The sequence below is a fragment of the Megalobrama amblycephala genome, linkage group LG2 (genome assembly GCF_018812025.1).
Source record: "Megalobrama amblycephala isolate DHTTF-2021 linkage group LG2, ASM1881202v1, whole genome shotgun sequence".
NCBI classification, from domain to species: Eukaryota; Metazoa; Chordata; class Actinopteri; order Cypriniformes; family Xenocyprididae; genus Megalobrama; species Megalobrama amblycephala.
In genome coordinates this window covers 62,332,549-62,476,727 of record NC_063045.1, presented here as the reverse complement: position 1 = coordinate 62,476,727, position 144,179 = coordinate 62,332,549, and the positions used below count along the sequence as shown (strand labels likewise).

Genomic DNA, 144,179 nt, shown 5'->3' with positions numbered 1-144,179 from the left:
AGGGATGAAAGACAGCTGATGATCAGGGCTGATTATATCCCATACTGCAACTCATACTGTGTGTGAAGAACATCTCTCGTGTTGAGTTTAGCTGTCAAAGTTAATGTGACAATAACACACTAACAGTTAAAACAAGCTCCATTTGACCTTCCGAAACAAAGTTCAAGGGTTGCCAGGTCTGCGGTTTTCCCCTAAACATCATCTGTACTTCCTCCCATCCAATAATCACAAAGATCTGTGTGTTTTATTACTTCTGATAAGAAACAAAGTCTCAGCTTTCAAATTCTGTTCATTTTAACATGAAATTCAATCAATAAACGCCATTTTGAAGCTCTTAAATGTGACGTGACAGAGTTCAGTTTACTTTAACCCTTTAAGACCTGAAGGCTTTTTTAGAGTTTTTTTTCCTGAGCGACACACACAAAAGTAAAGACTCACAACTCCAAAACTGTAGCAAGAGAGTCAAAAGGTAGGTATCATTTGATAGAACACTTTTTAAATTTTTAGAAAATATAAATTACATTACATTTGGATATGCGGAGAAACTGCTGATAAAAGACGAAAAAAATTATTAATTTTTTAATAATTTTTCTTTTTTTTATTCGACAGGGAATAACTCAGGAAGGCAATAAAATCAGAGAAAATTTGTTTTGTGGTCATGCTCTCCTACATGTGAGCTGCATCTGGTTCAGATTTTGTGGTGATAGCATAAAGTATAGTTGAATAAAGTGCTATTCAGTGCTATTCACAGCCAGATGGCGCCCACGGGCGGTAAACTTCCGGTTTAGAGGTGCATCTCAGTTTTTCAAAATGATTAGATGCATTAAAAAGAGGAGATTCTAAGCTTTAAGATGATACCTATTTTGTGTTATTCCACGTTGGAAAACGAACATGGAATGATTTTGGGTTCATTTCTAATCGTAAGAATCTGCTTTAAATAATGATGTGCCATTTTCTATGATCTGTGCATTTTTCATGAAGTGATGAGCACGTGAAATCTACATATTTGTATTCAGTTAGCGGCTGTGCTGTTTTTGTTGTAAACGCATATTACTCAGATTCATTAGAGGATGAAAACAACGCAACAGAAGCATGTTGGAGGCTTGATATGAACGTGTAAAGTCTCTGGTTTTGTATGCAAAAAGAATTATTGTGCTACCCATATGGGTTCAGTTTTTATTGGCTCTTAAACAGAGACACGCAAATGAGAAAGGGTTAACAAATGAGTCATTCAGTCATTTATTCAAACGATTCATTCAAACGGCTGATTCATTCAGGTACGAATCAAGTGATTGTCGTTATGAATGAGTCACTGAATCAACTGTTAAAAACCGCAGATTCATTCAGTAATGAGTGTGTGTTACTCAGAGTTGCATGTCAATATCGAACCTGAGCAAAAACAGACAAAATTGTGTCTAAAATCAAATGTAACAATATTAACTTCTTGTTTACTGAACTGTTGTATAAAATCAATGTCAAATATTCAGAGAAAAAACAGCACTCTTACACGTGATATTGCTGAACTATATCAGGTGATATAAATATGAGCAAAAATCTGTATGGGAGCATTTTTTAACTGTTTTCTAACGTTCTTCATCAGTCAGTCATGTGTCCTGCATCATGTTCGTAATGTAAGATGACGTACAGGTCTGTGCTGCGTTAGTAATATTTTTAACATTATTTCCCATAATTAAACCATACATCTAACATATTTCAACAGGGTATTGTGCTTTACTGATATTTATCATGAATTTCTTAAACTTCAGTAACATCTCTTGAAGCGCTAAAGTGACGCTCGAGCGATAAAGAATATTCCAGTTCAAATCAGATTTGCTTTCTTGCATCAGAGACGTGAGGAAGCACGAATGAGAACTGCAGAGACTCACTGATAGGCGATGGTGTTCAGACGCTCATCATTGACGGCTCTGCGCACCTCGGCTCGATGACGCTCTGTGGAGATACTGAAGGACCAAACACACACACACACACACACACACACACACACACACACACACGAAACCCATTCATCATCATCATCATCATCATCATCATCATCAGTCAGAGCAAAACTAACCACTGTTATACGTACATCCAGCTTACATATTCTCACATAAAGCTCATAGAGAGAATCTGGCTGATGGTTTATCATCTCTAAATGTAAACAATCCTATCCTATTCTATCTGCTGGTTGTTGATTGGATGTTGAAAAGTGGGCGTTGCATAAAAAAAAAATGGAGGCAAATCTAAACATGAGCTTGGGGGCGGGGATTAAACAACCCTAATGATTGGATAAGACCAGCACACATCATCACGTTATTCTTCTGGTTATTTATACCTATAGACACAGGAAATGACACGCATTTCAAACAGACAGGTGAACTGAAGCGGTGTGTGGTGAATGTGAATGACCTCAGCACTCGAGTCAGTTCTCCCAGCAGCTCCTTCTTGTCTTTAGTGAGATCTCCTTGAGCTCGCAGAGCGCTGATCACGCCGGCGTACGCCTCGAGCTCTGAAACACAGGACAAACGTGAGCGGCGCCGCACCGCAGCGATAGAGACACATGCGGAGCTTCAGCGAGCCTCACCCAGTTTACGCAGGATCCGTTTGCATTCATCTCTGCTGAGGTCGAGCAGCGTGGGCCAAACCACCGGCATGCTGCCCGCCAACGGCTTCTCCTGCTGAATCATCAACTGCACACACACACACACACACACACACACACACACACACACACACACACCATTAATCAGCATTCAACTAGAGCCCTATGAGTCTATTGACGCAGAAAACATGAAATCCAGCAGTAAAAATGAAATTTACACAAACGTCACAGAATCTGGCTGTGTTTGGCTGAATAAATCAGACGCTGATATGGACCAGAGTGTGTGAATATAACAGACTGTGTGTAAATCTGAACTCTGTTTGATCTACTAAACACTCACACGTGTGACGCTCACAATATATTACTACTGTACAGTCCAATGTTACTTCTCAAAGTAATAACAATTAACAAAATTATTAAAACTTAAAGGAATAATCTGAATTTTTCTTGTTTTCATTTTAACAATAAACCTGTTGTGCAGCATTTTGTTTGCAAAAAATAAAAGGAAAGTGTTCAACTGATTTCATTTTTAAAGATTAAAAAAATTGTTAAATTTTTATGCCTTTGTTTGAGTACCACCATTTTTGATAATAAATTGGTATTATTAAATCATACATCCAGAAAAATTACACAGAATTTCTGAAAAAAATAAATAGATAAATACATAGGTCCTAATATTGTGGGGGAAAAAATAAATAAATTAAGTAGTATGAATTCAGTTGATTAGACATGCTTTCTGACTATTAACATTTAATTAAACTATTGAAATGGAATCCAGAAAAATTATAACAGAAAACAAGGAATTTGTGAAAAAAAAAAAAAAAACATATTTCATAGGGCCCTAAAATTTATTTTTGGTTAAACTTTTAATAAATCATTGTTAAACAGCAAAAGTTTCAAGATTTCAATTATTTAGAAAGATTTTTTGATTTCTGACATTTAATTACCATTAAATTGGAGTTCAGAAATATTCAAACAGACAAAAAAAAAAAAAACAAACAAAAAAACCCAGAATTTGGTACAAATAAAAAATGAAAGAATTTGGGGGGGGGGGGGATAAAATGGAATTTGGTCAAATAAATAAATAAAAAAGAATTTGTGGAGGGGGGAAAGAAACAGAATTTTGGAAAAAAATAAATGGAATGTGATTTAAAAAAATAAATAAAACGGAAGTTGAGAAAAAATAAAACAGAATTTGGGAAAAAAAAGAAATGGAATTTGGTACAAATAAAAAATTAAAGAATTTGGGAAAATAAAAATAAAAAACAGAATTTGGGAAAAATAAATAAAACTCAATTTGGGAAAAAAATGAAACAGAATTGGAGTGGGGAATAAAAAGGAATTAGGTACAATAAATAAAACAATTTGTGGGGGAAAAGAAATGTGATTTAAAAAATAATAAAATAAAATGGAATTAGGGAAAAAATTTAACTTGAATTTTTTTTTTTGGGGGGGGGGGGGGGGGGGTGAATTTGGGAAAAATGAAACAGAATTCATAGGGCCCATACGACAGCTGCTGGATCTGCTCAATATGAAGCACATTTACACTCTCTCACCTCTGACAGACTCTGAACGCTCTCTGGATCTCTAAGAGCTGAAGATCTTCAAGATAACCTGCAGAAACATCATCATCATCATCATCATCATCACAGAACACATTCATGACCTGCACTACATCCTTACTGACACTGTGAGACTTTTCTTATTGCACATTGTTTTGTCTTATTCCTATGGTGTGTGTATATAATTCTCTCAATTTATTATTGTCCCTTACTGTGTATTCTTTTAGTTTAATCTTTTTTTTTTTCTTTTAAAATAAACACTAATTTTCAAAACTCCTTGGACAATTTATGAAAACTACTATGAAAATAAGATTCAAAACACGCAACACGCATTTGACGTCACGCGCGTATATTTGCATATGCCCCGCCCACAGCAGAGCCCGTTCGGCCGCTCGCCCCGCCCCGTCCACAAGAAAATAACAGTTTCAGGTGTTTAGATTCGCTTCAGTTCATTCTGACAGCTTAAATGACCCCGATCAGCGGAGATCGTGGTGTTATTCTGCTCTGATGTGAAGATCATCTGATCTAAGATCAGTGTTTATTCTGACATAATGCATTCGAACATATAAAATAATCGCGATAAACGCTCAGTTTGATCACGTCAATCCGGGCTATTTCAGCAGAAAGCAGAATAACAGACATGTTTATCAGAGAACAGAGGTGTTTAATAAATACTAACGGTTCAGAAACGCTGTTTTTCTGTCAGTGTGCAGAGAGTTAGCTTTAGCCGTTAGCCTCTCTGGAGTTTCTCTCCGCAAACACTAAACGCGGTCTGGAGCCGCTGCTCGCGCGGATCAATCGAGAGCTCGTGTGAAGCACAGCTGACCACCAGCACACACACCAGCGTGTCACTCCTCCTGCCCGCCGTGCGCTCATCTCTGCACTTACCTTCAGTTCAGCACAGTCCTTCAGCTCCGCCATGTTTATCCGACGCCAAACACTCGAGCTGCCCGCGGGAAAAGCCAAAAACACCGTAAGAATCTAGATCAAAAACAGCGAAACTAAACAGCCGAAAGCGGTCTGTACATCATGAGAGTTGCTAATATAGTTTATCGCGAATTTAATTAATTTAATTCACCACAAATTAAACATTAGAAGGCGATCAGGCACTATGTTGGGCAGCTCTCAGAAGATGCGCGCCGTCATTGTTGACATTCTTTTGTGCGCTGGAGACGCGCGTTCATGCGCAGTCGCGCGCGTTTTGCGTTTATTCATTTTTTTTTAATTTATAGGTAAATAAAGCGTATAATATTTATATGTAAAGATGTGTAATATTGTTTAGTTCTTCATTCGTTATTTCCCCTCATTGACGCATTTGGCGCCAATAAAACATTAAAACTGAAAAATTCCCGCCAACATAAAAACAAATGTCTTAATTTACACTAAATACACATCAGATTTGATGCACATATTATTCCACTTCAGCACAAATTATACTCCATCCCAGTTTATTGAATTTAAACAGAAACGTTTCATTTGTTTCAGTAATAATATTTCAATAACATGACAATCACTAACACTCGACAGGTGATGATCAATAACCTTCACATCTATATGACGATCATAAATATCATAAAATCATCCGAGGACGTTAAAGAAGGTTCTCAGAAACGCCTCGCGCCACTCTGTAAAATGTCAAAATGTGACGTTTGTGTCCTGTGTTTAAAGACAGGCGAAAAACACAAATATATACAAAGCTTAAATTATCATATAGAATCACAAGGACATTATTTTCTCAGAAACACAGGATTAAACACCATATTAAATACCATATGCACAATAACAAACTACAGTGCAAAAAACAAAACAAGAGGATTTCCACAGATGTGCATAATTCTCCCCAGATCCTCATCAACACGAATCCTCTCCCTTTATTCCTCTATGAGAATCACCTGAAATCAACTTCATATTTCTTTGATCGACATACTGACACTTTGATTATTTGTTTATTAGCTTGTTTCCGCCACAGAGTAACAAAATAAAACAGGTAATTGTGACTTTTTATCTTACAATTCTGACTTTTTCCTCACAATTCTCAGAATATATACTCAATTACAAAAAAGTCAAGATTGCAAGAAACTCAATTACGAAAAAAGTCAGAATTGTGCGATATAAGCTCAAAATTGCGAGAAAGAATTGTGCGATATAAACCGTAATTACGGAAAAAGTCTGAATTGTGCGATATACCTTGAAATTATGAAAAAAGTCAGAATTATGCAATATAAACTCAAAATACAGTCAGAATTGTGCGATATAACTCGTAATTACGAAAAAAGTCTGAATTGTGCGATTTAACCTGAAATTACGAAAAAAGTCATAATTATGCAATATAAACTCGAAATAAAGTCAGAATTGTGCGATATAACTCGTAATTACGAAAAAAGTCTGAATTATGCGATATAACTTGAAATTACGAAAAAAGTCATAATTATGCAATATAAACTCAAAATAACAGTCAGAATTGTGCGATATAACTCGTAATTACGAAAAAAGTCTGAATTATGATATAAAATCAAAATTGTGCGATTTAACCTGAAATTACGAAAAAAGTCATAATTATGCAATATAAACTCGAAATAAAGTCAGAATTGTGCGATATAACTCGTAATTACGAAAAAAGTCTGAATTGTGCGATTTAACTTGAAATTACGAAAAAAGTCAGAATTATGCAATATAAACTCGAAATAAAGTCTGAATTGTGCGATTTAACTTGAAATTACGAAATAAAGTCAGAATTATGCAATATAACTCGTAATTACGTAAAAAGTCTGAATTATGCGATATAACTTGAAATTACGAAAAAAAGTCATAATTATGCAATATAAACTCAAAATAAAGTCAGAATTGTGCGATATAACTCGTAATTACGAAAAAAGTCTGAATTATGATATAAAATCAAAATTGCGAGAAATAAAGTCAGAATTGTGCGATATAACTCGTAATTACGAAAAAAGTCTGAATTATGATATAAAATCAAAATTGCGAGAAATAAAGTCAGAATTGTGCGATATAACACGTAATTACGTAAAAAGTCTGAATTATGCGATATAACTTGAAATTACGAAAAAAGTCAGAATTATGCAATATAAACTCGAAATAAAGTCAGAATTGTGCGATATAACTCGTAATTACGAAAAAAGTCTGATTGTGCGATTACTTGATATGAAAAAATCAAAATTGCGAGAAATAAAGTCAGAATTGTGCGATATAACACGTAATTACGTAAAAAGTCTGAATTATGCGATATAACTTGAAATTACGAAAAAAGTCATAATTATGCAATATAAACTCGAAATAAAGTCAGAATTGTGCGATATAACTCGTAATTACGAAAAAAGTCTGAATTGTGCGATTACTTGAAATTATGAAAAAATCAAAATTGCAATATAAACTCGAAATAAAGTCAGAATTGTGCGATATAACTCGTAATTACGAAAAAAGTCTGAATTATGATATAAAATCAAAATTGCGAGAAATAAAGTCAGAATTGTGCGATATAACACGTAATTACGTAAAAAGTCTGAATTATGCGATATAACTTGAAATTACGAAAAAAAGTCATAATTATGCAATATAAACTCGAAATAAAGTCAGAATTGTGCGATATAACTCGTAATTACGAAAAAAGTCTGAATTATGATATAAAATCAAAATTGCGAGAAAGAATTGTAATATATAACCCGTAATTATGCGATATAAACTCAAAATTGCGAGAAAGAATTGTAATATATAACCCGTAATTATGCGATATAAACTCAAAATTGCGAGAAAAAGTCAGAATTATGCAATATAACTTGAAATTACGAAAAAAGTCAGAATTATGCGATATATACTCAAAGTCAGAATTGTGTGATATAAGTCGTAATTACGAAAAAGTCAGAATTATGTGATATAAATTCAGAATTGTGAGGAAAAAGTCAGAATTAGGCAATATAACTTAATCTCATCTCAACTTCTTATTCCTATCCTTTCACTTCCTCTAATCCCTCTCTATTGTAGTTTATGATACTCTGAGCACTGCCTATAACTTGTATTGTGAGCACTTCTTGTGTCCGTTTGCCTCGTCATGACGACTCGATTGTTGTATTCCTCACTTGTAAGACGCTTTGGATAAAAGCATCTGCCAAATGAATAAATGTAAATGTAAATATAAACTCAAAATTGCGAGAAAGAATTGTGAGATATAACCTGTAATTACGATAAAAGTCAGAATTATGCGATATAAACTCAAAATTGCGAGAAATAAAGTCAGAATTGTGCGATAAAAAGTCGCAGTTATCTTTTTTATTTTGTTATTCCGTGTTGGAAACAAGCTTCCATAGTTTCTAGTGTGACTGTACACGAGAGATTTGTCTGGTAAGTTGCTCGCAGTTTCACTGAAGCGATCAATCAAACAGGTTTCTCACTTCAGCCGTTAGAATCAGCGTCGGTGATCAGTGTGGAAGACGACGGAACCTCTAAAGACGAATGAACTTCTGGGCCTGACTCGCCCCGATCTCCGCCACGTACAGATCCGCGGTCTTCAGGTCCAGGTCCACCAGGTGCGGTTTGATGTCTTCAGCCAGCTGAATGGTGCTGATCACCTGACACTGCCCGATGATGCCGACGGGCGGAGCCTCCAGCAGCGTGATCTGATTGGTGTTTAACTGGGCCACCACCATGTACTTCTGGTCCGGAGTGAATCTACGGGTCATAAACACATTCTCCAGTACGACCTTCAGAAGTCTGACCTCTCCAGTACTTCACATTCATTTACACTAATTTAATTTGAATACTGTACCAATTTAAAGTGTTATTTGGAAAATATTTAGTATCTATTAAGGTTCTACTCACTACAGTACTGTACTGTTAAATGTTTTTATTTATGTAAATCAATTTTTTATTGTTTACTTATAATCAAAAGTTTTAATATTTATATATTTTAAACGTTTTTGTTCACTCATTTTAATTTAGTTTTATTTTTTTTTAACATTTTATTGTTAACTTATTTAAATCTAATTTTAATATTTATTTATTTAAACATTTTTTTACTTGTTTATTTTAATCTAAATTTAATATTTATTTATTTTAACGTTTATTGTTTACTTGTTTATTTTAATCTAATTTTAATATTTATAATTTTAAACTAATTTGTAAATTTTATTTAAAACATTTTAATTATTTACTTATTTTAATTGAATTTTTAATATGTATTTATTTAAACATTTCTTATTGTTTAGTTATTTCTTTTAATATAATTTGTAATATTTATTTATTTGAAACACATTTGTTGACTTATTTTAATCTAACTAATATTTATTTTAATCAAAGTTTATTGTTTACTTATTTTAATCTAATTTTAATATTTAAACTTTTGTTTACTTATTATTTTACATATTTTTTACATTTATTTTAAACATTTGTTTTGTTTACTATATATATAAATTTAATATTTAATAATTATTTATACATATATTTAACATTTTTATTTTTGACATTATTTTAACTATCTTTTATATGCATTTATCTATTTTAAACAAATATTTACTATTTGAATTAAATTTTTAATAATTATTTAAACATTTTTTGTTTACTTATAATTTTAAATTTGTAAAATTTATTTAAAACATTTTAATTGTTTACTTATTTTAATCGAATTTTTAACATTTATTTAAACATCTTGTATTCTTTGCTTATTATTTTAAACTAATTTTTACTTTTATATTTATTTTATTTTTTATTTCTATTTCTATTTTACTTTTATGTTATTTTAAACATTATTATTTACTATTTTATTTTAATCTAATTTTTAAATAATTGTTTATTTAAACATTTTCATTGTTTACTTGTTTATTTTAATCTAATTTTAAGATTTATTTTAAACATGTTTATTTTTTAATTACTGATCTAATCTAATCTATATTAATCTAATTTATATTATTTATTTTAATGAGCTATTTATTTTAATATATTAATTTAATTATTCATTTTAATGTATTTATTCACTGTAATCTGAGCGTTTCCTCTGGTCTGCAGTACCTGACGGAGTACGGCGCGTCGTCTTTAAAGCAGCTGCCCCACGACCCCAGCCAGTCGCCCGTCACCGAGTTAAACACCTGGATGCGCTTGTTTCCTCGGTCTGCGACCCACACCTGAACCACAAACACAATACAGGAAGACAGAACGCAACATGACCGCTGTCATGTGATGTGACACGTTTCAGAGTCAAACAGAATCTGAAAGACAAACATTTGCAGAAGAGCAGGAAGAACACAAACCCTCTGATAGCTGTCGACCGCCACACTGTGAGGGATGTAGAACTGAGCCAGACCTTGACCTTTCTCTCCGTGCATCCACAGCACCTGCAGATCTGACACACACACACACGTCACTCACATGACATCCACCAATAGCAAACCACAACTATCCAATCGATTCCCCACAGACAAAATCAAGCCCCGCCCCACATTTGTTCTTGTTTGCAAAGCAAAGATCCACACGCACCTCTGGAGAGTTTAATCAGACGGTTGTTCATGCCGCCGTCTCCGTCCACGATGTAGATTTCTCCAGAACTGTGGATGAATATTTCCGCCGGCTGGTCGAACTGCAGCGGACTGAGAGAAGATCCGGCCTTCCCGGGCGATCCCAGCACCTGCAGCAGCTTCCCGGACGGAGAATACTGCTTGACCGTGTGTCCGTACGGCCCTGAAACGCAAGCGGACGACTCCATGACTCGACCCGTACCGATGCACACACACATCTGAAGAGGAACACACACCCACCGGTCCCAACATCCGTGATCCACACTGACGGATCCCCCGACGCGTTGGCCAGGAACATCCCATGAGGCATCTCCAGAGTGCTGGTGTTCCAGGCCTGCAGGAAATCCCCATCCGTGCTGAACACCAAGACTTTCGGGATGTTCTCGCCTCTCTGCAGGAGAAACACGTGAAGAGCTCGTCTACAACAAAACTGATATTCTGAGCTTTTCCTCTGTGAATCCATTCATTTCCCTACTGTTGAAACAATCTGTACTGTGAAAAGCGCTTTACAAATGAAGAAATTAAGACAATTTCAAGTTATAAACTCGTAATTGCAAGTTTGCATCTTGAATTTTTGACTTTTTTCCATGGAATTAAAAAAATAAAAAAAGGTAATAGCAACTTTTTCATCTCTATTATAACTGAAACTAAAACCATATAAAATAAATGTTAACTGACATAAAATAAAATATAAAAAACCTTAAACTTATTTAATTTCAGCTAGTTGCCAAGGCAAAATTTCCCATTTTCCCATAGTTTGAAAAACTAACAAATAGTTAGGGGTTTTTTTAGCTGATTTTTTTTGTTTCCGCCACAGAATGAAAAATTACATATTATAATAATAAAATTATTATTATAACTAAAACCATAACAAAAAACAAAAAAAAAAATTCATATTAAAAAAAGACATTAAATTATTTTTATTAACATATATATATATATATATATATATATATATATAAAAATTCATAAAAATACAAATAAAAACTCCCTAAAACTTATAAAAATGACAAAAACACACAATCAAATTACAAAAAATGTAACTAAAAAAACTAATTTAAAAACTAAAACAGAAATTAAAATGGAAAATATAAACATGAAATCTAATTTTAAAAATGAAAAATAAATTATAATATTAATAGTTATATCTTTAAAAAATATAATAATAATAATAGTTATATCTTTAAAAAATATAATAATAATAATAATAATAATAATAATAAATATATATATATATATATAAACACACACATTATATATATGTATGTTTCAGTTGTGTCTATAGAGAACAGGTGTGCTCCTCCCTCACCTGCGCCACGTACACGAGCCCCTGCAGATGATTGACAGCCGCGGCGAACACCTGACCGCTGAACAGCTCCGGATTTTTCGGCCACGAAACGTCCAGCTTGTAGAGCGCGCGCCCGGAAACCCTGAAGTCCGCGTGAGATCGCGACGCGACGCTCGTCTGAAACACGTCAAACCTTCAGTTACTAATAAAAACACCACGGTATTACCCTGGTATTCTTGTTTATCTGTTCTGCTTACAAAAAAGCACCAGCTACAGTTCTAGCCTAAATATACCATAGTAACACACTGTGGTATTTCAGACTCACGTGAGAGCTGATGGCGCCACACATGAACATGATGAAGAGGAGCACTGCCATGGCAACAGCAATTAAACAGCAGAAATTACGCCTTCTCATAGAGATCAATGATGATCGATCATCACGAGTCCAGCTGCTCTTCCTGTTTTCATCACATGACGACGAGTCTACTCTCTAATCTCATTGGTTCACACTGACAGCGGCGCGGTGACGTCACGTGCGATCGTGCATTTTTTCTTTTTTTTTTTGATATGGCTCATATAGTCTGATACAGTGAGATTATGGAGGGAAAAAACAGCTCAATTTATTCAGAGACTCAAACAAAAATCCATTTTCTGCAGATGCTGATATTTATATGGATAAAAAGTGATGAAATTCTGATGCTTGTGATGTAAATCAATGAGATATTTATAACAGTATAGCAGATACTTGCAGAAAATGCATATAAATATCAATATCTCCCAATAATATGTCTTAGTAAGATGATATTTAAATGCTCAGTTTGATGATCAAAGCTCTATAGTTTTAAAACATAAAATGCAAATAGAAATTTGCAGCTTTATAGGGTTAATAAGCCATTTCAGTGTCTCCTGGTGGGTCTTACTATAATTAAGATTCTATTATAGTGTTTATTCATATTTTAAATCAGTTTTCATTTTTAGATTTTCAGTTTTAGTAATTTAGTTGTGTGGTTGTCATTTTCAGAATCTTTCTTTTATATGTCTGTATAGGGTTTATTAACTTTTATTTTAGTTAGTACATTAACTTGTTAATGGCGGGCAATCCATGTTTTCCCTGTTATACAGTAGGGGGCGCTATTACACATCTTCTGAAAGACTCTACAGATCAAAACACAGACAAGAAAAAGCAGAAACAAGCGAACGAAGCATTGCTGGTGTAAAATAACGAGAAAAAAAGTATTTTTTACCAGAATAAAATTAATAAAAAAATATATATAATATTTATATAAAATATAAAAATAGACAAAAAACCTATGACAAAAACAACAAGATTACTAAAACTTTAACAAACTAAAATGTTTATTAACATGAAATGTAATAAAAAAAGATATCTCAATTACTTTTTTCCCCGAAATTCTTTTTTTTTTCTGTCATGGAATGAGAAATTACAAAAGGTAATAGCAATAAAAAATATATAAAAATGCTGCAGTATTCAACGTACACAGAAAGTGTAAAACTCTCCCAGTTCACAAAGCTTACGCTACGTCATGCGCCTTCCCTATTCAACTTACGGAAAAAGATTAACCGACGCGACGCCAGTTTACACTTTCTTCGTAACCTGTGTACGGAAGGCGGTCTGGTGGAAGCTCGATATTTGACTTCATAACTTGTTAATAACTAATATTTCCGCAATTGACTCTTCGCCGGGAGTTTGATTGACAAGCGATCTAACCAATCAGAACGCAGAATCTGCCATTTTGTCCGACAAAGCAGTCAGGAGTTAGAAGATTAATCTCGGTGGACTTGAACTTGAAAAATGGCGTATCCTGACGTCTTTCCGCGTTTGAAACAACATTCCTTCTGATGTTCATTCATGTTTATTTGATGCTATAAATGAACTAGTAGGAAGAGATGATCGGTTCACGAGCCGCTTGAGCTGAGGAGCTACAGAGATCTGTCACGACACATTAAAGAGCCTCAAAATGCTTTTTATTGTTCGAATTTATTAAAAAATTACAGTTTGAAAGCTGGGACTTTGTTTAATATCATAAATAACCTGCTCTGTCTTGTCTGTCGACGTGTTGTCAGTGTCCTCTTTGCTCCGCAATGTATTTTTCACTCTTTTTCACTCTAATTTTCATTTCAAAGTGAACTAATCCTTTAATGTTTAATTTATTTTAAGTAATGAAAATGTTTTTTAATTTCTCAGAATTGGTACTATTTTTCTCAGAATTGCGACTATTTCTCAGAATTGGTACTATTTTTTTAGAATTGCAACATTATTTCTTAGAACTGTGACTTCATTTCTCAGATTTGCGATTATTTTTATAGAATTGCAACATTATCTCTCAGAATTGCAACTTTTTTTTTAGAATTGCGACATTATTTCTCAGATTTGCGACTTTTTTTACAATTGCAACTATTTCTCAGAATTGCGACTATTTCTCAGAATTGCAACTATTTCTCAGAATTGCAACTATTTCTCAGAATTGCGACTATTTCTCAGAATTGGTACTATTTTTTTAGAATTGCGACTATTTCTCAGAATTGCGACTATTTCTCAGAATTGCGACTATTTTTTTAGAATTGCGACTATTTCTCAGAATTTGTACTTTTTTTAGAATTGCGACATTATTTCTTAGAACTGTGACTTTATTTCTCAGATTTGCGCCTATTTTTATAGAATTGCGACATTATTTCTCAGAATTGCGACTATTTTCATAGAAATGCAACATTATCTCTCAGATTTGCAACTTTTTTAGAATTGCGACATTATTTCTTAGAACTGCGACTTTATTTCTCAGATTTGCGACTATTTTCATAGAATTGCAACATTATCTCCCAGAATTGCAACTTTTTTTAGAATTGCAACATTATTTCTCAGAATTGCGTCTTTATTTCTCAGATTTGCGACTATTTTTATAGAATTGCGTCTTTATTTCTCAGATTTGCGACTATTTTTATAGAATTGCGACATTATTTCTCAGAATTGCGACTATTTTTATAGAAATGCAACATTATCTCTCAGATTTGCGACTTTTTTTAGAATTGCGACATTATTTCTCAGAATTGCGACTATTTTTATAGAAATGCAACATTATCTCTCAGATTTGCGACTTTTTTTAGAATTGCGACATTATTTCTCAGAATTGCGACTATTTTTATAGAAATGCAACATTATCTCTCAGATTTGCGACTTTTTTTAGAATTGCGACATTATTTCTCAGAATTGTGACTGTTTTCATAGAAATGCAACATTATCTCCCAGAATTGCAACTTTTTTTTAGAATTGCAACATTATTTCTCAAATTTGCAACTTTATTTATTTGTTTTTTTAATGTGAACAATAATAACCCTGGTGTAGATGTTCAGCTATCGTCACGTCTGTCTTTTATATGTCGATCAGATCATGTGTTCACAGTGAAGATCCAGCAGATCTGAAGCTAAAGAGACAGTGATGTTGATCATGGAAGAGTCAGAGAAGCTGCAGAACCGTCTGAAAGTCTTTAATGACACTTAGTGTTGCTCTGTGAAACTGCCTGATAATCACATGATCCTCAACATCCAACATGTGATTATACGAGAAACTGAGAAGATCATAATGGCAGGCTTTACATTCTGAGCTCCGTTACTGATCAATACATTCATACGCAGGTGGACGTGAGATCATCCGCACACCTGAAACACGTGACTGTTCACAATGAAGAAATGCCTTATGGGAGTCCGTCGTGATGCATCATGGGATAGTCGTCACTCTCGTACGCTGGCGGAGTAAGAGAACTGAGGGAAGTGAGCACACGGCCCAGCGTCCTCCACGTCCCGACAGCTCACTGAAACAGACAGGTTCATCAGCAAAGACGTGATGATGCAATCAGAAGATTAATGCAGGACACAAACTCACGCTTGTCTGGAGGAGTAACAGTGATGCTTTGTGCCGTGAACTCGTCGTCAAAGTAGCGCGTGTCCGTCTCGGACGTCACCTGCGGTTTGAAGGGCGGCACCAGCTGCAGGAAGAAAGCAGAGCAGACGTCAGCGTGAGAATCTGAGTCACACCCTCAGGAACAAACTCAGGACTGAAGCACCTTCTTCTGCAGCACGTCCTCCCAGTGGATACAGCAGAAGAACTTGTGCGTCATCACGTCTCTCGCATCATCAGGACCGCCTCCGAGCCTGCAGCCAATCACAAGCCTTCACAGTTACTTATTATCTGACAGCAAAATCATCTGGAGACATGTGCTTTCTTTAGGTTTGGTCAGGGATTAAACGGGCTGTAATGCTTTAATAATGGTTAAACTGATAATCACAACTGTTTTGCTCAAACTTGTGATCTTGGTTACGGATCATGATTGTTGTCATCTGATGAAACGTAAAGAGAAATTTCTCAAAATTACTGAACTTTCAGCTGTAAGCACAAATCAAGAGACTGTTGACTCGTGCGCATAATGATTTATTTTACTCGTCTAGTTTCTATGGAAACTTGTTTCTGCCATGAAATAAAAAATAAAAAAGGTAAAAAGGTAACTTTTTATTTTGCAATTCTGACTTTATTTCTCACAGTTATGACCAACTTTATTTCTCAGAATTGCGACTTTATTTCTCAGAATTGCGACTATTTCTCAGATTTGCGAATTTATTTATCAGAATTGCGTCTATTTCTCAGATTTACGACTATTTCTCAGATTTGCGACTTTATTCCTCAAAATTGCGACTTTATTTCTCAGAATTGCGACTATTTCTCAGAATTGCGACCATTGCTCAGATTTGCGAATTTATTTCTCAGAATTGTGACTTTATTTCTCAAAATTGACTTTATTTCTCAGATTTGCGACTTTATTTCTCAGAATTGCGACTTTATTCCTCAGAATTGACTTTATTTCTCAGAATTGCGACTATTTCTCAGAATTGCGACCATTTCTCAGATTTGCGACTTTATTTCTCAGAATTGCAACTATTTCTCAGAATTGCGTCTTTATTCCTCAGAATTGACTTTATTTCTCAGAATTGCGACTATTTCTCAGAATTGCGACCATTTCTCAGAATTGCGACTTTATTCCTCAGATTTGCGACTTTATTTCTCAGAATTGCAACTATTTCTCAGAATTGCGTCTTTATTCCTCAGAATTGACTTTATTTCTCAGAATTGCGACTATTTCTCAGAATTGCGACCATTTCTCAGAATTGCGACTTTATTCCTCAGATTTGCGACTTTATTTCTCAGAATTGCAACTATTTCTCAGAATTGCGTCTTTATTCCTCAGAATTGACTTTATTTCTCAGAATTGCGACTATTTCTCAGAATTGCGACCATTTCTCAGAATTGCAACTATTTCTCAGATTGCGTCTTTATTCCTCAGAATTGACTTTATTTCTCAGAATTGCAACTATTTCTCAGAATTGCGTCTTTATTCCTCAGAATTGACTTTATTTCTCAGAATTGCAACTATTTCTCAGAATTGCGTCTTTATTCCTCAGAATTGACTTTATTTCTCAGAATTGCGACTATTTCTCAGAATTGCGACCATTTCTCAGAATTGCAACTATTTCTCAGAATTGCGTCTTTATTCCTCAGAATTGACTTTATTTCTCAGAATTGCGACTATTTCTCAGAATTGCGACTATTTCTCAGAATTGCGACTATTTCTCAGAATTGCGACTTTATTCCTCAGATTTGCGACTTTATTTCTCAGAATTGCGTCTTTATTCCTCAGAATTGACTTTATTTCTCAGAATTGCGACTATTTCTCAGAATTGCGACCATTTCTCAGAATTGCGACTTTATTCCTCAGATTTGCGACTTTATTTCTCAGAATTGCAACTATTTCTCAGAATTGCGACTTTATTCCTCAGAATTGACTTTATTTCTCAGATTTGCGACTTTATTTCTCAGAATTGCGACTATTTCTCAGAATTGCGACCATTTCTCAGAATTGCGACTTTATTCCTCAGATTTGCGACTTTATTTCTCAGAATTGCAACTATTTCTCAGAATTGCGACTTTATTCCTCAGAATTGACTTTATTTCTCAGATTTGCGACTTTATTTCTCAGAATTGCGACTATTTCTCAGAATTGCGACCATTTCTCAGAATTGCGACCATTTCTCAGAATTGCGACCATTTCTCAGATTTGCGACTTTATTCCTCAGATTTGCGACTTTATTCCTCAGAATTGACTTTATTTCTCAGATTTGCGACTATTTCTCAGAATTGCAACCATTTCTCAGAATTGCGACTTTATTCCTCAGAATTTACTTTATTTCTCAGAATTGCGACTTTATTCCTCAGAATTTACTTTATTTCTCAGATTTGCGACCATTTCTCAGAATTGCGACCATTTCTCAGAATTGCGACTTTATTCCTCAGAATTGCGACTATTTCTCAGAATTGCGACTATTTCTCAGAATTGCAACCATTTCTCAGAATTGCGACTTTATTCCTCAGAATTTACTTTATTTCTCAGATTTGCGACTTTATTTCTCAGAATTGCGACCATTTCTCAGAATTGCGACCATTTCTCAGAATTGCGACCATTTCTCAGAATTGCGACCATTTCTCAAAATTGCAACTATTTCTCAGAATTGCGACTATTTCTCAGAATTGCAACTTTATTCCTCAGATTTGCAACTTTATTCCTCAGATTTGCAACTTTATTTCTCAGAATTGCAACTATTTCTCAGAATTGCGACTATTTCTCAGAATTGCGACCATTTCTCAGAATTGCGACCATTTCTCAGAATTGCGACCATTTCTCAGATTTGCGACTTTATTTCTCAGAATTGCAACTATTTCTCAGAATTGCGTCTTTATTCCTCAGAATTGACTTTATTTCTCAGAATTGCGACCATTTCTCAGAATTGCGACCATTTCTCAGAATTGCGACCATTTCTCAGAATTGCGACCATTTCTCAGAATTGCGACCATTTCTCAGAATTGCGACTTTATTCCTCAGATTTGCGACTATTTCTCAGAATTGCGACTTTATTTCTCAGAATTGCGACTATTTCTCAGAATTGCGACCATTTCTCAGAATTGCGACTTTTTCTCAAAATTGACTTTATTTCTCAGATTTGCGACTTTATTTCTCAGAATTGCGACCATTTCTCAGAATTGCGACCATTTCTCAGAATTGCGACTTTATTTCTCAGATTTGCGACTTTATTTCTCAGAATTGCGACCATTTGTCAGAATTGCGACTTTATTCCTCAGAATTGACTTTATTTCTCAGATTTGCGACTTTATTTCTCAGAATTGCAACTATTTTTTTAGAATTGCGACTTTATTCCTCAGAATTGCGACCATTTCTCAGAATTGCGACCATTTCTCAGAATTGCGACTATTTCTCAGATTTGCGACTTTATTTCTCAGAATTGCAACTATTTCTCAGAATTGCAACCATTTCTCAGAATTGACTTTATTTCTCAGAATTGCGACAATTCCTCAGAATTGCGACAATTCCTCAGAATTGCGACTTTATTTCTCAAAATTGCAACTATTTCTCAGATTTGCGACTTTATTTCTCAGATTTGCGACTTTATTTCTCAGAATTGCGACCATTTGTCAGAATTGCGACTTTATTCCTCAGAATTGACTTTATTTCTCAGATTTGCGACTTTATTTCTCAGATTTGCGACCATTTGTCAGAATTGCGACTTTATTCCTCAGAATTGCAACTATTTCTCAGAATTGCGACCATTTGTCAGATTTGCGACTTTATTTCTCAGAATTGCAACTATTTCTCAGAATTGCGACTTTATTCCTCAGAATTGACTTTATTTCTCAGATTTGCAACTTTATTTCTCAGAATTGCGACCATTTCTCAGAATTGCGACCATTTCTCAGAATTGCGACCATTTCTCAGAATTGCGACCATTTCTCAGATTTGCGACTTTATTTCTCAGAATTGCAACTATTTCTCAGAATTGCAACCATTTCTCAGAATTGCGACTTTATTCCTCAGAATTTACTTTATTTCTCAGAATTGCGACCATTTCTCAGAATTGCGACCATTTCTCAGAATTGCGACCATTTCTCAGATTTGCGACTTTATTTCTCAGAATTGCAACTATTTCTCAGAATTGCAACCATTTCTCAGAATTGCGACTTTATTCCTCAGAATTTACTTTATTTCTCAGAATTGCGACTATTTCTCAGAATTGCAACCATTTCTCAGAATTGCAACCATTTCTCAGATTTGCGACCATTTCTCAGATTTGCAACTTTATTTCTCAGAATTGCGACTATTTCTCAGAATTGCGACAATTTCTCAGAATTGCGACTTTATTTCTCAAAATTGCAACTATTTCTCAGATTTGCGACTTTATTTCTCAGATTTTCGACTTTATTTCTCAGAATTGCGACCATTTGTCAGAATTGCGACTTTATTCCTCAGAATTGACTTTATTTCTCAGATTTGCAACTTTATTTCTCAGAATTGCAACTATTTCTCAGAATTGCGACTTTATTCCTCAGAATTGACTTTATTTCTCAGATTTGCAACTTTATTTCTCAGAATTGCGACCATTTCTCAGAATTGCGACTTTATTTCTCAAAATTGCAACTATTTCTCAGATTTGCGACTTTATTTCTCAGATTTTCGACTTTATTTCTCAGAATTGCGACCATTTGTCAGAATTGCGACTTTATTCCTCAGAATTGACTTTATTTCTCAGATTTGCAACTTTATTTCTCAGAATTGCGACCATTTCTCAGAATTGCGACTATTTCTCAGATTTGCGACTTTATTTCTCAGAATTGCAACTATTTCTCAGAATTGCAACCATTTCTCAGAATTGCGACTTTATTCCTCAGAATTTACTTTATTTCTCAGATTTGCGACTTTATTTCTCAGAATTGCGACTATTTCTCAGAATTGCAACCATTTCTCAGAATTGCGACTTTATTCCTCAGAATTTACTTTATTTCTCAGATTTGCGACTATTTCTCAGAATTGCAACTTTTCCTCAGATTTGCAACTTTATTCCTCAGATTTGCAACTTTATTCCTTAGATTTGCAACTTTATTCCTCAGATTTGCAACTTTATTCCTCAGATTTGCAACTTTATTTCTCAGAATTGCAACTATTTCTCAGAATTGCGACTATTTCTCAGAATTGCGACTATTTCTCAGAATTGCGACTTTATTCCTCAAAATTGCGACCATTTCTCAGATTTGCGACTTTATTTCTCAGAATTGCGACCATTTCTCAGAATTGCAACTATTTCTCAGAATTGACTTTATTTCTCAGATTTGCGACTTTATTCCTCAGATTTGCGACTTTATTTTTCAGAATTGCAACATTATATCACATAATTCTGACTTTTTTTTTCAGAATTGTGAGTTGTAAAGTCTGAACTCTGAGATTTAAACTTGTGAGATAAAAAGTCACAATTACCTTTTTTATTTTTTATCCCGTGGCAGAAACAAGCTTCCATAAGTTTCCAGATTTATATTATCATATAAATTAACACTCTCTACATTATGGAAAATGGTAAAGTTTCTCTCAAAAACTAAAACTCTCTCAAAAACATAGTAATTCCAATCATTCTAAATTACGTTAATGTTTTACTATGAAAACAAATTCAAAAAGTCTTCGTATTGTCACACAGAGGTTGATTTAGCAAACAATACAGTCGAGATCATGTTTGTATTTATTACAGTTCATCACTGAAGGTTTGATGGCAGATTTAGTCTCGTAAAGAACGCAGAATGACTCTATTACACTTTCATTTGAGCAGAAGATCTCAGTACAGACCAATAAACTCCAGATCTTCAGCGCTTTATTCTCAGAGTAGAGAGAGAGTGAAGGTTTGCCAGATTGAGAAGATTAAGAAAAACAACCGAGCTTGTTAAAAATTGTCTAGAATATTATTTTCTTGAGAGACTTTGGTAAAGTTTTTATTTTCTGAACTACATTTAAGTCTCGTGTTTTTTCGTCAACAGTCCTGCACACTGATGCGTGTTTCATCATGTCAGTCATAGTCATGGGAAAAAAAGGTCGTCAACGATCATTTTTCCTCATAGTTTTTGTCTAATGAAGTATGAGCTGCAGTACTGTCGCTCACCTCTGTTTGGGGTCTTTCCTCAGCAGGCCGGTCAGCAGCGCTTTGGCTTCGGGCGAGAGGCTCCTGGGGAAGCGGATCTCCTCCATCACGATGAGCTCGAAGAGCCGCTCGTGGTCCTGGTTGTAGAAGGGCAGCCGTCCGCACATCATCTCGTACATCACCACTCCCAGACCCCACCAGTCCACCGCGCGGCCGTAATCGTTGTCCTCCAGCACCTGACCCATTCACATTTACTTTACAAAACGTCAGGAATACAAGCCATTCGCCGTAAAGAGGAAATAAACACGAGAAGAGCTAATGATACACACTTTCAGACCATACTGAAATTAAATGAATTAAAATAGTTTCAGATTCGATCCTAAATTCCACAGATTTCATCCTACATCACAAGTGAGGAACAAATCAGGATTTATAAAGGTCGAGAAGCGCTGCTGTAGACGTTCAGTACCTCCGGCGCAAGGTATTCTGGGGTGCCGCAGAACGTCCTCATGGTGGCCTCATCTGTGATGCCCTCCTTACAAAGGCCGAAGTCTGTGATCTTAATGTGTCCGTCTTTATCCAGCATGAGGTTCTCCAGCTGAGTGAACAGAACATCATCATCATCATCATCATGTTTGCGGTTGCCAGATGTCAAGAGTTTAAATCAAAGGACACATTTTCTCAATCTGCCAACCCTTCACTCTCTCTCTCTACACAATGCTGAAGATCTGAACACATGACAAACATGAGAACGTGAACGCACCTTCAGGTCCCTGTAGACGACGTTCTGCGAGTGCAGGTAGTCGAGAGCGGAGACGATCTCAGCGCCGTAGAAGCGGGCTCTGTCCTCGGAGAACACGCGCTCGCGGGACAGGTGGAAGAACAGCTGCGGACGGACGAGAGACGGCGTGAGAACGACACACACACGCCAGCGAAGGCTGAGACAAACCTAACGTACCTCTCCACCGTTAGCGTACTCCATCACGAAACACAGCCGGTCGTGAGTCTGGAAGGCGTATTTGAGGGTCTGCGACACAAAACATGACAGTTCGTAAAAATGAGAATCAATTAAAATCGAGGAATCAATATTTTATACCCAGCCCTAGGGGAGAGTGTGTCGTACAGAGTCATTTACACACGTGAGCGACACTGACCGTCAGGAAGGGGTGTCTGGTGTTCTGCAGCACTCGACTCTCGGTGACCGTATGAGCCACTTCATCCTGACACACACACACACACACACACACACACACACACACACACACGGTCAGATCTGAGCATCTCACTCCACTCCACGTGTTTCTCAGCAGTCGCTCACCTTCGCGATGATGACGTCCTTGCGCAGGATCTTCATGGCGTAGTACATCCCAGAGGCTTTCTCTCGCACCAGGATCACCTTCCCAAACGTGCCTTTACCCAGCAGCTTCAGGTAATCGAAGTCGTTCATCGTCTGAAAGCACAAACCATCATCATCATCATCGTCATCATCATCGTCATCATGATAAACCGTAAGCTGCGGAGACACGGACCACTCTGGAGCTGGACTTGGCCAGAGAAACCTCCATGTCCTCCAGACCGCTGATGTCACTGACGCACTTGAACTCCATTGGTTCGTCCGCTTCACGCGCCTGCAGCCCATTGGCCACCGCCTGGATCGCACACATCCACTCCTCCCTACAGAGTCAACGAGAATCAGTCGAGTGTTTCAGAGCAGCTTCACAGTGAGAAACTTCATCAAATATGAGGCAGATTGTGCTGTAAAGCAGGACTGATCGGATTGAAAACTGAAACTGGAAAGTTCTGCTCATGTGCAGTGACGCAGAGATGGCGTAATGACGCACAGAACGAGCTGCTGTTGTTATACGTCACTAAGCTTGTGGCGCATAAACGCTCACATCGACCCGGTGACGTCATGTGAACACTGTGTTCAGATTCATCAATCGGAATGAATCAAAGTGTCCTATTCTCTCTTTAACATTAACTTTAGATTGATCAGAAAACAAACATTAATTACTTTTTAATAAAAATAAACTTAAAAAAAAAAAACATTGGTCATGTGTTATTGCAAAATATAAAAAAATTAAATAAAAAAAATAAAATCTTACTGACCCCAATTAATATATGTGTCATGATAAAAAAAAAATAGTTATAGTAAAAAATTAAGTATTGAAAAAAAAGTCACATTGCTAAAAAACGTTAATGACCCTTAAAAAATAATTCATTTTCCTTTAACCAAAGTATAGTTTATATTTTGTTATGATTTAGGGTGAAATATGGCTGGTTAAAAAAAATAATAAAAAATTAATAATAATAATAATAATAATAATAATAATAATAATAATAATAATATTAATATATATATATATATATATATATATATATATATATATATATATATATATATATATATATATATATATATATATATATATGTTTTTTTTGTAAATATAAATGTATATTTTTTTAAATATATTTTAATCACACATTCAAAAAAAAAAATTCTACTTAAGAGTTAAAACTTAAAAAAAATATATAAAAATTAAAAAGAATTAAAAAATCTATATTAAAAAAAAATTAATAGTTAATAAGTTTTTATTTAATATCTCTTTTTTAATTAAATATTTAATTACCCTTTTTTAATTAAAAAGAAAAATTGTAAAATTTTATTTTAAAAAAGTTTATATCAGTGTCATAATATTTAATATCTATTCAACACCGTTGCTTCGGCTTGATCAGCATTTTTTAATTAAACATTTTAATTAATAAAACTCATTAAAAGAGTTAAAAACTTACAAAATATTTGTAATAAAATGTGGTTTATATCAGTGTCAGAATATTTAATCTCTCTTTAACATCTTTGCTTTGGAAAATAAACATTTTAATTAAACTTTTTAAAATTAAAAATACACCTTTTTAAAAGAGTTAAAACCTAAATATTTTTTTTAAAAACTTGGTTTATTTCAGTTTTAGAACATTTTATATATCTTTAACATCTGGATTGATTAGAAAATGATAAATTAAATATAAACTTCTTAAAATAGTTAAAAAATGTACAAAAATATTATTTAAAAAATGTGTTTATATCACTCAGAATATTTGAAGAATATATCTCTTTAAAATTCTCACTTTGACTTGATCAGAAAATAAATATTTTAAACATTTTCAAAGAGTTCAAACTTTTGTTTGTAATGTTGCGCTCTGGTTGCTTTTGGTTCATGCCGTATTTTTTTAAATCCCGTGGGAGAAACGAGTGGGAGAGGCTCTTCCGACAGCAGCGGACTGAACTCACCTCTCCTCGCTGCTCTCCACGTGGAAGGTGCGCTCGATGACGCTCGTCCACTGCAGGCAGCGGATCATGAAGGTGTTCGGCCGCGGACGCTCCGTCTTCATCAGCTGACACTCTGGAGAAACACGTGACCCGGTCAGCCGGAAGCTCACATCAGCCTCTGACCCACAGAACACACAGACTCCACCCACCTTCCACTGAGAAGTTATTGAGCGGCGCCGAGCTCTGATCCGTCAGCTCCGGTTTCTCCTTGTATCCGGTGAAGGATCCGTCACTCTTCAGGATGAAGTAGCGCGGCCTCCACGTCTTTATGTACTCACCTGTCACACACACACACACACACACGGGTGACATCAGCACGATGACATCACTCACCGCAGGATACACACGCGTGTCTGCCGTACCTCGTTTATGGAGCCAACCCTCCTTCACCACGCTGACCTCCGTCATGATGGGCGGGGCTTGAGAGTGATTGACACACGACACCGTCAGCTGCTGCTGGAGACAAACACATGAAATGAGTGAATTTAGAGTGACATCTGAGGATCACATGACAAGAGATCACAACATGTGTGTGTTTGTGTGTGTGTGTGTGTGTGTTTGTGTGAGTGAGTGAGCAAGTGTGTGTTTGCGAGTGTGTGTGTGAGTGTTTGTGCGAGTATGTGTGCGAGGTTGTGAGTGTGTGTGTGAGTGTGTGTGTGAGTGTTTGTGCGAGTATGTGTGCGAGGTTGTGAGTGTGTGTGTGAGTGTGTGTGTGAGTGTTTGTGCGAGTATGTGTGCGAGTTTACGTGTGTGTGTGTTTGTCCAAGTTTGTGAGTGAGTGTGTGTTTGAGTGAGTGTGTGTGTTTGTGAGTGTGTGCGTTTGTGCGAGTGTGTATGTGTGTGTTTGTGTGTGTGTGTGTGTGTGTGTGTGTGTGTGTGTGTGTGTGTGTGTGTATGAGCGAGTGTTTGTGCGAGTATATGTGTGCGCGTTTGTGCGAGTGAGTGAGTGAGCAAGTGTGTGTTTGTGTGTGTGTGTGTGAGTGAGTGTGCAAGGTTGTGAGTGAGTGTTTGTGAGTGTGTGTGTTTGTGCGAGTGTTTGTGTGAGTATATGTGTGCGAGTTTACATGTGTGTGCGTTTGTCCAAGTTTGTGAGTGTGTGTGTGTTTGAGTGAGTGTGTGTTTGTGTGAGTGTGTGTGTTTGTGAGTGTGTGTGCGTGTTTGTGCGAGTATATGTGTGCGCGTTTGTGCGAGTGAGTGAGTGAGCAAGTGTGTGTTTGTGTGTGTGTGTGTGAGTGAGTGTGCGAGGTTGTAAGTGAGTGTGTGTGTGCGAATTTGTGAGTGAGTGTTTGTGAGTGTGTGTGTATGAGCGAGTGTTTGTGTGAGTATATGTGTGCGAGTTTACATGTGTGTGCGTTTGTCCAAGTTTGTGAGTGTGTGTGTGTTTGAGTGAGTGTGTGTTTGTGTGAGTGTGTGTGTTTGTGAGTGTGTGTGCGTGTTTGTGCGAGTATATGTGTGCGAGGTTGTGAGTGTGTGTGTGTTTGTGCGAGTGAGTGAGTGAGCAAGTGTGTGTTTGTGAGTGTGTGTGTGTGTGAGTGAGTGTTTATGCGAGTTTGTGAGTGAGTGTGTGTTTGCGAGTGTGTGTTTGTGCGTGTGTGTGTATGAGCGAGTGTTTGTGCGAGTATATGTGTGTGTGTGTTTGTGCGTGTTTGTGCGAGTGTTTGTGCGAGTATATGTGTGTGTGTGTGTGTTTGTGATCGTGCGAGCGTGTATGATTGTGCAAGTGTGTGTGTTATTGTCAGTGTGTGTGTATGAGCGAGTGTTTGTGCAAGTATATGTGTGCGAGTTGTAAGTGAGTGTGTGTTTGTGCGAGTGAGTGTGTGTGTTTGTGCGAGTATATGTGTGTGTGTGTTTGTGCGAGTGAGTGTGTGTGTGTTTGTGAGTGCGTGTTTGTGCGAGTGAGTGTGAGTGTGTTTGTGTGTGTATGAGCGAGTGAGTGTGTGTGTTTGTGCGAGTGAGTGTGTGTGTGTGTTTGTGAGTGTGTTTGTGTGTGTATGAGCGAGTGTTTGTGCAAGTATATGTGTGTGTGTGTTTGTGCGTGTTTGTGCGAGTGAGTGTGTGTGTGTGTGTGTGTGTGTGTTTGTGTGTGTATGAGCGAGTGTGTGTGTGTGTGTGTGTGCGCGAGTATATGTGTGTGTGTGTTTGTGCGAGTGAGTGTGTGTGTGTGTTTGTGTGTGTATGAGCGAGTGTGTGTGTGTGAGTATATGTGTTTGTGCGAGTATATGTGTTTGTGTGTTTGTGCGAGTGAGTGTGTGTGTGTGTTTGTGTGTGTATGAGCGAGTGTGTGTGTGTGAGTATATGTGTTTGTGCGAGTATATGTGTTTGTGCGAGTATATGTGTGTGTGTGTTTGTGCGAGTGAGTGTGTGTGTGTGTTTGTGTGTGTATGAGCGAGTGTGTGTGTGTGAGTATATGTGTTTGTGCGAGTATATGTGTGTGTGTGTTTGTGATCGTGCGAGCGTGTATGATTGTGCAAGTGTGTGTGTTATTGTCAGTGTGTGTGTTATTGTCAGTGTGTGTGTGTCACTCAGTTTATATAAATTTCATATTTTATCATTGCTTTGATCAGGATTTTTTAAAATCAAACTTTTTACTTAAAAATGACCTTTTTAAGAGTTAAAACTTCAGATATTATAAAAACTTGGTTTGTTATTGATCTTTCTATCAGCATTAGAATATTTCTCTAACTTTGAAGAGTTAAACTTGAAGAAACGGTGATTTATACAGTATAATAAATGATTATCACATGAAACTGACATGTTCTTCACAGAATATCGCGTGACTGGAGCAGGACATGAGATTACCATGGTACAGTCAGAGTAAAATCTAGAGTTTAATCAGAATCTTAATGTCAGATGAAGGTTTGAGCTGAAGCTAAAGCTAACTCACCTGAACAAACTAACATGAACTTTGAGCTTCACCACCAAAACTGCTCCGAATCATTCCGCACCAAATCACCACTCTACCTCTGACATTTCTCACATAATATATCGTATAATTAAGTAAAAAAACATCGATTAAATCAGTTAATTTAGTGATTTATCCAAACTACCTGTTGACAGTCAGCGCTCAGCTGTTGTTTACCACACAAACGCTAGATTAATCATCTCTCCGCTCTTGTGAGGAATAAACTCGAGGAGTTTCGCCTCATTTATCGCGTCTTGATCCGGATCGAGTGAAAATTCAACACGCTTTTGCGCGACAGACTCTCGTGTTCAGAGTTCACCAGCAGCAGTGACGTCACGGCGCCCCGCCCCGCCCCCTCCGCGCGCTGATCTGCGGTCAGCTGGACGCGCGGCGCGAGACACACTGAGGCGGAGACACTGATCCGGGATCAGCTTTTATTTGCACTTCCAGGCGCTGCATAGCGGATCTCACAGTCTGTAAAACAATCAGCAAGAAGTTCTTTGACGATACCATCGTACATGACCAAAAAGCATGGTAATACTACAGTACTTTACATACAAAATAACACATCAGTACATAGTTTGTTCGCCACATCTGCTCATAAACACACACTCAAACTTCCCTGAGACTCACACCGAGTTCATCTTCAATCATCTTATTTTACATGATCTAAATCAGAGGTTTTCAATCTTTCAGACCCCAAAATATCATCATGTATAAAGACCGAATGTATACGTTATAATGTACGATACATTAAAGGATTAGTTCACTTTCAATTTAAAATTTCCTGATAATTTACTCACCTTCATGTCATCCAAGATGTTCATGTCTTTCTTTCTTCAGTCGAAAAGAAATGAAGGTTTTTGAGGAAAACATTCCAGGATTATTTGAAGGTCAAAATTACAGTTTCAGTGCAGATTCAAAGAGCTCTACATGATCCCAGACGAGGAATAAGAGTCTCATCTAGAGAAACCATCGGCCATTTTAAAAAAAATAATTAAATTATATACGTTTTAATCATAAATGCTCATCTTGAACTAGCTCTCTTCTTCTTCTTCTTCTTCTCTATTGGAATTCCGACAGTGTAGACACTGCTAAGTGTATTACTGCCCTCCACAGGTCAAAGTTTGAATTAAATTGTCATATTCAATATGCTAGTGCAAGTATATAACGATTAGTTCAAACTTTGACCTGTGGAGGGCAGTAATACACTTAGCAATGTCTACACTGCCGGAATTCCAATAGAGAAGAAGAAGAAGAAGAAGAGAGCTAGTTCAAGATGAGCATTTATGGTTAAAACGTATATATATATTTTTTTTTTTTTAGAAAATGTCCGATGGTTTCTCTAGATGAGACTCTTATTCCTCGTCTGGGATCATGTAGAGCTCTTTGAAGCTGCACTGAAACGGACATTTGGACCTTCAACCCGTTGAACCCCAGTGAAGTCCACTATATGGAGAAAAATCCTGGAATGTTTTCCTAAAAACCTTCATTTCTTTTCCACTGAAGAAAGAAAGACATTAACATCTTGGATGACATTGAGGAGAGTAAATTATCAGGAAACTTTAATTTGAAAGTGAACTAATCCTTTAAATTTTCCCTCACTTGAATGCTGTACTGTTTATTTAAATACATTTATTTATTTTTGTCCAATCTTACATTTTCTCTTTCCACGGAGGCCCCAGTTTGAAAACCCCCTGGTCAAACACAGATCTGAGAACAGCAGATGATAAATAACATGTGGTCGGATTATTACAGATGTAAACAACTAACAAGTGACAATATTACTACATGAGCAATAATTAAAACATGCATTAGATGGAATGAACAGCAGCGGATCAGAGAAATATGAATAGAGGTCATTAATATTCACACGCACAAAACTGATGCAAGAAAACAGAAGTGCAAGGCAGCGGATGTAAAAATAAGGGTAAATGCAAGTATGTAGGCATCTTGTTTTCCAGTACAAACATTCTTAAATCAAGATACATTTACTTGAGAAGCAAAATGACATAAGAAGACTTGTTTTATGAAAAATGTATCAAAATGAATTGAGTTTATGCTTAAAATAACACAAAAATAAAAATTCCTTTTGAATTTTAAGTTTATCACTACTATTTTGCTCATTTTAAAAAATTCTGTCACAAACTCAAAAAAATGTAATTTATTTTAAAGATGCTATTTATCTTAAAAATGATTCTTACTTCTATTAATATAGTATAAAATTATGTATTTTTGGCCATTGACTGACAAGTGGCTGCAGTGCGCTTGCAGAGAGGCTCCGCCCACACTGTGTGTGTATGTATATCTGGAGCTGAACTGAATTTCATACCAGTTTTGTGATTGGTTGTTATGTGGTGTGGGAGTAAATGTATCTTTATTTTGTTCACAAATACTGAGGAAGATCATTTTTCGCAGTGCATAAGAACGAAGCGTCTTGTGTCTGTGGTTTGAGCAGACGTCTCTTCATCGTCCTGATGTTCACGCGTGACGCTGCTACACCACGCTGCTCTTCTGCAGCTCCTCCAGCAGAGCTGTGGATGAAAACAACAAAACAGCATCAAAGCAAGAACCGCACTGTATTTCCCTCAAGAGCAGCAGAGGAAGAGCAGGACTGACCGCTGATGATTTCATCTTTGGCTTTCTGCAGCTCTTTGCGCATCTCCTCCAGGATTTCCTGTTATCACACACACATCATGCTTTAATAAGTCAGTCTGTTCAGAAGAGAAACGAGTCGGTGTGTGACGGAGCTGCTGACCTGTTTGAATTTCTCCAGATCTGAAGAGTCTCTGGATCCAGTGTCTGCTCCGGTGCTGCTGCTGGGCCTCGTCCTGAAAGAGCCACAGACACACTTCAGCGCTCACGAACACAGAACCCTCGGAAACACACAAGAACCCATAGAAACACACAAGAACCAGACAGAACCCACAGAAACACACAAGAACCCATAGAACCAGACAGAACCCTCAGAAACACACAAGAACCCATAGAACCAGACAGAACCCTCAGAAACACACAAGAACCAGACAGAACACTTGGAAACACACACGAACCCACAAAAACACACAAGGACCCAAAGGACCAGACAGAACCCTCAGAAACACACAGAACCCACAGAAACACACAAGAATCCATAGAACCAGACAGAACCCTCAGAAACACACAAGAACCAGACAGAACACTTGGAAACACACACGAACCCACAAAAACACACAAGGACCCAAAGGACCAGACAGAACCCTCAGAAACACACAGAACCCACAGAAACACACAAGAATCCATAGAACCAGACAGAACCCTCAGAAACACACAAGAACCAGACAGAACACTTGGAAACACACACGAACCCACAAAAACACACAAGGACCCATAGAACCAGACAGAACCCGCAGAAACACACAAGAACCCATAGAACCAGACAGAACCCTCAGAAACACACAGAACCCGCAGAAACACACAAGAACCCATAGAACCAGACAGAACCCTCAGAAACACACAAGAACCCATAGAACCAGACAGAACCCTCAGAAACACACAAGAACCAGACAGAACCCTCAGAAACACACAGAAACACACAGAACCCACAGAATCCATAGAACCAGACAGAACCCTCAGAAACACACAGAACCCACAGAAACACACAAGAACCCATAGAACCAGACAGAACCCTCAGAAACACACAAGAACCCATAGAACCAGACAGAACCCACAGAAACACACAAGAACCCATAGAACCAGACAGAACCCTCAGAAACACACAAGAACCAGACAGAACCCTCAGAAACACACAGAAACACACAGAACCCACAGAATCCATAAAACCAGACAGAACCCTCAGAAACACACAAGAACCCTCAGAAACACACAGAACCCTCAGAAACACACAAGAACCCTCAGAAACACACAGAACCCACAGAATCCATAGAACCAGACAGAACCCTCAGAAACACACAGAACCCGCAGAAACACACAAGAACCCATAGAACCAGACAGAACCCTCAGAAACACACAAGAACCAGACAGAACCCTCAGAAACACACAAGAACCAGACAGAACCCTCAGAAACACACAGAACCCACAGAATCCATAGAACCAGACAGAACCCTCAGAAACACACAAGAACCCTCAGAAACACACAGAACCCACAGAAACACACAAGAACCCATAGAACCAGACAGAACCCACAGAAACACACAGAAACACACAGAACCCACAGAATCCATAGAACCCGACAGAACCCTCAGAAACACACAGAAACACACAGAACCCACAGAATCCATAGAACCAGACAGAACCCTCAGAAACACACAAGAACCCTCAGAAACACACAGAACCCTCAGAAACACACAAGAACCCTCAGAAACACACAAGAACCCTCAGAAACACACAGAAGCCACAAAATCCATAGAACCAGACAGAACCCTCAGAAACACACAGAACCCTCAGAAACACACAAGAACCCTCAGAAACACACAGAACCCACAGAATCCATAGAACCAGACAGAACCCTCAGAAACACACAAGAACCCTCAGAAACACACAGAACCCTCAGAAACACACAAGAACCCTCAGAAACACACAGAAGCCACAAAATCCATAGAACCAGACAGAACCCTCAGAAACACACAGAACCCTCAGAAACACACAAGAACCCTCAGAAACACACAGAACCCATAGAACCAGACAGAACCCTCAGAAACACACAAGAACCAGACAGAACCCTCAGAAACACACAGAAACACACAGAACCCACAGAGTCCATAGAACCAGACAGAACCCGCAGAAACACACAAGAACCCATAGAACCAGACAGAACCCTCAGAAACACACAGAACCCACAGAATCCATAGAACCAGACAGAACCCTCAGAAACACACAGAACCCTCAGAAACACAGAACCCATAGAACCAGACAGAACCCTCAGAAACACACAAGAACCCTCAGAAACACACAGAACCCATAGAACCAGACAGAACCCACAGAATCCATAGAACCAGACAGAACCCTCAGAAACACACAAGAACCCATAGAACCAGACAGAACCCACAGAAACACACAGAAACACACAGAACCCACAGAATCCATAGAACCAGACAGAACCCTCAGAAACACTCAGAACCCTCAGAAACACACAAGAACCCTCAGAAACACACAGAACCCATAGAACCAGACAGAACCCTCAGAAACACACAGAACCCACAGAATCCATAGAACCAGACAGAACCCTCAGAAACACACAGAACCCTCAGAAACACACAAGAACCCTCAGAAACACACAGAACCCACAGAATCCATAGAACCAGACAGAACCCTCAGAAACACACAAGAACCCTCAGAAACACACAGAACCCTCAGAAACACACAAGAACCTCAGAAACACACAGAAGCCACAAAATCCATAGAACCAGACAGAACCCTCAGAAACACACAGAACCCTCAGAAACACACAAGAACCCTCAGAAACACACAGAACCCATAGAACCAGACAGAACCCTCAGAAACACACAAGAACCAGACAGAACCCTCAGAAACACACAGAAACACACAGAACCCACAGAGTCCATAGAACCAGACAGAACCCGCAGAAACACACAAGAACCCATAGAACCAGACAGAACCCTCAGAAACACACAAGAACCCATAGAACCAGACAGAACCCACAGAAACACACAGAAACACACAGAACCCATAGAACCAGACAGAACCCTCAGAAACACACAGAACCCATAGAACCAGACAGAACCCTCAGAAACACACAAGAACCCTCAGAAACACACAGAACCCATAGAACCAGACAGAACCCTCAGAAACACACAAGAACCCTCAGAAACACACAGAACCCATAGAACCAGACAGAACCCACAGAATCCATAGAACCAGACAGAACCCTCAGAAACACACAAGAACCCATAGAACCAGACAGAACCACAGAAACACACAGAAACACACAGAACCCACAGAATCCATAGAACCAGACAGAACCCTCAGAAACACACAAGAACCCTCAGAAACACACAGAACCCACAGAATCCATAGAACCAGACAGAACCCTCAGAAACACACAAGAACCCTCAGAAACACACAGAACCCTCAGAAACACACAGAACCCACAGAACCCATAGAACCAGACAGAACCCTCAGAAACACACAAGAACCCTCAGAAACACACAGAACCCATAGAACCAGACAGAACCCTCAGAAACACACAAGAACCCTCAGAAACACACAGAACCCATAGAACCAGACAGAACCCACAGAATCCATAGAACCAGACAGAACCCTCAGAAACACACAAGAACCCATAGAACCAGACAGAACCCACAGAAACACACAGAAACACACAGAACCCACAGAATCCATAGAACCAGACAGAACCCTCAGAAACACTCAGAACCCTCAGAAACACACAAGAACCCTCAGAAACACACAGAACCCACAGAATCCATAGAACCAGACAGAACCCTCAGAAACACACAGAACCCTCAGAAACACACAAGAATCCATAGAACCAGACAGAACCCTCAGAAACACACAGAACCCTCAGAAACACACAAGAACCAGACAGAACCCTCAGAAACACACAGAAACACACAGAACCCACAGAACCAGACAGACTGAAGCATGGAATACCTGCTCAATGGAGCCGTGGTTGCCGGAGAAACTGGGCTCTTCTCCTGAGTCTTCGGCGCTGAGTTCACCCTGATTAAACCAGTGTGCTTATCGTTAACTAAATCTACTACAAACATTTTTGTTAAGTTGAAATGAAATAAAACATAAAAACATTAAATAAAAAAACTATGAAAAATAAAATAAGCTGAAGTACTACGATTATTAACAATAAAAATAACATAAAAATATTTTTAAAAACAAAAACCAATACAAATGACAAAAGCACATAACAAAATAACTAAAAATAAAATGAAAACTGAAAATGTAAAAAATAAAAAGGCGCGACTGTACCGTGAAATGGACGACGGTTTCTCCCAAGGCTTCTTCACCACGTCTGCTTTATCTGAATGGGAAACATGAAGCACATTTGAGGTCACGACGTGAAGTGAACCGTTCTCTGTAAACAGGAAGTGTGGTGAGATGATGAAGTGATTTTCTCACCTGCAGATCTGGAGTCGTTGCTCACAGAATCAGCCTGAAAACAGAAAGCGCAACAGAAATCAGAGTCGCCTTCACACAGAGATCAGTACTAAAACACAAACATACTTACGCTCGCGTCTTCCTTCTTCACCGCTGGAGTGTCAGCAACCTTTCTTCTGTAACACAGAGATGAAGATCTTTCAGTAAGGCTGAAGACTGATGGATGTGACTCGTGAGCCGCTTTATTCACAGTCACTCTCTGAAACCGTGATTTCAGAATGACTCGCCTCTGAACGCACACACCCAGCTGACAAAAACATGATCTAAGAGCCTTCTGATAACGTTCCCATAAGTTATGAAAATTATACATTTCTCTGAACGTTCAAAGTGTCCAGTTTTTTTTTTTATATTTTCTTTTTTTAAAAGTTTTCTTGGTTATGTGAGCGTTAAGGAAACATTACTGGCTCTTTTATTCAGAAGGCGGGACTCATTCCGCTTATATCGTGCGATGCACTTTCTCTTATTCATAGTAATGAGTGTACCATCTTTGTGTCTAAATGAAGTCTTTGGTAAAGAACTGATTATGATTTGACTTTTTTGACTTTAGTTAGTGTGTAATGTTGCTGTTTGATCATAAACAACATCTGTGAAGTTACGACACTCAAAGTTCAACGCAAAGAGAGATATTTTCTTTTACAGAAATTGCAACAAACGGCTGGTAGGGACTACAACGAGTTTCTTCACAGATTTGTGACATCACAAACCCTAAATTTACATAAACCCCGCCCCCGAGAACACACAACAAAGGGGGCGGGGCCATGTTGGGCTGCTTTAGAGAAGAGGAAGAGTTGTTGTAGTAGAGTGTTGTTGACATGCCGTCATTTTACGCCGGACTGCTTCACAAACGAGGGTCAATTCAACACAAAAGATGAACATGACGGCACATGCTAGTGGATGAGTTGAATCAACTCCACAGCAACTACATCAATTTATCCACTAACCATTCAGAAACGTCTAAAAGTTGTAACTTCTTCCTGAGTCTCTCCATCAGTGTCGACTCCGGTTTGAACAATGTAAGGCTGAACACTTTCGTCATTTTGGCTGCGTGAGATTCTCCAGCTTTGTTGTTGTTGAGCTGTTAAAGCTCCACCCTCTTCTGGAAAGGGGGCGGGAGCAGCAGCTCATTTGCATTTAAAGGGACACACACAAAAACGGCGTGTTTTTGCTCACACCCAAATAGAGGCAAATTTGACAAGCTATAATAAATGATCTGTGGGGGATTTTGAGCTGAAACTTCACAGAGACACCAGAGACTGATATTACATCTTGAAAAGGACATAATAGTTCCCCTTTAACAAAATGTATGCAATAGTATTCCAGAGCAAATGTCATATAAATGTGGTGGCATTTAACTCACCTTCGAGCGAGAATGGCGCTCATTTCTCCCATCAGTCCTCCTCCACCTCCTCCTCCGCCTCCACCACTGCTGCCTCCTCCTCCTCCTCCTCCTCCTCCTCCTGCACTGGCGCTCGCTGCAGGAGCCGGTGCTCCACTGTCCTCCTGCACATCCAGAGAAGAACCATGAGTGTTCCTCAACACTTTTGACTCTAAGGGTCCTCATTGTACACAACAATATTCAGGTGAATTTCAGTCTGACTGACCTTGGCCACTTTGCGTAGTTTAGCTGCGGCGAGTGCTGCGGCCAGACCTCCATCTCCTCCTCCTCCTCCCCCTCCTCCTCCTCCTCCACCAGAGGGCGGGGGCGGTGGTGGGGGTGGAGCTCCTCCTCCTGAAGGAGGTGGTGGTGGGGGCGGCGGCGGGGGTCCTGGAGCAGGTGGAGGTCCAGGGGAGGAGGAGGAGCAGGAGCAGCAGAGGCCGGAGCGGGAGGAGGAACAGGGGGCGGGGCTGGAGCAGCAGACGCCCGTCTCTCTCGCTCCATTCGCTCCTGCTCCTGTCTTTCTCTCTCTTGCTGCTCCTGCCTGAATAGACACACGAATTACACTCAGCGTCTCACTGACGTCCACATGAAACCCATTTCAAATTATGAATTAATAAACGCACAAATAAATCAATAAAATAAATTAATTAATTACTGCACAAAAAATAGATCCACAAATAAATAAAATTAATTAATTCACAAATAAAATAAATACATTATTTAAAAAAAGAAATACAGTAATTAATGCACAAATAATTAATAATTACAATAGATTAATTAATTAATGCACAAATAAATGAATAAATGCAAAAATAAATAAAATACAAAAATCAATTAATACACAAATAAATTAATATATGCACAAATAAATCAAATAAATAAATAAATTATTTAATGCACAAATAAATTAATAAAATAAATTCATTAATATATGCACAAATAAATAAAATTAATTAATCAATTAATGCACAAATCAATTAATAAATGCTTCACATTACAGAAGTGATATAATGGGTATTCCATCTCAGAGTATAAATATAAATTAATTAATGCACAAATAAAATTAATAAATGCACAAATAAAATAAATAAATTAGTAAATAAATAAATGCATTACTTAATGCACAAATAAATAATGAATAAATGCACAAATAAACAAAAATATATAAATAAATTAGTTAATAAATAAATTAATGCACAAATAATTTAATAAATGAATAAAATAAAGTAAATTAATAAATGCAAATATATAAATAAAAATTTCAGAAGGGCAAAAAAATAAAACAATCAAAATATATAAATAGATATAAATATTATATATTATATGTTCTCAGAGGGACATAAATAAATATATACATTATATTCTCAGATGGAATACCCATTATATTACTTCTGTAACGGGACGTATTTCAGAGTGAAACAGGATTTTCAATGAGAAATAAATGTGGGCGGGACTTGATTTCATTGGTTGCTGAATAAGAGGGACTGATGACATCAGCTGGGGAGGAAAGTTGTTACATTCTGATGTTATATTGATTTGTGTAGAATAACATCACTGATGACGAATCGCTAACAATAAGTGAAGTGAATCAGGATTGATTTGGACTGCTGTGCAGGTCTGATCTAATGATGAAGATGATGATGTTCATACCTCCTCCTCTGCTCTAACTCCTCAGCGCTCGGGCCGTTCTGAGGCGGTCGAGGAGGAGGAGGACACGCACCTGTACGACAGAAACCAAATCACACCGATCAGACATAACTCTAAACATACAGGTAATGTGAGATAGTGATAATTCCTGATCATCTGACCCGTGTCCGCGTGACCGCTGAGCACGTCGAGCGCGTGCATCATGCCGCTGGCGAACAGAGCCGCGTCCTCCTTACTGCCGAAGTTCAGACCCCACACCTGCCGCGCGTCCCGCCACTGGTGAAACGTGGGAGTCGCCTGGTTGTATTTGATCCCGCGGACCAGAGGACAGTTAATGACCACCTGCACGGATGAACAAACCAATGGGTTTGTGTTTGTTTGTGGTGTCGTGCAGAAGACTGCAACGCATCAGCACACTGACAAGATTTACAGGAAATGAAAGACAATTCAGAAGCTGTGAGACCGAAACGTCTCTGAGAAAACCACAGAGATCTGCGGCACAAAACACGGCACTTTCTCATGATGCCCAGCACGGACGTTAACAGCGATGAGTGCATTAACACGCCATACATGAAGATCGTCACTGTAAAACTGAACATACAGTATCTGCAGACACAATCTCTGTGACTTCCTCCTTCCTCATGCTGTGGCTTCACACACACGCTGAACTTCCCATGATTGTCTAAAGCCGTCTCACACGTTTAATGCACTTTTATCTGTTTTTAATTGAATTTATGAGTTACCTGTTGATCCGCCTGCTGTTTGCGTCCCACCACCCTGAAGCTGTTGTTACTGGGGTTCTGGAAGATGTGGATCCGGCTGACGGCCTGAGCGCCGGAACCGGCCGGTAACCAGCGCTTACTGCCGTCATCGTACATCATGACGGTGGCCCGCGCCTGACAGATACTTTGTTCACTGGCAAACACAACAGGACATGATGTTAAAATCACTTCAGAAACTGTGCTTCTTACATTAAAACATGAACTGGCTCTATTCCAGCTGATAGGGAACGTTTTCAGAGCGTTCTGGCAACGTTATGAACAAACGTTCTTTCGGTAACGTTAATAGAACGATTATTCAGAGTTATCTGGTTAAAATGTTACTACTTGTTTCAGAACGTTCAGAGAATATTCAAAAGTAACGTTCACACAATGTTTGAAGAATGGGATGTTCACATAACGTGTTTCTAAGAACATTCAGAAATCATGTTTTCATAACTGAGCCATCTCATGCATGAATTATGATAATCCCAGTCAGGGTTTTTTTTGTGTTTTTATGTGTTTTTATTGCTCTTGGGGCATGAAAAACAAGATTTGAGATGTAGTTTTTTTTGTTTTTTGTTTTTTTACACATATTCTTCAAAGAGATTTCCAGATGTCCACTTGAGTAGACGGCATGTGTTTATGGTTTAGAGATACTGTATTAAACATAATACAGTAATAACACAGCAATATTGTGTGTATTTAATAAACCATTCAATAAAATTGTATAAAATCATGTGAAAACTATAAAATATATACAAAAAGCGAAATATTGCAAACGCAACTGAACTTCATACAAGTTGAACTTCGCGTCCTCATGCTCTGATATCAGCGATCTCTGCAGCCTGTTCACAGTAAAACTGTGGAAACCCAATTCAGATGCTCCTCCAGTGTACCAGAATATGTTGATTTATCCTTAGCTGATAATTCTGATTGTGTTCAAGAAGGGCACATTTCTAACAGCTCTCCTCTGAGAAAACCTAGCGATCAGGTGTTTTCAATCTCATCTGAAATGAGCAGTGTTGGGGGTAATGCATTACAAGTAATATGCATAATGCAATCAGATTACTTTTTGATGTTACATCTAAAAGTAACACTACAAGCAACATGCATTACGTAATCAGATTACTATTTGATGTTACAAGCAACGCATTACAAGTAACACGCATTACGTAATCAATTACTTTTTGATGTTACATGAAAAGTAACAACAAGCAACATGCATTACGTAATCAGATTACTTTTTGATGTTACATGTGAAAGTAATGGATTACAAGCAACATGCATTACGTTGTCAGATTACTTTTTGATGTTACGTGTAAAAGTAATGCATTAAGAGTAATGTGCATTATGTAATCAGATTACTTTTTGGTGTTACAAGTAATGTATCACTATAAGCAACATGCATTACGTAATCAGATTACTATTTGATGTTACAAGCAACGCATTACAAGTAACACGCATTACGTAATCAATTACTTTTTGATGTTACATGAAAAGTAACACAACAAGCAACATGCATTACATTGTCAGATTACTTTTTGATGTTACGTGTAAAAGTAATGCATTAAGAGTAATGTGCATTACGTAATCAGATTACTTTTTGGTGTTACAAGTAATGTATCACTATAAGCAACATGCATTACGTAATCAGATTACTATTTGATGTTACAAGCAACGCATTACAAGTAACACGCATACGTATCAATACTTTTTGATGTTACTGAAAATAACAACAAGCAAAGCAACGGAATCAGGTTACTTTTGATGTTACATGTGAAAGTATGGATTACAAGCAACAGCATTACGTTACAGATTACTTTTTGATGATGTGTAAAAGTACATTAAGAGTAATGTGCATTACATAATCAGATTACTTTTTGGTGTTACAAGTAATGTATCACTTAAGCAACATGCATTACATAATCAGATTACTTTTTGATGTTACAAGCAACGCATTACAAGTAACAACATTACGTAATCAATTACTTTTTGATGTTACATGAAAAGTAACACAACAAGCAACATGCATTACGGAATCAGGTTACTTTTTGATGTTACATGTGAAAGTAATGGATTACAAGCAACATGCTTTTTGATGTTATTATGCATTAAGAGTAATGTGTTATCAGATTACTTAACACAACAAGCAACATTTGATGTTATGTGTAAAAGTAATGCATTAAGAGTAATGTGCATTACATAATCAGATTACTTTTTGGTGTTACAAGTAATGTATCTTTTTATACGTGAAAAGTACTATAAGCAACATGCATTACATAATCAGATTACTTTTTGATGTTACAAGCAACGCATTACAAGTAACACGCATTACGTAATCAATTACTTTTTGATGTTACATGAAAAGTAACACAACAAGCAACATGCATTACGGAATCAGGTTACTTTTTGATGTTACACGTGAAAGTAATGGATTACAAGCAACATGCATTACGTTGTCAGATTACTTTTTGATGTTACGTGTAAAGGTAATGCATTAAGAGTAATGTGCATTACGTAATCAGATTACTTTTTGATGTTACATGAAAAGTAACACAACAAGCAACATGCATTACGTAATCAGATTACTTTTTGATGTTACAAATAATGCAACACTACAAGTAACATGCATTACGTAATCAGATTACTTTTTGATGTTACAAATAATGAAACACTACAAGTAACACAACAAGCAACATGCATTACGTAATCAGATTACTTTTTGATGTTACAAATAATGAAACACAACAAGCAACATGCATTACGTAATCAGATTACTTTTTGATGTTACAAATAATGAAACACTACAAGTAACATGCATTGCATAATCAGATTACTTTTTGATGTTACAAGTAACGCATTACAAGCAACAAGCATTATGTAATCAGATTATTTTTTGATGTTACAAGCAACGCATTACAAGTAACATGCATTACGTAATCAATTACTTATTGATGTTACATGAAAAATAACACTACAAGCAACATGCATTACGTAATCAGGTTACTTTTTGATGTTACAAGTAATGCATTACAAGCAACATGCATCACTTAATCAAATGACTTTTTGATCTAACAAGTAACACGCATTACATAATCAGATTACTTTTTGATGTTACATGTAAAAGTAGTGCATTAAAAGTAATGTGCATTACGTAATCGGATTACTTTTTGATGTTACAAGTAATGCATTACAAGCAACATGCATTACTTAATCAAATGACTTTTTGATCTAACAAGTTATCCATTAAAACTAATGTGCATTATGTAACAGATAAATCGCCATATGTATCTCTAACAGAGTTCACTGTAAAGCATTATCTAGTGTGAAAGCTTACATTCATCTGCACAGTCTCGCAGAGCCGAAGCACAACCAAAACAATGTTTTTCAACAAAATGCATGCAGTTTTTTTTTGTTTTTTAACCTTGTTTTTAGGGCCAAAAGTTACATAGTGTACCTTTAAAATACCATTGCATTTTAAAATATTTCACAACCCAACTGTTGGTGGGCAGAAGAGACTTTTTTCAAAAACATTTTAAATCTTTATTCCAAATTTTTGATTGGTGTGTGTATATATAGTTCAAGGTACATTTACTATGTGTGTGAGTGTGTGTGAGTGTCAGTAGGATGTGGGAAACCTTGTCTGTCCTCCTGTGCAACACTCTCAGTTAAACAACATGACACAATATTTGACTTCCGTTCATATTCACTCTTAAAATAAAGGTTCTAAAAGTGAGTTTTCAAAGCAATTCCATAGAAGAACCATTTTTGGTTCCCCAAAGAACCTTTCAAAAGAACCATTTAATCTAAGTCTGAAGAACATCTTAAAAATTTAAAGAACCTTTTTCCAATATAAAGAACCTTTTGTGGATGGAACCACTGATGCCAATAAAGAACCTTTCAGACATTCAGGCGTTCAGCGTGTTTGATTCTTGGAAACCAAAGCAGAAAAACACCAGCTGATTTAAACACACTGACACTCAAACATGAAGAGACATGATATTATCACTCTTAAAAATAAAGCTTCTTTATTGGCATTGATGGTTCCCTGAAGAACTTTTAACATCCATAGAATCTTTCCATTGCACAAAAGGTTCTTTATAGCGTAAAAAGATTCTATACATTATTAAAATGCTCTTTAAACTAAGAAAAATAATTCTTTAATAGAATTAATCACTGAAAAGTTCTTTGAAGAAGCAAAAATGGTTCTACTATGGAATCACTGCAAAATAATGCAGTAATTATTTGTGTCTATATACTTATTTTTCAGAGTAAGACCCTGCAGTGCTGCAAGTCATGCTAGTGTTTTGGGGTCAGTGTGTGAGTTATGAAGAGCGCAGTCACTCTAAACGTGTTCAGAAGCGGATGTGAGAGCAATAAGACATGGCAAGAGGAAGCAGAAGAACAGAAGTGCAGCTTAATCGAGGGTTAGATGTGTTATTGACCTGACGCTAATATGAGAACACAAAAATATAACAGATTATATTTAATCACACTGAAGAGAAGAAGAGAAACGAGCCGGAATGCATGTGATAAACCATATCAGAGTCACTAAACACTCATGTTCCTTCTGTTTCATACGGTTTCTCTTGAATACATGAAGCTGTGCCTCGGATTATTTATTAAAGTTCATGTAAATGAAATGAATGTTCTGTTGACAGATCATGTGTGAGATCAGAGAGCAGCAGTAACTCTAGATCAGTGTAAAGGTAAAAAGAGAAGCATCTGAATATCTGACAGTGAACCACAGACTCAAACGATTCAATAATCACTAACAATCTGATCTTATGAAAAAACAAGAGATTCAGACCACAGTCACATTTGATCAACAGGATCAAACACACACACACACATGCACAAACTCACACACACACATGCACAAACTCACACACATGCACAAACTCACACACACAGACACACACACATGCACAAACTCACACACATGCACAAATTCACACACACAGACACACACACATGCACAAACTCACACACACAGACACACACACATGCACAAACTCACACACACATACACACACACATGCACAAACTCACACACACACATGCACAAACTCACACACATGCACAAACTCACACACACAGACACACACACATGCACAAACTCACACACACAGACACACACACATGCACAAACTCACACACACAGACACACACACATGCACAAACTCACACACATGCACAAATTCACACACACAGACACACACACATGCACAAATTCACACACACAGACACACACACATGCACAAACTCACACACACATACACACACACATGCACAAACTCACACACACATACACACACACATGCACAAACTCACACACATGCACAAATTCACACACACAGACACACACACATGCACAAATTCACACACACAGACACACACACATGCACAAACTCACACACACAGACACACACACATGCACAAACTCACACACACATGCACAAACTCACACACACATACACACACACATGCACAAATTCACACACACAGACACACACACATGCACAAACTCACACACACATACACACACACATGCACAAACTCACACACACAGACACACACTCAAGTGAAAAACTAGAGGTTTTTCGCATTTCGTGGAAAGAAAGCATTACTGCATACAGAAGGCCTTAAAAGATCTGCTTATTTTTCGACTCTCTTAGAAGAAAACAAACACAACCCTAGATATTTATTTGATACAATGGCTAAATTAACGAGAAATTCTGACATTTCCAAACAGCACAGCAGCAATGACTTTATGAGCTTCTTTACTTGCAAGATTGACAATATTAGAGCGTAAATTATAACCATGCAACCGTCTACGACAGTATCGCGTCAGACAGTGCATTGTAGTGTCCCTGAGGAAAAATTTAATTCATTTACTTCAATTCATTGTCTAAACTTGTTAAATCATCAAAATCATCCACATGTATGTTAGACCCTATTCCGACTAAGCTATTGAAAGAGATGCTTCCAGAGGTCATAGATCCTCTTCTTAATATCGTCAATTCATCTTTATCACTAGGATACATACCAAAAACTTTTAAGATGGCTGTTATTAAACCTCTTATTAAAAAACCACAACTTGATCCTAGAGAATTAGTCAATTACAGGCCGATCTCAAATCTCACTTTTCTGTCAAAAATACTAGAAAAGGCAGATTCATCACAACTATGTTCCTTTTTAGAAAGAAATAGTATCTGTGAGGATTTCCAGTCAGACCGTACCATAGTACTGAGACTGCTCTCGTCAGAGTTACTAATGATTTGCTCTGATCATCAGATCGTGGTTGTATCTCTCTATTAGTGTTACTGGATCTTAGTGCTGCATTTGACACTATCGATCACAATATTCTTCTAAATAGACTCAAACTATGTTGGCATTAGTGGAATTGCATTGGCATGGTTCAAATCATACTTATCTGACCGTTATCAGTTTGTAGTAGTAAATGATGAGATGTCATATCAATCACAAGTTCAATATGGAGTACCGCAAGGCTCAGTACTAGGACCGTTGCTACCCTTGGGAGATATCATTAGGAAGCATGGCGTTGATACTATATTTCTTCGCGCCCTGACGAAACGTACCAATTCACAACATTAACGGAATGCATAGCTGAAATGACTAGTAATTTCCTACTACTTAATTCTGAAAAAACAGAGATTCTAATTATTGGACCAAAAACTCCCGCACATGCTTTTCATAAAACATTATTATTATTATACATATGCAAAACATAGATACTTCTTGGTCCTTTATGTCAGTGATTATCACATGTGTGTGTGTGTGTGTGTGTGTGTGTGAGTTCATTCTGAAGGAATCATTCAGTCCTGCAGCAGCATCTCATTGTAAACCTGCTGAAGAGACTCAAAGCACTGAACTTCAGAATCATCGTTGACAGATTCACACATAAACTAGCAGGAAGAGCATTAACTAGTTCACTCGAGTGTGAGTTTGAGCTGCTTCACTTCCTCAGTGATGGAGAATGAAGCAGGAAGCAGATGAAACTCAAACCGTGACAGAAATTAAATGGTTCAAAAGCGTTTAAAGAGAATTCGAATGAACAGGGAACGTTCTGGCAAGGTTCTCTCAAAGTTATGAACAAACGTTCTTCCAGTAACGTTAATAGAACGTTTCTGGACTGTAACAATGTTTGCACAATGCATTATTTGTACGTCAATCATAGAACGTTTTTACCTGAAACTTTTAGTTCAACATTGAGAAATAATGTAGTTCAAGTTAGTACTTGAACATTTCACAGAACATTGAGAAATAATGTTTCATAACTGCAGTGAACTCACACGATATCACTAAAATACATGTTTATATTTCTGTCCCATCAAGTTTCATAGATTGTATACTGATGGAACTGACATGATGATGGTGAACTGAACTGAATGATGTTGATCTGACAGATTCTTGAGTTTTAATGAAATGATACAAAACGACAGTAGAAAAGTTTGAGTCAGAAACATTAGCAGTCTTAAAAATGAAAGAGTACTTCATGAACCCTTCAGTTGACGAAAATGACTCAATAACAGCTCATATTTACACTAAACACAGCTGATGCATTACAGTCTGATGATTTAATGAAATTAAACTCACCTCATTATCGATGGAGATCGATCTCACGCGCACTGCTGAGCGACTGAACATCCGCTGAACATCAAACAGTTTCCTGGTTTCAAAGAGGGAAACAGAAATCAAACACTGAACGAGCCGCTCGAGATCTGAGGGGGAAACATATGAATGACTGATTAAATAAAGAAGTTCAGTCCTGCTCCTGACCTTCTCATGTCTGGCTTATTAAACACACACCTGTCGTTATCAGAGATGATTGACAGGCGCTCTGTGAGATGATTGACAGTCAGAGATCAATACATGAGTTGTATATGAGTATGAGTTTTTACTGCATGAATGATCAGTTATCGTTCATTGACTCTTCAAATGACTATTATGATGGTGATTTACTCGTGAGCTCTTTGCTGAACTCTAGTGGATGTTTTGTGTCCAACATTTATAAATGTCTTCGAGGACTAAATAAAGGCATGTCAGCTCTCTTCAATCACAGTTCAATTGTTGACTGTATTTCTATTAGATTGTATTTTATGTTTATTCTACAGAATTGGTGCACAGTCGTCTTTAAAAAAAATTGTTTGTATGCAAATTGTTTAATATCCAAGGTACACATTTCTACAGTTAATTCTCATATTGTATTTTCAGAAAGTTTTGGAATATTTTTCCTCTCCCTAAATTTGTCACTACCAAAACACAATAATAAATAATTTAATAAGAAGGGTTTCATTGACCTATTGAGATTTTGTTTACATCTACCTTGTAAATATATTTTTTGCTATTTTTAAAAAAAGTTTTCACAAGTAAATCAATAACAATTACAGTTTTAACAATATTTAAGGAGTAATTTATGAGATTTGTTGTATTTTGAGTCCAATCTTTCTTTGTAAAAGTCATAAAGTTTATCAAACTGATTTCAAAGTGAAGGATTCATTAGTTTGAACCAAACACTATAATAACATCTTAGTTGATCATTCAATATACTTTATTTTTGACAAAATATCCCATGTTTCAGTCGTGACGGCACAGTTTCGGTAGTGACAGTAATGTTTTGGTAGTGACCGCATCACATGACACAATTTAACTCACATACTAAAACACTAATGATGTGCATAACTATACTAAAATTGTGTTTGTTTCCCCCAAATAAATGATTGTGTTCCCCTTTGTCACTACCAAAACTTCACCACATGTTTCGGTAGTGACAATTTTCAACACTTTTGAGCCTAACTCAAAGATGCTAATCAGCAGATGGTTATCTAACACAGTTCTGAACAGTTGTACACACATAAAAACTACATTTTATGGAATAACACCCAAAAAAGTTTGCTTAATTGCAGAAAAAGGTGTTTGTTAGTGACGCTCCTTAAAGCTCCACACAGATTTTCAGACTTCTGAACACATTTAACTCAGAATGATGATGATCTGCTGTGAAAGAGAGGCTGTGAGAGGAGCAACACAGGAATATTTCCTGATCAGAAATGTAGAAGTGTGTTAAAATCAGTCTCAAACACACACTGTTTAGTGAACATGAGGAACATGTTTTTTTTACATAAAGTTTCATGATTTAAAAATAAAATATAAAATGAATACTTTTTTTAACTTCACTTTAAAAAAAAAAAAATCAAAAATATGTTTTTAAAAACAACAAATGAAAAAAATATTTAAAAATAGGTAATTTGGTACAAAGGCTATAAAACATTGAAAATGTTGTAAAAACTTGTACTAAATATAAAATGTTTGAGAGTGCGTAAAAAGATTGTGGAATACTTTAAAAACAATTTTCCTTTTGGCTTTGCAAATGTCATCATCGACAGTGCATAACATCATCAAAAGTTTCAGAGAAACTGGAGAAATCTCTGTGCGTAAGGGACAAGGCCGAAGACCTTTATTGGATGCGCGTGATGACACTGCATCACTCATCGGCATGATTGTGTCAATGACATTACTAAACGGGCCCAGGAATACTTCCAGAAACCACTGTTGGTAAACACGATCCGCCGTGCCATCTGCAGATGCCAACTAAAGCTCTATCATGCAAAAAGAAATCCATGTGTGAACATGATCCAGAAGTGCTGTCATGTCCTGTGGGCCAAAGCTTATTTAAAATGCACTTGCTAGCTAGCTAGATATCAGCCTGTTAGCATTGTTTGAAAATATCGTCATTCGGTATAAACAAAATGTCATTCAGTAAAACCGAAATTTCGGTTAATCCGAATGACTTTTTTGGTGACAAATTTTGTAAAAAAATGAGAAAAGCAGTGTTAATTGTTTATAAAAACCACATTGTTAGCACTTAATGAAACTTCAAAATTAATTATATATCCACTATGTTTTTTTTTACACTTTTAAAAACCTTATTCAAATACAGCAGGGAGAAACAGAGACTGGAACGGTTGTGGGCGTGTCCTTCTGCTCGGCTCATTTGCATACGGTGACATCACAGCACTGATCTGAGAACAGAGTGATGTCGACAGTCTAAAGTTATAAAGGCATTAGAATGAATGTAAAGATGATTTTCTCTTTGCATTTAAATAAAAGCTGTTGAATGAAATTGAGTGTTTTAGCAGCTGAACTACAGGGAAATTCAAAACTAGTCGTGGTGTTTGGTTCACTTTACCTCTAGTGTAACTTTAACCCTATCCAAATGAGTTCTGCTATTAAAATCACAGCATTCAGTGTGATGCAAACATATACAGTGATCTAAATGCACCATATAGAGAGAGATTGTGGAGTATAAAGCGAGCTTCGGCAGACGGCCGTGTGTCTTCTGTCCAGCGGGTGTGGTTCGCATTACAAACAGAGACATTTACCAGTCAAACACGGTGTTCTTCTTCATGTCTAAACAGGCCAGCGCTCAAAGAAACATGCAAATGAGTGTGTGCGGACTGTTTCTCAGTGTGTGCTCTGCACAGCGAGCTCTCCGTCCACCGGAGCGTCTGACGCGGCACGACTCGCGGCACATTTGCATACAGTTACGGTGAGACGGTCTTCATCAGGAGACTAGAGTCATCACACTTTACAATAAGGTTAATGCATTAACTAACATTAACTACACTGAAAAAAACTATTGTTGGTTTAACTTACAAAAGTCACCTGGATGCCTTAAAATTTTGAGTTCAGTGAAATTAAAAATTTGAGTTAATACAATGAAGGCAATTGATTTAATCAACAGAAACTGAAAATATTGTGTTATCTACATTAATTATTGAAGTTGATTTGACAAAAGAAAAAATTTTGTGATAACAAATCATGAAAATATTTTTTTACTTTTACTTTTTATTCATCTTTGTTAATGTTAGTTAATAAAAATACATGTTCATTGTTAGTTCAGCTCAGGTCCATTAAATAATATTAACAGATATAATTTTGATTTTAGAAATGTATTAGTAAATGTTTAATTTAATACTAAGACTAATAAATGCTTTAAAATTATTCTATTTTCATGTTAACAAATGAAACCCTTTCATTACAATTTTTATATTTTGAATTAGTTTTGATTTTTCTATTTTTATTTTAGTTAAATTTTTATTGATTTTTAGTCACTTTTTATTACTTTTTGTAAAGCGACCCTGAGGCACTATATAAATAAAAATTACTATTGTTATTTTGTTGTGTATTTTTATCATTTTTATTTGATTATTAATTTTAATATTAACATTAATTAACAATGATCAACACATTTGTTACAGTATTTATTCATCTTTGTTACTTAATTAATAAAAATACAGAATACGTCCATTAAATCATATTAACAGATACAAGTTTTGAGTTTAGAAATCTATTAATAAAAGTTTAAATTAACTAATAAATACTTCAAAATAGTTTTATTTTCATGCAGGTAAGTAATGTTAACAAACGTAACCCTTTCTTTATGGTTTTTATTAATATTTTGAATTCGTTTATATTTTCCGTTTTAGTTAAATTTGTATTGATTTTTAATCAATTTTTGTAAAGCAGCCTTGAGGTCTTGAAATGCGCTTTTATATAAATAAAAAATATTATTATTATTTTGTTGTGTATTTTTTGTCATTTATTTATTTGTATTTTTTTTTTCACTTTGAGTTATTTTAGTATATAAAGGTTAAAACTAAATGAAAATGAGGCATGTTGCCTTGGCACACTTTTCAACATTTTTATTTTTGTTCAAGTAACACAATTTTCTCCTGTAGCCGAGTATAATAACGTGTGTTCGGCGCAGTTAGACTGACAGGTAACTGATGGGAAAGCTTTAGACGAGTCTGAAGAAAAGCACACCTGTCAGGACTAGAGAATCCATTCAGGCTCTTCACCGGGAGGTTAACAGATAGTCAACAGTAAAGGAGGCGATTTGAATTGCCTTTGTCCCAGTTTGGGCGACATAAACCCGACAGACAATCAAGTGGAACGTGAAATAAAAGCAAGATTTTCCTAGCAGTGCGGCTGTGCGGCGCTCCTGTTAGAGCGGCCGTGCCCTTCAGCCCCACAGCTCCATTTGCATGGCAGGTCCAGTTAAATGAGGAGACCAGATTCTCTCTACCTGGCATGCAAACCAGCGGAGCAGCAGTTAAAGCACAGGTGTGTCCTGCTGCCGGAGCCTCTCTCCAGAGATATGGAAATCATCCGCTCTGAGATTGACTCTCTAGACACCGTACAGCCGTAAGTAGAGGACTTTCCTCTGAACGCAGCGGCTGCAGGAGATCCAGGATGCCGCGCTCGTTCCTGGTGAAGAGGAAGCAGTCGGCGTGCGGCGGATGGCAGTGGAAGGAGTCGGACGCCTGCCTCGCTCCAAACGCAGGTACTGAACGCTGAAAGAGATCCTACAGGGAAAGTTACAAACAAACGTTCTTCTGGTAACGTTAATAGTTCTTTAAAAATGTTCTCAAAACGTTATTTATACATCATTCACGGAACGTTTTTTGTTGGACGTTCATCTAACGTTTTTTAAATGCTTCCACTTGTTTCAGAACGTTCTGAGAACATTCAAAGGTAACGTTCCCATAACGTTTGACGAATGATGCAATGGAACGTTCACATAACCAAGAAAAAACATTTTTAAAACATCTGGACAGTTAGAGAACAATCAGAAATAAATGTTCTCTAAACATATTTTTTGTTAGCTTGACTTTCTTTTCTGAAAAATGAAAGTAAATGAGTCCACATTTGTTTTATAGCACTTTATTCTTACTGGATGATGACTTGATGTTTGTTTCTCCTGTGGTTTAAAACACTTAATATTCAGATAATTATTGATTTGACGGCACTGACACTATCAAAACTGAACTGATCTGAATAATGACTCTATTGAGCTGCTTTACAGCTTCATTTGTCTCATATTTGATGAAGTTTACATCAGTGATTCAGTTTTTTTTTCTGTTTATTACTGTGAAACTATCTGTATTATATAAAGCGCTATAGAAATAACACTGACATGACTGAAGTAGTAAAACATGTAAGAAATCCAAATTACCCTATTTTTTGTGCTGAAAACCAAAAAAAAATCACTGAGAAAAATATTTTATTTTATTTTAATTAATTAATTTCTTTGTGCTGAAAACCAAGCATAAAAACCTGAGGAAATGTTTTTTTTTTTAAATTATTTTGTTATTTTTATTATTTTTTTGTGCTAAAAAGCACACAAAAAAACTGAGAAAAAATATTTTATTTTATAATATATTTTTTTGTGCTGAAAACCAAACACAAAAAAAGAGGAAAATATTTTATTTTGTTATATTTCAATTATTTTTTTGTGCTGAAAATCACAAAAAAACCTGAGAAAAAATATATATATTCTTTTATTTTATTTAATTTCTTTGTGCTGAAAACCAAGCACAAAAACCTGAGGAAATGTTTTTTTTTAATTATTTAATTATATTTTTTATTTTATTTTTTGTGCTAAAAAGCACACAAAAAAACCTGAGAAAAATATTTTATTTATTTATTTATTTTGTGCTGAAAACCAAACAAAAAAAACAGAGAAAAAATATTTTATTTTATATTTTTTTTTTGTGCTGAAAATCAAACACACAAAAAAATTATTTTATTACATTTCAATTATTTCTTTGTGCTTTAAATCACAAAAAAACCTGAGAAAAACATATATATTCTTTTATTTTATTTAATTTCTTTGTGCTGAAAACCAAGCACAAAAACCTGAGGAAATGTTTTTTTTTTTTAATTATTTTATTATATTTTTTTATTAATTTTTTTGTGCTAAAAAGCACACAAAAAACCTGAGAATTTTTTTTTGTTTGTTTGTGCTAAAAACCAAACAAAAAAACCTGAGAAAAAATATTTTATTTTATAATATATTTTTTTGTGCTGAAAACCAAACACAAAAAAGAGGAAAATATTTTATTTTGTTATATTTCAATTATTTTTTTGTGCTGAAAATCACAAAAAAACCTGAGAAAAAATATATATATTCTTTTATTTTATTTAATTTCTTTGTGCTGAAAACCAAGCACAAAAACCTGAGGAAATGTTTTTTTTTAATTATTTAATTATATTTTTTATTTTTTTATTTTTTTGTGCTAAAAAGCACACAAAAAACCTGAGAAAAATATTTTATTTATTTATTTTTTGTGTGCTGAAAACCAAGCAAAAAAACCTGAGAAAAAATATTTTATTTTATAATATATTTTTTTTTGTGCTGAAAACCAAACACAAAAAGTTTTTTATTTTATTATATTTCAATTATTTCTTTGTGCTTTAAATCACAAAAAAACCTGAGAAAAAAATATATATTCTTTTATTTTATTTAATTTCTTTGTGCTGAAAACCAAGCACAAAAACCTGAGGAAATGTTTTTTTTTTTTTAATTATTTTATTATATTTTTTTTTATTAATTTTTTTGTGCTAAAAAGCACACAAAAAACCTGAGAATTTTTTTTTTGTTTGTTTGTGCTGAAAACCAAGCACAAAAACCTGAGGAAATGTTTTATTTTTTTATTATTTTATTGTATTTTTTTAATTAATTTTTTGCGCTAAAAAGCACACAAAAAAACTGAGAAAAAATATTTTATTTATTTATTTATTTTTTTTGTGCTGAAAACCAAACAAAAATGCTGAGAAAACGTCTCCTGAGCAACACTGGAGCGATAATCGGATGATGTGGGATCTTCTGTAGTGATCTAATGAGTGTGTGTGTGTGTGTGTGTTTCAGTAGCCGTACAGACACACAGTGCTGGTCTGGAATCAGTGTCTGAGCGCATCCATAAACACACACCTGCGTCGGCTGCTCTGGAGTGTCGCAGAGAGGATTATGGGATGGAGAGAGTTCAGCCGTCTCAGAGTTCACTTCCTCTTCCTCTTCCTCCTGCGGCGTTAACATCAGCCCCGCTGAACAAGGTGACGACAGCAACATCATCTACAGATCTTCGGTCTTTATATCCCATAATAGATACCCAGCTGAAGCAGAACGTTCTGGCAAGGTTCACTTAAAGTTATGAACAAACGTTCTTCCAGAAACATTAACAGAACGTTCAAAGTTAATAATGTTCTCAAAGTGTTGTTCATGGAACGTTTCAGTTGGATGTTCATCTAACGTTGTATAAATGTTACTACTTGTTTCAGAACGTTCAGAGAACATTGTGTTTGTACCTGATGTGTTCCTCTGCTCTCAGGCGCGGGAATCCAGCGGCTCGTCCGAGTTTCTGTGTTCGGTGTGTCACAAAGCGTTTCCGCTGCAGCGCATGTTGACGCGTCACCTGAAGTGTCACAGTCTGATAAAGAGACACCCGTGCAGGTACTGCGGGAAGGGCTTCAACGACACCTTCGACCTGAAGAGACACATGAGAACACACACAGGTGAGAACGACTTACTGCGGGTCAAATTAAAGGCTCGTTCACACCAACAACCATAACTATATTAGTTTTGTCGTCTGCTCGAGCTCTTTCAAGCAGGATTCTGATTGGCTGTCAGTGTTGTTTATCGTTCATCAGCTGGAAAAAATCATTCTGAAAGTATATCGTTCCTCTGTGTCGTTATCGTTATAATTGTTCATATAATCGTGACGTGTGCACAGGTATCCGCCCGTACCGGTGTGATCTGTGTGAGAAGGCCTTCACTCAGCGCTGCTCTCTGGAGTCGCACCTGCGGAAGATCCACGGCGTGCGGCAGCAGTACGCGTACCGTCAGCGGCGCTCCAAGATCTTCGTGTGCGAGGACTGCGGCTTCACCTCCAGCCGGCCGGACGAGTACTTCCTCCACGTGAGGCAGCAGCACCCGGGCAGCCCTGCCCTGCGCCGCTACTACCGCAAACACCTGCTGGAGAACCCGTCGCAGCACGGCATCGGCCCCTTCATGCTGTACCCCGCCGCCGCGGGACTCTACATGTGAACACTAACACTTGTGCACTGCTGCGTTAAAACTGATACCCAGCCAACAGGGAACGTTCTGGCAAGGTTCTCTCAACGTTATGAACAAACGTTCTTCCAGTAACATTAATAGAATGTTTGTTTAATAATGTTTTCAAAACAAAAACATTATTTATATATTGTTCAAGGAGTGTTTTTACCAGAAATGTTCATGTAACATTTTTTAAATGTTACTTCTTGTTTCAGAACGTTCAGAGAACATTCAAAAGTAACGTTCCCGTAATGTTTGAAGAACGGAATGTTCACATAACCAAGAAAAAATGTTTTTTAAAAGGGCTGGTGGTAGCGCTCAAACCGTCTACAACGTCACCAAGGCTCACCCCGATCGGCCTGATGGGGGCGCTACAGTGGTCCAAAGTACGAAATGGCTCATAACTCAGAAATTTTCAGGTATTTTGGATTTTTTGTAAAACCTACTTTTGCAAACTAGTCCTAGGTTTTTGGCCCGATCGGAACTAAACCAGTGCAGCAAGATTCTCCGGAGTCTGATTGACAAAAAAAAAATTTTAATTTCGATTCACGGTCTCTAAAGGGCGGCAAAAGGCTTGAAGTGGGCGGAGCCATTTTTACTAAAATGGCTATAACTCGTGAACTAAATGAGATATTTTCACTAAACTTGGTACACATTTGTATGGGCTCAATCTTTGGTCACAGTAAAAAAATGGCGGCTATTGGACACTTGATGGCGCTATAACATAAAAAAAACCTGAAAACAGCTATAACCACTAGTCCGAATTTGGCACGCAGTGTCTTTGTCCAAGGTGCCATGATTGTCTATGAGGACATTGGCGTATCTCGAAAAACATGGCCGAAAAACATTTTGAGCACCTATTAGACTAGGTTAATGGAAGCTGAAACTTGGAACGAAACTCGATGGGCCTGTTCGACTAAGAGTTTTGAAAGCAATCAGCCACTAGGTGGCATTAACGAGTTTTACACCTCTGTAATCACGTGGTGTTTCACACATCAACACAATATTCATATAATTTGATAGATCTCCTCATGCTGAGCAACTTTGCCTCAAGAACCACTGCTGTCAATCAAATTGTTCATTAAATATTCATGATTATGTAAAAAAATAATTTTGTGAACTAGTTCTAGGATTTACTGATTGGAACCAAACCAGTGCAGGAGTTCTCTGGACTCTCCAGATCAATAATTATCAAAACTTTACCCTTTGGGTACCTATATAACAGGATCATTTAGAAAATGGGCGTGGCCAAGTGTTTGCCAAAGCCTGCAAAATTTGATGGAGATCAGACCATAGATGGCGCTATAACTGTTAAAAAGCTTTAAAACCATAAATTTCCCATGGTAAACTGTCTGTATTGGCTTTAACAGCATCTATTATTGAGATGCTTACAGGCTTGCTAAATAAAACATTATACGTTTTTACGCATGTGATTAAAGGCCTTAAAGTGCTTGAACCCCGATAATTGCTGCTCGCAGCTACATTTAAAAATGAGAGAAGTCAGAGAATATTTAGAAAGAACGTTTTCACAACTCAATGGGAACATCAGCAGAGCGTTCTTAGAACATATTTTGTTAGCTGGGTATGACATGCAATATTTTCTTATTTATTTTAGCACTCAAGGAATTAAACATGCAGCATAGATGATGACAATGTAACATACTTTTGTTTTTAATGCTTGTTGTTGTGTAATGTGAGCTGTTTCACATGCTATTTAATTCTGAAGTATGCAGTAGACTATTCCACTCTGAACACTGAACACCAGCTGCGACTTCTTTTATGTCACTTTCAAGGGCATTTTAATGACTTCAATGTTTGGTTGGCAGGACAGAACTATCTGGGGAAAAAATGAGAACACATGAATCTTTAATAATAAAGTTGTTTTTTTTCACACAATATCACTAAATAATATCTGTATATATTCCATGAATGTAAATGATGACAGAATTCTCTTTTGGTTAAAATAATGCACTTGAAAAACTAATAAAGCACTTACTAGAGAAGCGTTAAAAGTGTTGAAATGATTGAAATATTAAATGAAAATATATTTTTGCTCAAAGGCTGACAGAAATGTTTGGGAATCGCTTTAGGGATTCTGTTTTGAGCTTGTCATTACTGTTACCTGAGGCGGTCGACTGCCAAGCATGATGGGAATCCCGTGATGCTCCGTGTGGAAAGGCTGTAATATCTTGAGACAAGAACCTTTATCCTCCACAGCCAGTCAAACAGCAGAGCTCAGACTCTCCACTAGAGGGAGCGCTGAACACAATCACAGATGATGTATTATCACAGAACAGTGACAGTCTTACAATCACATTTAAGACCAAATGAAATTAATATCATATGAGTGATGTAGAGCAAGATCTATGATAACAACCAAACCATAAAATGACAACAGTTTATACAACTTTACACTACAAAAAATACAATAAAGTTTTATAAAAAATGTGGCCTTTAAAACTATTTAAATGTAACAATTTAACTCACATTTCGGCCTTTAAAAATTTTTTAAGAAAAGGGATTACACTAAATTATTATATTTATATTAATTGTAACATTATAAATGTCTTTATTGTCACTTTTAAACAATTTAATGCATTCTTCATAAATTAAAGTATTAATTTCTATTTTTTTAATCTTACTGACCCCACATTTTTGAATGGCTGTGTATATATATATCTTATTCTAATTGTTTAGATTAAATTAGAATGCATATTAGCTTTTTTTTAAATCCACCGGCTGAATTAAAATGCAATTATCATTAAGTGTTTGTGGTGAGCAGCTGTGGAATAAAACTCACTCAGGACAAATAAAATAAAAATAAAAACAAATAAAAATATCTCAAGCTGTGTTAAATAAATAAGCCAACTTTATTTCTACGTCAAACACTCTTAAATAATTTTAATGCTTAAAACAACTTCACTTCTTGTTTTGTACAAAATATACCTCTGGTAAATAACGATATGATAGTTGGATGGAGCGGTGAACTCATGAACACAAACACGTGCGATATAAATGACCAATCAGCGCAGACTGCGCTTTTCAGAAGGTGCGTTTTAAAGAAACCGGAACTAAAACAGACGGTTCAGACAGAGGGTGAAAACAGGTGCTGCAACAAAATAACGAGTTGGTGTTGTGAAGTATCTGAATTAAAGTGTTATGAAACTAATATTTGCACACATACTGAATAACCAACGGCAGCATCTGGAATTTCTCTGGAAATCTTTTGGGAAACAGCAGGAGATCAGCAGGATTATTCTGATGCCTGACGCATTTAAAAGTCGCTTTCAGAATAAAACCACATGTAAACGTCACTGGTGAATCTGAGTTGATTAAACGTAAATCTCTTTCTGAATGAAGCTGCACATGAACACACACAATCAAGCTGTGGTCACAAAAATCCAGTCATTTCAATAGAAATCCATGCGTTGGGGAATTTCTCCCTGTTTACTGAATCATGTGGCTGTTAAAGACCGGAACTGAAGAACAGATGATTGCATAGAGGAGTAGATCACAGTCCTTCAGCTGCTGTAGACTATCTAGGGTCCCTCAGGAGAGATCAGAGCCACAGTGACGCTCCCACAGCTGCACTTCAGTCCCTTCGGCACAAACCAGCAGATACGACTCACTCCTCACCTGCGGCATCCACACCTGTCAAACACGTTCACCAGACGCTCACAAACACAGACTAAACACAAAATACCCCACAGATCATTTATTAATAGCTTGTCAAATTTGTTTTTGTGTGTGTCCCTTTAAATGCAAATGAGCTGCTGCTCACGCCCCCTTTCCAGAAGAGGGCGGAGCTTTAACAAGCTCAACAACAACAAAGCTGGAGAATCTCAAAATGAGGATTGTCAGTAAGATATTGGGAGCGCTTAAAAACGAAGTGTCTGTAATTAGACAAACACATGCATTATTTTCTCCAGCACTTCAAATGTTATTTTTAATGTGATGAACACAAACATTATTTGTCCCCATTGTAAAACCGAACGTTTAAAAATGTAGAAAATTCAACATTTGATAGAAAACACTTATTTAAAAATAAAAAAGACAATAATTACCATTGTAACCAGCAGGTGGCGGCAAAGTAGCATTTATTTGCGCATATATCAGCCATTTCCTCTAATCGTTTTTCACTTCGTTTTTGACTAATTATTAAACGTTATGAAATAACTAGGTTAAAAAACACATTTTGTCAATGTGAAGTATGAAATACTAAAAAATCTGATGAAAAACAATAACTTTTCTTGTGAATGAATGACAGAAAGCGAGCGCCGCTCTCTCTTTATAATCACAGCAGCTGTCAGTCAATGATTTCAGCACACTTGTGAAAACACACATTTTATTCAATAAAGTGCACAATAAATATTTCATTTTTGAAGCTTTTTTCTCATAAAAGTGTGAAAACTGACGGTCGTATTGAATTTAGTCGAGGAGGAACACTGAGGCTTGTCTTTATTTATTTATTTTTTATGCCGTCTTACATTTGAATAACTAAATTATTGCTATGCCTGACTATTTAAGTGACTATATTCTGATTATAAACTAATTATTACACTACTGATGCTCAACAGCAAATGACTCTCACCGGAAGTTTTCCAGCTGGCTTATATTAATGCATAAGTTCTAAAGAACGCTTCGTATCTTAAAATTTAAACTAAAAAACAGAATTTTGGGGAAAAAAAGCTGTAAAATTATATTTTTAGTTAAACTTTTAATAAGCTGAGGTCACTTTTAATGATTTCAATTAATTAGACATGCTTTTTGTTTACTAACATTTAATTTATCCATTAAATCAGAGACCAGAAAAATTCAAATGTAACGTTTCTCACCCTGTTGAACAGCAGCAGGTGGCGGAGCAGCGGCGTCACTAGCGGGTAATGGCAGGCAGGGGGCGTCGTTGAGCTCTAGAAACACCAGGATTGTCGATCAGTTTTCAGTGGATAATGCAACTGACATTTGCAGCTGGGAATGAAGCACAGCCTCATGATACAATAATAGAGATGAAGGTGACACAGCCATGACAGGTGCAACGCTACCGTTCCGCTGAGCGCGGACTGATAAAGAGTGCTAAGAGACGGGCTTACATCCCGCGCGGCGTCCAGGCAGCGGGCGGGCGGCAGACACACACACAGCTCTGTGATTGGAGGAGAAACAGGCGTTAGAGCGGCCCATCCGACACACACACACACACACACAGTGATCTCATACGGTGGACAGCAGAGCGCTCTGTGAGGAAACATCATGCGTGTGTGATCACAGAATAAAGCAGAACCGATTCAGTCAAACAAACCAGAGACAGAAGAACTCAAAGACTAGAACCTTCAGAGACATTATCATTATGTGATTGACCTGACAAGACCTGACCAGATTTCTGACCTCTGTTCCTGTCGGCCGTCAGTCTGAGGATCTCCTCTCTCAGTCCCATCATCTCCTGCTCCAGTTCTCTGTTCCTCCGGTCAGCTTTGATCAGCCGCCTGGAGAACATCAACACGCACATTCACTCACTAACCATAGATGAAGAAATATACTGTCACTGAGTACTGAAATATAACATAATATGGTTTAATTGAATATATTCAGCACATTAAATAACATGTGCGATTAAATCTGAGGATTATAAGTGAATATACTTGCTGTACCTCTGCAGCTCCTGAGCATGTGCTTCACTCGGCTCCGGCTCCGGCTCCGGCTCTAGCTCTGGTTCCAGCTCCAGGTCCGGCTCCAGCTTTAGGTCCGGTTCTGTCTTCAGCTCTAGCTCTGGCTTCAGCTCTGGCTCCGACTCCGGCTCCAGCTCCGGCTCTGGCTCTGGCTTCGGCTCCAGCTTCAGCTCCGTCTTCAACTCTAGCTCTGGTTCCAGCTCCAGGTCCGGCTCCAGCTCCAGCTTCGGCTCCGGCTCCAGCTTCAGGTCCGGTTCTGTCTTCAGCTCTAGCTCTGGCTTCAGCTCTGGCTCCGACTCCGGCTCCAGGTCCAGCTCCGGCTCTGGCTTCGGCTCCAGCTTCAGCTCCGTCTTCAACTCTAGCTCTGGTTCCAGCTCCGGCTCCGGCTCTGGCTTCAGCTCTGGCTCCAGCTTTAGCTCCAGATTCGGCTCCTGCTCCAGCTTCAACTTCGGTTCCGGCTCCAGCTCCAGCTCCAGCTCCAGATTCCTGTGCTCAGCAGGAAGTTCTGGAAGTGCCGTGACATCAGCAGTGATGCGATCTCTGAGCCGCCACACCTGATTCTGTTCACATTCACACTGATTCAGACTGAAGCCGCTTCACATCCAGAAGATGATTAATGAGTAGCCCTATGAAATCCGACTGACTTTTCCCAAATTCCTTTTAATTTTTTCTCAAATTTCCGTCGTAATTTGTTTGGACTTCGTAATTAAATTTTAATATGTAATCATTTGATTTCATAAAACTTTAACAATTAATAACAGGCCCGTATGAAATGTGTTTTATTCTTACAGAAATTCTGTGTTGCTTGTTTTAATTCTTCTTAATTAAATTTACTTCTTAATTCCTTTTTAATTATTAAGTTTTAATGGTTAAATTAAATGTTAGTAATAAAAAAAACATGTCTAATCAATTGAAATTATAAAACATACAATTTAACATCAATTTATTAAAAGTTTAACATAAATTACATTTTTTTGGGCCCTAATGAAGTCATGTTATTTTTCCAAATTCTGAGTTGTCTGTTTTAATTTATGGACTTTTGGTTTAATTAAATGTTACAAATAAAAAAACATGTCTAATCGATTGAATTGATAAAAACATTTAATATCTCTTTTTAAAATTGAAAAATTAATATTAATTAATAAAAAACAAAATAATAAAATATAATAAATATATATATATATATATATATATATATATATATATATATATATATATTTATTTTTTTTTTAAATGAAAATTTTTCAAGCATGAAAGCATGTTTTTATTTTTTTTCCAAATTCTTTTTTATTATTTTGCAAGTTCCCAATGTTTTGGCAACACATGCTGCATAAGAGGTTTACTGTTAAAATTAAAAATGGATGAAAAATTTTGTGATTTCTTAAAAAAAAAATATATATATATATATATATATATATATATATAAATATTTATAAGTAAAATTAAATGAAATTTTAAAAAACATTAAAATAAATATAATATAAATAATATCAAATTATATATATATCCGTCTGTGTTTTCCTCATCACAGAAATCATAGGGCCTGTGTGAGTTTAGGGCATCATACCAGTTTCCCCTGCAGGTAGAGGTAATCTCTGTCCTGTGGTTGGTCGATCTCCATCATGATGTCACCACTGCGGTCCAGCGCTCCCGTCTCTCTGTGGGGCAGAGCAGCGTCAGGCGCGTCACAGTCATCAACACACCTGCTGATGAAGATCTGACTCACCTGGTGGCTGTGTACGAGTATCCGACAAACGCCAGGTGAACTCCAGCCGCTCGCTCCATCACGTCACTCAGGTTCTCCTGCGGACCAGAGCAGAAACAGGCGCGTCAGATCAGGCTGGGCTTCATGACGCTCATGAAGGTTTGATGTGGTACCGTGTCGTTGAGACAGTCGTCCAGCACGTCAAAGTTGGAGGTGTCTGTGGCGTTGGAGACGTCGGGATGGTACGGAGGAGGGAGGAGATGAAGGGAACTCCAGTCCAAACCGCAGAAGAAGGGATGTTTTCTGAAGTCCCCGGAGCCCCGCGAGCCCAGCCGCTCGCTCCTGTCGCAGATCAGGCCGCCGATCAGTGAACGCGCCTCCTCCGACACCTCCGAGCCCGCAGCGGGAAACTCAAAATAATCCTGTTCAGATGGAGAGACGCACTCAACGATTTCAGCAATGCGTAAAACGCAGACGCAATACAGTCATAAATATGGAATTTACTGTATGTCCCTGAATTTGGCAGATTTTGGATAAATAAATCAGAAGTAGGGCTGTACACTTAATTAAATCGCAATATTGACTAGTGTCTGTGAATATTACAAAAGAAAATTTCAATTTAACTTGAAGAAATTATGACAGACATCCAGTAGTGTCCGGACTGGAGATTTGTTTTTAATGTCCCTACAAGTTTGATTAAATTATCAAAATACAAGGAAAATACTTTAAATATTTTAAATATGATGGAAGAACAAACACTAAACTTGGTTAAGGTAATTATATGACAAAATTATTTGGCAAAAAAGGCAAACTACAGCTACATGTTTTATTTTACTATGCAAATTACTTTACATGCAGGAAAAAAAAGTAAGTTGTGCACGCAATTTACTATTTTATTTCCTCTATTTGCTAAATCGTGAGCGCAATTTACTATTTTGCTCCCTCTATTTGCTAAATCTATTTCGATTTACTATTTCACTCCCTTAATTTGCTAAATCGCGCGCACAATTTACTATTTCGTTCCCTTGATTTGCTAAATCTATTTCGATTTACTATTTCATTCCCTCGATTTATTTAAATCGCAAGCGCGATTTACTATTTCGTTCCCTCGATTTGCTAAATCTATTTCGATTTACTATTTCGTTCCCTCGATTTATAAATCGCAAGCGCGATTTACTATTTCGTTCCCTCGATTTGCTAAATCTATTTCGATTTACTATTTCATTCCCTCGATTTGCTAAATCTATTTCAATTCACTATTTCGTTCCCTTGATTTGTTAAATCTATTTCAATTTACTATTTCATTCCCTCGATTTATAAATCGCAAGCACGATTTACTATTTCGTTCCCTCGATTTGCTAAATCTATTTCGATTTACTATTTCGTTCCCTCAATTTATAAATCGCAAGTGTGATTTACTATTTCGTTCCCTCGATTTGCTCAATCTATTTCAATTCACTATTTCGTTCCCTTGATTTGTTAAATCTATTTCAATTTACTATTTCGCTCCCTCGATTTATAAATAGCAAGCACGATTTACTATTTCGTTCCCTCGATTTGCTAAATATATTTCGATTTACTATTTCGTTCCCTCGATTTATAAATCGCAAGTGTGATTTACTATTTCGTTCCCTCGATTTGCTAAATATATTTCGATTTACTATTTCGTTCCCTCGATTTATAAATCGCAAGCGTGATTTACTATTTCGTTCCCTCGATTTGCTAAATCTATTTCGATTTACTATTTCGTTCCCTCAATTTGCTAAATCTATTTCAATTCACTATTTCTTTCCCTCAATTTGCTAAATCTACTTCAATTCACTATTTCGTTCCCTCAATTTGCTAAATCTACTTCAATTCACTATTTCGTTCCCTTGATTTGTTAAATCTATTTCGATTTACTATTTCGTTCCTTCGATTTATAAATCGCAAGTGTGATTTACTATTTCGTTCCCTCAATTTGTTAAATCGCAAGCGCGATTTACTATTTCGTTCCCTCGATTTGCTAAATCTATTTCGATTTACTATTTCATTCCCTCGATTTATAAATCGCAAGTGTGATTTACTATTTCGTTCCCTCAATTTGTTAAATCGCAAGTGTGATTTACTATTTCGTTCCCTCGATTTGCTAAATCTATTTCGATTTACTATTTCGTTCCCTCGATTTATAAATCGCAAGTGTGATTTACTATTTCATTCCCTCGATTTATAAATCGCAAGTGTGATTTACTATTTCGTTCCCTCGATTTGCTAAATCTATTTCGATTTACTATTTCGTTCCCTCGATTTATAAATCGCAAGTGTGATTTACTATTTCATTCCCTCGATTTATAAATCGCAAGTGTGATTTACTATTTCGTTCCCTCAATTTGTTAAATCGCAAGTGTGATTTACTATTTCGTTCCCTCGATTTGCTAAATCTATTTCGATTTACTATTTCGTTCCCTCGATTTATAAATCGCAAGTGTGATTTACTATTTCGTTCCCTCGATTTATAAATCGCAAGTGTGATTTACTATTTCATTCCCTCGATTTATAAATCGCAAGTGTGATTTACTATTTCGTTCCCTCAATTTGTTAAATCGCAAGTGTGATTTACTATTTCGTTCCCTCGATTTGCTAAATCTATTTCGATTTACTATTTCGTTCCCTCGATTTGCTAAATCTATTTCGATTTACTATTTCATTCCCTCGATTTATAAATCGCAAGTGTGATTTACTATTTCGCTCCCTCAATTTGTTAAATCGCAAGTGAGATTTACTATTTCGTTCCCTCGATTTGCTAAATCTATTTCGATTTACTATTTCATTCCCTCGATTTATAAATCGCAAGTGTGATTTACTATTTCGCTCCCTCAATTTGTTAAATCGCAAGTGAGATTTACTATTTCGTTCCCTCGATTTGCTAAATCTATTTCGATTTACTATTTCATTCCCTCGATTTATAAATCGCAAGTGTGATTTACTATTTCGTTCCCTCAATTTGTTAAATCGCAAGTGTGATTTACTATTTCGTTCCCTCGATTTGCTAAATCTATTTCGATTTACTATTTCATTCCCTCGATTTATAAATCGCAAGTGTGATTTACTATTTCGTTCCCTCAATTTGTTAAATTGCAAGTGTGATTTACTATTTCGTTCCCTCGATTTGCTAAATCTATTTCGATTTACTATTTCGTTCCCTCGATTTATAAATCGCGTGCACGGTTTATCCTACTATTTTTTTTTCCTGCATGTCATGTGCGGCACTCCATAGAAAAACAAAAAGCTAACCAGAAAAATCAAACACTGACTACAACATAATCAGTTATTAATATTTGGTTGGTTCTCTCTTGTTTTTGCATGTTGTTCATAATTTCTTTTTATGACAGTCTGGCCAAAATTTGTCATGTTTCATTGTGTTATTATTACAAAAAAACAATCGACTACAAGCACAACAACGTAATATGACTACAATATCTTTAATAATATTTGAATAAAGGGTGAAGATGTCAATTTTCCTCATCACTTTTGGCCACTACTTGTATCACTATTGTACAGTAGAATGTACTTTTCAAGTAATAATAATGTGTAAAAATATAATTATATAAGAATATCACAGCTTTTTCATCCATGTTTTATTTTTAACAGTAAACCTCTGATGTTCAACACAAAAAATAAATAAAAGGAATTGTTAAATATTCATTTGATTACATTTTAAAATATTAATTAAATTGCTGAAGCTTTATGCACTCATATGATTACCTTCATTTTTTATAATAATTTCTAAGAATGCAGGAAAAAATAAAACTTTTTTATAGGCAGAAGCTTTTTTAGTTGATTGATGATTTGCACTATGTCTACAATACGAGTTAAGGGAACATTCCTGTAGCTCCAGTCATTGATGATTTAGTTTTTCCATGATCATTTTCTCCTGGTTTGGGAATGACAGCATCTCTCCCACTTCCTCCTCGTTGCTTCCTCAAGTGTCCCGAACACCAGATGAGTGTCATTGACATGTAAATGTGTACGGTCACCTTTAACTTTCTGACCGAGTCATTTTTGCTGTTTAGTTCACTTTTTTAACTGAAGAGGAAGCTCCGAAATGAACAGCATGTTTTTATCATGCAGTGAAGATCAAGGGAGATTCAGTCTCTCACGATACGAGTCTTTCAGTTCACCACTGGCCACTAATAACCCAACGAATAAAAACATGTTCTAAGAACGTTGTTATAACGTTCACATTAAGTTGTGAAAACGTTATTTCTGAATGTTCAAAATGTGTAAAATGTTTTAAAAATGTTCTAAGGAAACATTCCATTGTATCATTCTTCAAACATTGTGGAAATGTTACTTTTGAATGTTCTGAAACAAATAGTAACATTTAAAAAAAATTAGATGAATGTCCAATGAAGACATTTCAGAAATAAAATGTATTGATAAAGTTTTTGTGCTAATGTTTTGAGAACATTATTAAAGACCAGACATTTAATTAACGTTCTATTAATGTTACTGGAAGAAAGTTTGTTCATAACGTTGAGATAACCTTGCCAGAACGTTCCCTGATCACACAGCTGCTGTACCTTGAAGTGTATTATTTTAGCGTAGGTCTCAGAAATGGACTCTGCGTAAAACGGCGTGGTTCCCAGCAGCATCTCGTAGGCGCAGACGCCCAGAGCCCACCAGTCGCAGTCGGTGCCGTAGCCGCCGCCGCCCTCCACCGCCCGCAGGATCTCTGGAGACAGATAGTCTGGAGTGCCGACAGCCACCGACGAGTGGACCTGCGGAATAAACACAGATGCATGAGCACAGCCGGCCAATCGGACAGGACTGAATATAGGTTTGAGTTTGACACTGGAGACAAACATCACCAGTCCATCATCCTCCAGACGGAGACAGGAGCCGAAATCACCCAACCGAGCGTGACCGTCTGCCGTCAGCAGGATGTTGTCAGGTTTAATGTCTCTACAGGAAGAGCGCAGACACTGCAGTAATACTATCAAATATAAGTGTTTCATCAGCCTACAAAACATCACATGCACTCAAACACATACTAATGAATGAAGCAATTCACTTGTGAATTATTTTCATGGCAAGAACAGTGTAAAACATGTCATGCAAAAATGCATAGAGAAATACTAGTCCCGCACATGACACGCAGGTGAAAATAAGTAAGTTGTGCGGCGATTTACTATTTCATTCCCTCGATTTGCTAAATTGCGAGCACGATTTACTATTTTGTTCCCGCGATTTGCAAAAGCGCGAGTGCGGATTTACTATTTTGTTCCCTCGATTTGCAAAAGCACAAGTGCGATTTACTATTTCGTTCCCTCGATTTGCTAAATCTTGAGCGCGATTTACTATTTCATTCCCTCGATTTGCTAAATTGCGAGCACGATTTACTATTTCGTTCCCTCGATTTGTTAAATTGCGAGTGCGATTTACTATTTTGTTCCCTCGATTTGCTAAATCATGAGCACGATTTACTATTTCGTTCCCTCGATTTGTTAAATTGCGAGCGCGATTTACTATTTCGTTCCCTCGATTTGTTAAATTGCGAGCGCGATTTACTATTTCGTTCCCTCGATTTGCTAAATTGCGAGCGCGATTTACTATTTTGTTCCCTCCATTTGCTAAATTGCGAGCGCGATTTACTATTTCGTTCCCTCGATTTGCTAAATTGCGAGCGCGATTTACTATTTCTTTCCCTCGATTTGCTAAATTGCGAGTGCGATTTACTATTTTGTTCCCTCGATTTGCTAAATCATGAGCACGATTTACTATTTTGTTCCCTCGATTTGTTAAATTGCGAGCGCGATTTACTATTTCGTTCCCTCGATTTGCTAAATCATGAGCACGATTTACTATTTTGTTCCCTCGATTTGTTAAATTGTGAGCACGATTTACTATTTCGTTCCCTCGATTTGTTAAATTGTGAGCACGATTTACTATTTTGTTCCCTCGATTTGTTAAATTGTGAGCACGATTTACTATTTTGTTCCCTCGATTTGCTAAATCATGAGCACGATTTACTATTTTGTTCCCTAGATTTGTTAAATTGCGAGCACGATTTACTATTTCGTTCCCTCGATTTGTTAAATTGCGAGCGCGATTTACTATTTCGTTCCCTCGATTTGCTAAATTGCGAGCGCGATTTACTATTTCTTTCCCTCGATTTGCTAAATTGCGAGCGCGATTTACTATTTCGTTCCCTCGATTTGCTAAAGCGCGCGCAATTTACTATTTCTTTCCCTCTATTTGCTAAATTGCGAGCACGATTTACTATTTCGTTCCCTCGATTTGTTAAATTGCGAGCGCGATTTACTATTTCGTTCCCTCGATTTGTTAAATTGCGAGCGCGATTTACTATTTCGTTCCCTCGATTTGCTAAATTGCGAGCGCGATTTACTATTTTGTTCCCTCGATTTGTTAAATTGCGAGCGCGATTTACTATTTTGTTCCCTCGATTTGCTAAATCATGAGCACGATTTACTATTTCATTCCCTCGATTTGCTAAATTGCGAGCACGATTTACTATTTCGTTCCCTCGATTTGTTAAATTGCGAGCGCGATTTACTATTTTGTTCCCTCGATTTGCTAAATTGCGAGCGCGATTTACTATTTCGTTCCCTCGATTTGCTAAATTGCGAGCGCGATTTACTATTTCTTTCCCTCGATTTGCTAAATTGCGAGCGCGATTTACTATTTCGTTCCCTCGATTTGCTAAAGCGCGCGCAATTTACTATTTCTTTCCCTCGATTTGTTAAATTGCGAGCGCGATTTACTATTTTGTTCCCTCGATTTGCTAAATTGCGAGCACGATTTACTATTTCGTTCCCTCGATTTGTTAAATTGCGAGCGCGATTTACTATTTTGTTCCCTCGATTTGCTAAATTGCGAGCGCGATTTACTATTTCGTTCCCTCGATTTGCTAAATTGCGAGCGCGATTTACTATTTCTTTCCCTCGATTTGCTAAATTGCGAGCGCGATTTACTATTTCGTTCCCTCGATTTGCTAAAGCGCGCGCAATTTACTATTTCTTTCCCTCGATTTGTTAAATTGCGAGCGCGATTTACTATTTTGTTCCCTCGATTTGCTAAATTGCGAGCACGATTTACTATTTCGTTCCCTCGATTTGTTAAATTGCGAGCGCGATTTACTATTTTGTTCCCTCGATTTGCTAAATTGCGAGCGCGATTTACTATTTCTTTCCCTCGATTTGCTAAATTGCGAGCGCGATTTACTATTTCTTTCCCTCGATTTGCTAAATTGCGAGCGCGATTTACTATTTCGTTCCCTCGATTTGTTAAATTGCGAGCGCGATTTACTATTTCGTTCCCTCGATTTGTTAAATTGCGAGCGCGATTTACTATTTCGTTCCCTCGATTTGCTAAATTGCGAGCGCGATTTACTATTTTGTTCCCTCGATTTGCTAAATCATGAGCACGATTTACTATTTCATTCCCTCGATTTGCTAAATTGCGAGCACGATTTACTATTTCGTTCCCTCGATTTGTTAAATTGCGAGCGCGATTTACTATTTTGTTCCCTCGATTTGTTAAATTGCGAGCGCGATTTACTATTTCATTCCCTCGATTTGCTAAATTGCGAGCGCGATTTACTATTTTGTTCCCTCGATTTGCTAAATTGCGAGTGCGATTTACTATTTCGTTCCCTTGATTTGCTAAAGCGTGCGCAATTTACTATTTCTTTCCCTCAATTTGCTAAATTGCGAGCGCGATTTACTATTTCGTTCCCTCGATTTGCTAAATCTTGAGCGCGATTTACTATTTTGTTCCCTCGATTTGCTAAATTGCAAGTGCAATGTACTATTTCACTCCCTCAATTTATTTTCATGGCAAGAACAGGGTTAAACATGTCATCATGTTCAGGTGAACTAGCCATTGATCGGGTGATTGGAGCATCAGTTAGTCGAGATACCTGTGCACATAACCCAGTCTGTGGACGGAGTCAATGGCCATCACCATCTCAGCCAGGTAGAACTGAGCCATATCCTCCGGGATACGATCACCGAACTTACTCAGCAGTGTCAGCAGGTCTCCACCGACATAGTAATCCATGACCAGATACTTCAGAGCGGAAGAGAAGAAAGTACAAACTCACATAAGATGATTAAAGAAGAAAACAGGCTGTAAATCTGATTCATGAGCTCAGAACTGACGAATAAACATTCATGTATGACGGAATCATTCTTTTCAATACTTGTTTTTGTGTGCATCTATGGATATTTTATGTGTAGACATCATACTTTTTCGCTTATTTCGGTTAATCTTATACAACTAGGTGAGTAGTAGCACTGGACAAACACGGCTGAAGGCGTGAAGAGTTCTCTGGGCCGTTTCGAAGAATCGACAAACTGATTCAGTTGAGTGAGTGAGTCATTTGCGATCGATTAAAACTCAAACTCTTTGATAATTCAGAACACTTCAAGTGATTCACTAAGAACCGGTTCAAAAGAGCCATTCATACTCGAATCTGACATCACTTGTTATGATTCTAATCAGCAGTATTGGTGGATAAAATGAGATTTGCGAATCAGTTGAACCAATTGATTCGCAAAATTATTTACTAGCCGTGTCAAATGCGTCATCGAGGAACGAGGATGTCTCATTTGCATTAAATCAGCTGAACAGCTGTGCTCAGAACATTCTGCTGTTTTACACAAGTGTTTTGTGTGGTGTCTCATGAATGAGCGAGACGTACGAGGTAATTGTCGTCCTGGAAAGCGTAATGCAGCTCAGTGATCCAGCGACGGTCTCCCTTCAGCAGAACCTCCCGCTCCTCCTGATAGCACGCGGTCTGAACGCACACAGGCCTCTTATCATCACAATGAAAGCTTCATGGAGAAGATAAACAATGGTTTTTGTTGTTTGCTGTGCGTTTACCTCTCCACGCTTCAGCATGTCCCATTTGTTCATGATCTTCAGCGCGTACACCTGCTGTGTGTTTCGCATCCGGGCCAGAGCCACCTGCACATTCGCACATCAGTACATATTCATAATCATCTGCTTCATAACAGAACCAGCACAAACACTCTCACCTCGCTGAAGGTTCCTCGGCCGATCACCTTCAAGATGTCAAAGTCGTCCCTGCTTATTCGAGTCTTCTTCACCTGTCTGACCAGAGGCTCCGCTGCCATTGGCGAGAGAAAAGATAACATCAACCGGTTCAGGTCAGCATAAAATCAACTAACAATATGGAATATTTCTGCGATTATATTATGAATAATTTAATGCACATCATTATTTTAAATTCAAGTTCCTCATTATCTTGAATGAGAATAACTTGGGTTCTTACTATGTGAAAGTGCTTTGAGAAGCTTCTTTTAAAGGAGCTGTATAAAATAAATTTTTGCATTATTATTATTTTGACTGCATCTTCTATCAAAGTGTCTGAAGACATACAGTGGATGCTCTTGCTTTCCTCTACAATGATCTTCATATGAACCTGACTCATGCACATGTCCGTCTTCACGAGAGAACACCGGCACATTCCCCTTTAAGAGTGTGCGGCTCAGAAATAGAACAGATGAATCTAAGAATAGCACGCGCATGTTTGAGACTTTTTTAAGGCAAGTTTTCCAGTCTTGGACTTTGGCCGCTCTCGTCGCTGCAGGAATGTGAGCGAGACCAAGGCAACAGTGTAAACTGTTTTACTGCCGGAGAACTTTCCACATTTCCAGCGCAAAGGCATGTGACACAGCAACAGGAACTGGACAGCTTGACTTGTGTCCATGGATCTCGCTCTGTGTGTGAGAGAGAGAGTGAGTGTTTGTGTGAGCATGTGTGTGTAATATATTTATTTATTTAAAGGGGACCTATTATGCCCATTTTCATAAGATGTAATATAAGTCTAATAATATAAGTGTCTGTGAAGTTTCAGCTCAAAATCCCCCACAGATCATTTATTATAGCTTGTCAAATTTGCCCCTATTTGGGTGTGAGCAAAAACATGCCGTTTTTGTGTGTGTCCCTTTAAATGCAAATGAACTGCTGCTCCCGCCCCCTTTCCAGAAGAGGGCGGAGCTTTAACAGCTCAACAACAACAAAGCTGGAGAATCTCACGCAGCCAAAATGAGGATTGTCAGTAACGGTGTTCAGCCTTACATTGTTCAAACCGGAGTCGACACTGATGGAGAGACTCAGGAAGAAGTTGCAACTTTTAGACGTTTCTGAATGGTTAGTGGATAAATTGATGTAGTTGCTGTGGAGTTGATTCAACTCATCCACTAGCATGTGCCGTCATGTTCATCTTTTGTGTTGAATTGACCCTCGTTTGTGAAGCAGTCCGGCGTAAAATGACGGCATGTCAACAACACTCTACTACAACAACTCTTCCTCTTCTCTAAAGCAGCCCAACATGGCCCCGCCCCCTTTGTTGTGTGTTCTTGGGGGCGGGGTTTATGTAAATTTTAGGGTTAGTGATGTCACCAACCCAGGAAGAAGCTCATTGTAGTCCCAACTAGACATTTGTTGTAGTCCTTAAATAGGAATTTCTGTAAAAGAAAATATCTCCTTTGCATTGAACTTTGAACTTTGCAGATGTTGTTTATGATCAAACAGCAACATTACACACTAACTAAAGTTAAAAAAGTGAAATCATAATCAATGTGTCATTAATTGAAAATGTATTAAACAAAGAATCGTCTTGGTTACTGATGTAACCCTCATTCCCTAACGGAGACGTTATATCGACTGACAAATGGGGTCTCTCTTGGGAGCCCCAATCATCTGAGTTATAGAAAATTGGCCAATGGAATTATTGAGTGGAATTTGCATGCCAAGCCACTCCCCCGTACATACAGGTATATAAGATGGTGGCTTGCATCCACTCATTGAGGTTTACGCTGAGGAATATACGCATTCAGCGGGGTGGTTCAGGGTTGTGGCAGGGGGGACATAACATCTCCATTCCTTCCATCAGGGAAAGAGGGTTACATCAGTAACCAAGATGTTCCCCATCTGTCAGTCACTACAACATTATATCAACTGACAAATGGGGTCCCTATGGAAAGCGCCACAAGCTGTTACGAGTGTTGGAGATGCAGAATCTGGCAAGCTGTAGCTTGTCCTTTTGCCAACTGCTCCTGTAAAGTCGTAACCTACCCAGTGCCCCACGTAAGCCCAAGTGATAGTCCTTCCTGCCAACGGGGTGGAAGGAACAGGGCTTACTATAGAGATGGTCGTAACTGCTGTTCCTGTTTCACGGGAAAAGAGCTTTGGTTCTCAATTCCCATTTTTCAGCCATGACCCGTGTTATTAATGCTGGGGACATGTACCAAGTCCAATGGAGAGGGACGCTACGGAGGCCAGATCCTACCTGTAGGGAGGAGCATGTGGAAATACACATATGGACTGACACGTGGGGCAGTGCTACATATGGAAAGATCTTTGCGGTGGGTCCTGCCTAGATAGGGATGGAACTACTACAGACGCAGAGATGGAGCAGAACAGAATCTGCCCAGGGCAGATGGGGCATCTAGCCAACATATGGGGCATCTAGCCCAGTACAAGGGCTGACTGACTGGGCATGTGCTCGTGTATTGGGCCTGACGCCTCTGGAAACTCAATCCAGGGTTTGCTCGTATTCCTCTATTAGAAGGGAATGGTGTTGCGAGCAAGACACTGAGCCAGTCTTCCCGCATTTCCTGTTTGTACTCAACACATGGGAAGAAACTGGCTCCACCTGGAGATTGTAGGTAGGAACTTTGGGCACATATGGAAGCTTGTGAATGGCCTGGTTCAAAACTCGCAGATCCAAGATCGGCCGTTACCCACCACCTTTCTTGGGTACGAAGAAGTAAGGGCTGTGAGTCTTCATCTTGGCTGGAGGGACAGGCTCTATTGCGTACTTCACTAGCAGGACCGCAATCTTCGTGTGCTGGACAGGGGCGTCTTTGCCTGCCACTGAGATAAAGATGCCGCTGATCCTGAGGGGACGCCTGACGAACTGAATTGTATTGCTGAGTCTGAATGTCCGTGGGAGCAAGCCAAGGGGACAAGCCAAGGGGACAACCGACGTACCCATGGAGGGGCAGGGAGGCTCCAAGGATTCTGCGAAGAGATGGCCAGAGACACGTGAAGAGGCAATGTGTCCTCAAATCGCAACCTCTTGGCTCGTGGCGAATGTGGAAGGGGGGCTGGGAATGAGGAAGCATAGCATTGCTCACTGCCAGACTACACACTGTATGGCTCAGAGATTGAGGAAACTGCTGTTTATTGAAAATATGGGTACAGAAATAGAAAGAAAAAAACAAAAGATTCTGCAGATGAACCACCTCCTGATCGAGAGCAGTTCCCCTCATCTCTGGGGTGGGCTCTTCAGCATCCTTGACAGTGTCGCCGAAGAGGCCACCTTGCGAGATGGAGGCATCGAGACAGCAAACATTGTTGGCATCCCGCATCTCATCAAGGTTTAGCCAGAGATGACATCTCTGGACCACCAAGGTGGACATTGTCTTGACGAGGGCCTGCGCCGTGATGTTCATCTCCCGGAGGGTGAGGTCAGTTGCACAGTTTCCAACGTGCCGCACTCAGGAACCAATCATTCAACTGTGAGCACTCAGGACAAGGTGGAGGGTTCTACTTGAGTTTGATGTCCAAGCATGGCCGTCAACTCTGAATCAGATTCAGCATGAGCAACCAGGACAATAGCCTACTCTCCGATGCAGCTATCAACCTCTGATCCTCACCTGGAGAGCCGAATGACATGCTAGATCCCCCATGGAGAAGGACCCCTGCCATCAGGGGCGTAGTTTGTGGGGGGGGATGGGGGGGATGTAACCCCCCAATATTCAAATCCATCAGTTACAACACCCCCAATACAATACAACCATACCAACGTTCAACCCTCCCAAAGTTGAAACCAAATCTACGCCCTTGCCTGCCATCACTCGGCAGCTCGATGGTCTGTAGGGACTGACCCGGTGGAAAAGCTCCCACTGTAACCCAGAGTTAACCATACTCGTGCTCTGCTTTGAGCAGAGGTAGCAAGCTCGGTTACATCAGAGGCGACTCTAGCCTTCATGAGGAAGGAGAGTAGTAACCGTAGTGTCGACATGGTCATGCCCTCGCAGTGAGGGCATGAACCATCCACGAACACTGTCTCAGCATGATCGTGGCAGTCAGATGAAGACAATAAACGACCACATCAGAATAAACTCATAAAAATCATCAGAATTGAAGAATTTAAGTATACTGTAAACATATATATATATATATATATATATATATTTAGAATTTTTCATACAATTTGCTACGTTCCACTGTGTACATATGAGAATTAGCTATAACACAACTCTGACCAGCATCATTTGCATTATCAGTGTCCTCTGATCATCCTGTGTGTTTGGATTTGTTTTGATTTTCATAGATGAGATAAGAGTATTTTAATATTCCTCTATAGAAAGTATATTTTTGTTCTCACTGCCTCTGTCAGGGTGTGTGTGTGTGTGTGTGTGTGTCTGTGTGACAAATAAACCAGACACCTGAAGCTCACTCCACTGTATGTGAGTTTTCATCACTTCCTGTGTCATCGCCCTGTTCCACAGATGATATAGAACATTCAGTATGGATCTCGTCACTCCCTTCCTGCTGTTCACTGTTACCCTCCCGTGAATCAACAGTCTGCCAGCAGCATAAATGGAAATCTGTCTCCAACAGAGACACTCAAAACAGCCTGTCTGTCTCTCTGTACGACTGTCTGTCTCCCTCCAGCTGCTCATGAACAAACGCAGGCCATGTAGGGTGTGACCAGATGAGTGTCAACACACTGCCACTGTGTGTGTGTGTGTGTGTGAATGTTGTGTGTGGCAACAACTGAATTCTAAAAGTGTCATTTTAATGCCACAGTGACACACACATGCAAACACACACACAAGATCATTAAAGGGACAGTTCACCTAAAAATATATATTCTGTCATTTCATTCCAAACCCACGCTACTCTTCTCCATACACTTATAGTGAGTGGAAACAAATGCTTTAAAAATGATTAAAGAGTGTCACGAAAGTATGAAAACATTGAAAAGGTCTTTTAAAGTCATACAATAGTTAGTGAGTACTTTGGTGTATTCAAATATGCCGTGTCACCATTGGTCATATGACACGAGAGAACCAATTGCATTCATGTCATGTGTGATGCATCTTTAAAAGACACTTAATATTCAGTAACATAATTAATTTGACTGCACTGACACTTTCAGATGAGAACAAAACTTGAGATGAATGATGACACTAACAGGGAACGTTCTCAGAACGTTCTGGCAAGGTTCTCTCAAAGTTATGAACAAACATTCTTCCAAATGTTTGTTCAAAGTTATCTGGTCTTTAATAATGTTCTTAAAACATTAGCACAAAAATATCATTTATACATTGTTTATATGACGTTTTAGTTGGATGTTTGTCTAACATTTTTTAAATGTTACTACTTGTATTGTCCAACAAAATGGACTGTTCCCTTACTCTTTGCATAACCAAGAAAAAAGTTTTTAAAAACTGGACTTTTTTGGTGAACTGTCCCTTTAAACCAGTGATCACATGACTTCCATGACCTTGTGCCCCCTGTCAACACCACACAGACTTGATAAACAGATTGAACACACACAGAGGAAGATAAAGATGAAGATGAGCTACTGACCCCACTGCAGGAAGCGCTGCACGTGTTTCTCTCTGGCCAGAGCGGACGAGCTGAACTCCTGATAAACTCCCACCAGCAGGTCCAGCAGCGTCTGCAGGCCGACGGGGCCTTTGGCGTGATCCTCTGCGCTCCCGTCCGGCTTCTTCAGATGAGCGGCCCCTGTGGGCCCGGGGCCCGTGGACATGGCGGCGCTCCTGAGGAGATCCGGCTCATCCACAGCCCTGCTCCATGAGTCTGTCTGTCTGTGTGTCCGTGTGTTTCTCCAGCAGCAGAACCTCCAGCTCCAGCCCTTTTTTGGTGTGTCGCTCAGTCAGTTCGTCTCTCTCTCTCTCTCTGCAGTGTGTGTGTACTATTGTGTTTTGTGGCTCATGTCTTTTTATTACTCTGCTATCAAACTCACGTCACTCAGAGCTTCTCTAAATGCAGAAGTTGGTCAGTTTGTTCAAATGAAGTTTAACTCTTTCATGTCTGTTTCTTCTAAAACTCACTGTGGTGGTTGTTCTCTGTGTGTCTGTCTGTCTGTCTCTCCTCCTCTTCTGCTCTTCTCTTCCTCTGTTTATTCATGTGGGTGTCTCTCTTTCCTCTTTCTGTCTGTCTGCGCTGACAGATTACTTATTTTTACACAGTGTCCATAATGACACACTGTGAAAAAATCATGCATATTCAGTATCTGTCTTGCATTTCAGTAAAAAATAGCAAATAATCTTTAAAACAAAATAAATTCACTTACACTTGACTTGAATGATGTTGTGCTAAATTTACATCTATAAAGTAAAGGAGTTTTTGCAGTGTGAACTAGTCTGTCAATACGGAACATTAACAATGTCCATGAGGGAATCAGGGTTTGGGATTATTCGTGAAAAGACTGTATTTGAGCGCAATGTGTTGACAATAGCAAACCAGCCACCAAACAGGCCTGTATGAGAGATCTGTGTGATAATGTGTCGTCTGTCTCCCTCTAGTGGTGTGTTACACAACCACAAACCTTCAGTCACAAACACAACCAGCAACTTGTGCTGTGGGAGGGGAAGGAGAGGATGGTAAACTTGAGCAGTTCCTGAAGGAAATAATGTTACAGTGATGATTCAAAACAGGAGAAGATACTAAAGAGAGAAGGAGACCCAGCAGATGTGAGCAGCTGAAGCATCATGACTGGCAATCGCCGTGACATCATCACTGGCATCCATACGGCATTATCACCGGCATTAATCATGTCATCATCAGTGGATTAATTAAGACAACAACACTGGCATTAACCATGACATCTTCACTGCATTCATTATGTCATCATCACTGGCATTAATCATGACATCTTCACTGCATTCATTATGTCATCATCACTGACATTAATCATGACATCTTCACTGCATTCATTATGACATCATCACTGACATTAATCATGACATCTTCACTGGCATTAATCATGACATCTTCACTGCATTCATTATGTCATCATCACTGACATTAATCATGACATCTTCACTGCATTCATTACGTCATCACCTCTGACATTAATCATGACATCTTCACTGCATTCATTATGTCATCATCACTGACATTAATCATGACATCTTCACTGCATTCATTATGTCATCATCACTGACATTAATCATGACATCTTCACTGCATTCATTATGACATCATCACTGACATTAATCATGACATCTTCACTGGCATTAATCATGACATCTTCACTGCATTCATTGTGTCATCATCACTGGCATTAATCATGACATCTTCACTGCATTCATTACGTCATCACCTCTGACATTAATCATGACATCTTCACTGCATTCATTATGTCATCATCACTGACATTAATCATGACATCTTCACTGCATTCATTATGACCTCATCACTGACATTAATCATGACATCTTCACTGGCATTAATCATGACATCTTCACTGCATTCATTATGTCATCATCACTGGCATTAACCATGACATCACTGCATTCATTACGTCATCATCACTGACATTAATCATGACATCTTCACTGCATTCATTATGACATCATCACTGGTATTAATCATGACATCTTCACTGCATTCATTACGTCATCATCACTGGCATTAATCATGACATCTTCACTGCATTCATTACGTCATCACCTCTGACATTAATCATGACATCTTCACTGCATTCATTACGTCATCATCACTGGCATTAATCATGACATCTTCACTGCATTCATTATGTCATCATCACTGGCATTAATCATGACATCTTCACTGCATTCATTACGTCATCATCACTGGCATTAATCATGACATCATCACTGGCATTAATCATGACATCTTCACTGCATTCATTATGTCATCACCTCTGACATTAATCATGACATCTTCACTGCATTCATTATGTCATCATCACTGGCATTAATCATGACATCTTCACTGCATTCATTATGACATCATCACTGACATTAATCATGACATCATCACTGGCATTAATCATGACATCTTCACTGCATTCATTATGTCATCATCACTGGTATTAATCATGACATCACCACTGCATTCATTATGTCATCTTCACTGCATTCATTATGTCATCATCACTGACATTAATCATGACATCTCACTGGCATTCACTGCATTCATTATGACATCTTCACTGCATTCATTATGTCATCATCACTGGCATTAATCATGACATCTTCACTGCATTCATTATGTCATCACCTCTGACATTAATCATGACATCTTCACTGCATTCATTATGTCATCATCACTGGCATTAATCATGACATCTTCACTGCATTCATTATGACATCATCACTGACATTAATCATGACATCATCACTGGCATTAATCATGACATCTTCACTGCATTCATTACGTCATCATCACTGGTATTAATCATGACATCACCACTGCATTCATTATGTCATCTTCACTGCATTCATTATGTCATCATCATTGACATTAATCATGACATCTTCACTGCATTCATTATGACATCTTCACTGCATTCATTATGTCATCATCACTGGCATTAATCATGACATCTTCACTGCATTCATTATGACATCATCACTGGTATTAATCATGACATCTTCACTGCATTCATTATGTCATCAGCACTGACATTAATCATGACATCTTCACTGCATTCATTATGTCATCATCACTGACATTAATCATGACATCTTCACTGCATTCATTATGTCATCATCACTAAATTAATTACAGTCATTACTCAAGCGGCGTGTCCTGCATGTGTCGGTGTGTGTGAGTGTGTGTTCAGCGTGTCAGGCCCTGTGCAGGAAGAGAGATGTAACATGAACCTTTAATCTCCAGAGACGCTAATCCTGTTCTCTACCTGCTAATGCTCATCAGAGGGACAGAACACACTGATAGGTGAGAGGCAGACATTAGGAGGACGTGTCCGTTTACTGAATGCTGAACAAACACTGTGGAAACTGAACACAGAAGAAGAGGACAGACTGAGCAACTCGACCTGAACTCAACCTCACAGGTGAAACTCATTTACATACAAACTCAAAAAAAAATTTTTACTTACATTAATATGTATCTGAAAATCATGTTTCACAAACAAAAAAGTCATTACTTTTTTGGCTTTTATTGTGGGCAGTATGTTAATATCATGGTATTCTTAGAAGTACCTAGAATACCATAGTAAATGAATATGATATTTATTCATTATCATGGTATATATCAAAAAGTATCAAACATATCAGGTTGGTGTGCACATCCCAAACACCCAAATTGGACTCAGGTGCAGGACAACAGTAAAACAGAGATGAAAAACAGAAACATGAAGTCCGCACACTGAAAATAACTGCTCCAATATATTTATTATTCAATGCAACGTTTCGACCTGATCATGTGCCTGATGAAGACCTGTTGGTCGAAACGTTGCATTGAATAATAAGTATATTGGAGCAGTTATTTTCAGTGTGCGGACTTCATGTTTCTGTTTTTCATATATCAAAAAGTACCTTGGACGCTACCATCACCACAGTTAAACACTGATTTTACTCTGTGAGTGACAGAGAGAGTGTGTGTGTGTGTGTGTGTGTGTGATATACGAGACATGAAACGGCAATCCTGATCAATCACAATCCAATATTTCTGAGCAACATGTGTCGACTGTGATGTTTGTACTGGTTCTGCTGGCAGTGTGTTGAGACTCCAGTAACAGCGATCGTCCTGCTGTGTCATTCACTCTCAGTGACACATGAAAACCTCATTAAGATCTTACTGGGATTAAAGCTCCTTCTCTAGCGGACTTAATGCAAACACACACAGCATACGTGTGAAGTAGTGAAGGTTGTCATTAGACAGTTTGTGCAGGTATTAAAGCATCTTCCCAACTAACAAAAATATGTTCTAAAAATGTTTTGCATTTTGTTCTTCAAATGTTCTAAATGTTCTAAAAAAAAATTTTTCTTGGTTGTGTGAATGTTAAGGGAGCATTTCATTTTATCATTCTTCAAACATCATGGGAACGTTACTTTTGAATGTTCTCTGAACATTCTGAAACAATTATTAACATTTAAAAAACGTTAGACAAACGTCCAACTAAAGCGTAAAAATTGTTCTATGAATGATATATAAATAACGTTTTTGTGCTAACGTTTTGAGAAGATTATGAAAGACCAGATAACGTTCTATTAACCTTATGAGAGAACCTTGCCAGAACATTCCGTTAGCTGGACTGTATATACTGCAGAAGTGACTGAGGCAGCATATATAGCGTAAGTTCATTTATACAGCGTGTTTAATGCAGCACAGAAGCGTGTATTTACACTGGAATCAGTGAATCATGCTTGAATGTCATACATTTTTGCAGCCTTTAATGCATCAGCTCAGCTGTGTAAATACACCTTTAGTGGTGTGTCTTTGTTCTTGGATGAGTAGAGAGTAACTGTATGACTCTGTGTGTGTGTGTGTGTGTGTGTGTGTGTGTAGTGTAATGTCCAAAGGTCCACAGGACTCCAGCATGGAGCAGCTTCGGCTGCAGAGGAGAGAAGAACAAACGTCATATCAGGTATGGACATATTAGAGATAGATATTATTAGTTTTAAGACCAATTATTGTTATTTTTTATAATTTATTATTTTTATGTTTACGTGTCTAATAAACAATCTATTACTGCTTTTTGCATTATGAGAATAATATTGCACACAGACAAGCTTTACTGGTTTAAAGACTTAATGGCGATCAAAGACTTTGCGTAATTTGTCTTTGACTATGTGAATTCATGTTTGGTGTTGGTTTTTGTTAAACTACTGCTTGAAATGCTAAGCATCAGACACATCTCATTTTTAAAAAATGAAATGCTAAAACACTAATTTCCCTGGAGTAGTAACAATAAAACTTTTTAGGTCATTTAGATGATCTTATTCGCATGTCAATTGCTCTATTTCACCATCAAATGTGAGAGTAAATATGCCAACTTTTGGAACTTCACTACAGTAAAAATCTAGACTTCTATAAGTTGAAACACTCAAACACGATTATTTATCATGTATTTGGGACAGCTTGCTGCCATTTTGTGTCAGGTATTTTTATGCTTACTAAATATATATTTATTTAGAATTTACTCAGCTCCATATATTTCTCCATATATGTCAGTTTTGACCGCTGACAGACAAGTGAGCAATACTCATTCAAATGAAGTCAGGTTTGTTGTTTGTTCAGATTGCATATCTAAGCCTACAAAAAGAGTCACCAAGATTTGAACCACTCAGAAAAGCATATAATAGTATGCTATTTTTAAGTCTCCTACAACAGGTTTACATGCATTCAAGGTCAAAACCACTTTAATTTCCTCATAATATCCACTGCAGCATCAGCTCTTTTCTCTCAGTGTCTGAAACGCTTCGATCGAAGATTCGGTCTCTCTAAACCCCGCCTTTCTGAGAGCTGCTCTGCTCTGATTGGTCAGATGGCCCAATCTGCTGTGATTGGTTAGAAACCAAACACTCATTAGCATATCTAAAGTTCAGCTCTTCCTCTATTACTGACGACTCGTTTCGGCAGTTCAGAATCGCTTATTTCTTTCAGCAGACAATAACTTTATTACAGCTTTATTACACACTACATGAAATGTAATATTTGAGCATGACAAGCGGTGTTGTTTTCTGCTGAACACACGATGGTGTAATTCTTCAGAGAGCCACAAGAGGACGCCATTGATCAGTACATTTAACCCATACCTGCAGATTTTCCCCGAGCCGTCGGAGCAGATGAAGGGCGCGGCGCGACTGAAGGAGCGTCTGCCGTCGATCGTGGTGGAGCCGTCAGAGGAGAGCGGAGAACAGAACTCTGTCGTAGATGAGGAGGAGGAAGAGGAGGAAGACCCTTTCCAGGACCGCTGTGACCCCGCCGGCAGCGGTCAGGAGGAGCAGGCCGACGTGGACAGGTCAGTACCGGCGTTACACCGAATTCCATAATAAAATTGATTAACTTTGATTGTCAATACATTTTTGAATAAGTTAAACCACCTTCTTCTTCGTCTGTTCCAGAGTTCCTCGTTTTAAGCGTTCATCGATACCTTGTATTCAGATCGACTACAGCAGACTGACTCCGCCCCCTTCGCCCACATCATCACGCGCAGCTCCGCCCTGTTTTCGCAGCTGAACAGATCAGAGGATGAGAAACATCAGCACAACTGAAGCACAAAAACATGTGATTTAAACCTAGCTATAGGTTTAAATTGAAAAAATTAATAATCAGATTGTGCTGTGTTTCCATGTGACTAAAGTAAACGAGTGATCACATGACTGAAGTTCAAGATGCTCTTTGGATGAATGTGATAGTTCAATATTTCACTGCAGTTGTAGTGCTGATATAAAATTAGAAAAATGCAAAATAAATGCATCTTCTTCCATGGCGCTAGCAACGCCAAGGTCATGGGTTCGATTCTCAGGGAAATGTGTAGGAATTTCAATGCAATGTAAATCCATTTGGATACAAGCATCTGCCAAATGCATGAATGTAAATATAAATTTCTCTGCTGGTCTCAGGTCATCTGTCGACTGAAAACACTTCTGATAAGAGCCAAATTTAAGTATATGATTTAAAAGTATTTAAAGTGTTCTTGTTTTCCAGCACAAATATCTAAACATTCTTAAATCAAGATTAGTTGACTTGTTTTGTGAAAAATGCATCAAAATGAAGTGAATTTGTTTAAAACGAACAAATGGGGTCAGAAATATAATCTTTATTTTCTTTTTTTATTTTATAAGTTTATTTTTCCGCATTGGCAGATATTTGTTCTTGTTTTAAGCACAAACTCACTTCATTTTGATGCATTTTCAAAAAACAAAATCAAAAACAGACTTATCTTTTGTTTTGTTTTTTAGATTTTTTTGTTTCATTGGAATGGTATGAAACTTGGTAAAGGTTTTGGCTCTTGCTATGTGAACACAAAAATCACGGACATGATTCAAAAAGGTTCAATGGTCCTGAAAAAATCTGTCACACTTGTGCTCCTCGCAGTCAAAAATGAGCGCACTGGAAATGAATATGAAATTAATTTCATCTAGTGGAAGCGTTTGGTACTGCGCCCAAACAAAATCTGACTGAAAGCTCATTTTTTGAGATATCAACCTCAAATTTGTTTAGAGTTTTAGAGTAAAACATGTTTTGGAAAATATATATTTCACATAAAACTTACAAATAGTATTTTTATGCATAATATTAAACAAACTTTTTTTTTTTGTTTAATTTCACTTTTTTACTTTAGCAATAATCTGCCAAGTGTCTCCTTTAAAAAAAAAGACCAAACTTCAGTCTGTGATCCAAAACATTCAAGATTTACCAGTTTAAGTTGGAAATGTCAAAAAGTCAATAGATTATAACTACTGCATAAATGTAATTTAGTGCCATAAAATCTCCTAAAAATACACAATATTAAATAAAACGAATGTTTAGATATTTGTACTGAAAACAAGACAGAAATCCAGAGGAAGAACATCACGTTTTTCAGTGCATGAGTGAGATTGAATGAAATGTATTATAAGTGCAGATGACTGTTAGAATCACAGTCTGCCTTGATGTTTAAGCCGAAGGTTTGAGTTGTTGTTAATCTCCATCTAGTATTTTTGTTTTTAATTTTGCAGAGCACTTTCTGTATGACGCACATGATTTTGCTCAATAAAAGCCATTTTAATGTCTGACACTGGACTTGTGTGACTTTGTTTCTGGCCATAACAATAAAACACCAAGTTTGATTACTAGGAAATGCATGAACTTGTGTGTAACGCAGTGTGTGTTCCTCACATGAGCACAGGGGGCAGTAAAACACAATCTTCATCATGTTAAATAGGAGCCTGATCTGATATTCAGATGGTATATTGTGTTTACTGTCAGAAGCCAAGCATGCACAATAAAAACTAAAGCGTTTCGAAACGAAGCCAATAACTAAACACTGCGAGCCGGACGGAGAGATCAGCGGATTTTATCCTCCATCATCAGTTGTGCCGTAGACTAAACATCTCATGACTCCAGCCGTGTTTCCACCGCTCACATTCCAGAGAGCTGCACCAGACTTTAACCATTCACATCCAAACCACCCATAATTCCATCCGACTGTCTTCTGTTGGGTTTTAATTTATGATAACATAATCTTCTCTGGGAACAATAATCATCTTGTTTAGAAACGTCAATATATTTAAATTATTGATATATTCGTGATCTAATTATTCATCAGAGAGGAGTTTTTAAAATGTAAATTCTGTTTGCTTGTGCTTGTGTTGTTGAAGAGAATGTGTTTGTGATGCTCGGTTTCACAGACAGGGCTTAGCCTAAGACAGGATTAGGTCTTAGTTCAATTAGGATATTTAAGTAGCTTTTATAAAAGTACACTAGATAAAAACATCGCTGGTGTGCATCAGAGACAAAGCAATGGCACGGACATATTTTAAGATATGTCAGTACAAGTTGCTTTCAGTAAAAACATCTCAAACATGCATTTTAGCTTAAGCCTTGTCTGTCAAACCTGAACTCAAACTGTCAATCATCGACCAGGCCCCTCCCATTTCAGCAGTGAGGGCGGGGTTACAGAGTGAGTGACTCCATCTGTGTTCACACTGGAACACCAGAACACTAGACAGTGAACACTGTACACTACCTAGTGCCTACTGTTCAATTAAATTATAGTCTCATATGTCACCGCCTACAGTGTAAAACTGGCAACCTGAAATTCAAGATCAATTTCTACCCAATTTAAGCCACAAAAAATAGTTTTTTTGGTACAATGTATTTGGGTTGATTCAGCGATATTAAATAATATTTTTCACTTGAATGAAGCAAGTTAATTCTCTCAAAGTTATGAACAAACGTTCTTCCAGTATCGGTAATAGAACGTTATCTGGTCTCAAAAACATCATTTATACGTCGTTCATGGAACATTTTTTTAACGCTTTAGTTGGACGTTTGTCTGTTTTTTAAATGTTTCTACTTGTTTCAGAACATTCCAAAGTAACATTCCCATAATGTTTGAAGAATGGAATGTTCCCTTAACGTTCACATAACCAAGAAAAAACATTAAAAAATTTTGAACATCCAGAGAAATAAAATTTTTAGAGCTTAATGGGAATGTTAGGAAACATTATTTAAACCTTTTTTTGTGATCTGGGACTACAGCACACACATGTGAGTTCAGTATGGAAGCATGTGATTCTGGCTGAGATCCCAGATCCTGGTATGTGCCCGTCTAACTGAGGAACAGTGTGTGTTTGTACACTATCAGACGGAGGTGGCTGTTGTTCTGGAGGTCTGGAGAATCTCATGAGCGCCGTGAGCAGAAATAGGTCAGACTGGAGAACTCTCCGGTTGTTTCATCTGTGAGGTCACGTCTCCTCTAATGGAGTCCAGATGTGCTGCGGGAGCGGCTAATACGCCTCTTTCTCCTTTAATTCCCTCGTCTTCCTCTCCTGCTCACTCTCGCTCTCACAGGAAATGCTCCAGGTTCTTGGCCCTGAAGGGAACGTGCCTCTGTAACCACCTCCAGATGGAGCACACACACACACACACACACACACACACACACACACACACACACACACACACACAGAGTTTAGTGTGCACTGCACGGCTGCGTCCAAACTCACTGCTCTCCATCCGTTCCTCTTCATGTCTCCTGCCGAAACCACCGACATGATCCTGCACCAATTCACAATACTGGATCTGGCTGGTTTGGGCTGGTTAGAGCCTGTACAGATGGTTGACCAGAATGTTCAAAAGAACCAAGGATGGTTTACTGGTTAAAAATCAAAAAATTACGTCTTGTTTTCCAGCATAAATATCGAGACATTCTTAAATCAAGATACATTTACTGGAGAAGCAAAATGACTGAAGATATTAAGACTTGTTTTCTGGAAAAAAAAAAAGATCAAAATGAAGTGAGTTTGTGCTTAAAACAAGAACAAATATCTGATAGAGGGTCAGAAAAATAATCTTGTTTTCCCTTTGAATTAAGTTGATTTTTCTGACCCCACGGGCAGATGTTTGTTTCAAGCATAAACTCTCTTAAAGGTGCAGTAAGCAACGCTGCTGAAAGCGGATTGGACCGAGGGCCACAACACACATGTAGCCAATCAGCAATAAGAGGTGTGTCCACGCATGAGGGAGGAGGTGCCTGTGCTGCATAGTGTGTTCATGAATTTGGAGGCGGAGCGATCAAGATAGAAGTGTGATCTTTTCGGGTAGGGGATGTGTTTGATTTTGTGATTTCAAATATCAAGAGCGTTTCCCAGAAAATCGCTTACTGCACCTTTAAAGACGTAATATCTGAAGTCATGTTGCTTCTCCAGTAAATGTATCTTGAGTTATGAAAAAACAACTAATAAAAAGGACAAAAACACAACAAAATTACTAAAACTTAAAAATTAAAATGAAAACAAAATAAAAATTTCAATATAAAACGTTTTGCTAACTTACGAAGCCCCACACGACACGCAGGAAAAAAAAATTGTGCGCATGATTTATAAATCGAGGGCCATAGTAAATGGCGCACACTTTAGCAAATCGAGGGAACGAAATAGTAAATCGTGCGCGCTTTAGCAAATCGAGGGATCGAAATAGTAAATCGTGCGCACTTTAGCAAATCGAGGGATGGAAATAGTAAATCGTGCGCACTTTAGCAAATCGAGGGATCGAAATAGTAAATCGTGCGCACTTTAGCAAATCGAGGGAACGAAATAGTAAATCGTGCGCACTTTAGCAAATCGAGGGAACGAAATAGTAAATGGCGCACGCACTTTAGCAAATCGAGGGATCGAAATAGTAAATCGTGCGCGCTTTAGCAAATCGAGGGATCGAAATAGTAAATCGTGCGCACTTTAGCAAATCGAGGGATCGAAATAGTAAATCGTGCGCGCTTTAGCAAATCGAGGGATGGAAATAGTAAATCGTGCGCACTTTAGCAAATCGAGGGAACGAAATAGTAAATCGTGCGCACTTTAGCAAATCGAGGGATGGAAATAGTAAATCGTGCGCACTTTAGCAAATCGAGGGAACGAAATAGTAAATGTGCGCACTTTAGCAAATCGAGGGATGGAAATAGTAAATCGTGCGCACTTTAGCAAATCGAGGGATGGAAATAGTAAATCGTGCGCACTTTAGCAAATCGAGGGATGGAAATAGTAAATCGTGCGCACTTTAGCAAATCGAGGGATGGAAATAGTAAATCGTGCGCACTTTAGCAAATCGAGGGAACGAAATAGTAAATCGTGCGCACTTTAGCAAATCGAGGGAACGAAATAGTAAATCGTGCGCACTTTAGCAAATCGAGGGATGGAAATAGTAAATCGTGCGCACTTTAGCAAATCAAGGGATGGAAATAGTAAATCGTGCGCACTTTAGCAAATCGAGGGATGGAAATAGTAAATCGTGCGCACTTTAGCAAATCGAGGGATGGAAATAGTAAATCGTGCGCACTTTAGCAAATCGAGGGATGGAAATAGTAAATGGCGCGCACTTTAGCAAATCGAGGGATGGAAATAGTAAATCGTGCGCACTTTAGCAAATCGAGGGATGGAAATAGTAAATCGTGCGCACTTTAGCAAATCGAGGGATGGAAATAGTAAATCGTGCGCACTTTAGCAAATCGAGGGATGAAATAGTAAATCGTGCGCACTTTAGCAAATCGAGGGATGGAAATAGTAAATGGCGCGCACTTTAGCAAATCGAGGGATGGAAATAGTAAATCGTGCGCACTTTAGCAAATCGAGGGATGGAAATAGTAAATCGTGCGCACTTTAGCAAATCGAGGGATGGAAATAGTAAATCGTGCGCACTTTAGCAAATCGAGGGAACGAAATAGTAAATCGTGCGCACTTTAGCAAATCGAGGGATGGAAATAGTAAATCGTGCGCACTTTAGCAAATCGAGGGATGGAAATAGTAAATCGTGCGCACTTTAGCAAATCGAGGGAACGAAATAGTAAATCGTGCGCACTTTAGCAAATCGAGGGAAAGAAATAGTAAATTGCGTGCACGTTTTAGCAAATCGAGGGAATGAAATAGTAAATCGTGCGCTTTAGCAAATCGAGGGATGGAAATAGTAAATCGTGCACTTTAGCAAATCGAGGGAACGAAATAGTAAATTGCGTGCACGTTTTAGCTAAGCCTAACCATAACATTTCTGAATGTTCTCTAAAACGTCCTGTTTTTTAAATGTTTTAAAAATATGTTATGTGAACATTAAGAAAACATTCCATTCTTCAAACATTCTTTTGAATGTTCTGTGGATGTTCCGAAACATTAAAAAACGTTAACTAAACATCCAACTAAACTGTTGCATGAACAATGCATACAGAACGCTTTGAGAACATTATTAAAGACTATTAACGTTACTGGAAGAACGTTTGTTCATAACTTTGAGAGAACGTTCCCTGTTCGCTGGGATAGATTATCAGTGATACTGAAATAACACTGCTGAGAGAGAACAACATCTTCTGTAGAGACTCAAACTAAGCAAACTCCCAGAATTCCTCCAGCAGGCCGTCCGTCCCGCACACGGATCTGTCAATGGCCAACTGTTTCAGTCACATTAATAGAACGGAGCGAGAAGATGGTTCTGCTCCAGCTGGAGCTCATTATTGTGCGTCTCCTCCGAGATGAAGAAGTGTTTATGTGAACACGCCGCAGCTTCACTGTTCAGGAAACGCACAAGCCAGAAATGCCGCTGAACTCTGACACGGCAAACACTGACGCTTTCACAATCTCTCCAAATAAACATTCCTGCTGTTTCACAAGCACTTTCCCGCTGCAGAGGATTGAACAGGAGATCAAATCATACATCAGCAACACTCAGGAATCTCTAGAGTTACCGCACAATGTTCATTTGGATCTTTAAAGTTGGCATGAAATGAAAATTCGCCATATTTAATTTTTAAATGCCTATTATAGTTCTTATTGTGAGCAATTAATCCGTGCATTTGACCTCGTAATGTTTAATCAAAACTGAATCTTCCAATCATTTAGTGCGCTTAAACTCCGCCCCCGCCAGCTCACGCTCATCTGCATACTGTTGAGCCACGCCCACATCGCAACAGCCATCAATGCATAAAATACATTTTCAATAATCCGTAACACTCTGATGTACGTCAGAATATGGAGGAAAAGATCTGATGCTACTTCAGTTTCATCGCGACATTAGCATATCATTACGAAGAGGTTTTTATTTACAGGTTTAAATACAGGGAACATTTACAGACATTTACATGTGTGACATCATCATCATCACCGTGGTGATTCATCTTGGTTTATCTGTGATACGTTAAAGTGTTGGTCAATGCAGACGGATGTACAGATGTTTGGCTGCTGTTTTTTCAGCATCTTACGCCATGAGCGTCATAACGATGCGTTGAGTTGCACTCAGTCTATCGTCCTCTATTTCCTCCCCAAACAAATGGTAAAGTGTCTCAATCCCAGAATGAACAAACGGGTTCGGTTCAGAAGGCACGGCTGGAAATGACACTTGAGTTGTGTTTTCATGATCCAGTCCACTGTGGATCAGGGTTGAGCAAAACTGAAACTGAACTGAATTAGCCAAAACACACAAGATATTCAACAGAAATAAGTGTGTGTGTGTGTGTCTCATACGGTGGTCATGACTTTGAGTGACCCGGTTCTGAACCTCAGGATCTTCTTCTTGAGCGCGTGCGAGGCTTTGATCTTCACAAAGGCTTTGGGCTGCAGGGTGTTTCCGGGCGGAGAGGGCGGAGCCAGCTGCTGCGGCCACACCAATCCGCCGCTCTCGTCAGAGTCACTGGACAGCGAGCTGGAGGCGGGCGACTCGGCCTCGCTCAGGCTGGACTCGGACTCTCCCGGCGGGTCTTCGCGGGAATGGAGATGCGGCGCCGGCTGGCTGTAGACACAGGGTGGAGGGCGAGGTTTACGGGAGCGTCTGATTGGTTGTTCGGTCTCGGCTTCGTCCTGACTCAGTTCCAGCGTGGAGCGCCAGCGGCGGTGACCCGATCCGCGGCGTGTTTTGGGCGCAACGTTCCTCTCCGCTGTGTTGTATTTGCGCTCGGAAACTCCTCGCAGGTTGTTCTCTGATTGGGCGCGGCAGGCTTTCCGGCCGGGCTTCTTCGGCGCCATCTTTTCCTCCGTGAAGCGGCACTTCTTCTGCATCGCTCTCGGTTTCCTCTCGGGCGAGCGTCCGGCTTTCGGAGCTTTGTACGCTTGAGCGCGACAAGGCTGCGCTGGGATGTACTGCGCGTTCACCAGCTCGTCCGAGGACGGAGAGTGTGCGTGTTGGTAGACGTGTTGTGGCGATTCGGCCTCGCTGCTGCTGGGAAAATCCAGAGATGTGGAGCGAATCCCAGCGAGCACCGGTCTGGGATAGCGGACGGAGCACTGCTGCTCGTCGTCGGCCCACGGGACGTACGCCGGCTCTTTGCGGCTGATGCTGCTCTGTCGGATCACTCCTCTGGTATCGGGTCCCAGGCTGGTGCGAGGTTTGTTCGGTCTGGCGGAGGCGAGCGGCGCTGGATCAGGCCGAGGATGTACGTCTCCACGCGCTGCGCCTGTCTGTAGTCCTCCGCGGTGGGTTCGTCATCTGCGTCGTCTCCAGGCTGCCACACCCACGGCTCCTCTTCACCGATGCCCTCCAGCGGAGGATGGGGCGCCGAGAGAGAGCGGGGAACTGGAGCGCGAACCGACCCGTTCAGCTCACGGCCAACAAATACATCACCTACAAACAGAGACATGGAGCATCATTATAATACTGAAAACAACAAACAGACAACGAATCAACGAATAAAGACGCTTGAGAGTGTCGATCCACTTGACTGTTCTGTTGATTAAATTTAAAAAAAAATTATATATGTCAGGACAAGTTTATATTATTTAGTACATCTCATACACAAATATATGGAAGCTTGTTTCTGCCACAGAATAAAACAATTTAAAACATAATTGTGACTTTTTCTCACAATGTGGAGTTTTTTTTCCTCACAATTGTGAGAAATAAAGTCAGAATTGCGAGATAAAGTCGCAATTACATTTTATTCAGTGGCGGAAACAAGCTTCCTTAATTTATAATGGTTTAAAAAAAAAAAAAATGTAGTCACCAAAATCGAAAAGGTTCTTAAGGTTAAAAATGGGGGAAAATGCAAAACATTTGGAAAATTGATAATTTATACATTTTTAAAAATAATTTATAATTATGTTAGATAACATTTGGAAAATGAAAGAATTTTTTGTTGTGCGAATGTGTGTGAGGTAGGGCTTTTCAGATTAATTCGAATTTAATGTTTTGCCTCAATTTTATTATTTTTTAAATCGAGAAATCGCGATTTTGAATAAAAACATTAGCAAGCGTTACAATTAGACATGCTGACAATACAGCAATGATAACCGTATTAGGAGAAGAAAATGATCCGACCTCATGATGGCGCCGGCGCGCCTGATTAACCGCTCTCATGTGACGCTCTATCACTATTCTTAAAGGTCCCGTTCTTCGTGATCCCATGTTTCAAACTTTAGTTAGTGTGTAATGTTGTTGTTAGAGTATAAATAAAATCTGTAAAATTTTAAAGCTCAAAGTTCAATGCCAAGCGAGATATTTTATTTAACAGAAGTCGCCTACATCGAACGGCCAGTTTGGACTACATCCCTCTACTTCCTTCTTTAATGACTTCACTAAAGCAGTTTTTTGACTAACCTCCGCCCACAGGAATACACAAGAGTTGCGTTTGTAGAGTGTGTTTGTCGCCATGTCGTCGAAACGCTGTTATTTTCATCCCGCAGTCCAATCACCGGGTCTGATTCCGGCTCAAATTGATAGGGTAAAATTAAAGACATGTTTACAATAACACTGAGCGCGTGCATCTCCACGTTATGGTAAGAGGCGTGACTTTTCCGGGCACGGTGCGCTCAGAGCTGTCGAATCACAACACAGGAACCGCTGGCACAATCAGAACTCGTTACGTATTTCTGAAGGAGGGACTTCATAGAACAAGGAAGTCATCAGCCCGTTTTTATGACAGTGGAAACAGCGGTATACAGATAAGTAAATTATGTGAAAAATACTGTGTTTTTTTACACGCGAAACATGATCACATGTTATATTGCACACTATAAACACAATCAAAGCTTCAAAAAACCACGAAAAACGGGACCTTTAAGCGGCTGTTCATTCAGTAATGCGTTATAAAAATGAGCCGCAAGCAGTGGAATGAGAAAAAAGACAAAGTTATTAAACGCGAGTTGAGCTTATGAATATATTTTGGCTAAGAAATATTTAGCATTTTCTTATTTTATATTATTTCTGAGTATATAGGAGTGTTTAAGATAAGTTTGTACAACATTTGCCTCAGGCATATTTTCTGCAAAGATATTTAACAAATTGTTTTACATTTAGGCCTAATTTGAATGGAACTTGAATCAAGAGAATGTTACTTAAATCTTATTGTAGATAAGTTTTTAAGTTGACTAGTTAAACAGTAAAAAAATAAAATAAAATAAAAATAATAATAATAATAATAATAATTTGAAATCATGAATTGGTCAATCGGTCTGGAGAAAAAAAAAAAAAAAAAAAAAAAAAAGAGATTTAATTTTTTTGCCATATCGCCCAACCCTAGTGTGGGTGTTTGTGTCTATGTGCGAGTGTGTGCAAGTGTGTGTGTGTGTGTGAGAGGTGTGAGAGTGTTTTCTCTAACAGAGCGGGTCTTTCTTCTCCTCAGTGTCAGGCGTGTATATTCACACTGAAGCTTAAAGGGTCTCATGACTCTGTGTGATTTCTGCAGTCTCTGCTTTAACTATTTCACTGCCAAAAAAAAAAAAAAAAACACCAAACAGTCAATATTACACTCTGGAATGCTTTTAAAAAAATTGATGAAGACTTACTGTATTTATTATTTATTTAAGATAAGATACAAGACTCAAAGTCATTGTTCTTCTCCAGTAAATGTATCTTGATTTAAGAATGTTTAGATATTTGTGCTGGAAAACAAGACAGAAACACTGAGGAAGAACATAATTTTTTGCAAAGTACGGCCACAGAGTGAACTGGATCTCTGTAAGCGTTTGTGTGAGTGTGTGTGTGTGAGTGTGTGTGCAGTGCTGGCAGACAGAAGTGTGTGTTTGACGGGTGTAGGGAGGATATTTGGGTGGTCCTCTTACCAACAGACTTGGGTCTCTCAGAGAGCCGGACAGGGCGGGCGAAGTCAGACGGGCCGAGAAGACAAGGACCCTCAGTCTGTTCAGAGCCTGATAGAAAACACACACACAAATATATATATATATATATATATATTTATATATTTAATGAGTAAAATGAGTCGACATTCTCTTGATTTGTGCTTATAGCTGAAAGTGCAATAATTTCTCAAATGACAACAATCATGTTCACTAATCAATATTACAAGTTTGAGCAAAATAATTGTGATTATCAGTTAAACCATTATTAAATCATGGCTAAAATATAACTAAGGCTAAAACTAAAATAATAAAATAATAAAAAATTAACACTATCCTTAAGAAAAAAAAAAGGTATCTGTATCAAGGCAGCGGAAATGGACATAAAAACTGATATTGACTCATATCTTCAACAAAAGCATATGCCGTTATCAACCCCGTCTTTAACGGTTTAGTGGAGAAAATTAATGGGATTTTTACTTCCAGATTTGACTGTTGCGCTCCATTAGATCACAGAATGACACCAGTGACCAATCACAATCAAGCGTTAGTGAGCGACGTGTGATCAGGCCGTACCTGAGCTGTGCCGACCGTCTCCAGCGTCAGTGAGAGGCTCGACTGCGCAGCTGTCTGCGTCCACCTTCAGCTCTCCCACCTGATGCTGCAGCAGCTTCATCAAACTCCACGACGCCTCCTGAAACACATCAAATCAGAGTTAATTCAGTCCAAAGAATTTAAAATGTGAAATAAATAAGTAAATAAATAAAACAGTTAGTCTTTGGTCATGTGACTTTTTTTAGGATGAGACTGAGCTCTCTAAATACTCCCAATTACTCCATTATATCAAGGCATTTTGGGTCGTCTGTGTGAGCATGAGGAGAACTGTGAACCATCTCTGTGCAGGTTTATTAAACTCAGATGAGCAGAGAGTGAAGAATGGGTTTCTGGGAAGAAGAGGAACGTAATGTCCTGCGTCTAATTCAGCGTGACCCTCTACATCTCCAAAACCAGCTGTTTGGACCAAAATGAGCTGAACTAAGAGTCTTATGATGTCAGAAAACACAGAATCATGAAAATGGAATTTACTGTAACACAGTTTCAGCTCTTCATCAACACGCCAAAATAAGTTCAGTTTAACAGAAATATATTAGTGTACAGTAGAATCCATGTATAATGATACGGTTTATTAATCATTATTTTTAAGGAATATCAGAATTTTTCATGTGACGAAACCCTCCCTGAACATCATAACTAGTATTTAAAGACTAATTTAGTTGGTTGCTAAGAAACATGTGACAGATTCACTGATTAATGAAAACAACATTAGCAGATCAAATGAGTACAGAAGTGTTTGTGGCCGACAGCTGACGACTGTGTGTGTGTTTTGGGGGAAGTGTTTACAGGTCAGATGTCAGCAGTGTGTGTGTGAGAGAGTGTGTTTACTAATGGCTCCTGGTCCCCCAAATAAGATCATGCACTAAAGCTGTCAGCTTAACGGGATGAAGTGCACACTCATCGTCATGGAAACTGCAGGCCGAACGAGATTCATCTGACAAAAGCATTTCACTATCAATTATTCATATTGACTGATTTACACAAAAACACAATCACTGAAGACTGACAAGAGACAAACACACACTCACTCGCACACACTCACACTCTCACACAGCTGATAAATCAATGAAATATAATTGAAAACTCAAATAAATCACCTGATCTTTGAAAGAGGAATCTCTTGGAACAGGTGACATTTACAGCAGAAATCAATAACTAAGCATTAAAGGGATAGTTCACCCAAAAATGAAAATTTGATATTTATCTGCTTACCCCCAGCGCATCCAAGATGTAGGTGACTTTGTTTCTTCAGTAGATCACAAATGATGGTTTTTAACTGCAATCGCTGCCGTCTGTCAGTGGTATAATGCAAGTCAGCGGGAACTTCATCTATAAGAGTAAATAAAACACGACAGACAAATCCAAAATAAACCCTGCGGCTCGTGACGACACATTGATGTCTTAAGACACGAAACGATCGGTTTGTGCGAGAAACCGAACAGTATTTATATCATTTTTTTACCTCTAATACACCACTATGTCCAACTGCATTCATCACTCGATTCGTTTGGTCTGATGATCGCGCTTTGACAGCGGCAGTGATGTCTCGCACATATACTCAAAGACTAGAATAACACAAGACGTGTCACTCGTATTGTTTTGAATGGGAGAAAGTGTAACGTGCAATATGGTGGAATAAGTCCCGCCTTCTAAATAAGAGCCAATCGCCGACTGGTAAAGTCATCGCGTCACTGCAGCAAGCCGTTTAGAAGCACCGGTTTCTATAGAAACAGTCAGACGCGCGCCTCTGAAACATGGCAGGAGACGCGCATTTAGGTCTGCGCATGCGCATTAGCTTGATCCAGCCTAAAAAATACAGTTTTTTGTCATGATTCGAACTTTTGGATAAAACATTTATAAGACAGCTGTTGTCAGATTTCATTGGTGATTTCAAATATGAAATGTAATCGTAAGGTTGGCGAACAATTTTGGAGAATTTGATGTTTCCCCATTCAAAGAGATAGGGCATGATGCCCAGGATGCCCGAGAGGCGTTTCAAAGATGGCCGCCGAGTGAAATGACTTGATATACTTCAATGAGAGTGAGACATCACTGCCGTTGTCAGAGCGCGATCAGACCAAACGAATCGAGTGATGAATGCCGTTGGACATAGTGGTGTATTAGAGGTAAAAAAATGATATAAATACTGTTCGGTTTCTCGCACAAACCGATCGTTTCGTGTCTTAAGACATCAATGTGCCGTCACGATCCGCAGGGTTTAATTTGGACTTGTCTGTGCATGTTTTATTTACTCTTATAGTAGAAGTTCCCATCCACTAGCATTATTTGACTGACAGACAGCAACGGTTGGAGTTAAAAATCATCATTTGTGTTCTAGTGAAGAAACAAAGACACCTACATCTTGGATGCGCTGGGGGTAAGCAGATAAACATCAAATTTTCATTTTTGGGTGAACTATCCCTTTAACCCTTATAGGGTGTTTGGGGTCTTTTTAGACCCCAAACGACATTTGCTAAAATAAAAAAAAATAAAAAAATAAATAAATTCTTTGTCCAAATGACATGAAACAGTGATTAACACTTTCTAGATCTACAAATAAAAAATAAAAAAAAAATATTGGACCAATATCTTGTTTTTATGTTAATGTAGGAAAAAAACAAAACAAAACAAAAAAAAACACTCAGGGTCTTTGGGGTCTCCAGGCAACAAACTGTAATTTTGTAACAAAATATATATATATTTTTTTAAACAAATGTAATTTTACTCTGATAATTAATGTTTTTACTCGACATTTGTGCAGTATTTGGAGGATTTATCATATCTTTTAAATTTATATAAATAAATTAAAAAATATTTTTTTAAATAGGTTTTTATACAAAAAAAAACCCAGCTTTTTATGTAAAATTCACTTTATAAAGACCCACATTTCTGACTTTCATTCATGGGGATAACGTGGATAATCTGACATGGTTTAGTGTGAGATTTTTGCCCATCTTTTGGAAAATGCAGTTTTAAAAGTAAAAAATGATCACTTTATCCAGCAGATGCTGCAGAGCTCCACTATTTGCTGTTTGACTGACTGAAAGACATCTTTACACAAGTATTTTCAGCTGGATTCATGTCTAAATATTATTGTGACAATAAAAGTGACTTTTTGTCAAAGTTTAGCATTTTTTGTAATGAAAAAAAATATGTTTTTCAAAAATGTTGATTTTAAGGATGAATTTTCTTAGCGGGGTCTCATCATAATGTAACAATATAGAAAAACTGATTTTTTTATTATTACAAAAAATGCTAAACTTTGACAAAAAGTAGCTTTTATTGTCATAATTGTGATTTGATAATATTTAGATCTGAATCCAGCTGAAAATACTTGTGTAAAGATGTCTTTCAGTCAGTCAAACAGCAAATAGTGGAGCTCTGCAGCATCTGCTGGATAAAGTGATCATTTTTTACTTTTAAAACTGCATTTTCCAAAAGATGGGCAAAAATCTCACACTAAACCATGTCAGATTATCCATGTTATCCCCATGAATGAAAGTTAGAAATGTGGGTCTTTATAAAGTGAATTTTACATAAAAAGCTGTTTTTGTATAAAAACCCATTTAAAAAAGATATTTATTTATTTATATAAATTTAAAAAAATATGATCAATCCTCCAAAAACTGCACAAATGTGGAGTAGAAACATTAATAAACAGAGTAAAATTACATTTGTTTTAAAAAACAACAACAATTATTTGGTTACAAAATTACATTTTGTGGTGATTATCATAATGTGGTGCTGAATGATGTGAAAGACAGTAAAGACGCATTAAGACAATGAGAATCAGTTAATAAACGAACATCTAAAGAAAGTTGAACAGCTGCTTTTACTGTGTATTTCAGGAGTGAATGAATCAGTGCACTGGAATGATCCAGCCCTACAGAGGCTCCCTGAGCAGTGCACTTACTGCTGAAGAGAGCAGCGGATTGAGACACACCCAGTGAATCACATCTGGGCTTCATCTCTTCAGATCCTGACGACACTATCGTCTTCTGCAGAGCTGCTTAGAGTTGAACTGAAGCAACACTGATCTGAATAAGGACACTACAGCACTTTATCACTGTGAAATAATCAGTACAGTATAAAGCGCTGCAGAAATAAAACATGATAAAACACGGATCACGATTAGAGAAGCAGCTCAGCAGAACTCCACTGCAATTTAACCTTTTCTTCTCATCAATTATTCACACGTACGACTCGTTTGAACACTGCAATTATTACTTCACCGGCTGCTTCTGAAGAGAACGACGAGCCCGTTAATTACAGCAGCACTGGCCAATCAGAGCGAGAGACCACCAGCACTACACTAACACACACACACACACACACAGATGAAATGAGGGCAGTGTGTGAAGTGTTTCCGGCTGTTGTCTTGTGTCAGATTGCTGTCAGCGCTGATGCCAGAAATAAACACTGTGTGTGTGTGTGTGTGTGTGTGTGTGTGTGTGTGTGTGTGTGTGTGTGTGTGTGTGTTCAGAACCAGTGAGGTCCACCAACAATACGAGAAGCACTTCACAACAAGCTCCAGTTAGTTAAAGGGTTAGTTCACCCAAAAATGAAAATTCTGTCATTAATTACTCTCCCTCATGTCGTTCCACACCCGTAAGACCTTCGTTCATCTTCAGAACACAAATTAAGATATTTTTGATGAAATCCAAGGTTTTTTTTTTATCATCAATAGATGAAATTACCACATTCAAGGTCCAGAAAGGAACTAAAGACATCGTTAAAACAGTCATGTGACTGCAATGGTTCAACCTTAATGTTATGAAGAGACGAGAATACTTTTTGTGCGCAAAAACAAAACAAAAATAACCACTTTATTCAACAATTTTTCCTCTTCTCTGTTGGCGCAGTGCTGCTTTTCCATGTTTATGTCCAAACGCTGGCTCATTATTGGCCGGCTCCTGCGTCAGCATCACACGTGTGCGTCAGCTGATCACGTGATCAGGCCAATAATGAGCCGGCATTCGGACATAGACAAAAATACCGTAACAGAATAACAAAGGAGAGGCGAATTTGTTGAATAAAGTGGTTATTTTTGTTTTGTTTTTGCACACAAAAAGTATTCTCGTCTCTTTATAACATTAAGGTTGAACCACTGCAGTCACATGACTGTTTTAACGATGTCTTTAGTACCTTTCTGGACCTTGAAAGTGTTGATTATATTGCTGTCTATGGACGAGTCTCTCGGATTTCATCAAAAATATCTTAATTTGTGTTCTGAATATGAATGAAGGTCTTACGGGTGTGGAACGACATGAGAGAGAGTAATTAATAACAATAAATTTCATTTTTGGGTGAACTAACCCTTTAAAGTCATTAACTAACATTCGTTAACAGTATCTTTCATCTCAGTTTAGGCCCATTAAATAATATTAAAAGATACAAATTAGTAAATGTTATTAACAATAACAGTAACTAAGATTAATAATTCCTTTAGAAGTATTTTAACTAATGTTAACCTTATTGTAAAGTGTTACCAGAAAATGATTACTGAAGAACAAGTGAAAGATTTAACAAAACACTTAATGTAATAAATCTTTGAAATCAAGATGACAAATAAACATGTTTCTCTGAGGAAAATTAACGTTATTCTTATATTTTGCTCATGATATACTACAATATTTACCAAATTAACACGTTTCTCCGATTAATATTGAAGTTCTACAAACTTTAGTCTTTAGTCTGAGGGACAAAAACAACAATTTCGACATAATATTACCAAGTTGTACATATAACAGACTACAGGAGTATGATTTCAGTCTTTCTACTCGGAATTATTAGTGAAATTTACTAGCAAATTTCTGAGTGAAAACATCAGTTTCTATATCATTTCCTTTTCCTTCAGAGTAGAAACACCACAGAACTAAGAAACAATCTGAGAATGAGCTTTTCTTGGGTTATTATGTGAAGATAATTAATTAAACTCAGTTACCAAACAGTTTTAAAGTTTCTACATGTAACGTATATAATCGATCAGGGAGCCTCACCGGCGGCGGGAGCCTCGGGTTCGGGTCGTCGCGCGGCCGCGCCGGACTCTCCGGTTCCGGTTCGGGTGTGTGAAGCGCGAGCGCGCGGATGATCGACGCCTCGTGCCGCCGCTTGAGCAGCTCGAGCTCGCAGATTCCCGCCAGACTGAGCTCGAGCCGCTGCTTCTGTCTGCTGCGCTCCGCCAGCGAGAACAACCGGAACATTATGAGCGACTCCGTCACCGCAAACACATCTAAAGAGGAGCAAAACCGCACGCTTAAACGTTAAACTACACCGACAGCCGTTTTTAATGAAGTAAATGTGGAGTCCATGATAAAATCCTGTCAGTTTGAGAGAGTTAACGGTTCCTCCTCGCGAGCTGCGGCTGTCAAGAGCTCATTAGCATATTCTGCCCGGCCGCTTTTTATTGGCTACAGATTTTCTCCGCAAATTACTATTTTTAATATCCCCGCCCCCTTAAGACGCATATGGAGGACCTGCAGAAATTAAAAATAAATAAACATATATCTATCTGTTTATTTATAGATGTATGTGATAATAAATAAATATGGAAATAAATACATGTGGAAATTAATAAATATAACAATATGTAAACAGTATAAAATACATGAAAAAAAAGAAAGAAAGACTAAATAAATGTTAAAAAAATAATAATACAAAAATAAAAATCAGGAATATAAAATTAAAAATGAATTATATTTGTTTTGTCAAGTCATTTATTCCTTTATTTATTTTCCTATTATTACATTTATTAGTTATATATATATATATATATATATATATATATATATATATATATATATATATATATATATATATATATATATATTTACACACACACACACACACACACACACACACATAAACACACATGTACACTACCGCTCAAAAGTTTGGGATTGGTAAGATTTTTAATGTTTCTAAAAGAAGTTTCGTCTGCTCACCAAGGCTTAATTTATTTAATTAAAAATACAGTAAAAACAGTAATATTGTGAAATATTATTACAATTTAAAATAAGAGTTTTCTATGTGAATATATAGTAAAGTGTAATTTATTCCTGTGATGCAAAGCTGAATTTTCAGCATCATTACTCCAGTCTTCAGTGTCACATGATCCTTCAGAAATCATTCTAATATGATGATCTGCTGCTCAATAAACATTTATGATTATTTTCAATGTTGAAAACAGTTTTTTTTCAGGATTCCTTGATGAATAGAAAGTTCAAAAGAACAGCATTTATCTGAAATACAAAGCTTCTGTAGCATTATACACTACCGTTCAAAAGTTTGGGGTCAGTAAGAATTTTTATTTTTATTTTTTTGAAAAGAAATTCAAGAAATGAATACTTTTATTCAGCAAGGATGCATTAAATCAATCAAAAGTGGCAGTAAAGACATTTATAATGTTACAAAAGATTAGATTTCAGATAAACACTGTTCTTTTGAACTTTCTATTCATCAAATAATCCTGAAAAAAAATATTGTACACAAATATTTTGTGCAATTGTACACATTAAATGTTTCTTGAGCAGCAGATCAGCATATTAGAATGATTTCTGAAGGATCATGTGACACTGAAGACTGGAGTAATGATGCTGAAAATTCAGCTTTGCATCACAAGAATAAATTGCATTTTAAAATATTTTCAAATAGAAAACAGTAATTTTAAATTGTAATAATATTTTACAATATTACTGTTTTTTACTGTATTTTTAATTAAATAAATGTAGCCTTGGTGAGCAGACGAAACTTCTTTTAAAAACATTAAAAATCTTAGTGGTTCCAAACTTTGAGCGGTAGTGTATATATATATATATATATATATATATATATATGTATATATAACTTATAAATAAATAAATGTGGGAATAAAAGTATGCATAAATATAAAAATACATAAAAAAATAAAAGAAAAAAGCTACTAAATGAAAGAAAAAGTAATAAAAAAGTAATAAAACGTCACATAATTATACTATAAAATATATAATTAATTATAAAAGTAATTTATTCCTTTATTTATTTTCCTACTATTACATCATGTATTAGTTTATATATATATATATATATATATATTTGACATTTTTATTTCCTTTCCTTTAACTGAATGATGGACGTTTTAAAGATGACAAGTATAAGATCAAATAAATAAAACAGTGGATCATGAATTATATTACACATCTAATTAATAAAGAAAAGTGTTATGTAAATGAGGTGCATGGGTTTATTCGATGGTGATTTATGGCGTCAGAGCGCCACCTACTGACCATCTGAATCACATGATCATTATAGAAGAAGACATTTACATAAATTACGTCAGTAAGCGTCAATGTTTGTATAAAGAGTATTCAATTTATTCAAAAAGCTGAATGAGAATTATAATTTCTGTAAAATCTTTAGATGTTTAACTAATTTATCTGGCCTTGATATCAGATAGAATGATATATTTTATTTATTATATATATATATATATATATATATATATATATATATATATATATATATATATATATATATATGTATGTATGTATATTAGTTAGGATGTAATTACTGTTTAAATGAATGAATCTGTCACACTGAATGCAGTGATTCCCGTCAGTAACAGCAGAGGGCGCGCGTGCGCAATGAACTGAACTCAACTGAGTTTAAACTTTTAACTCAATTATGTCCCAATCAAAAGCTTCTTCTGTAGATGTTCATCATTGGATTCATCTTCAAGCTCATTTTATTGCTTTAATATCATGAGGATTTAATAAGCTCTGTCGTTATTCTCTTTATCTTGTTTTATTCATTTATTATTTTTAGTTAAAGACAAGATTCTTGATATCCTGGACTTTATTCAGGCTTCTTACAGCATTACTGAACAGCCTGTAGGATGCATGTTTGTTTTGCTGATTCCTAATACAACCAATCAGAGCTTTTTATTGTTATTCTTCAGCTAGAGAGAATCTGAAACTGAATAAATCTCTCACATGTATTTGCATGAGGACAAAACCCGAAGACGAGGCGTGTTATATTACACTGGGCAGTTTGCTTCACAACACGCCTAAGACAAACACAAACACTTCATGAGGAAATCCAGCTCTGCCGGGATCCATTTCCATATATATGACTGTGTGAAGACCGCAGCACTGAAGCTGATGCTCATGTCAGATGAAGTCAGCATGAACGTCTCAGTACTGTAATCACTGCTGTTACGCTGATGAATGAATTCGTAAAGCGGTTCACGCGCCGTCTCCACACTGACGGTTCAATCTGCCGTCTGTTCACGTGACTGATGTCAGGCTCGTGGTCTGGAGTCAGTGTGTGTGTGTGTGTGTGTGTGTGAGCTCGGGTCACACTGAAAGCTGCGGTCCCCGGGGCCAAAGGAGGGCCGATAGAGCCACGGTGACCTCTCTGACCTCTGTGACCCTACAGCTTGATAATGGACTGAGACGCCCTCACTAATGCCTGACACACACACACACACACACACACACACACACACACACACACACACACACACAGTGAAAAGAGCACCAGTGATGATATACTCAATAAACAGTGTGACAACAATGTGATCGATTCTCAAACAGCCACATTTCACCCCAAATCAAAAGGAAAAAATGTGTATTTTGTATTAAGAAAAAAATTATATTTTGCCTCAAGAAAATACATTTATTAATTTTTTAGGGAAATTGATAAATGTTTAACCTAAAATCAAAAGAGAAATTAATAAATGTTTACCCTTTATTATTTATTTATTTTTTATTAATTAATGTGTTTTTTTAGGGAAATTAATAAATTTTTACCCTTTATTATTTATTAATTAATTAATATTTTTTAGGGAAATTAATAATGTTTTACCCTAATCAAAAGAGAAATTAATAAATAAATAATAAAGGGTAAACATTTATTAACTTTTTATTAATTTATGTATTAATTTGTCAGGGCAATTAATATTAATAAAGGGTAAAAATGTATTAAGTAATTTGTTATTATTATTATTATTATTTAGGGAAATTAATAAATTATTATCCTAAAATCAAATAGGATTATTAAGAAATTAATAAATTATATGGCACATCAAGAAAATGTTACCCTAAAATGAAAAGGGAAATTAATAATTTGTTTTACCCTTTATTATTTCTATATAATTTTTTATTAAATAATTTTTAGGGAAATTAATAATTTTGTACCCTAAAATCAAAAGATGAATTAATAAATTTCTACCCTTTATTAATTAATGTGTTCTTATTTTAGGGAAATTAATACATTTTTACCCTAATCAAAAGAGAAATTATTAAATAAATAATAAAGGGTAAACATGTATTAACTTTTTATTAATTTGTCAGGGCAAATAATAAATAATAAAGGGTAAAAATGTATTAAGTAATTTGTTATTAATTATTATTTTTTTTAGGGAAATTAATACATTTTTACCCTAAAACCAAAAGATGAATTAATAAATTTCTACCCTTTATTATTTATTTATTAATTGTTTATTTATTAATGTATTTGTTAGAGAAATTAATACATTTTTACCTTTTATTATTAATTCATTAATTTTTATTATTTTTTTTAAATAATTTTTTTAGGGAAATTAATAAATAATTATCCTAAAATCAAAAGAGAAATTAATAAATTATATGTCACATCAAGAAAATTTCACCCTAAAATGAAAAGGGAAATTAATATATTTTTTTTTACCCTTTATTATTTCTATATAAATTTTTTATTAAATAATTTTTAGGGAAATTAATACATTTTTATCCTAAAATCAAAAGATGAATTAATAAATTTCTACCCTTTATTAATTAATGTATTAATTAATGTATTAACTTTTTTAGGGAAATTAATAAATTTTTTAACCCTTAAATTTTAAAGGGAAATTAATAAATTTGTATCCTTTATCATTTATGAATTATTTTTTATAAATTAATTTATCATTTATTTAGGGAAATGAATAAAATTTTTGCCCTTTATTATTTATTTATTTATTTATTGATTGATTTATACATTTTTTTAGGGAACTTCATAATTTTTTACCCTAAAATCAAAAAAGAAATAATTAAATGTGTACCCTTTTTTTATTTATTCATAAATAATTTTATTAATTAATGTACAACTTTTTTTTTTTATATATTTCGCATCAAGTAAATTTCACACAAAAATCAAAATAAATATTAATAAATTATATTGTGCATCAAGAAAATTAAACCTATTTTTAAGAGCATCAACATTCTCATCCTCATTGAACACATTTAAACCTTTTGTGCTTTTTAGATTAAAATTAAAACCTTTATTTACAATAATGTAGAGATAGCTATTTTAGATTTATGAAAAAAATAATTGTATAATGTGTTTCATCTGACAGAAGCTTGAGAGACGAGTGTGAAGACTCGTGTCATGTGATTAAAATAACCACAAACACACCAGCAGAAATACAAAACATTCCTAAATTATATTTATTAGACAATCTTATTGGTGAAGTAATTCAGACAGTAAATAATCACTGAAGCTTCATTAGAGGCTCGTCTGCGACATTATAATTGCACTTTTAAACATCGAGCTCTCCCTCTCACACACACACACACACACACACACCGCTTCAATGCGTTACACTTCCCAAAATAAGAGACATGAACGTGACAAAACCTATTCATGAATCTAAATATCAATAAATTAACCAGAAGGAATCAAATATATAACATACTGAGAGCTTCCTTAGTACAGTACTGACGGAGAGGTCGTGACCCCAAACCATCATCACAGCTTGGTCGAGGTCCAGCAGATGACATCATCAGCAGAAGAGCAGGAATCACATTCTGATCGAGTGAAACCGAACGACAAACATGAAACACTTTAGTTGAAGAATCTTATAAATATGAATGTCATTCGATTGGCAGCAACAAACAAACATAAGAGTAAAAATATCTTCAGTGATTCACAACAGTGTGAGAGGAAAATCATTATGATTTAGTGTCATTATTACGAGTCCAGCGAGAGTTACTGATTCTGATGCGGATCGCTCCGCTCGTGTTTTTGGAGTCACGTAGAGAAGCTTCACGAAGTGTCGCTCTGCAGCTTCAGGACGGAGTTCATGCAGCCGGTCTGCGGTTCTGAAGAGATCAGGCCTGTTTCACACATCACATGTAAACACTCGCTTCTGCTGCGGAACCGGTTACAGGATCAGAGTCTGAGAACTGAGGCTGTTTCTGCTGTGAACGCGCTCAATTCAGCAGGAAAGAGTCAAAATATTAAAGGGTTAGTTCACCCAAAACTGAAAATAATGTCATTTATTACTCTCCCTCATGTCGTTTCACACCCGTAAGACCTTCGTTCATCTTCAGAACACAAATTGAGATATTTTTGTTGAAATCCGATGGCTCAGTGAGGCCTGAGCAATGACATTTCCTCTCTCAAGATCCATTAATGTACTAAAAACATATTTAAATCAGGTCATGTGAGTACAGTGGTTCAATATTAATATTATAAAGCCACGAGAATATTTTTGGTGCGCCAAAAAAACAAAATAAGGACTTATATAGTGATGGCCGATTTCAAAACACTGCTTCAGGAAGCTTCGGAGCGTTATGAATCTTTTGTGTCGAATCATGATTCGGATCGCGTGTCAAACCGCTGAAATCACGTGACTTTGGCGCTCCAGACGCTGATTCGACACACTGATTCATAACGCTCCGAAGCTTCCTGAAGCAGTGTTTTGAAATCGGCCATCACTAAATAAGTCGTTATTTTGTTTTTTTGGCGCACCAAAAATATTCTCGTCACTTTATAATATTAATATTGAACCACTGTACTCACATGAACTGATTTAAATATGTTTTTAGTACATTAATGCATCTTGAGAGAGGAAATGTCATTGCTCAGGCCTCACTGAGCCATCGGATTTCATCAAAAATATCTTAATTTGTGTTCTGAAGATGAACGAAGGTCTTACGGGTGTGGAACGACATGAGGGTGAGTAATTAATGACAGAATTTTCATTTTTGGGTGAACTAACCCTTTAACAAAATACAGTCACCATGAATTCTAATACAGCCTTTAAAAACAGCACCAAACATCTGTGGGGTTTGAAGCAGGTTAAACGAGGTCTATTAAATCTGACTGAAGCCCTTTAGAGCTTCATTTTGGGGTTAATTATCATTTATCATCATTAAATAATACTAAAATTTGTGATCATTTTTTAATCGTACACCATCATTCACATGTTTGGAGTCAGTTACTTTTTTTCACCCAAAAGAAATTGATACTTTTATTCATCAAGGACACATTAAATTGATCAAAAGTAACAATATAATGTTACAAAAGATTCTATTTCAAATAAACGCTGTTCTTTTGAACTTTTTATTCATCAAAGAATCCTGAAAATAAATATACAAAAATATTAAGCAGCAAATTACTGTTATTTTAGTTTTATATTTTTAGTTTTCATGTTAATTTTTTAGTAATTTCTTTATGTTCTTTTGTCATTTTATTAGTTTTTTTTTTTTTTTTAAACATTGCTATTTCGGATTAATTTGGGGTCAAGCACCAAAGCACCTATTATATCCATTGGCGTTCTTCTTCTGTTCTGGGAGTCTACGGCAGCCCACAGAACCGCTTGCGGGAAAGTTATAAAGTTTGGCACACTGATAGAGGACAGACCCAACATTAACTGCAGCAAATCTGGTGTCTCTAGATCGAACTCTCTAGCGCCACCACTTGTCCAATGTTTCACTCATATTTACACTAATAACCTTTGAACCGTAACACCGTGTCTACACCGGACACGAGACCACAGAACCCATTATAATGAGTGATACTGACAACAAATTCCTGACGGATTCCCCGTTATATTATTCCTGACGCAGTCCAAGTGCGACGGTCGGTTTGTCGTGAGGCGTGATGCGATGCATCAACGGTCGCGTAACATTCTTTTTTCTTCTGATTCTTTTCGATTGCACCCTATGATGTCATTTTCCGTCTTTTCCCGCCAAATTTTCCCTCCAAAAAAAATACTTTTTCGAACTCCTCCTAGACGGTTGCTTCAATTTTTTTCCATTTATTCATTTGGCATTCTTAAGTTATAAGCAAAAATAGCCAATTTTGCTATCTCCGGACCAGTTCATGAAAATCAGATCATCTTTAGACTATCAAAAGCATTTTGATAAACACAACCGTTCTCGAATAACGCGCAAACAAATTCGAAGAAGAGCATGCCGAATTGGACGTGAGGCTGCATCTCCGCAACGCTTTAGCGTATTCAGACCAAACTTGGTACGTCATCACAAGCATGACTTGAGGCTACATGCTGGGTTTCGGCACAGCGCCACCTACTGGTCCGGAGATAGCAAAATTGGCTATTTTTGCTTATAACTTCAGAATGGTTTGGGCAAAAATGATAAAACTGGTCTTGTTAGATTCAGTCGAATGATATCCAGTTTTACCATATCGTCCATTTTGGGTGTCGGCCATTTTGCATTTTGTAGCAAAATGCTGCATTTTTTGAACACATTAGCGTATCATTTTGAAACTCTGTATGGGTCATCAGCACGATGCCCTGAAGAAGCCTGAGAAGTTGAGAGACAGCGCCATCTAGTGGTGAAATCAAATATTCATTTATTTTCATCTTGGCGAGTCCAGCAATATCTAACATGCTTGATTTCGCCTTATGGTTTGTGCAATGTTGCGATTTAGCACTGAAACAACGTTCGTGAATATCTTCGAAACCGTTATAGTCCAATCCAGATGAAACCACCGTAGGAAATTCAGAAACATAGGTCGTTGGCTGTATGTGACAGTCTAAATGCCAAAATTTTGATAGTAAGTGGCAAAAAAATGCAATCAAAGTCATTTTTTACGTACTCATACATATACACGTCCAAAAACGAAATGAGATATTTTCACCACATTCGACACACTTATTTATGGGCATATTAAAAAAAAGTGGTGGGATTGCGCCTGTTGGTGGCGCTCTAACTGAACAAAATATTAAATTGCCACTAACTACAATAAAATATATGAAATAAAATGCTATATTTCATTGATGAGTTTGGGTTTGGCCCCTTAACGGCTGCTTGCAGCTATATATATTTATTTTTTCTGTTTTTATTAATTTTCAGTTAATAATTTTAGTGCCTCAACATTTATTGTCAAGGCAGCATTTAGTTTGTTTTTCCAACTAATATTGATATTTAATTTTTTTTCAGTCTTATTTCAATGAACAGAAATGTTTTAATAATTTTAGTATTAACGATGATAACCCCGTTAATAATAATAAGAACCACTGATAATAATCATAAATGTTTCTTGAGCATCAAATCATCATATCAGAATGATTTCTGAAGGATCATGTGACACTGAAGACTGGAGTAATGATGCTAAAAATTCAGCTTTGATCACAGGAATAAATTACACTTTACTATATATTCACATAGAAAACAGCTGATTTACATCGTAAAAATATTTCACTATTTTTACTGTATTTTTCCAGAGACTCTCAGGACTTCTGAACGGTAGTGTATGATAGGAAACACACTGCAGAAGCAGGATGAGTGAAAGAGGCCTCAGAAAAGCTCATCTGAACCTCACAGCGACTGACTTCATGAACACAGAAAAGCATCCAATGCCCCTAAATCCAACAACAACACAGTAAGGATTAACGCCACCCTTTAAATCTCAGCCGGTCCTATCTCAACACAGGCAGATGTTGGTCGAGAAGCTGCGGGCCGGCGTCGTAACCTCGTCCCAGCATGCACTCCTTGATGCAGGGCGGATGGATCTCGCTGATGAGGCTCTCCAGAGACTGCAGGCTGCTGCTGAGGAGCGACGCCTGGCACTGGCTCTTCCCGGGCGGCCACGGCGGAGGCCGGAGGTGCGGGTGCCCCGTGGGCAGCTCTTGAGGGTTGTAGCAGTCGCTGTCCGGTGTGGCCAGAACGCTGTTCCAAGCCGGAGCGAAGAACGGGGACGCCATGACCTTGTCCAGCGGGCGAGATCTGTAGCAGGCCTCGGGCGAGCGGCCGTAGACGTGCAGTAGACCGCGGTGCTGCCAGTAATCCGAACCCGAACCGGCCACGTCCGCGCTTTGAGTGGGCAAAACGGCTCCCGAGTAGGCGAGGCCGTTCTGAGCGACCGCGAACCCGGATTCGGCGCAGGACGCGGCTGTGAAGGAAGGGCTGGACTGGATGTTGGACGGACGGCTCATCTGTTGGAGAACGGCGTGAGATCCCAAACTATACGGCTTCTGCCGGTGTCTGTGGCTTGGCAGAGCGTAAGGAGCCACCGCCATCTGGATCGGAGACAGTTTGGTCCGTTTGCCGTCTGAGCTCTTCAACACGCGGGCGGGAGTCTTGACGATCGCCAACAAACCCTGGTAGCCGCTGGCGTACGGGTGCGAGCAGGCGCCGAACCGGGTGTCCAGGCCGTTGACGGTCCTGCTGATCTGTTTGTGCTGCGGGACCCTGATGTTGGAGGGGAAGATCTTGATTGACAGCGGGCTGTCGGCCGTCCTCTGGGCGTAGGCGTCCAGCTCCACTGCGGACGGGTAACGCTGGGAGTTCGGCTCACCTGCGGACAGACAGAGATGCATTAGGGCACTATGAAATACTTTTTATTTTTTCCCCCCAATTACATTTGACTTTGATGTTTTTTATTTTGGATTCTGTTTTTTTCCCCCCATTTTAATGTTTTTGGACTCCATTTTAATGGTTAAATTAAATTTTAATAATCAAAAAGCATGTCTAATTAATTACAATCATGAAACTTATACAATTTTAAAAAATTTTACAAAAATGACTTTTTTTTTAGGGCCCTATGAAGTACTTTTTTTTTTTTCCCGTTCAAATTTCATTTTTTACATTAAAAAATTTTCTGGATTCTGTTTTTTTCCCCATCTTTTTTTTTTTGGACTTGATTTTAATGGCTAATTTAAATTTTAGTAATCAAAACACATCTAATTAATTGAAAACATGAAACGTTTTCAATTTAACAACAATTTATTAAAATTTTAACAAAAATGTTTTTTTTTTGTGTGCGTTTAAATTTTTCTGGATTTAGTTTTTTGTTTTCATTAAAATTTTAATAGTTAAATTAAATGTTAGTAATCACAAAGCATGTCTAATTAATTAAAATCATGAAACTTGTACAATTTATCAAAAATTTTACAAAAATAACTTTTTTTTAGGGCCCAATGAAATCTGTTTTTTTTTCTCCTCAAAATCCATTTTATTTTTTTCCCAAATTCCGTTTTTTTTTTTTGACTCCATTTTAATGGTTAAATTAAATTTTAGTAATCAAAAAATGTCTAATTAATTGAAAACATGAACAATTTTCAATTTAACAACAATTTATTAAAAGTTTAACAAAAACTACATTTTTTAGGGCCCTATGAAATATGTTTTGTCAATTTTATTTCTTCCAAATTCCATTTTTTTGTGTGCGTTTTAATTTTTCTGGATTTAGTTTTTTGTTTTCATTAAAATTTTTTGACTCCATTTTAATAGTTAAATTAAATGTTAGTAATCACAAAGCATGTCTAATTAATTAAAATCATGAAACCTGTACAATTTATCAAAAAATTAACAAAAATGACATTTTTAGGGCCCAATGAAATCCCTTTTTTCCCCTCAAAATCCATTTTATTTTTTTCCCAAATTCAGTTTTTTTTTTTTTTGACTCCATTTTAATGGTTAATATAAATTTTAGTAATCAAAAAATTTCTAATTAATTGAAAACATGAAAAACTTTTAATAAATTGTTGTTAAATTGAAAATTTAACAAAAACTACATTTTTAGGGCCCTATGAAATAAGTTTCTTCCATTTTATTTTTTTCCAAATTCTGTTTTTTTTTTCCTGTTTTAAATTTTTCTGGATTTCATTTTTTTGTTTTTGTTTAAATTTTTTGACTCCATTTTAATGGTTAAATTAAATTTTAGTAATCAAAAAGCATGTCTAATTAATTGAAAACATGAAACTTATACAATTTAACAAATTTATTTATCATTTTTAGGGCCTTATGAAATGTTTTATTTTTTCCCAAATTCCATTTTTTGTTGTAATAAAAAAAGCATGTCTAAATAATTAAATTCATAAAAACAACAACATTATTATTATTATTTTTTTTTTTACTTTTATTGCTATGAAATGTTTTGTTTTAGTTTTTTCAGAAATTCTGTGTTTTGTATTTTAATTTTTTCTGGCAATCAAATAAAGGCATAAAATATTAATTAATTTATCTTCAAATCATATGAAATTAAACAAACATTTTTTGTCAAACAAAGTGCTGCACAGCAGAGCTTTACTGTTCAAATTAAAACATGGAAGAAAAATTGTGATTATTCCTTAAAAAATAAAGTTTTAATAATCATTTATTATTATTATTAGTGTTAGTATTATTATTACATTGAGATGTAGCTAAATTCTACTATACAACAGTAATATATCCGTCACAATTTCTTCAAGTTAAACTGAACCTTTATTTTGACGGGTTGCAGTGAAGACCTTTGAGTTTCTGTGTTTATGATATGATGATAGTTTTTCTCAAATGAAATGGTAACATGATTCTGGAGATAAAGTTCATGCGTTCATGTCCTCATATAGCGAGGATGAAAACGCCGCAAGCGTCACGTGTGCTTCAGGAATGAAACCGCGCGCCTGAGTTTTTGTGGTTTAATATTCAGACACTAGTCTATATCACGATCTGATTCAAGTGTACTGACCTGCTTTTTGTTTATTCATTAAAAAAAATAATAATCCGTGACATTCCACGTTATACAGTAAAATCTCTTTTTATGACTATATATTCCGTGATTCTGTCCACGTTTTCTGCATCGTGGAAATCATACGGCCCTACAGCACGAATCATTCTTCTCAGCGTTCGCTGGCATTTCTCAAATCAAACACCCTCTAAACTCGCACTTATGCAAAACTCTCAGAAGAAAAACAATGATGTTTCCAATTTGGGATGGTGCTGTCCGACAGAGCGCCGGAGGTGCGTCGAGTGATGAATACAGGATGAGTAAAAATGATCAGACATCACACAAGAAAAATCGTCCAATAAAAAGAAGGATATTGGAGCGTCCGTGTCGTTCTCCTTCATCCTCAGACATCTGCATCTCTCTAAAAACTCATTTTGTGGAGGGAGACACCTCGGGCAATGTTTGATCAGTGCGTTATGAAATTAATTTGGTCTTTCTTCAGGACAAAATTGGATTACCCTGGGAAATCAAGAGAAAAAAAAAGAGAGATGAGGAGGGGGATGGAGAAGGAGCTAATTCTGTTTCAGTGGCTTGAGTGGAATTCATTTCATGGCGTTTGGCTGTGCAATCCACTCAATCCGCTCGGATACGGCTGGGACGCTGCGACTAGTTGCAAAAATTAACGTGAGAAAGCTGCAATAAAGTGGAAGCACAGATTTATATACAGTACGTCGTGAATGTGTTTGTTAACGCGCAGCTCGAGCGCATCTGAGATGTCTACAAACGCTGAGGCTTTCAAATGAAAACGGGACCTTCAGCCGGCAGTGTTCGGGAAAGTGAGATTGGATTTAAACACATTATTCAAGCAATTTCACGGCTGTTTAGCTCCACACAACACATGGAAGGTGCTCCAGTAAATCTGCTGGCAGAAAATATGGCCGGAATGACACCTTTATGGAATTTCTGACATGAGAAGAAAAGTGCTGAAATTAAGGCAGATTACACCACCGTCAATCAAACCCACTCGCCGGCGGACAATCGAAGGATCTCTGCGGAAGAAAGAGAGAAACACAAACACAATCCATTCCCATCGGCCATTTTGAGCGTCTCCTCCGTCACGCGATGCCGAGCTCATGTCGTTCCCGTTCGGGATTGATTCGGGACTTCATTTCGTTCCAGGCCCACAATGAGCCTCCAACTGTGAAAATGATTCAATCTACAAGATCCATCTCATAAAGGAAATAAATTGAGCGCTTAAAATGAAGGGAAGAACAGAGGTGGAGAGGGTCACTAACACAACGAAGAGCCAGAAACAAAAAAATAATCAATCAAAACAATATGGTGGAATGCAATACATATGAAATTTAAGGCAAAAGTGACGTGCGTTAAAAGTGTTTGAGTTTAATGCTCTCAGAGTGGACAGCCATTCATCGGTTAGTATTGATCAATGAGCATTACAGACCCATGAAATGACTTCCTGTGCTGATGTAGTGACTATCAAAACAGAAAGTTCATTCTCAGAAAACATGCAAAACAGCTTGTCATTGGGGCAGTACCATCAATGGGACATCTTTACTGTATTTACCCCTGAAGTCGTACCTTAAAAGTATATTTAACTCCTCTACGGTACGAATTAGAGCTGCGTGATTCTGAACTGACAACTGAACAAAATAACATGTAATTTACTAGAGATTCTGACGAAATGTCCATTTAAAATGTTTAGTTCATTTCAATGAATTGTTTTTTAAAAATCTGGTTAAGTGAATGATTCAATGACTCAAAGACTTGTTTCATTACTGGATGAATCAGCGTTTTTGAACAAATCTCTTGAATGAATGATTCAGTGACTCACTAAAAAAGACTTCACTTGTTTCATTACTAGATGAATCCGTGAATCATTCATTTGAGAGATTTGTTTAAAAACACTGATTTATCCAGTAATGAAACAAGTGAAGTGTTTATGAGTGACTCATTGAATCAGTCATTCAAGAGATTTGTTCAAAATCAGACTTCACTTGTTTCATTACTGGAAGAATCAGTATTTTTGAACAAATCCATTGAATGAATGTTTCATTATTGGATGAATCAGCGTTTTTGAATGAATATCTTGAGTGAATGATTCAATCAGTCACTCATAAACACTGTATTTGTTTCATTACTGGATGAATCAGCATTTTTGAACAAATCTCTTGAATGAATGATTCAATGACTCACTCATAAACACTCCACTTGTTCATTACTGGATGAATCAGTGTTTTTTAACAAATCTCGTGAATGAATGATTCAATGACTCACTCATAAACACTCCACTTGTTCATTACTGGATGAATCAGTGTTTTTTAACAAATCTCTTGAATGAATGATTCAATGACTCACTCATAAACACTCCACTTGTTCATTACTGGATGAATCAGTGTTTTTTAACAAATCTCGTGAATGAATGTTTCAGTGACTCACTCAAAAAGACTTCACTGTTTCATTACTAGATGAATCAGTGAATCATTCATTTGAGAGATTTGTTTAAAAACACTGATTTATCCAGTAATGAAACAAGTGAAGTGTTTATGAGTGACTCATTGAATCAGTCATTCAAGAGATTTGTTCAAAATCAGACTTCACTTGTTTCATTACTGGAAGAATCAGTATTTTTGCGCGAATATCTTGAGTGAATGATTCAATGACTCACTCATAAACACTGCATTTGTTTAATTGCTGGATGAATCAGCATTTTTGAACAAATCTCTTTAATGAATGATTCAATGACTCACTCATGTTTTTTAACAAATCTCTTGAATGAATGATTCAACGACTCCCTCATAAAAGACTTCCCTTGTTTCATTACTGGATGAATCAGCGTTTCTGAACGAATCTCTTGAATGAATGATTCAATGACTCACTCATGTTTTTTAACAAATCCATTGAATGAATGATTCAATAACTCACTCATAAACACTGTATTTGTTTCATTACTGGAAGAATCAGCATTTTTGAACAAATCTCTTGAATGAATGATTCAGTGACTCACTCAAAAAGACTTCACTTGTTTCATTACTAGATGAATCCGTGAATCATTCATTTGAGAGATTTGTTTAAAAACACTGATTTATCCAGTAATGAAACAAGTGAAGTTTTTATGAGTGACTCATTGAATCAGTCATTCAAGAGATGCGTTCAAAAACGCTGATTCATCCAATTATGAAAAAAGGAAAGTCTTTGAGTAAGTCACTGAATCATTCATTCGAGAGATTTGTTCAAAAACAATGACTCACTCATAAAGACTTCACTTGCTTCATTACTGGAAGAATCAGCCTTTCTGAATGAATCCCTTGAATGAATGATTCAACAACTCACTCATAAACACTTCACTTGTTTCATTAGTGAATGAATCCGCATTTTTGAACAAATCCATTGAATGAATGATTCAACGACTCAGTCATAAACACTTCACTTGTTTCATTACTGGATGAATCAGCGTTTCTGAGTGAATATCTTGAGTGAATGATTCAATGAGTCACTCATAAACACTGCATTTGTTTAACTGCTGGATGAATCAGCATTTTTGAACAAATCTCTAATGAATGATTCAATGACTCACTCATGTTTTTGAACAAATCTCTTGAATGAATGATTCAACGACTCACTCATAAATACTTCCCTTGTTTCATTACTGGATGAATCAGTGTTTTTGAGCGAATATCTTGAGTGAATGATTCAATGACTCACTCATAAACACTCCACTGGTTTCATTATTGGATGAATCAGTGTTTTTGAGCGAATCTCTTGAGTGAATGATTCAACGACTCAGTCATAAACACTTCACTTGTTTCATTATTGGATGAATCAGCGTTTCTGAGTGAATATCTTGAATGAATGATTCAATGAGTCACTCATAAACACTGCATTTGTTTAATTGCTGGATGAATCAGCATTTTTGAACAAATCTCTAATGAATGATTCAATGACTCACTCATGTTTTTTAACAAATCTCTTGAATGAATGATTCAACGACTCACTCATAAATACTTCCCTTGTTTCATTACTGGATGAATCAGTGTTTTTGAGCGAATATCTTGAGTGAATGATTCAATGACTCACTCATAAACACTCCACTGGTTTCATTATTGGATGAATCAGTGTTTTTGAGCGAATCTCTTGAGTGAATGATTCAACGACTCAGTCATAAACACTTCACTTGTTTCATTATTGGATGAATCAGCGTTTCTGAGTGAATATCTTGAGTGAATGATTCAATGAGTCACTCATAAACACTGCATTTGTTTAATTGCTGGATGAATCAGCATTTTTGAACAAATCTCTTGAATGAATGATTCAACAACTCCCTCATAAAAGACTTTCCTTGTTTCATTACTGGATGAATCAGCGTTTCTGAACGAATCTCTTGAATGAATGATTCAATGACTCACTCATGTTTTTTAACAAATCTCTTGAATGAATGATTCAACGACTCACTCATAAATACTTCCCTTGTTTCATTACTGGATGAATCAGTGTTTTTGAGCGAATATCTTGAGTGAATGATTCAATGACTCACTCATAAACACTCCACTGGTTTCATTATTGGATGAATCAGCGTTTCTGAGTGAATATCTTGAATGAATGATTCAATGAGTCACTCATAAACACTGCATTTGTTTAATTGCTGGATGAATCAGCATTTTTGAACAAATCTCTTGAATGAATGATTCAACGACTCACTCATAAATACTTCCCTTGTTTCATTACTGGATGAATCAGTGTTTTTGAGCGAATATCTTGAGTGAATGATTCAATGACTCACTCATAAACACTCCACTGGTTTCATTATTGGATGAATCAGCGTTTCTGAACGAATCTCTTGAATGAATGATTCAACGACTCAGTCATAAACACTTCACTTGTTTCATTATTGGATGAATCAGCGTTTCTGAGTGAATATCTTGAGTGAATGATTCAATGAGTCACTCATAAACACTGCATTTGTTTAATTGCTGGATGAATCAGCATTTTTGAACAAATCTCTTGAATGAATGATTCAACAACATACATTTTTTTAACAGTCACTTGTCGCCACCTTCTGGTGTAATGATGTAATTGATACAAACATTATTTGAAGCAACAAGTTACTTTCGAAAGGTGATTCACTCTATTTTGATCACTTCTGTAGACATCAGTGTTTATATCTGAACTATAAACTTTTATCCCAGTACATCTGAGATAATTTGAATATTTGTAACATGGAAATAAGCGGCAGAACACAGATTTGAATGTTCTGGTGTGATTTTGTCAAAGGTTTAATAGACACTGAATCAGAGCGTTTCCTCATTAAAGTGAAAGTAAGGCTGTTTGGCTCATTTGGAGCATTTGTTTCAGAACTTAAGCATGTTTTCTCCTTTAGTCCAGTTCGTTTAGGCATATATGAACATGGCAATCGTTCTCAGATCTGCTTTTGGAGCGGTTTGAAATGTTTCCCTGTGCAAGTGAACCAAAACAAGAAGAATTTAACAACAAAGTCCCTGTTTCAGAAGAAAGCAAACAAGCTACAGCTCTGAATTTGCCCTAAAATACTCAAAGCTTTAGTTGGTTATGAACAGAGGTAATTAGCATGCTGACCTTCAATAATTATCCACCGACCCTTCAGCTATAAATACACAGCAATCAAGAAGCACAATTAAGTAAGCGTCCATCTGACGTTCCTCAGCTGAAGTAGCTTGAGAACGGACACGTTTAGTCGTTCAACCAGTGGCTCCCATTACATGAGAAGTCTCAATTAACACGCAGCTAATTAACTGCACATGCGATCTGATACGGACTGAACTTAAAGTAGGACAAACCGATAATATTCATGAAGAAAAAAGGGCTGTTTTGACAGACGGACTCGTTCGTTGCTTCACGCGAGGGAAGAACTGTGAGGAAGGAGACTAACAGATGGTGGAGATGTTTCAGCGTGACCTCTGGACGCTCTTCATCTCCTCACAAACACACAATGCTTTCAGTCGCCGTAAGCCGTCTAATCTGCTCCCCGCGGTCACAGCTATCAGAGAGCAGATCTCAGCGTCTGTTAATCAGTGATTAACGGAGGGACAAACGCCCGCGGCTCCGTGACATTCGATGCACAAACCTTCCACATTTACTCAGAAAACGCACCTCTGAAACACTGGAACTACAGTCTCCATCCAAAACGAGAGTTACATAAAGCGTCCTGCGACAGGCCAGAAAATTTTAATAAACGCTTTAACTAAGAGAAAACATAGTTCAGCTAAAAATGGGATTTCTGTGATTTCTCATATACACACTTTCTGTGTCTTGGAATATATTTCATGCATTTTCATCAAGATCAAGTGTTCAGAGCGAGGAAATAATGACAGATCTATTCATGTATCCCATTAAAGCTGCACAACAGACAAACCTCATCATCTTAGTCTCTTCAGACATCTCTCGCATTATTATACATTAATACAAAGCCACATGAATCTCAGAGATGCAGATGTGAATCTCCTCTGATCCATTCATCTGGTCCGTCTCTTTCTCTCGTTCTTTCAGTCTCTCCAGGAACTGAACACCCTTCAGGGTTGGAGCTCATTTATCAGGCCCTGAAGAGCAGATCCCGTCACTTCACGTGTGACCGTGAGCCGTGAGGGAAACACTAAAGCCTCCAGCGAGGAACATTGCACTTTCACTGCTTTACATTCACATTCATGAGTTTGACAGACACTTACATTGCATTTGATCAGCTCAAGCACTGTCTGCTGCTGCTAGAGCTGTGATTTTTTTAGATCTTTCTTTTTTTGGAACAGAAGAGAAGATATTATACAGAAAATTTGGGAACAAAGAACACTGGAGCCTATTGAGTTTTACTGTTTGGACAATTAACTTTTTTCAGAATATCTTCTTTTGTGTTAAACAGAAAAAAGCAAGTCTTACAGGTTTGGAATGACATGAGTGTGAGTAAATAATGACAATGAGTGATCCAACACAACAACAAAATGACTAATAAATGCATGCAAAAATGCATAAATGCATATATAAACAGATGCATAAATAAATGTATAAATAAAATAAATAAATTCATAAATAAATCCATAAATAATTGCATAAATAAATGCTTGCATAAATAAATGCATAAATAAATGCTTGCATAAATAAATTAATACATGTATAAATAAATGCATACATAAATAAAATCAATAAATGCTTGCATAAATAAATTAATGCCTGTATAAATAAATGCATTAATAAATAAATAAATAAATAAATGCATGCACACATAAATAAATGCATTAATAAATAAATAAAACCAAAAATAAATAAATGCATACATAAATGAATAAATGCATAAATAAATAAAATCAATAAATAAATGCATACATAAATAAATGCCGAAACAAATAAAGGCATGCATAAATAAATGAATAAATACATGCATAAATAAACTAATAGTTATGTAGTTAGTAATCTACAGCATGTCATTTAACACAAATTATTCCCTTTTATATTTCAGACATCTGAGGCTCAAACAGAGAAGCTGAAATAGTAAAACTGCATTGCATATCCATTATAAACGTAGAAACAAAGCCGATCTTATTATGATTTAATCGTTCATACACTCCTGTATTTAAATCAATCCCATTTTGAACCAAAAGTTCAGACACAGTGTTCTCTGACTATTAATGTAAAATACTGGATATGAATATTTAAATTAATATCTGCAAACCTTTGAGTTCAACGAGCGATTCAGTGAGGAAATGAGTCATTTGAGTGATTCAAACTAATAGAGAGAGTGATTCTTCTCGACTTTTTCATAAAAAACCTTAAAATGATCCTGATTTACTGGCATGGACGGATACGACAGCTGTACTCCGGGCGAACGGTCTGTAGAATCTCTGATCAAAGTCCCTTCAGATGAGCTGAAACTACACACACACACACACACACTGAAGTGCTCCAGGTGAAGATAAGATATTGCTGAGGCAGACATATGGATGAGCATGATGGGAGCATTTTGACACGCGCCTGCAGGACGACGAACCTCACGAGATCAAACGAGAGGCAGAGGAAGGTTCAGACCGTATCGAACGAAGCGCCTCCAGCGGCGCCGCAGGCTTCACACGGCCCTTCTGTTCCAGCGTTTAGCAGACAAATGCTCCTCTCGCTCCAAATTAATATTTCATACAACACAATGATGTCTGAGCTCAAGCAGAAGAAATGCTCACACTTCTGCATCATGCATCACTACAAATCATCATGAGAACAAACTCCAGGATCATCACAGCTTGAACTGTCATTCAGCAGAGTTTTAATGTAAAACACTGTTCAGCAGTTCAACAGAGCGACGAAAGCACATGTACGACATAAATAACGCAATATTAAAGTCAGAGACGAGTCTAACGAACCCTCAGATGTGTGCGGACAGTAACGATCATTCCACCACAGATCCAGGTCAAAATCTACATCAGATTAGTATCGAGTTAAGTCGATAATAAATGCTTAAAAATGAATAAACAAAAAATAATGCTTAGATGCTTAAAATGCATAAATAAATAAATCAATCAATAAATGCTTAATTAAATAAATAAAATGCTTAAAAAATAAATAAATAATTATTAAATGCATAAATCAATAATTAAATAATTAAATACATAAATGAATAAATGCTTTATGCATAATGTTTAAATTAATTAATTAATAAATACATAAATCAATAAATGCTTGAATATATAACACCTAAAAAATAAATAAATAAATAAATAAACGCATAAATATATAAATTGCTTCAATTTCTCATTTGTAAGTCACTTTGGATAAAAGCGTCAAATAAACAAACAAATAAAAAAATAAAATAAATTATGGAGGGCCAAATTACTCATGTAAATCATTAAATAAATGTTGAAATATTTAAATTAATTATTAAATATATAATTAAATTAATAAAATATTAAAAATCACCAAAAAAAAAAAAAAATTATAAATATCTCTTTTATATCATTTTAGTATTTATTTGCATTAATTTTTAGCATTATTTTTGGGACTTCTTTTTCATTTTAGCACAAGCTGGTGTCATTTCATTTTCAGGGTTATGGCGTAGTTAACACTAGTTTATTCACTTTATACGCTTTAGATGTGTAAAACATCCACGTATCATGTCATTATTGGGTTCTTTATTAATGACATCATTGCATGATTACGTAAACAAACTGGTGAATCGATTCATTGAAACGAAGTGTCCAAAAGAATCAGTTCACAGAAAAGAATCGGACTGTGCATCAAACAAGCAGTCCAAAAAATTAATGATAAAATTTAAATAAAAAGGTACATTTATTAATTTGTTTGGTGATTTAATAATTAATTGAATAATTTTTATATTTTATTAAAAATTTAATCATGTATTTAAATATTTCAACATTTATTTAATGATTTAATTGAGTAATTTGGCCCTCCATCACTTCCAAGTTTCTTTGGATAAAATCATCTAATAAGTGAAGCATAAAACGGTGAAACAATGAAATTTAGATTATAAACTCAAAGCAGACTTTATTGATTTTATCTTTCATACGCTCCTGTATTAAATGACATCTAAAAATCAATTTTGAAGCAAAAGAGCCGATCCAACTGTGTTCTCTGACTATTAATGTAAAATCCTGGATATGAATATTTGAATTAATATCTACAGGTCTGGATCTGTCCTGCGTCACGCTCGCGGATTCAATTAAAGTCGCGCGACGGAGGCGTTTGATAAGAGACGTTCTGAAGGACTGAACGCCGTCGGCCGCTGGTTAGCCCGAGTTCGTCTAGTCCTGGAGTTTACAGACGGACAGAGAGTTTGAGAAGAGCCGAATGAAAGCGTATCCTCCTCTCTCTCGCTCTGAGTCGCTCTATCAGGTTACGCCATGAAAATCAAAGGTTAACAGTGAAAATTCAATTTACAGCTCTTCTTTCTTCCACCTCCAATAAAGCTTTTTAATCTCACTCACTTTCTGTTTCTGCCCTTTTATGCATTTGGTTTTCTTTCAAGTTTATTTCCTTTTTACTCATTTCTTTTATCTTACACTAGTTTTGCTCCATCTCTCTCTTCCTCGTGGTCTATCAGCCCAAAAGACGTCACTGACACTGACTGCTAGTGGACATGTAGTTGAGAAGTTAATTACAGTTAGCAGAATGTCTAAAGTGGACTATCAAAATAAAGTGATACCTGATAAAATGCTGGATAGCAACAGTTGCTAAGGAACGACTGGTCAGTTTAAGTATGGAAGCACATTTCTGCCACATAACAATAAAAATCATGCTTTGGTAAATCATAATTATGACATAAAAAGTCAAATTTAAAAATTTGTGTCAAAATTTCAACTTTTTAATGTCATAATTTTCAACGTCGTAATTTCGACTTCAGCGTTGACTTTTTAACATCGCAATTTAGATTTTTTTCGATGTCGTAATTTAGATTACTTTTCAACAAAATTGACAATTTAATGTTGTAATTTCGACTTTTCAACATTGTTATTTCAACTTCTCAAAGTCGTAATTTCAACATTTTAATGACACAATTTTGACGTTTTAATGTCGCAAAAAGTCCCAATTTAGATTTTTTCAACATTGTAATTTTGACTTTTTAACGTCACAATTTTGATGACTTAACGTTGTAATTTCGAATTTTCAACATTATTTCAACTTCTCAAAGTCGTAATTTCAACGTTTTAATGTCGCAATTTTGACGTTTTAATGTCGCAAAAACGTCCAAATTTAGATTTTTTTCAACAACGTAATTTCGACTTTTTAATGTCGCAATTTTTTTGTTTTTGATGTTTTTACAATTTTGATATTCTAACATTGCAATTTTGACTTTTTTCAATGTCGTTTTGATTTTTCTCAACAACGTAATTTCAACTTTTTAATGTCAACTTTTTAATGTTGCAATTTTTACTTTTCTCAACGTCACAATTTTGACTGTTTAAACATCAACATTTTGACAGTTTAACAGCATAATTTCGACTTTTCAACATCGTAATTTCGAGTTTTTTTACATTGTAATTTCGCCTTCACGTCATAATTTTGCCATTTTAACATTGCAATTTTGATTTTTTTCGATGTCGTAATTTAGATTTTTTTCAACAAAATTGACAATTTAATGTTGTAATTTCGACTTTTCAACATTGTTATTTCAACTTCTCAAAGTCGTAATTTCAATGTTTTAATGTCGCAAAAACGTCGCAATTTAGATTTTTTCCAACAATGTAATTTCGACTTTTTAATGTCAACATTTTAACAGTTTAACAGCATAATTTTGACTTTTCAACATCGTAATTTCGAGTTTTTTTACATCGTAATTTCAACTTCAAGTCATAATTTTGCCATTTTAATGTCGCAATTTTTAAGTTTTTGATGTTTTTACAATTTTGTTATTTTAACTTTGCAATTTTGACTTTTTTCAATGTCGCTTTGATTTTTCTCAACGTTGTAATTTTGACTTTTCAATGTCGTAATTTCAATTTATCAACGTCGTAATTTCAACTTTTCAACGTCAAATTATCAACGTCATAATTTCGACTTTTCAACGTCAACTTTTCAATGTCGTAATTTCAACTTTTCAATGTCAATTTCAACTTATCAACGTCGTAATTTCTACTTTTCAACGTCACAATTTAGACTTTTCAACGTCGTAATTTCTACTTTTCAACGTCATAATTTCGACTTTTCAACGTCACAATTTAGACTTTTCAACGTCGTAATTTCTACTTTTCAACGTCATAATTTCGACTTTTCAACGTCAACTTTTCAATGTCGTAATTTCGACTTTTCAACGTCAACTTTTCAATGTCAATTTCAACTTAACAACGTCGTAATTTCAACTTATCAACGTCATAATTTCGACTTTTCAACATCATAATTTCGACTTTTCAACGTTGTAATTTCAACTTTTCAACGTCGTAATTTCAACTTTTCAACGTCGTAATTACAACTTTTTAATATCATAATTATGACTTGCAAAAGCATGATTTTTCTTCTTCTGTGGCACCAATGTTCTTCAGCACAAGACTTAACCCTGCCAGACTTACTCTTGTGATTGAGCGGCACGTCCAGGATCTGTGCGGCACACGTCAGCTGTTGTTGGTGGTGTCGGGCCGGTTGGTTCTGTCTCTGCAGACATGCCAGCATGGTGCCGTTTGAGCTCTACAGGTCAGAGATCTGCAACAAGAAACAAACCAGTTTAAATGAGTCGATTAGACACTACGCACACGTGGAGATGTTTCTGAACCAGCAAATAGAAGCTGCTACATGAGATTCAGGTAGTGCTCATAACTGCATCGTCTGCTTCTGGAAGCCTCTGATTAATCTGCTTATTGGTCTCATTTCCAGAGGGCAGCACACGGAGTGAGTTCAGAAGAGATCTGTATGAACACGATCACCTACAGCAGCAGAGATGAAAGGAACCGCCTGGAGAAACATCAGCAGACCTTCATCCTCACGTCACAGGAAGCCTTTCTTCAAAACCAGCGACCCGACGGCTAAAAGCAATGCTTTCACAAGGCCTCCATTATGGCACATTTGTCAAGAGAAGATTCACGTTTGTGTGGAGAGAAAAAAAAAAAATCAGGTTCTCTTGGGAGAAGCCGATGTAGTTTTATCAACAAGCGTAAAAGCACCGTCCATTACACTGCTGCTGCTCAGGGCTACAGACGCATTAAAGACACAAGAACTCTAGATTCAAAGGAGAAACTGAATAAGAGAGACGACTTATAAGAGATGGCAACCACTTTGAGCCTGGAGTACATTCAGCGTTCGTTCATCCGTCTACATGCTGCAGAAAACACTTCAGAACAGGGTTAAAGATCATTTACTCACTCTAAAACTGCAGTAGGGCTGCAACAACTATTCAATAAAATCAATAATAATCAAGAATGAAAATCATCGACAACGATTCTCATTTTCGATTAGTTGGGTCTGCCCATCGTGCACAGAAAACTTCCGCCAGTTGCGTCAAATTACAGCACTGAATAACACATTTCTATGATCAAAATGCATCTAAAAATAGTAAAGGAAACAGATTGAGCAGCTGCAGGAAAGGTACGTGATCGAAGCTGATCAAGACATGAGAATTCTTTATTTTAAGCTTCAAGCTAAAGCATTAGCGCAATGGCTTGCCCTGTCAGGCGCTTTGACAGATGCATGTGCGTCCTCAGCGCAAAACATTCATTCTACGGCTATATCCTTATCTGTAAATGTTACAAATTCACGCGAGCATTACCATTTTTAGCAAGTTTTTGATAGAATCCTAAAATGTTTGTGTTGTCTCTTTATTATGACAGGTAGTCTAATAAATGTATTGTATGTATTGTATTGTAAAAACACTGTATGTTTTCATAGCATTCAACTGGCACATTTGTTTGAAGTACATTGGGCAGGATATGCAAAAGTGTGTATTTTTGTCAATAAAATAAAAATAAATAAAATTAGAATTTTTATCCGATTAATCAAAAAAATAAATCGGCCAACTAATAGATTATCAAAATAATTGTTAGTTGCAGCCCTAAACTGCAGGACATCAGAATCAAGAATCTTTGAAACTCCTGAGTTATAAAGTCAGAATTAAAGTCAGAATTATGAGATATAGTCAGAATTAAAGTCAGAATTGCAAGTTTTAAAGTCAGAATTAAAGTAAGAATTGCGAATCATAAAGTCAGAATTGCAAGTTATAAAGTCAGAATTAAAGTAAGAATTGTGAGTTATAGTCAGAATTAAAGTCAGAATTGCGAATCATAAAGTCAGAATTGCAAGTTATAAAGTCAGAATTAAAGTCAGAATTGCAAGTTATAAAGTCAGAATTCCGAGTCATAAAGTCAGAATTGCAAGTTATAAAGTCAGAATTAAAGTCAGAATTGCGAGTTATAAAGTCAGAATTAAAGTCAGAATTATGAGATATAAAGTCAGAATTGCGAGTTATAAAGTCAGAATTAAAGTCAGAATTGCAAGATATAAAGTCAGAATTAAAGTCAGAATTATGAGATATAGTCAGAATTAAAGTCAGAATTATGAAATATAAAGTCAGAATTGCGAGTTATAAAGTCAGAATTAAAGTCAGAATTGCAAGATATAAAGTCAGAATTAAAGTCAGAATTATGAGATATAGTCAGAATTAAAGTCAGAATTATGAAATATAAAGTCAGAATTGCGAGTTATAAAGTCAGAATTAAAGTCAGAATTATGAGATATAGTCAGAATTAAAGTCAGAATTATGAGATATAGTCAGAATTAAAGTCAGAATTGCGAGTTATAAAGTCAAAATTAAAGTCAGAATTATGAAATATAAAGTCAGAATTGCGAGTTATAAAGTCAGAATTAAAGTCAGAATTGCAAGATATAAAGTCAGAATTGCGAGTTATAAAGTCAAAATTAAAGTCAGAATTATGAAATATAAAGTCAGAATTGCGAGTTATAAAGTCAAAATTAAAGTCAGAATTGCAAGATATAAAGTCAGAATTAAAGTCAGAATTATGAGATATAGTCAGAATTAAAGTCAGAATTATGAAATATAAAGTCAGAATTGCGAGTTATAAAGTCAGAATTAAAGTCAGAATTGCAAGATATAAAGTCAGAATTAAAGTCAGAATTATGAGATATAGTCAGAATTAAAGTCAGAATTATGAAATATAAAGTCAGAATTGCGAGTTATAAAGTCAGAATTAAAGTCAGAATTATGAAATATAAAGTCAGAATTGCGAGTTATAAAGTCAGAATTAAAGTCAGAATTATGAAATATAAAGTCAGAATTGCGAGTTATAAAGTCAGAATTAAAGTCAGAATTGCGAAATATAAAGTCAGAATTAAGAGATATAAACTCACAATTGCATGTTATAATGTCCAATTTTGAGGGACTTTTTTTTTTTTCACAATTCTGACTTTATAACTCGCAATTGTGAGAGAAAGTCGCAATTACCTTATTTATTTATTTATTTATTTATTTAGTGGTGGAAACAAGCTTCCATAATCTTCTAAAATCAACTGAAGAAAAAAAAAAAATTAAATCTTAAAACTTAAATCTTCTTAAAATCTTGAACCACATAGAAAACAGATATTTTGAATTGTAATAATATTTTACTATTTTTACTGTATTTTTGAGTGCTAGTGTACACGACGAGTAAATGACGACAGGTGAAGCAGTGCTGGTTGTTATAAACGTACTGAAAGTCGAAGCGTCTGCAGAACCGCAGCGGATCTTGTTGTCTTTGAGCCGTCGGAGGGACGTCAAACTTTGACTGGCAAGGACGGTAAATCCTTGGCTCTTTACTGTGACATCGGCACCAACGATAAGCATATTATCAGGCACAATGAGGCCCGGCGCGGAGATACCGCTCCCGCACACCGACGCCGATCCAGGATTTCTGATAAGGCCGCGTCGGCAGACAAACTGTCCCTCTATTCTACCATTTTTCCTCTCTTTAACTCGTCTCAGGCCGGAGGGCAGAAACACAATCCGTTTAATTGTACGCGCCGCCATCAGAACAGATCCGAGAAGTGCCTGGCGTTTAAAGAGATGAAGTCACATGACAAACGGGCAACGGGGCTTTATTGGGACCCTTTACATCTTAATTTTCAACAATTCTTGAACTCAGGTTGAAGGTTTGGAGAGTGAATCTGGTTTGGAGGATTTGTACAGATAGGGAGAGAGAAACAGACCGCCTCTCTGTGGAAACGGGATCCTATCAGAATAATGAGAAGATAACGGGGCCGTTTCCCCAGCTGGGGCCGCCGGAGAGAGAGAGAGAGAGAGAGTTTGACACGCAACATCGGCGGATTCATCCGTAAAGCTCCTCATGCATTTTTAATGGAATCTATTACTCCAGGATTAGCCGATAAGAGACGGTCCTGTTTAAATTTTCTAATGCTTAGCATAATTGGTATCAGAGCGCAGCAAAGAAGACAAAGATGTTTCTTTTGAGCCGAGCTGCTAAATAACCTCTGAAACCGTTCAAGCACGTCTCACCAAAGCCAGGAAACATGCGCTCATTTACATCCCAACATTTACAAAAGGGATTCGTGGCCCTCTTTACATGAAAATGTTGCCTGTGAAGCTCTGATGGATTATAGAGCGACTGAACCTTTATCTATCAGTCTCATAATTAGTGCTCTATATGAGTATGCTGATATATGCATGATAGAAATATATATAACTGATATATGCATGCTATAATTATCATTGGCATAACAGTGGAAACTAATTGCAAGATCTTATAATATTACCAAGTGGCAGCATGTATATTGAAAACAGCAGAGGGCCTAACACCGAGCCTTGAGGCACTCCTTCATTTACTGACATTATCTTAGATTTTTCCCCGTTTAATTAGACAAAATGATAATGCTCTGGATCTAAACCACTTTAATGCCCGTCTCTGAATCCCAGTGTAATTTAGCCGTCGATCTAAGAGTATTTTATGATCTATAGTGTCGAACGCGACACTAAAATCAAGTAAAGTACTGAGTTTCTGTACTATGATGAGTTTTTCAGATATTGAGTCTTGTTTCCTGAAAAAAATTTGTGCAGTTTGTGCATAAACAAGAAAAAATATCTGCAAATGAGGTCAGAAAAATAACCTTTTTGTGACTCCAATGGCAGATATTTGTTCTTCTTTTAAGCACAAACTCGCTTCATTTTGATGCATTTTTCAGAAAACAAGACTTAATATCATATGTTTATATATGCATTTTTTCTCTCTTGTAAAAAGATATATTAAAAAAAGTGGAATATTGTCATTCTTTTTCACTTCTCAATTTGAAAAATTTGACCCACAAAAGTTGCATGTAGAAACTGTAACTAGCAACATTTAATCTTTCAAAGTGTTTTTCCGCCGCTCCTCCTCCATCCTCACCCCGGAGGCTCGCGGGACGATTCATTATGCTGTTAAGGGTCACCGAATCCTTCAAGTCATTAAAAATGTTAATAAAACAGGGAGCGCATGAAAAGATCGGCCAAAAGCTTCCTGCAGGGTATTCACACGCGGCAGAGCTTCATAATGACGCCTCGGCGCAGGAGGCCACAGAGGAACTGAAGTGTTCCGGGAGAAAATGGACTTTCCTCTGTGAGCGCTAATCCGAAATGACCTCCACCTGCGGCCCATCGACACCCGAGAGAACTGCTGCGCTGAGATCGACCTGCTCATTTCTTTGGTTCAAGATAGTAATCACTTAAACAGGACTTTTTATGCTTTTCCCCATCTTTCTTCAGTGTGTAATGTTGCTGTTTCAGCATGAAAAAGCTCTGCAAAGTTCCAGTTATTCTCTATATCAGTGTTTCTGAACTCCTCATTTAAATAAATCATGCTCAGAATAAAGGGGCGGGGCCTGGTTGAGTTAGTTGAAATTGGCGGTTATGGTAAGGGGCGGGACATTTCCCAAACACCAATCACAACACACTGCTCCAGTCGACCAATCAGAGAACATTGTGCTTTTCAGAAGGAGGGGCTTCATAGAGACAGGAACTAAACAGAGCGTTACTGACAGACTGGGAAGAGAGGAGCTGCAACAATGGAGAATATGAGGAGAATAATCAACATTCAATCTAGTAGAGCCCAAAAACAACATCAATACTTTGAGTCCCTCCCTCTTCACCTCTAATACCCTCTCCTTAAACTCAAACCCCCGTCCCCTTTGACCCAGTATCTTTATCCTTTAAAAATAAAACGACCAATTAGGCAGATTTCAGAGGACGGCAGCCAGCCTATAATTACATGCGACATCCTCAGCGGATAAAAGGTGATTACCGTGGATGCGGAGAGAAAATTGCTAAGCAACCATAAGATTGACATCATCTCTGTAAGTGGATCCGGGCGATCGACCGACCAATCGCTCCCGAACTAAAGTCACACAGACCAGAACTGAAGCAGCTGGCAGAAAGATACGGGTGTTTTTATTTTCTTGGGAGAAACTAAATCAGCTGATAACCAAATCTGCTTGATCGATAATCACACACACGCACTAATAATCAAAAGTTTGGAATAATTATGATTTTTGTTGTATTTTCTTGTTTAGAAATCACAACAAACGGCTGGTAGGGACTACAACGAGCTTCTTCCCGAGTTTGTGACATCACAAACCCTAAATTTGCATAAACCCCGCCCCCGAGAACAGGCAACAAAGGGGGCGGGGCCATGTTGGGCTGCTTTAGAGAAGAGGAAGAGTTGTTGTAGTAGAGTGTTGTTGTCATGCCGTCATTTTACGCCGGACTGCTTCACAAACGAGGGTCAATTCAACACAAAAGATGAACATGACGGCACATGCTAGTGGATGAGTTGAATCAACTCCACAGCAACTACATCAGTTTATCCACTAACCATTCAGAAACGTCTAAAAGTTGTAACTTCTTCCTGAGTCTCTCCATCAGTGTCGACTCCGGTTTGAACAATGTAAGGCTGAACACTTTCGTCATTTTGGCTGCGTGAGATTCTCCAGCTTTGTTGTTGTTGAGCTGTTAAAGCTCCGCCCTCTTCTGGAAAGGGGGCGGGAGCAGCAGCTCATTTGCATTTAAAGGGACACACACAAAAACGGCGTGTTTTTGCTCACACCCAAATAGGGGCAAATTTGACAAGCTATAATAAATGATCTGTGGGGGATTTTGAGCTGAAACTTCACTAGAGACTTCTACATGCTGAAATTGCTCACTCAAATTTAGACACTTTTAAATACATTTTATATAGGCCTAATGTCATCTTCAAACTTAAATGTTTATCATCCATTGCAAAAACTGTTTTGGACACTTCTGTTAATCAGTCAGCCCAGCAGATAACCTCAAACTGACCAGATATCAGCGGATTAATCAGCCTGACAGACACATCCGTCTAAAGCAAGCCTGGAGGGAGTAAATAAATAAGTGCCTAATCAATCACAGAGCAAACCCAGACAGACTTCATGACCCTTCGGCACATCAGAAGTCTTCAGAAATGACCAGTGTGTGTGTGTGTGTGTGTGTGTGTGCCATTTCGACCACATAAGAAGAAATATATCATGCTTTAGTAAATAATAATTATGACATAGAAACTTTTTACCTCAATTTTGACTATATAATCTCATAATTATAAAAATTATAAGAATCTATTAGACTTTTTATGTTATTCCAATGATTTAGTATGTCATAATTAAAGGGTTAGTTCACCCAAAAATGAAAATAATGTCATTAATTACTCTCCCTCATGTCGTTCCACACCTGTAAGACCTTCGTTCATCTTCAGAACACAAATTAAGATATTTTTGATGAAATCCGATGGCTCAGTGAGGCCTGAGCAATGATATTTCCTCTCTCAAAAAAACAAAACGACTTATATAGTGATGGCCGATTTCAAAACACTGCTTCAGGAAGCTTCGGAACGTTATGAATCTTTTGTGTCGAATCAGTGGTTCGGAGCGCCAAAGTCACGTGATTTCAGCAGTTTGACACACGATCCGAATCAAGATTCAACACAAAAGATTCATAACGCTCTGAAGCTGAAAATAATGTAATTTATTACTCACCCTCATGTCGTTCCACACCTGTAAGACCTTCGTTCATCTTCAGAACACAAATTGAGATATTTTTGACGAAATCCGATGGCTCAGCAATGACATTTCCTCTCTCAAGATCCATTAATGTACTAAAAACACATTTAAATCAGTTCATGTGAGTACAGTGGTTCAATATTAATATTATAAAGCCACGAGATTATTTTTGTGTGCCAAAAAAACAAAATAACGACTTATTTAGTGATGGCCGATTTCAAAACACTGCTTTAGGAAGCTTCAGAGCGTTATGAATCTTTTGTGTTGAATCTTGATTCGGATCGTGTGTCAAACTGCTGAAATCACGTGACTTTGGCGCTCCGAATCATGATTCGACACAAAAGATTCATAACGCTCCGAAGCTTCCTGAAGCAGTGTTTTGAAATCGGCCATCACTAAATAAGTCGTTATTTTGTTTTTTTGGCACACAAAAATATTCTCGTGGCTTTATAATATTAATATTGAACCACTGTACTCACATGAACTGATTTAAATGTGTTTTTAGTACATTAATGGATCTTGAGAGAGGAAATGTCATTGCTGAGCCATCGGATTTCGTCAAAAATATCTCAATTTGTGTTCTGAAGATGAACGAAGGTCTTACAGGTGTGGAACGACATGAGGGTGAGTAATAAATTACATTATTTTCATTTTTGGGTGAACTAACCCTTTAAGCATAATTTTTGTCTTATGTGGCTTCCATGACCTCCTGCTCCTCTGAAAGGCCAATAACACACACACACACACACACACACTCAGGTCATCAGAAAGCTGTAGGATGTGCTGAAACTCAACACTGTCCATCACAACATCATATTTACCATGAACTGCTTTAAAACCATCTGATCCCAGCAAGATCCATGCGATATTCCAGCATGTGTGTGATGAGATCCAGCAGCTCCTGAAGTTCATGTTATGATGGAGATGCACCTGCTTCAGCGACACAATCCATCCGAGAGCCGACAAACACAAACCATCGGTCGAAAATCAACTCCAACTGATAGTCGATCGCGGTTATTAACCAGAAACTGAATTACAGAAAAAGTTTCCTCGTTTATAAAGTCAGTTTGTGTGTAATAACGGACGAGGCGCGAGCTGGAGGTCTCCTCAGCGTCCCTCATCTTCTGATCTCACACAGCAGCGACGCGACGCGTTATCATTCCGCTGACGGGACCTCGACCAATCAGAATACAGACGCTGCGTGTTCGGGCCAATCAGTGGTGACAGGGGGCGGGACGGAGAATGACGCGTTCTGTCCAGCAGACAGTAAAATCTTAAAGGGGCCGCGGCGTCATGTGCGTTTATTATTACTTCTGTGTGTGTGTGTGTGTGTGTGTGTGTGTGTGTGTGTGTGTGTGTGTGTGTGTGTGTGTGTGACTACACTGAATTCACTGAGAAATTATTAGATCTTTTTTTAATTAAATGTCTCAGTAAAATATTCTGCACTGAATCATAATGCAGATTTACAGTGAGCTCAGAATTAATATTATGGGATCATTTGAAATTCATATCCAAGACTAATTATGAAGAGTGAAACAGTCTTTCTGTTCAGTATGTTTCATCCATCTGAAAATTTATTTTATTTTCCATGCCTCTTTTTCCTTCGTTTGATGTCTGATTGGAAAATAATGAAGAGCGGCTTTGATGCAATTACTGAAGCGAATTCAAATCTCAAAAGCAGTCATTCATATGCATATGTTTCTGTTTTAGAAGAAATTTGCATTTTTAAATATATTATATTATATTTAAATATTGAATATTGAATGATTTTTTGAGACTCACTAATAATGTTATGCAAATATATATATAAATGTTTGCATCATTATTTGTGAGTCTAACATTTTTGGTAAAAAATGCTATTAACATTCTAGCAAAATGCTAAAACACATTTGTAATGTGATAAAACATGCTAGTGACATGGTAAAACATTAACAGCATGTTAATTCGTGTTAGCATTGAGCTAAAACATGCTAGTAACATGTTAATTCATGTTAGCAAAGTATATGATAATAATGCTAACAATATGTTAACAACATGCTAACACCATGTTAATCATGCTAGTAAACGTGCTAAAACATGCTAGGAGTATGTTAATTAATGGTAACAACATGGTAGCAACATGTTAAAACATGCAAAATAATGCTAGAAAAATGCTAGCAAAGCATGCTAATTCATGTTAACAATGTGTTAAAGCATGTTAGCAAAGTGCTAACAACATGATAAAACATGTTAGAAACATGTTAACAACATGCTAATCATGATAACAACATGTTAAAACATGCTAGCAATGTGTTAAATCATGTTAACAACATGCTAATTCATGTTAATAACATGTTAAAATTGTTATCAACATGTTATTTCATGTTACCAACAAATGCTAACAATATGTTAACAACATGCTAACACCACGTTAATCATGCTAGCAAACATGCTAAAACATTCTAGGAGTATGTTAATTAATGGTAACAACATGTTTTAGCTATGTGTTAAAACATGCTAAATCATGCTAGAAACATGTTATCAGCATGCTAATTAATGCTAACAATGTGTTAAAAAATGCTAGCAATGTTCTGAAGCATGTTAGCAATGTGCTAACAACATGTTAAAACATGTTAGCAACATGTTAACAACATGCTAATCATGCTATCAAGATAATAACAACATGTTAACATGCCAATCATTTTAGCAACATGTTAAAACATGATAGCAATGTGTTAAATAATGCTAACAACATGCTAATTCATGTTAATAACATGTAAAAAATGTTATCAACATGTTATTTCATGTTAGCAATGTGCTACACATGCTAGTAACATGCTAATTCATGTTAGTAACATGCTAAAACATGTTAGTAATTTGATAAGAAATGCTAATAACATGCTAATTCATGTTAGCAATGTGCTAAAACATGTTAGCAAACTTGCTTAAACATGCTAATTCACGTTAGCAATGTGTTAAAACATGCAAGCGACACATTAATTAAGGTCACCAGATGTCCCGTTTTTTTTCCGGGACAGTCCCGTAAATCTGGTCACCCTAATGTTAATTCATGTTAGCATTGAGCTAAAACATGTTAGTAACATACTAATTTATGTTAGCAACATGTTAAAAAAATGCTAGTAATGTGATAAAACATAGTAGTGACATGGTAAAACATTAACAACATGCTAATTCATGTTAACAATGTACTAAAACATGTTAGTAACATGCTAATTCATGTTAGCAATGTGCTAAAAAATGCTAGTAACATGCTAATTCGTGTTAACAACGTGGTAAAACATGCTAGTAATGTGCTAAAACAATTAAATAATTATAATCACATGTTAAGACATGCTAACAACATGATAAACATGCTAGGAAACTTATAAAACTTTCAAACTTTCAGACAAAGCTTTGTCAAGCCAACATAAAGTTTGTCTCAATGAACTTTACTTTCTACTTAATCTTTGTTATTCTTTATATTCACATTTATTTGTATAGCGCTTTTCACGACACATATCGTTTCAAAGCAGCTTTACAGAGAATGCATGTCAACATTACAATTTAGAGAATGCAGTTAGCTAATAATGTAATAATTTAGGCAATTTAATTTATACTCGAACTCTGTAAGGTCATCATCATTTTCTGTGACACTTAATATCAGATAAAATATATAATTTGTTTATATACAGTATTCAAGCAGTTTTGCCACTCAAACTAGTGCCTCTCTAACACATGAGAAAATACTGACAACAATATAAAAGGTTGAAAATAAACCATGAACATGGAAGTTCAGTCAAGGTTTAAAAAAAAAAACCATTTAAAAAACATATTGCAAATTAACACATAAATTTAGTTTGATGTTTGACTTCATTAAAAAATGTACAATCATATATTTGTATCTGTTTACACTTCATGTCACTGCAGCTGTCAGTCAAAATTTGTGCAGTGACGCCCTCTGCTGGATCGCACTGGCACATGCGCAGTGAGGCGCCTCACTCCTCCCTCAGAGTCAGCAGCATTCCTCTTCACTTCAGTTTGTCAAATTAAACACACGATTATTCTTATTTATCATCAGTATGTTTTCATTACCGTGTCGTTTGAGGTTCGGAAGGGTTTGTGATCATCTAGACGAGTTTGTTCAGTTCTGTGGACGCGTTTTCAGTCAGTGACGTACATTTGATTCTCTTCGTGTCCTGGAATTGTGTGAATCATTGATTAAAAATAGACTGGTAAGTATTTTTCTCGTGTTGTTTATTGTTTATTACACATATACAGCGAAGTAAAGTTGGATAACATGCGTGTTCAGGCCTTTTTGATTTATTAAAGTGTTCAAGTTGTTAAAATGAAGTTCATAATGTGTTAAACTCACTGAGAGATACTATATTAAAAGCCTGTTTAACATCTGTTTAGGGTCAAAGGTCGTGACATCATGGAGGCAGTTCTGGAGAGGCTTCAGTCACTGACCTCAGATCAGCTGAGAGAGGAGATCACCGGCGCTGGACTCAAATGTGGCCCGATAACAGCCACCACCAGGAGCATCTTTGAGAAGAAGTTGGCTCGAGCTCTTCTGGAGACGGACGCCACTGATGAGGTGCATTCTGGGAGCTCGCATCCTGTGGAAGAGCTTCAGCAGCCAATCAGTGACGCTCAAACCCCAGAGACAGAGACATCTGCAGAAAGTCCGTCTGTTTATTACGGCGTGTGTCCTCAGCCGGACGACCCTTCGGTCGAAAATGGTCTGTGTTTAATCGTTCTTAAAGCGTTAGTTCACCCAAAAATGAAAATAATGTCATTAATTACTCATCCTCATGTCGTTCCACACCCGTAAGACCTTCATTCATCTTCAGAACACAAATTAAGATATTTTTGATGAAATCCGATAGCTCAGAATATAAAGAATAGCAAAGATTAAGTAGAAAGTAAAGTTCATTGAGACAAACTTTATGTTGGCTTGACAAAGCTTTGTCTGAAAGTTTGAAAGTTTTATAAGTTTCCTAGCATGTTTATCATGTTGTTAGCATGTCTTAGCGTGTAACTATAATTATTTTACATTTGGCATTTTTTTGCACATTACTAGCATGTTTTACCACGTTGTTAACATGAATTAACATGTTACTAGCATGTTTTAGCACATTGCTAACACGAATTAGCATGTTACTAACATGTTTTACCACTTTGTTAACATGAATTAACATGTTACTAGCATGTTTTAACTCAATGCTAACATGAATTAGCATGTTACTAACATGTTTTAGTACATTGTTAACAGGAATTAACATGTTATTAGCATGTTTTAACACATTTTGCTAACATGAATCAACATGTTGCTAATGTTTTACCATGTTGTTAACATGAATTAACATGTTACTAGCATGTTTTAGCTCAATGCTAACATGAATTAACATGTTGCTAATGTTTTACCATGTCACTAACATGTTTTATCACATTACTAGCATGTTTTAACATGTTATTAACATAATATAGCATGTTACTAACATGTTTTAGTAAACATGAATTAACATGTTGCTAGCAGGTTTTAGCTCAGTGCTAACATGAATTAACATTAGGGTGACCAGATTTACGGGACTGTCCCGGAAAAAAAAACGGGAAATCTGGTGACCTTAATTAATGTGTCGCATGTTTTAACACATTGCTAACGTGAATTAGCATGTTTAAGCAAGTTGCTAACATGTTTTAGCACATTGCTAACATGAATTAGCATGTTATTAGCATGTTTTATCAAATTACTAACATGTTTTAGCATTTTGCTAACATGAATTAGCATATTACTAGCATGTGTAGCACTTTGCTAACATGAAATAACATGTTGATAACATTTTTTACATGTTATTAACATGAATTAGCATGTTGTTAGCATTATTTCACACATTGCTATCATGTTTTAACATGTTGTTAAAATGATTGGGATGTTAACATGTTGCTAGTATCTTGCTAGCATGATTAGCATGTTGTTAATATGTTGCTAACATGTTTTAGCATTTTGTTAGCACATTGCTAACATGCTTCAGCACATTGCTAGCATTTTTAACACATTGTTAGCATTAATTAGCATGCTGATAACATGTTTCTAGCATTATTTAGCATGTTTTAACACGTAGCTAAAACATATTTCTAGCATTATTTAGCATGTTTTAACATGTAGCTAAAACACGTAGCTGAAGCTTCATTCATCTTCAGAACACAAATTAAGATATTAAAGAGTAATTAATGACAAAATTTTCATTTTTGGGTGAACTAGCCCTTTAAAGCATGTTTTTATTGTGTTTGGGTTCTCAGGTTAATCTGCTGTGATCAATTACAGGCTCGCCGCATGTGTTCGTGGACAAGATGAAGGCGCTGAAGGCTGTGATGAAGCTGAAAGGCGCTCGATTCAAAGCCTTCGCCAGTAGAGAAGACGCGGAGAACTTTGCTAAAGGTTCATGTGAAGGAGGAGCGTCGCCACACAAACCTTCTCCAGAGAAACCCGGCACTGTGTCCATCACCGGTGAGCCCTTATAGAGGATTAGTTCACTTCTGAATTAAAATTTCCTGATAATTTACTCACCCCCATATCATCCCCAAGATCTTCAGTGGAAAAGAAATGAAGGAAAACATTCCAGAAACATCTTTGTACTTTTATAGAAACAGGAATAAAATGGATCTTGCTTGGAAGAGAGTAGGGCTGGGTATTGACACAATTTTCACGATTCGATTCGATTATGTTTTCGATTCGATTCGATATCGATTATTTTGGATGTAGTATTTCAGTTTCAGCACATGGCAAATTTTCTAGAGGAATAAAATCTCTCAACTAATGCTGTAAACTACACATGAGAGTCAGCTGGTACTACTATAATAATACTGAAGGTTAAATTAACTTAATTATATACAAACACTTAAATTACACTCAATGATGTTTTTATTATAAATAAAGTTTAGAATTACATAATCATATTTCTACTCCAATTTGTTTTTTTGAAATATAAACATTTAAATCGTGGCTGTCATAACTGATTTATTCAAACATGCATTGAATATTGAAGAACATTAAATATTATAATGAATATGTAACGGTGCATAGCTATATTTATCATTCTAGAGTTCACTTTTCTAGCTGACGAATGAGTTTATGGTCACTGAATATGTTTTTCTGAGGTAAATGTGACGTTACGTGACATTGTTTACAAGCTGTTTTATTGAGGTTGAAGCACTGATTGAGCGATTACACGAGACATGATACGGATTTCAGTAAGTTGTACTGTATATTTTAACATACCTTCAGATGTTCATGCATGTTTATTTCGCTGTAACTGGTATTAAAGCGGAGGAGAGGATGATCACATGCTTCTCTTTAACTGAGGTGCGAAAGCGATCTGTCACGCCACATTAAACAGTGCCAAAATGGCATTTGATATCTGAGACTTTGCTTCATATCAAAAGTAACAAAGCACAAAGATTATTGCGATTTATTGGATGGGAGGCGCTACATATTCTGCTCATTCATCAACTGAAAACAGACTAGACTAATCGATTCTTGGGATTTAAGAGTCGATATCGGTTCGTATAAATGACAATCGATTAAAATCGAGAAATCGATATTTTTTACCCAGCCCTAGGGGAGAGTGAGTGAGGAGGTCGGACAAGCCGGTAAGTTGTAAAAAAAACGCTCTTTGCTCAATTTTCACACGTGAATGAAGCAAGTAAACTCAAAATGTTAAATTACGCATTCAAACTACGCATGAATAATGTGATTTATTCGTGCAAGTCGTGTCTGGTGTGAACACCCCATTAGTCTTTGTATGTTTGCTTTGTAAACACTGGATCGGTACTTCCGCCTACGTCACGTGTGACCTTTCCAACATGATGACGTCATGCGTGGAGCATCACAGAGCAGTGCAAGATGAGCATTTGTGGTTAAAACGTATATAATGTTTATTTTTTTATTAAATGAGCGATGGTTTCTCTAGATAAGACTCTTATTCCTCGTCTGGGATCATGTAGAGCTCTTTGAAGCTGCACTGAAACTGACATTTGGACCTTCAACCCGTTGAACCCCAGTGAAGTCCACTATATGGAGAAAAATCCTGGAATGTTTTCCTCAAAAACCTCAAAAAAAAATTTCCACTGAAGAAAGAAAGACATGAACCTCTTGGATGACATGGAGGAGAGTAAATTATCAGGAAACTTTAATTCGGAAGTGAACTAATCCTTCACATCCACAGTCGGAAAGAAGACGTGGGTTTTGAGCGTCGTGTGTTTTTGTGCAGAGTGGCTGTTGAGCGCAGATGCTGCGAATGCAGAGAAGGCCAATGAGTTCAGGAGTCCACGAACACAAGATCTGACGGCGAAGCTCCGCAAAACCGTGGAGAGAGGAGATGAGGAGGCTTTCAGAGAGCTCGTCTGGGGAAACCCAAGATATCTCATTGGATCCGGTGACAATCCGACTATTGTGCAGGTGGGATTTAGTTTTTGAACGTCTCTTTCTGCTCACCAAGGCTGCATTCATTTGATCAAAAATACAGTAAAAATAGTGAAATATTATTAGAATGTAAAGTTTAATATCAGTCTCTGGTGTCTCCAGAATGTGTCTGTGAAGTTTCAGCTCAAAATCCCCCACAGATCATTTATTATAGCTTGTCAAATTTGCCCCTATTTGGGTGTGAGCAAAAACACGCCGTTTTTGTGTGTGTCCCTTTAAATGCAAATGAGCTGCTGCTCCCGCCCCCTTTCCAGAAGAGGGCGGAGCTTTAACAGCTCAACAACAACAAAGCTGGAGAATCTCACGCAGACAAAATGAGGAAAGTGTTCAGCCTTACATTGTTCAAACCGGAGTCGACACTGATGGAGAGACTCAGGAAGAAGTTACAACTTTTAGACGTTTCTGAATGGTTAGTGGATAAATTGATGTAGTTGCTGTGGAGTTGATTCAACTCATCCACTAGCATGTGCCGTCATGTTCATCTTTTGTGTTGAATTGACCCTCGTTTGTGAAGCAGTCCGGCGTAAAATGACGGCATGTCAACAACACTCTACTACAACAACTCTTCCTCTTCTCTAAAGCAGCCCAACATGGCCCCGCCCCCTTTGTTGTTGTGTGTTCTCAGGGGCGGGGTTTATGTAAATTTAGGGTTTGTGATGTCACTAACTCGGGAAGAAGCTCGTTGTTGTCCTTAAAATGTGATTTCTGTAAAAGAAAATATCTCTCTTTGCATTGAACTTTGAGCGTCGTAACTTCACAGATGTTGTTTATGATCAAACAGCAACATTACACACTAACTAAAGTCAAAAAAGTTAAATCAAAATCAAACATCAAGTACAGTTTGTTTGATTTGTCCAGGAGGGATGCAGATACAATGTCTTACACGTCGCAGCAAAAGAAAACCAGCCGGGAATCGCTCGGCTTCTCTTGGAAACACTGGAGGATCCCGAGTTCATGCGCCTCATGTATCCTCATGATCAGGAGCTCATGCTGCAGCAGCGCATCCGATACATCGTCGATCTGTATCTCAACACGCCTGACAAAGCGGTGAGTAGCACACACACACACACACACACACACACACACACACACACACACAGACAGGACGGTCTCCATCTGAGATGTGATGTGATGTTCCTCACAGAGCAACGAGACGCCGCTTCATTTCGCCTGCAAGTTTGGATGTCCGGAGGTGGTGGATGTTCTGTGTTCACATCCGAGCATCGACAAACACTGCAGGAACAAATACGACCAGAAACCGTCCAGTGTAAGAAACCGCAGCCATATTAGAGTAAAACACGTTTAACGCGTGAAGTAACCGCTCGTGTTCATTCGGCAGGTGATCTGTGAGCGGAAAAACAAAAGCAAGGAAGTGAAGCAGAAGATCGTGGAATATTTGGAAGGTCCGTTTCCGTCGGGACGCTCTGGTTTTGTCAGTGATCGAGGATGTAGTTTCACTGCTGGGTTTTGTCTTTTTGTCACAGACAGATTTTATGTGCCGTTGTTGCGCACCGCTGACAACACGCTGCCTCCGGTGATCGGCGCTCCCTGGTGTCCCGGTTCACTGGAGTCCTGCAAGCGGTTTTATGGGCCGGACAGGATGATGGACAGTCCCAAAAACCCAATAAAGTCCATCAAGGCTTTTGTTGGGCCTCTGAATTCATCAAAGGTACTTTATACACTGTCAAAAGTTAGGAATAATTATGATTTTTTAATGTATTTGAAAGAGTCTCTTCTGCTCACAAAGTTGCATTTATTTGATCAAAAATACTGTAAAAATTGTGAAATATTATTCCAGTGTAAATCAGCTGTTTTCTATGTGAATATATAGTAAAGTGTAATTTATTCCTGTGATCAAAGATGAATTTTCAGCATCATTACTCCAGTCTTCAGTGTCACGTGATCCTTCAGAAATCATTCTAATATGCTCATATAATAATAATAATAATTATTATATTTTTTACTTAACTTAATATTAAAATGATTGTAATTACAATTTCTGTGGGCACACAAATAATAATAATATACTATCTAATAATGTTATTTTTAATAATAAGACTTAAAATTAATAACATTATTTTTTATTTTACTATTATTGTTACAAACAAGCTTTATTATCTTTAAATAATAAATTATTGTTATTAAATTTGTTAGTATAACAGTTTGTTTGCACATACATTTTAATAATA

General features: G+C 37.0%; 10 protein-coding genes across 17 annotated transcripts in view; 3 read left to right on the top strand and 7 right to left on the bottom strand.

Moving 5' to 3' along the window:
- Positions 1-5,298, bottom strand: part of emsy (EMSY transcriptional repressor, BRCA2 interacting) — a 17,643-nt gene extending 12,345 nt beyond the window's left edge. The window contains exons 1-5 of one of the 2 annotated variants that reach the window (XM_048181400.1): positions 5,053-5,298; positions 4,159-4,216; positions 2,585-2,690; positions 2,410-2,509; positions 1,887-1,961 (exon numbers count right to left, since the gene is read on the bottom strand). In XM_048181400.1, the coding sequence (XP_048037357.1) occupies positions 1,887-1,961; positions 2,410-2,509; positions 2,585-2,687 (278 nt within the window). In that variant the 5' untranslated portion in view covers positions 2,688-2,690; positions 4,159-4,216; positions 5,053-5,298. The remainder of the gene's footprint in view (positions 1-1,886; positions 1,962-2,409; positions 2,510-2,584; positions 2,691-4,158; positions 4,217-5,052) is intronic. The other variant, XM_048181402.1, reaches the window with a different exon arrangement.
- A 3,065-nt stretch (positions 5,299-8,363) lies between these two features.
- LOC125262571 (NHL repeat-containing protein 3-like) lies at positions 8,364-12,459 on the bottom strand. Its single transcript, XM_048181403.1, has 7 exons — positions 12,299-12,459; positions 11,995-12,150; positions 10,926-11,076; positions 10,648-10,848; positions 10,422-10,513; positions 10,183-10,295; positions 8,364-8,847 (listed from the first exon to the last, which is right to left on the bottom strand). The coding sequence occupies exons 1-7, from the start codon at positions 12,386-12,388 to the stop codon at positions 8,622-8,624; spliced, it is 1,029 nt and encodes a 342-aa protein (XP_048037360.1). The 5' UTR covers positions 12,389-12,459; the 3' UTR covers positions 8,364-8,621.
- Positions 12,460-15,460: 3,001 nt separating this feature from the next.
- akt2l (v-akt murine thymoma viral oncogene homolog 2, like) lies at positions 15,461-28,579 on the bottom strand. 4 transcript variants are annotated; one of them, XM_048181397.1, is made up of 14 exons: positions 28,384-28,579; positions 25,699-25,792; positions 25,486-25,614; positions 25,298-25,409; positions 23,538-23,682; positions 23,327-23,458; positions 23,163-23,228; positions 22,967-23,035; positions 22,772-22,894; positions 22,478-22,606; positions 22,030-22,244; positions 16,053-16,140; positions 15,872-15,974; positions 15,461-15,800 (listed from the first exon to the last, which is right to left on the bottom strand). In XM_048181397.1, the coding sequence occupies exons 2-14, from the start codon at positions 25,742-25,744 to the stop codon at positions 15,721-15,723; spliced, it is 1,437 nt and encodes a 478-aa protein (XP_048037354.1). In that variant the 5' UTR covers positions 25,745-25,792; positions 28,384-28,579; the 3' UTR covers positions 15,461-15,720. The 4 variants fall into 4 exon arrangements, with proteins under 4 accessions (XP_048037354.1, XP_048037353.1, XP_048037355.1 ...); XM_048181396.1 differs by having other exon boundaries at positions 25,699-25,789; XM_048181398.1 differs by lacking the exon at positions 28,384-28,579 and adding an exon at positions 28,221-28,361 and having other exon boundaries at positions 25,699-25,789.
- A 1,279-nt stretch (positions 28,580-29,858) lies between these two features.
- On the bottom strand, positions 29,859-47,152 carry vaspa (vasodilator stimulated phosphoprotein a). Its single transcript, XM_048181393.1, is given in 15 exon segments — positions 29,859-30,772; positions 30,858-30,915; positions 30,997-31,069; positions 34,869-34,937; positions 35,199-35,250; positions 35,349-35,382; positions 35,458-35,503; positions 36,745-36,887; positions 36,989-37,174; positions 37,177-37,306; positions 38,416-38,485; positions 38,574-38,754; positions 39,156-39,327; positions 46,794-46,918; positions 47,007-47,152. Coding segments are annotated over 14 exon segments (1,257 nt in total). The 5' UTR covers positions 46,799-46,918; positions 47,007-47,152; the 3' UTR covers positions 29,859-30,734.
- Positions 47,153-51,367: 4,215 nt separating this feature from the next.
- On the top strand, positions 51,368-55,158 carry zgc:171929 (uncharacterized protein LOC100124596 homolog). Its single transcript, XM_048181395.1, has 4 exons — positions 51,368-51,540; positions 53,911-54,092; positions 54,368-54,551; positions 54,770-55,158. The coding sequence occupies exons 1-4, from the start codon at positions 51,450-51,452 to the stop codon at positions 55,081-55,083; spliced, it is 771 nt and encodes a 256-aa protein (XP_048037352.1). The 5' UTR covers positions 51,368-51,449; the 3' UTR covers positions 55,084-55,158.
- A 2,785-nt stretch (positions 55,159-57,943) lies between these two features.
- Positions 57,944-77,629, bottom strand: LOC125262564 (myotonin-protein kinase). Of its 4 annotated transcripts, none has more exons than XM_048181389.1 (15): positions 77,098-77,629; positions 71,502-71,593; positions 71,347-71,430; positions 71,165-71,260; positions 70,382-70,530; positions 67,311-67,404; positions 67,023-67,220; positions 62,634-62,882; positions 62,482-62,558; positions 62,323-62,413; positions 60,738-61,315; positions 60,475-60,572; positions 60,183-60,232; positions 59,928-60,002; positions 57,944-58,743 (listed from the first exon to the last, which is right to left on the bottom strand). In XM_048181389.1, exons 1-15 carry the CDS (start codon positions 77,279-77,281, stop codon positions 58,642-58,644), a joined length of 2,217 nt encoding a protein of 738 aa, XP_048037346.1. In that variant the 5' UTR covers positions 77,282-77,629; the 3' UTR covers positions 57,944-58,641. The 4 variants fall into 4 exon arrangements, with proteins under 4 accessions (XP_048037346.1, XP_048037347.1, XP_048037348.1 ...); XM_048181390.1 differs by having other exon boundaries at positions 57,944-58,728; XM_048181391.1 differs by lacking the exon at positions 60,183-60,232.
- A 310-nt stretch (positions 77,630-77,939) lies between these two features.
- On the top strand, positions 77,940-84,374 carry si:ch1073-303d10.1 (protein LBH-like). Its single transcript, XM_048181394.1, has 5 exons — positions 77,940-78,227; positions 80,440-80,578; positions 82,036-82,114; positions 83,292-83,491; positions 83,595-84,374. Exons 3-5 carry the CDS (start codon positions 82,040-82,042, stop codon positions 83,707-83,709), a joined length of 390 nt encoding a protein of 129 aa, XP_048037351.1. The 5' UTR covers positions 77,940-78,227; positions 80,440-80,578; positions 82,036-82,039; the 3' UTR covers positions 83,710-84,374.
- Positions 84,375-90,713: 6,339 nt separating this feature from the next.
- dact3a (dishevelled-binding antagonist of beta-catenin 3a) lies at positions 90,714-101,720 on the bottom strand. The gene is given in 5 exon segments (XM_048181387.1): positions 90,714-92,062; positions 92,065-92,274; positions 94,710-94,796; positions 95,301-95,418; positions 101,339-101,720. Coding segments are annotated over 5 exon segments (1,506 nt in total). The 5' UTR covers positions 101,543-101,720; the 3' UTR covers positions 90,714-91,175.
- Positions 101,721-110,706: 8,986 nt separating this feature from the next.
- On the bottom strand, positions 110,707-134,694 carry LOC125262562 (protein FAM222A). The gene is made up of 3 exons (XM_048181386.1): positions 134,351-134,694; positions 126,062-126,191; positions 110,707-111,884 (listed from the first exon to the last, which is right to left on the bottom strand). The coding sequence occupies exons 2-3, from the start codon at positions 126,159-126,161 to the stop codon at positions 111,007-111,009; spliced, it is 978 nt and encodes a 325-aa protein (XP_048037343.1). The 5' UTR covers positions 126,162-126,191; positions 134,351-134,694; the 3' UTR covers positions 110,707-111,006.
- A 2,782-nt stretch (positions 134,695-137,476) lies between these two features.
- Positions 137,477-144,179, top strand: part of LOC125262560 (ankyrin repeat and LEM domain-containing protein 2) — a 10,268-nt gene continuing 3,565 nt past the window's right edge. Inside the window, exons 1-8 of the mRNA XM_048181384.1 lie at positions 137,477-137,740; positions 137,922-138,247; positions 139,834-140,016; positions 141,779-141,966; positions 142,849-143,037; positions 143,135-143,257; positions 143,330-143,393; positions 143,475-143,659. Coding sequence (XP_048037341.1) covers positions 137,941-138,247; positions 139,834-140,016; positions 141,779-141,966; positions 142,849-143,037; positions 143,135-143,257; positions 143,330-143,393; positions 143,475-143,659 — 1,239 coding nt within the window. The 5' untranslated portion in view covers positions 137,477-137,740; positions 137,922-137,940. The remainder of the gene's footprint in view (positions 137,741-137,921; positions 138,248-139,833; positions 140,017-141,778; positions 141,967-142,848; positions 143,038-143,134; positions 143,258-143,329; positions 143,394-143,474; positions 143,660-144,179) is intronic.

What these genes read in the sequence shown, in the direction of transcription:
- zgc:171929 (XM_048181395.1), top strand. Translation starts at nt 51,450, where the DNA reads ATGCCGCGCTCGTTCCTGGTGAAGAGGAAGCAGTCGGCGTGCGGCGGA. An exon ending in CTGCCTCGCTCCAAACGCAG is followed by an intron (nt 51,541 to 53,910) that starts GTACTGAACGCT and finishes GTGTTTCAGTAG; the next exon opens with CCGTACAGACACACAGTGCT. An exon ending in CATCAGCCCCGCTGAACAAG is followed by an intron (nt 54,093 to 54,367) that starts GTGACGACAGCA and finishes CTCTGCTCTCAG; the next exon opens with GCGCGGGAATCCAGCGGCTC.
- LOC125262571 (XM_048181403.1), bottom strand. Translation starts at nt 12,388, where the DNA reads ATGAGAAGGCGTAATTTCTGCTGTTTAATTGCTGTTGCCATGGCAGTG. An exon ending in CGGTCGACAGCTATCAGAGG is followed by an intron (nt 10,296 to 10,421) that starts GTTTGTGTTCTT and finishes TTTGTGGTTCAG; the next exon opens with GTGTGGGTCGCAGACCGAGG. An exon ending in GACGCGCCGTACTCCGTCAG is followed by an intron (nt 8,848 to 10,182) that starts GTACTGCAGACC and finishes TATGACCCGTAG; the next exon opens with ATTCACTCCGGACCAGAAGT.
- akt2l (XM_048181397.1), bottom strand. Translation starts at nt 25,744, where the DNA reads ATGACGGAGGTCAGCGTGGTGAAGGAGGGTTGGCTCCATAAACGAG. An exon ending in CCAGACACCCCTTCCTGACG is followed by an intron (nt 23,036 to 23,162) that starts GTCAGTGTCGCT and finishes TTTGTGTCGCAG; the next exon opens with ACCCTCAAATACGCCTTCCA. An exon ending in AGGAAAGACCCCAAACAGAG is followed by an intron (nt 16,141 to 22,029) that starts GTGAGCGACAGT and finishes GATTGGCTGCAG; the next exon opens with GCTCGGAGGCGGTCCTGATG.
- LOC125262562 (XM_048181386.1), bottom strand. Translation starts at nt 126,161, where the DNA reads ATGCTGGCATGTCTGCAGAGACAGAACCAACCGGCCCGACACCACCAA. An exon ending in CGTGCCGCTCAATCACAAGA is followed by an intron (nt 111,885 to 126,061) that starts GTAAGTCTGGCA and finishes GTCTGTCCGCAG; the next exon opens with GTGAGCCGAACTCCCAGCGT.
- LOC125262564 (XM_048181389.1), bottom strand. Translation starts at nt 77,281, where the DNA reads ATGTCCACGGGCCCCGGGCCCACAGGGGCCGCTCATCTGAAGAAGCCG. An exon ending in GTCTGGAGGATGATGGACTG is followed by an intron (nt 67,221 to 67,310) that starts GTGATGTTTGTC and finishes TTTATTCCGCAG; the next exon opens with GTCCACTCGTCGGTGGCTGT. An exon ending in CTAAAATAATACACTTCAAG is followed by an intron (nt 62,883 to 67,022) that starts GTACAGCAGCTG and finishes CCATCTGAACAG; the next exon opens with GATTATTTTGAGTTTCCCGC.
- si:ch1073-303d10.1 (XM_048181394.1), top strand. Translation starts at nt 82,040, where the DNA reads ATGTCCAAAGGTCCACAGGACTCCAGCATGGAGCAGCTTCGGCTGCAG. An exon ending in AAGAACAAACGTCATATCAG is followed by an intron (nt 82,115 to 83,291) that starts GTATGGACATAT and finishes CCATACCTGCAG; the next exon opens with ATTTTCCCCGAGCCGTCGGA. An exon ending in GAGCAGGCCGACGTGGACAG is followed by an intron (nt 83,492 to 83,594) that starts GTCAGTACCGGC and finishes CGTCTGTTCCAG; the next exon opens with AGTTCCTCGTTTTAAGCGTT.